This window comes from Lonchura striata, chromosome W, assembly GCF_050655825.1.
Source record: "Lonchura striata isolate lonStrDom1 chromosome W, ASM5065582v1, whole genome shotgun sequence".
In the NCBI taxonomy this organism is placed as follows: domain Eukaryota; kingdom Metazoa; phylum Chordata; class Aves; order Passeriformes; family Estrildidae; genus Lonchura; species Lonchura striata.
Window position 1 is genome coordinate 40,215,659 of NC_140743.1, and position 144,179 is coordinate 40,359,837.

Sequence of the window (144,179 nt, forward strand, 5' to 3'; positions counted from 1 at the left end):
AGAAATTAGTTTATTCCCATTATGAAAAGTACCAATGGGTGGAGTCCAAGGGGTGACAGGATTTGTAAATGCCCCCCTGACTTCTTCAGAAGTCAGAAATTTTTAAAAAGACATTTTTAAAAAGAAATTAAAATATTATTGAAAGATCCCATAGGAACAGCTGAACAATTAGATTGATTCTTAAGTCCCAACATTTTTATTTGGGAAGAAATTCAGTCAACAATGAAAATATTTTCCCAAGGGGAGAAGCAGATGATTAGAGCTGCTGGAATGAGAATTTGGGAGAGAGAGAATCAACAAGGTCCACCAGGGGACCAGAAAATGCCAATAACATCTAACTGGAACCAAAATTAAGAGGTGGGGTGAGGACATAGGAACGATTATAATAATCTGATAATCAGAGGAATAAAAGAGGCAGCACCCTAAGGGCAAAATGTCAGAAAAGCTTTAGAGGGACAACAGGGAAAGGAAGAAACCCCAACTGAGTGGTTAGAGAGTCTCTGAAAGAATATGAAACAGTACTCCAGAATAGACCCTGAGACCATAGCAGGGCAAGCCCTACTGAGGGCTAATTTTGTCGCTCATGCCTGGTCAGATATTAGAAAAAAGTTGGAAAGGATGAAAGACTGGCATGATAAGTCACTAAATGACCTACTAAAAGAAGCTCAAAGGGTTAATGTACAGACAGATGAAGAAAAAGCCAAAGTGGATGCAAAAATAATGATAGCCACTATGCAACACAATAACTTCCAGTGGAATCTCTAGCCCCCAGGTACCACTCCCAAAATTTCAGGTTTTAAAGACAGGGAAAAGGGAAGAAACAGAACCTCAGCACTATCAAAATCCCAGTAGCAATTTTAAAATGCCTGTTTCTATTGTAGGGAAGAGGAACACTATAAGAGGGAATGCCCTCACCTAAAAAAAGGACCTGAAACTATTCCAAGAGATACACCCAGAAGAATAGGTAGGTCATGGGCTCTATTTTCTTGGGGATAAATACCATCTAGAGCCTTTGACAACTTTAAAAGAAAGCACTCAAGAGGAGGTATTAGAATTTATAGTTGATGCTGGGGCAGAGAGAACTTGTGTAGTGAATATTGCAAGGGGATGTGATGTGAGTAATGACACTGTGAAGGTAACAGGAGCAAAAGGAGAAGGGTTTAAAGTCTCTGTCACTAAAAAAGTAGTAATTGAAGGGGAAACCAGAATAGGGATGGGAGATGTCTTATTAGTTCCTGGAGCAGGTAGCAACTTATTGGGGAGTGATTTGCAGGTGCAATTAGGGATAAGTGTCCTACAAGAAGAAGGACAGCTAAAGTGTTAAAACTTGGCCAAGAAGATGAGGAAAAGATTAGCAAAAAAGTTTGGGCTGGGGAAGGAAATGGGGGGGGGGGGGGACTGAATACTTACCCTATAAGTGTCACAATTGAGAGAAGAATGTCCCATACATGTATGTCAGTACCCTATATCCTTAGAAGGAAGAGAAGGCTTAAAGCCAGTAATAGAAGAATTGATAAAGGATGGGACATTGGAACCTTCTATGTCTCCTCATAATACTCCTATTCTCCCAGTAAAGAAGTCTGATGGGAATTACAGATTAGTACAAGACTTAAGGGAAGTTAACAAGCGAACTTGGACCTGTTACCCAGTGGTACCCTGATGCCGTTGAGGCAGGATGGTATGAAAGAATTCCAGGTCAGAAGGCTTGACAGTAGAGCTCCTATTTATTTCAAATACATCACTCTTTTATAGAGAGTATCATCCAGACCAATTCTATTGGTCCTAGTGTAAAAACATCTCAACCATTGGTGTGCAGTGAATGACGCACAGTGGCAGAACTTATCTATAAACAATGTGAACAACAAGAGAGAGAAAGAATTATTTACATGCTTTTTCAACTGTTTCCCAGGATTCTGCCTGGTTAGAAACTCTCCGTTTTCTCTCTCACTGAACTGAGAATATCCACAGTAGTCAATCCCTATACTCTTTTAAGTAGAGTTCCACCCCAGCATCAGTGGTTTAGTGTAGTGGATCTTAAAGATGCTTTTTGGGCTTGTCCATTAGCAGGGGAAAGCCGAAATATTTTCACCTTTGAATGGGAGGATCCAAATACTGGGAGAAAGAAGCAACTAAGATGGACAAAATTACCACAGAGATTTACTGATTCTCCAAACCTATTTGGACAAGCTTTAGAAGAAATATTACAAACTTTCCCCACTCCTCCTGGAATACAAATTACCCAATATGTGGATCACCTTTTATTATCAGGGAAGCTGAAGTTGAAGTTAGGGAGGCTACTATAGAACTTTTGAATTTTCTTGGGGAAAAAGGATTAAGAGTATCAAAAAGGAAACTACAATTTATGGAATCAGAAGTAAAATATCTTGGTCACTTAATAAGCAAAGGTAGCCAAAAGCTAAATCCTCTACCTCCTCTCTCTACAAAGAAGGAAGTTAGAAGGCTACTTGGATTCTTGGGATATTGTAGACTATGGATTGAAGAGTATACCAGACAGTAAAATTTTTATATGAAAAATTGACAGAGGGAGATGATATAAAATGGACCAGGGAAGATGATGATAAATTAGAAGAACTGAAGTTGAAACTAGCCTCGGTACCAGCTTTAAGCTTACCCTCATTAGAAAAACCCTTCCACCTGTATGTAAATGTGGAAGGTGGAGTAGCTCATGAAGTTTCAGTCCAGGAGTGGGAAGGAGTGAAGAGACCAGTAACTTATTTATCACAATTGTTGGATCCAGTGAGTCTTGACTGGCCAGTATGCATTCAAGCTATAGCAGCTACTGCTATTTTGGTAGAAGAGAGCCGTAAACTTACTTTTGGAAGCAAACTAATTGTGTGTATGTGGAAACCCCTGGCCTGGTTCAGGGGTCCCATGTGATGGTAAAGTCTGTCCTCCAACCCTTGCTTCCAAAGAAAAAAATCCGCAGCTTCTTGTTGTTCGGTCTCAAGGCAGTTTATTGCTAGTTATCTAAAAGATTGTCTTTGCGGGCTGCGGCTGTTTGGTCAGCGGCCCAGGCAGAGATGCACACACTCCTGACACTCTCACTGTCTGGTGTCTTCTTCTTCTCTCTCCCCGCCCAGGGCTGCTGCTATCTTTTATATGATATATTACATATTATATGTTTACAGTTTTCCCCCAATACCTACTACCTATGTTACAAGGTGCTTTTCTACTTTGAACCAATCAGTAAGTGCCAGCATCACCAAGAACATGGAGGTAAGGAAGAAGAAGGAGGAAGAACAGGATCAGCCCACTTTCCTCCACCTTAGAACTTCTGACCCCCATGTACAAAGTAAACCCCCCCCTGTACAGGTGCTAAAACCCCCCTGTACAATACTAAAATATTTTCCCCTCTACTTTGCAACTAATTCTACTATACTATCTAACCCTTTGTGACTGTTTGTTCCATCTTCAAAGTTGGTAACTCATTCCATGGCTCAAACCCAAAATCACAGCTGTTTCAAGCTGCTTGCCAGGGTCTAAAATGCTTCTGACCAAGGCCTGGAACCTCCAAAAGTGTCTGAGGGACATTTTGAGTTCCAACATGTGTACACCTCATGCAGTCCAAAATGTGTTGAATCAAAAAGCCGAAAAATGGTTAACAGACTCTAGGATGTTAAAATATGAAGCAATCTTGATAGACAGTGATGACTTGACACTAGAAGTAAGCAAAAGTTTGAATCCAGCACAATTTTTATATGGAGAACCAAAAAGTAACTTAACACATTGTTATAAATGAGAATTTATTCAGCCAGATTAAAAATAAAAATCATTTTATTTGCGGTCAAATTCTATCTAGCCAGCCACACGGAAAGGACAGAGCCAAGCCCGGGGTCGACCCTGGGTGTGCAACAAGGAGTCAGCCTCAGCAGAGGTTTTCTCCTATGCCCACACCTCCATCCTGGCACAAGCGGTTTTTATAGGGAAAATTCCGCCTGAGGCCAAGATTTGAGCAGTTAGTCTTTTCTTCTATTCAGAGTCTATAGGTTAATAAGATTTTCTTTTTTTGGTGATGAGGAGAAATAATTCAATGTCTGGAGTAGTTGAATTCTTGATGAGAGTTTACGGGAAGGCTGTATTCACATGGATCTGTCTGAGGATTTCCATGATATCCATCTTGGACGATCAGCACTGATGATCGTGATAATTAACACCTGGAGCCCAGACATGGCCCATCTCCTGGCCAAGCCACATCCTTTTACTTGTAAATCAGTTTCTAATATACATCCAGTCTCGCCTGTAAGGGGGGGGGGGAACTAATACGACAGGCATGATTTAACAAATATCCAATATTACATATTTCATACAAGGAATGGCGCGAATTATATTTATTACACATAACACACATAATTGCTTAGAAATTATCCAATACCAAACTAAAGTTTGGGAATATTTCACAGAACAAGCCCTCCTAGAAGGGGAAAGAATATATGTTGATGGTTCATCCAGATGCATACAAAGGGAAAAAATGTCAGGATGTGCCTTGGTTGATGAGCAAAAGATGAAGGCTATTGAAAAAGGAAAATTACCTTCAAAGTGGTCAGCTCAGTCTTGTGAATTATATGCTCTAAAAAGATCACTGGAATATTTGGCACACAAGAAAGGAACCATATTTTACTGATTCAAAGTATGCTTTTGAGGTAGTACACACTTTTTGGACAATTTGGGAAGAAAGGGGGTTACTAAATTCTAGAAGGGAAGGGACTGGTACATGAAGGACTGTCGTGGTTTCAGTTTGAAACCAGGCAGAAACACTAATTTCGTGTAGTGGTTTTGATTCGTCAATTTGAGACTTCATCAACTTTGAGATTTCCCAGCCAATGCACTAAAGAGTGTGGTGGGTTCAGTGCTGGCCAATCACCAATGCACTCACTTCCTGCTGTGAAGTAAGATTAGGAGAAAGGAAAAGCAGGCTCAAAACTTTAAAAGGGTATAAAGAGAAATTTATTAACCATAACTAAAGAAAGAGTAATAAGAATCAGAACAAAACCTTCCGAATACTTCTCCTCCCCCCACAACCTTTTCTTTCCCACTGACAATGTAAAGGAACAAAACCTAAAATTTCAGTCAGTTTGCCACCTCTAGAATAGTCTTTCTTCAGTTCACTTAGGGAGAGAAGTCCCTCTTGTTAATGTTATGGAGACTTCTCCACAAAGAAGAAAACAGTTCCCTCATGGCTCTCTCATTAATAGCAGCCACCCAGGGAAAATAGCAATTGTGAAGTTCCTCCTATTTTCCACAAGCTTTTCCCACAGCTGTGTTTATGTGCTATGTCAACTTATGGGGTACTGTTTTAAAGATGAGCTGTTCAAAGCAAAAGTTCTCATTATCTATCTCTAGAATCATCTTCATCTCTGGGAATAGAGGTCTTCTCCTGGAGGCACAAGACCACTCTTCTCTACTTCTCTGTTCAGACTTCTCATAGTATCACAGCTACTTTAACGTCTGCTTACTTTAGCATGGAGGACTTTGCTTGATATCAAATTGAACCCTTCATCTACCCATGGCTTTCATGTGTTATGGGGAAACAGATTCTTTCTCCATAGCTATTACAAGAAGATTTCAGCTCCAAGATTAAGGCATCTCCTCATCCCTTCCATGTGGAACTTGACTTCTGCTTCACTGACCTCGATGTCTTCATGTTGCTCCTTTACATGCTTGCATCTTGTTCCTTTCTCTCACTTGAGGGAGGATTGAAGCACTGAAAGAGTAAAGATCTCGCCTGGGACCTGCAGATGGTCACTTGGTGCTTGTGGCGGAACCTGCGGCTGGGGCTATGTCAGGATTGGTTGCATGGCTGGACTTTGATTTTTGCTGTGTTCAATTCCAGCCACAGGGCCACTCTGCACAGGCTGCAGGGATGCCTCTGGTCTCAGCCGCATGATCTCATGTGGCAGCGGCAGTGGGGGGAGGGGACCTAGTGGCAAGATGTTAACAGTTTCAGCCCAGCCTTGACTTGGCCAGGGCTGCCTGCAGCCTCCCTGGCTTCCTGCCTGGCAGCTGCTGGGCCTGGCCTGGCCAGGACAGGGCTCGGTGGTGAGACAGAGTGAAAATTTAACAGAGTAGAAATCCATTTAAATTCAGGTGAAATGTACCGCTTTGAGCTTGCTAACATAAGTGAAATATACTGTTTAATCTAGTAACTGTAGCACTAACAAAGTTGCCCCAGCTAAAGAAAAAAGAATGCAAATTTCTACACTAAAAAGATAAGAGATAAGAAAGACCCCTTAAACCTTGAAACAAACAGTACAGAGTGACCTAAGAGTTCTTTCTATACTTTCTGACAAAAAGTGAGTACAAGTGTAACTAGCTGTAAGTGTAACACAAAATCAGCAGAATGAATATGCATAAATGTATTCTGAAATTCTGTACATATAGAAATTTGCCGCGCTCCCGCCCCAGATCCCTGTTCTCAGCCCCGGCTAGCTCTCCTCCTGGGGCGAGAGTGGGCGATGGAGGCACCCTCCGCTGCTCCCAGCTGGGGTTTGGAGAGTGCCTTTGTGGGTCCCGGGCAGCGCTGGCAAGCCTCACGGCGATAAATGAAGAGCGGATCCTGTTGGGGGCTAAGTCCAAGTTTATTGTGGCCAACGGGGCCAAATATCCTAGAACGGTGCCAGCCAACAGGAACGAGCACAAGGTGCTTGCACCGGCTTATAAACTGTAAGGGAGGGGAAGACCGGTAACCAATGGGGATAGGGGTAGGGAGTGGCTCCGAGATGGGGTGATACAACGTGGTCTAATGGGGGAAGGATATGAGAGGGGCCCCAGGCCCTCGCCCAATCACCCGGTGCCCTGAGTAGAAGCTTCTGGATGGATGGGAAGGAACACCGAGTGACAGACAAGGCACCTGGGAAGGGTAAAGGGAAAGACTGCGCCTCTTCCAGGGTGATGGATAGATACTGGAAAGGCGGGAAGGGAGGACAAGGCAGGAAAACTGGGGATAAACCAAGTTGTACATGGGGGTACAAAGGAATAAACCAATACATAATACAGGGATAATAAAACATACAAATAACGCAACTCCACAGAAATTAGTTAAGGGTAATAAAAAAAATCAGGAGTTCTCAAGGGTACACATATCCATTAAAGAACAAGTCCCGACATGCATCCAGCACTGTAATAAAACATACCGTCCCTACAAACCTGTATTAAAATTGTAGAGTTTTAATTTTTCATCCACATTTCAGTGGGCTCGCTGGAAAGGGGCCCAGGCCTGTGGCAAAGCCTGCCTGGCCCGGCCTTGTTACCTGTTCCCAGGACAGAAGGAAAAGAGAAAATTCCCGAGTTTCTTTCATCTTTAACATGTGTTTTTCACAGAGGCTTGTCCAGCTTTCCAGTGGGTGGATGCTTTGCATCACTTCCCTAAATGTCTCCCATGCAAAACCATGACAAGAACTCAGAGGTTTTAGAGGCATTAAAATTGCCTGAAGAAATAGCTGTAGTAGATGTTAAAGGACACCAAAGGGAAATTACCTCAGAAAAGAGAGGGAATAATTTGGCAGATCAAGAGGCTAGAGATGCAGCAGAAAATAGGAACAAAAGGGTTTTGTTAATTTTGACCGTAGATGAGGAAGAACTGGAAGTTCCAAAGTTTAGTGAAGTAGAAGAAAATGAATTAAGCAAGACAGGGGGAGAGAAAGATCAGTCTGGGAAATGGAAACTTCCTGATAGGAGACAGTTACTTAACAAGCTACTTACTAGGAAAATATTTGAAAATGTGATAAACACCAATCACTTTTTTCTTAGAATTTTTAAAAGTTTAATAATAATAAAATGGCTATAAAAATATTAATACAATTAGAGTAATAAAAATTTAGAGTTAGGACAATTACAAGATGTCGTGGTTTGACACAGAAAAAGAATTTTCTCAGAAGGAAGAGGTCAATCCAGTCAGGGGGTCAGGGTTGGATATTGACACTTGGAGTGACCAATTGAGGGTGGACATTCCTCTGAGAACACAGAGGGGTTAAAAGCAAAATTCCCAGGAGAACTCTCTCTCTTTTTGGTTCCAGTCATCAGAGAGTGCAGACTCTCCCCACTCAGCCCGTGGCTGGGTGGGGGAGGGGAGCCATGTGGCCCAGGTTGAGGTAGGCTGAAGGGTGGAGGGGGCTGGAACCAGGCGGGCCCCCTGCAGATGGAAGGGTGGAGAAATCTGGGATGCCAGTGTTTCCCCCCCCCCCCCCAGAGTCTCTCTCTCTCTGTCAGAGAGAGAGAGAGAGAGAGAGAGAGAGAGAGAGAGAGAGAGAGAGAGAGTCTGCCAGCAGTACACCGTGGGGAAGGAGGAGAGCGGGTGGTGGGGGGGGGGCGTGAAGGAAGGTGCCCAGCCGTGGGAGCCGGAGATACGGGCAGAGAGCCATCCAGGCAGTCGCAGTTGGGACTTTTAACCCTTCCTTGAGAAAATGAAAGCTTTGTGAAATTTTACTCCTCCTCGGTTTGAAAGAGAGGAAGAGAGACAGCCTGGGACCTGGGATATTAGGGAAAGAATATTGGGGGGGAAGATGATGGAGTGGCTTTTGGCTGGACTTTTTCTTGTTAGCCATAGACTGAACCAATTTTCTCCTCCAAGAGAGACTGTATTTTAGGAGGATGCCGGTCAACCAAGAGACCTGCTTCAGCAGCTGGGAAAAGACAGGAGTGGAGCAAACAGAGAAAAGTTGGGGAGGTTTTTGGTGGTGCCCCCTGTCTTCAGAGAAGAAGAAGAGAAGAAGATCTCTGCTCCTGAGACCCTCAGCCCCAGGGGAGGAAGAAAATGGGGGGGACTGTGGTCACAAAAAATGAAAAACTGAACTGTTGTTTTTTCCCCTCTTGGCAGAGCATCCTTGAAAGGAAAAATCTTAAAAGCAGTCTGTTGCTGTGGGACACGTGAAAGCACAACGCAGACCACCTGCTGCTTGCAAGGTAAAAAAGGGACGTTTATTATCTGACTCTGTCTTTTATACCTTCCCAAGGGTGACATTGGATTGGAGAGTGAATGGGCCACCTCTCCAAAGACATTGGACAAACCACCAGTACATCAAGTGTTCTCCACCCCCATAAAAGAATGTAAACAATACGTTGTTTACAGAAATTGTGTGGGAAAGTTCTCCAAAGGAATGTAAACTCAGAAGGCTTTAGGAAGTCTTAAGAATCAGGGTGACAGCAGTCTGTCCATCCATGTATTGGTGGTGAGAGCACTGTGCATGAGCATGGAAAGGAGAGTGTTACCATGGCAAACTTTTTTCTCCGGGCGGTGCCATGTGTGACATGGAAACACAAGAAGCGGCACCTGTGTTTTTGGGGGATCTATGGCACAGGAAAGACTCCTCTTTCCCTCGATGGACTGAGTATTGATTATCTGAGTGGTGGGAACTTGATTGGGGGTCCAAGTTGTTTCTCAGTGTGGTTTGTTGGAATTGGGGGGGGGGGCAGGAGGAATGTTTTGGAAGGTTTTCATTTTGGAAATAGTGTGTGTTTTTCTTTCTTTTTTCTTTTATATTAGTAGTAGTTTAATAAAGTTTTTCCTTTGTTATTAAGCTTGGGCCTGTTCTGCTCTGTTTCCTGATCGCATTTCACAGCATTCAATTGAGAGGTTGCATTTTCATGGGGGCGCTGGCATTGTGCCAGTGTCAAATCATGACACAAGACAATAAAAAGCAAAGAATTACAGATGTCTGGATATTTTTGGACACTAAGCTGACAAAAACATGCCTTGTAAACAAAGGAATAACCTTAAAAGCAATAGCCAGTTTCATATTCATATATCTCACACATGATGCATAAATTCCTTGCAAATTAAGAATTTTTCTGTTTTTTGTCAACTTCTTCCCCTTAGTCCTGGTGGTTCCATAAAGACAGAGAGAAGGTGGAAGAATTTTTGGCTTTTCCAATAAGGAGGCTGTAACTCTTTATGTGCCCTTTCACTGTTATCTCTGTGCAAATAATTTCTTGATTATATAATCTCTTTCTTGAGCTAGTTAAAAAGTATCTTACATAGCATAGTTTCTATTTAACATTGTGTTATAACCTAAAAATATATTTAACACACTACTTAAAAGAATGAATACAGCATAACTTTCGAACATTACACATATAATATTAATTTTAATATTTGTGAAAAGCCAATCAAAATATGCATTTTTCACAAAAACATGCATCAAAAAACTCGTTGAGGCACTCGGGCTTTGTGTGATCACTTTTTAAGGAATTATGGGTGCACTGGAAATTTTTGATTGGGAAAACAAATAACTGAGAAATGTATAACTTTCCAAAAGATGAATAAAAAGGTAATGAGTAAAACAACATTAGGAGGCCACGGGTTAGCTCTGCAACTGTTTCAAAGTGGACTTTACTAAACTTCCCCAAGTGCAGAGGTGGAAGCTTTTATTAGTAATAATAGACCATTTAACTCATTGGGTACAAGCTGTTCCCACTGTCAGAGCTACAGCTAATGTGGTATAGTGTCCTGGTTTGAAAAGCAAAACCAGTGAGAGGCTCTAAGTCAGAAATACAATGTATTAGGAAAAGCAAACAAAGAACCAAATACATACAATAGCACAAAAGAGGAACCACTGACAGAGTTAAAGATACAACCTGACACTTGCTGGCTGGGGTGGTGGTAGCAGATATGGTTCTGTCCAAGTAGTGGTCCTGTAGACTGATGTAGTTTCCCTCTGGAGGTCCAGTGTAGAGAAGGTCTCAGCTGTTCCTCTTGGAAGAGGGGATCTACTTGCTGTTTGCACAACCCCGCTTATATCCTTGATGGCATCATTTGGCTCCTCACTCTGGGCAGAGCATCTCACAATACAATGCTGTGATCTTATCAGTCATGTGGCTAAAAGAACAGGTCCTCCTGGAGGGACTTATCTCTGAGTCAGGAGATAAGGGAAAAAAAAAGGAATTGCAGCTTGAGGTGGTAATGGAATACACCCCAATATTATAACCTAGGACATATAGAAAACCCTTTTGGAACAAATTATTCCCAGGTATGGAATGGTTAACAGAATAGACTCAGAGGAACACATTTTGTGTCGAGTCTTATAGCCTTAGGAATAAAATGGGAATTGCATACCCTATGGCATCCACAGATGTTGGGCCAGGTAGAAAGAATGAACCAGACTTTAAGGAGAACTTTAACAAAATTAATGATTGAAACCCAAATGTTGTGGGTAAAATATTTACCTTTGGCTCTATTGAGGGTCCAAACACAACCTAGGAGTGTCACCATATTAGATGATGTTTGGATTACCCTTTCAAGACCACCCAACATTAAACTGCTACTTATGAAGTAGGGGAAATGAGCACTAGAAAATCTGTCACAACAATTGCAAAAACACTTGAAAATTTGTGGTTAAAGGGGATAATCCCTCAAACTATACCTTTAGGATTTAAAATCCATAATATCCACCTAGGGGAATGGATATTAGTAAAAATATGGAAAGAGTAATCTTTAACTCCACAATGGGAAGGTCCTTTTCAGGTACTACTGACGACTGAGGCAGCAATCCAAACCAGAGAAAGAGGGTGGATCCACACCAACAGAATCAAAGGACCTGTGAAGGAACCTGAGGAGTGGACTATAACATCTAAACTGGGTGATGTCAAATTGACTCTCAAGCAGGGACTGGGTGGTAATGAACTGGGAAGACTTAAACTGTCTTAAGTCCAGAGCATCTCTTTGTCTGCCCCAGATGCCTCGAGACCCTGGCAAAGGGCTCAGGAACCTTGGCAGCAAGGCAAAACCACCTGTGGCTTCGATTTTAGCCCATGGGAGAGGCTGCCAACCTTATATGAGGAATTACAAGCCAAAAGGGTTTGAGTAGTGTAATAGAAGAATTGACACAGGGTGGAAAAGTAGAATTTTGGGATTTTTTTAGAATGTCATTCAGGGGTACAAGATGGAGGAATCTGGGCGGGCCCTAGCCTCTTCTTCCTTCTTCTTGTCCTCCATGTCTCGGTGTGATAGTGACACTTTTCTATTGGTCTAGGATAGGGACACACTGTCCAACATATATTTTAAGTATTGGTACGGGAACTGTAAACATGGTACACATAATTTTGAGTATATAATGTGGAAGATGCCCAGGGCTGGAAGGAGGCTGCCATGGCTTCTGTACTAGCTGGACCTCGGCAGGTCAGAAAGAAACTATTATAGATAAGGAAAAATAAACAACCTTGAAAACTCAGCTTCACACATTCCAGACCTTTTCTTCAGCAGCCAGGCTAGGGAAAAAAGGACTTTCACACTGTTGGGGTCTTGCCAAGCTCACCTCACCAGTTTTGGCATCCCTGGGTGGGCACTCGCTCACCAGTTGTGCCGAACATCAGACCCTAGCCCAAGAAGAAAACTTCTTGAAGAGAACAGCCTGAACCCCTGCAGAGAGCAAGCTTCTTCAAACTCTACCTGGAAAGGAGAAGATCCAAGGGCCCTGGGTGTTCTCCACGTTATCTGCTGGCCAAAGACCAAGAAAAGCTTCCGGACTGATTTTGCAGATGACGCAGCTATTGGTGAGACCGGTCAAAATTAAGAACATGGGGGGGGCTTGTTCCCAGGACCAATTTAATATCTTATCCACTCTAAGGAATGTGGCGACCACTTATCCTGTGGCCTTAGCCGACAGGGAACTCAAAGATCTTTTGCAATGGGTCTGTTCTTATTACCCATAAACTGAGACCCATGTGATTTTTGAGCCAGGATTTTGGCAGAATGTTAATATACAATTATATCATTTGGCACCACAAAAAGACAAAAGAGCTGTGAAACTCCTCGCTCCAGCAAGAACCATGCTAAAAGCAATTTCAAACAGAAAACCCGCGGGACTTACTCCCACCAGGAGGATGGGAAGAATTCCGTCTTGCAAACGGCAGACGGGGGATACGCCCACCAAAGAGGGGGGGCAGGCACCACTCTGCGGACTGCAGGCGGCAGACAGCCCTGAAAATTCAGGGGGGGAGCAGGACCTGACACCAATCAAAGAGGTGCAGGGGGTATCATCAACCAGTGAGTCTCCTCGAACACCCCAGTTAATACCAGGAAAGCTAAAATTTGGTATATTTCCCAGCGAATTAGAGGATTGGGATTTTGCATCTTTCGAGGCGTGTTCGGCTGAGTCACAGAGACCAATGGCAAATCCTACCTCTCAGCCAGAACCCCGCACACCTCCTTTCCCAGGGATACGGGTGGGAAGGCGGCGGGGGAGGGGGGGAGAGACAAAGGTAAACAGCGTTGGAAACAGCAGGGGTGGAACTGAGCTCCATGGCAGCGAGGGTCGCGAGGGAAGGGCGAGAACAGCCTCTCAGGGAGTCGTGGAAACCCGAGAATAGCAGAGATGGCAGGAGAGACCATTGGGGTTGGTGAAGCGGCGTCTGTGCTGACGGATGCAGAGGTGCGCGCGGGGGATACTTGCGCGAGGGATACTGTGGCGGCAGGCACTGACCAATCGCCCGAGGCAGGCGGAGGGGGGTGGGAAGACCGAGTCATGCAGAGCCGAGGGGCGCGGGACGCGCGGACATGGCTGGAGCACCAGCAACGGACTGTGGGTGCGTGTTGACGATGTCAGACTGGGAAAAAGATGCGGGGAAAATACTGTCTTGTCTCGTTGATGCACTGGAAGCCCTGGAGGGGCGGGATGTGGCCACGGGACCCGGGGTGGTCAGTCCCAAGGAGGAAGAAGGGGGGGCGGACCCAGAATGGGATTGAGGCCACGTGAGCGCCAGAGATGGGGAGGAGAAAAGCGTTCCCGAGGGCGCGGTTACACCGGAACGAGCAGAGGCGGGGCGTGGCCACAATGGGGGCGTTCCTTTCCACACCCCAGTGACGTCGCGGGCAAAGACGAGGCATGGTGTAGGCAGAGACGTGTCTCAAAGTACCACCCAGTCCCGGTTGCCACGGGAGGCAGCAAGGCGGCGTCCAACAGCGCCACCCAGTGGCTGGACTGCAACATAGCAACAAATATTACAACAGTATTTTCCGATTTCTTACAAAAGAAAAACTACTTCAGAAAAAGTGTGTCCTCTGCAGGAAATGGAACAATCGTCAGCTTCTGAAAATGATGAGGCTCAAGACAGTCCCACTGAAGAGCAGCAACAGGATGACATCATACACATAACTGCTTCAGAATGTATTCTATCATAGATGGTTTCAGCGTCAAGAACTGTTGGCTCATATCGCCAGAGACAGTCAACCCGGAAATCAAGGGATGCTGTGAGACAGTTTCTTTGCAATATATTGATGCAGGTCTGAAGTCTCGTCTGGACCTGTCAAGTCTGATATCGGGTGATGTAGTGAGACAGCTTCTTTTACATTATATTGATTCAGCCCTGAAGTCTCGTTCAGATTTGGTGACCCAACTTTCACAGACTTTTCATCCAATACAAAGCAGCAATGCTTTTCCTTCAGCTGCAGATCTTCCTACTGCTCCTCATCTAAGATCAAGGAAAACATCACAATTGTCAACATATTTTGAATTGATGCCAGCAGATCCCAGGATGAAACAGGTTGCTGTACCACAGCAAGAACAACAGTTAACTTCATTTTTCAACCAGATATTTAAGGAATTACAAATACCTAGATCACTTCCAATGACAGATTGGATGGAAATCTGGAAAAAGGCATTTAAAGAGAAGGATTTCCATATGACTCGTATAAGGGACATTGCTATGCCTGTGAACTATGATGCACAGAGACAAAATCCAAGATAGGAACGATTGGAACATGAGGTTGTCAAACACCTGATCAAAGTGATAAGAGATAATGGTCTTGAATCTTCATATTTCAAACAACAGCTAAAAAGTACTTTTAATATATATTATATGATACCATATGATATCAGATCCCTCATTTTGATGATTCTCACTGATTCACAAACTATCGTGTGGGACACAAAATGGAGAAGAGCTCTTGGTGAGCTGAGAACCAGATACCAGGGCGGACCAAATGCAGGTCTCATCGTGGCACAATTGGCAGGTGATCCTCCAGATGATAATCCAGCTCAACAAGCAGCACGACTTCTACGAGAGGTGCAGAGCGACATCAAAGAAGCCACAAGAAGAGCAGTCATACAGATTGCACCGGCAGGAATTCAGGATACCATTTATACAGACATTAAGCAAGGTCCTTCTGAACCTTTTTCCTCATTCACTGACCGCCTCACACAAGCAGTGGACAGACAAGTGACTGAGGAGGCAGTGAAACCACACTTGCTCCAAAGCCTTGCATTTGCAAACACCAACCCAGAATGCAGACGAGTCCTCAACGCAATGCCAGGCCAAACCTCTCTGGCGGTGATGGTGGAAGTGTGCAACAAGATTGTAGCACCTCAACATGTTGCGTCCATCATTGGAGAAGAAATGGGAAAAATCATCCAGGCACAAAATGAGAACTTCAAAGAGGTTCTCTCAACACTTCAAAAGAAAAGTAAATCAGAGGGACAGTGCTACAAGTGTGGGGCCCATGGACATTTCAAGAGAAATTGCCCAAAACTTGCAAAGACTGGGCAGTCAACAGACATTTGTCAAAGATGCAGAAGAGGAAAGCACCTTGCAAGTGAATGCTATTCCCAAACAGACATAGACAGAAGACTTTTACCTCATCTGGGAAACTCAAAGAAGAGCGTGATGACACAAGTTACGGCGATGGCTCAGACTCAGATTCCACAAACAGGACAACTATTGGAGAGTGTCAAGCAGATTCCATCAGCAGGTCAATCAGCAGGATCCCCAGTGATCCAGAGTTATTGCCACCAGGAGCCCAGCATGTCCTGGGCACTTCCAAAATTACATGCTTCATGGATGAAAATCATGCAATGATACTCACAGGTGTCACTGGAACCGCATCAAAGAGACAAGACTTTTTAATAATAGGCAAAGATAGAAGCAGTATCCTTGGACTCATCATTTATCCTTCGATAATCTCAGCAAATCTCAACGAAGAGCTGACAGTTTTAGCTAAGCCTCTTTGACCACCATTGATCGTTCCAGAAAATACCCCAATAGCTAAAGCTATTGCTTTACCACCTCATGCAGCAGAACAAGTTATGCTAGTGTTTGATTATCAAGACTTTCCTTCTGGCGACCATGTGGAAGTTCATGTTTCCTGGGTGAAGCACATAGGTCAAGATCAACCCATAATTGCCTGTCAATTGACCTATGGTGAAAAATCAATCATCATCCAAGGGATCCTTGACATAGGGGCTGATGTTACAGTGATATCAGATATATATTTTGGCATCAGGAATGGAAGTTAATTTCACCCTTGGGTTCTCTCTTAGGTGTAGGAGGAAGTGCCGTATGTCTGCAGAGTGCAAATGCAGTTGTCGTCTCAGGACCAGGAGGGAAAACAGCAATCATTCATCCTTTTGTTGAGGAAAAGCCCATCACAGTTTGGGGAAGAGACCTCTTGGCACAATGGGGCATGAAACTGGAAGTGGATTTTTAGTTGGAGTCACTGCGGTGCTCACCACTCTGAAACTGACCTGGAAGACAGACAGTCCTGTCTGGGTGGATCAGTGGCCCCTTGAGCAAAAGAAATTGAGTGCTCTGAAAAACTTAGTCAAAGAACAACTTGAAAAGGGACACATCAAGCCGACTAACAGCCCCTGGAACTCTCCAGTGTTCGTCATTCGCAAAAAGGCTTCAGGCTAATGGAGATTGCTTCATGACATCAGGAAAATCAACAAAGTCCTTGAGGAGATGGGACCACTTCAGTTGGGACTTCCCTCTCTCTCAATGATTCCAAGAGATTGGCCGCTTGTGGTCATTGATCTCAAAGATTGTTTTTTCAGCATTCCACTCCATCCAGATGATGCTCCTCAACTTGCATTCTCCGTCCCAAGCATCAATAGACAGGACCCTCTGCAAAGATACCATTGGACTGTTCTTCCACAAGGCCTCAAAAACTTGCCAAGCATTTGCCAATAGTACGTGGCTTGAGCTTTGTCTCCAGCATGAGAAAAATATCCAGGAACAAAAATCATTCATTATATGGATGATTTGCTCATTGCAGCACCAACGCAACAGGAACTACAAAAGGTTCATGACTGTGTGGTTGCAGAAGTGCAAAAGGCAGGACTGGAAATTAGCACTTCAAAAATTCAGGAAATTGCACCATGGAAATACTTGGGATGGAAGATCACGGAGCAGACCATCAGACCACAAAACATAGAAATTAATTCAGAGATCAACAACCTACAGGATTTGCAACAACTTCTAGGAGAGATCAACTGGATGAGGCCAATTTTAGGAATAACGAATGACGATCTTGAATCGCTGTTCAAACTTTTAAGAGGAGACAACAATATTAAATCTCCCAGGACTCTCACACCAGAAGCACAGAAAACCCTTGAGAGGACTGCAAAGCCTCCAGTTGTGGCAAACTGACGCCACAAAATACCCATAGCCAAAAATAAGTGAGGAACCATTGGATGCAATAACTGTGTTTACTGATGGTTCAGGAAAAACTCACAAATCAGTCGTGTCAAAACTCAAATACAGAGAAATGGGAATCAAACATAAAAATTGTGCAGGGTTCACCACAAATTGTAGAATTGGCAGCAGTGACCAGAGTTTTTGAAATATTTCAGCAACCCTTCAATTTGATCACAGATTCAGTTTATGTTGTGAATGTAGTTAAAAGACTGGAAGGTTCACTTTTGAGAGAGACAAACAATGACATTTTATATTCATATTTACTATGCATGAAAACATTACTAGAGAACAGAAAACATAAACACTTTGTGGCCCACATCAGAGCACATTCCTCTCTTCCAGGGTTTTTGGCAGAAGGAAATGCTCATGCAGACAAACTAACTATGCCCATTTCACAGACTTTGCCAGACATTTTTGAGTAAGCAAAATTGAGCCATGCATTTTTTCATCAGAATGCATGAGCACTGATGGAATCCTTTCATATTTCCAAAAGCCAAGGAAGGGAAATCATTAGTGCTTGTCCAGACTGTCAGTTTGTGCAACCACCTGCATCTACGGGAGTTGTCAATCCAAGAGAATTGCAAAGCCTCCAGTTGTGGCAAACTGACGTCACAAAATACCCATCTTTTGGGAAGCTCAATAATGTTCATGTCTCAGTTGATACTTTTCGGGAGCAATTTTTGCATCATTGCACCCAAGAGAAACCACACAACATGCCTGTCGACATTTTTTACAAGCATTTGCATCATTGGGAGTGCCTCAAGAAATAAAAACACACAATGGTCCAACTTATATAGGAAAGGTGCTTGACAAGTTTTTGAAAAAATGGGGAGTCAGACACACTTTTGGTATTCCCCACTCTACCACAGGTCAAGCAATCATTGAAAGAACATATCACACCCTGAAATCCCTTTTGGATAAAGAAAAAAGGGGGGATGCAGAGGCAACGCCTCACATGTGGTTGAACAAGGCTTTGTACATGCTGAATTTTCTAAATGGCTCATTTTCAGAGCCTACTCCACTAATTTTCAGGCATTTTTCAAACAGTACACAGGCAAAACTAAGGGACAATCCTTTAGTTTTGATCAAAAATCCAGAATCGGGGCAAATTGAAGGGCCTTTCAAATTAATAACTTGGGGCAAGGATTTTGCTTTTGTCTCCACAGGTCGAGGACCGAAGTGGGTTTTGGTGAGATACGTGAAACCCTATCAGACTCAGATGCAAGCAGACACTGAATCTGAAAGCAAAGAGGCAAACATGCAGACATGAGCAGACATCCATGAACATCTCTTCAATCAAGAATTTCGGGACTTGGGTGCCATAGCATTGCAAAGTCAAAATGTTGTTTTTGTGTTTCATTCTGTTGTCAATTGCCTTAGGCAATTCCATTGCCTTGGGTAATTCAGCAGATTTGCCTATGGTTCAACCAAAAGAAAATGTTTGGGAAACTTTGGCCAATGCAGCAGGTTTGGACACCATCTGCTTGACACATTCAAGATTGAAAAAACAGTTTTCAACGTGTCTGGTGAGCTTGCCAGTGATTGAATGGCCAATTCCAAAGAACATCCCTCCAAAGGTTTCACAGGTCATTTCGAATCCTGTGGACGGATGGGAGGTTTGGACACAATTTCTCCCGGTGGCTCCTTTTGAACCTCAGGAATTGGAAATTCTTGGTTCGGTGACAATGAATTTTTGTATAGAATTTGGCATTTCAGGAGTGATGCAAACAAAGAACAAAATGATAGATGTCACCATAAACCATTTCATTTATAGAAATGCCTCTTCTTGGTGTAATTACGCCAAAGTGTCAAACAGAGCACCCCACCAAGTTTCAGTGCAATTGCCACAAGGAATCTTTTTCATTTGTGGGGACAGGATTTGGCCTGCTATCCCTGCAAATGTCACAGGCGGTCCATGCAGCACTGGAAAACTTTCATTGCTAACACCCGATTTGACAATCTTGAGAGAGAAAAATGTAGAGGGAAAAGAAATATTAAAAAATATGATCCAAAGTATGATGATAGTGTTTATACATGGAACAAGACTCAGAGAATTGTGGCTGCAATATTCTCACCACACACAGCATCAGGGGTAGCCTTGACTCAGTTGGATCGGATGCGGTGTTGGCTGAACAAACACACTCGTGCAGTCTCTCTTGCACTGAGTGACTGTCCTGGTTCAGGGCAAATTTGGGGAAAGAACCCCAAAAGGGTTCTTTCAGGAAAGCAGATTCAATTGGCCCCTCCCCCAACCAGTTCGGGAAAGATACCTCTTTGGAGAAAAGTGGAAAAAACCTGTTTATTAAACTAGCAAACTTAGACAATATTAAACAACAAAACTTGCCACTCCAAGAGAGACAATCTCAGAAAGATCCCTCAGGTCGCAGCTGGGCTCACTCAGTCTCTGCTCAGTCCCTCCGGCACTGGAAATGCCACGGCCCAGGCCCGGCCCGCTGGGCCACCGGTGCTGCTGCTGTTGCTCTCCTGGTGTGCAGTCCAGAGCAGGTCCAGAGAAAAGGAAAAAAAACACAGTCCAGGGAACTTTGCCTCAGCTAGCTAAACTAACTAGACTAGGAAAAAAAAAACAAAGGAGAGCTCCGTCTCATTGTTCGTCTGTACGCAGACAACTCAGTCCAGGAGCAGGAATGTGGAGGAGTGAGTGCAGTTTTTGAAAACAAACTCCGAGCTTCCTCCCCCCACTCTTTCCCTCCTGGAACAAGTCTTAAAGGTGTAGAACTTATTATTCAACATGAACAGGGCAGACGATTGAGGATAAAGGCATCATACAGTCAACCTAGGACATACCACCCCTTATCCCCATAACGTCAGCTTACTACTAAAACTAATATATATATTCAAACCCTACAAACACATACATTATACATCCAATATACAGCTATACACAGACAATGGCAGTAATATTCAGCAAACAGTGATATTTACACACAGTTCTCACCCAACAATCAGATCTCCCTGAGGTACACATAGTGTTCTTCCATCTTTCTGCATTATCCACCATGTGCAACCTGGTCCCTGAGCAAAGACAATCCCACGAATGGGTTTGTCTGTACTTGAGGCAGAATTGATCCACACTGTCTTCCCTAACAAACCTCTGACATGCACTACTGGGACTTTGTCTCCATCTACTATATGCAAAAACTGAGATTGGGCAGGGCCCAATCGACTGGTAGAGCCACGGGTGTTAACTAACCAGGTGGCTTTTGCCAGATTCTGCTCCCAGTTCTTGAAAGTTCCACCACCCAGTGCTTTCAAGGTGGTTTTTAACAGTCCATTGTACCTCTCCACCTTTCCTGCAGCTGGTGCATGGTAGGGAATATGGTACACCCACTCAATACCATGTTCCCTAGCCCAAGTGTTGATAAGGCTGTTCTTGAAATGAGTCCCATTGTCTGACTCAATCCTCTCAGGGGTACCATGCCTCCAAAGAACCTGCTTCTCAAGGCCCAGAATGGTGTTGCGGGCCGTAGCATGAAGTACAGGATAGGTTTCCAACCATCCTGTGGTGGCTTCTCCCATGGTGAGCACGTAGCGCTTGCCGTGGCAGGTCTGGGGCAGTGTGATGTAGTGTCCTGGTTTGTAAGATAAGCTTGTATTCTATTTGCCATCTGTTGGAGGTTGGGCAGGTTTGTTATCTCTTCCAAGAACAATGGTTTGCTCCGAAGAGGTAATGGTTTGTTAATGGGCCATTGACTGACTCACTGCAGGGCTGGTAATGTAACACCATCCCATTGTGAGATGCTCCACCCAGAGGGGGAAGCCAAGCGTTCTTTTATTGTATAAAGGGGTACCTCTTGGGAGACAGAGGAGCTCTCTCTCTTTGCGGGGTTGCCAGAGAAGCAGCTCCTTCGGCAGGACTCCCGAGAGAAGTGGCCGGAGCGCGGTGAGGTGGCGGCGGCGGCACTCGGAGGAGGCCCCGGCACAGAGGAAGACCGGCCCAACTGCCACCAGATCTTCAGAGAAAACTATACCCTTCTAAAGATCACCACTTCAACTGCAATTCATCAACCACTGCAAGAAGATCAGCTATCATTTCAACCGGACTGCTACCAACACCCCAAATCCTCAGCTTGTGGACTTTATCACTAGTTTTGTTTGTACCAATTGCATTTGCCTTTTTAAATTGTTATCTAGTTTTCTCCTAGTAAAGAATTGTTACTCCCATTCCCATATCTTTGCCTGAGAGCCTTTTAATTTAAAAATCCTAGTAATTCGGAGGGAGGGGGTTTACCTTCTCCATTACACAGGAGGCTTTTGCCCTCCTTCACAGACCCCTGTCTTGTCAAACCATGACAAGGCCATGCTTGTTTGTGGAAGGCTAATATATCAGCAAACTTGTGTGTGAACCTTTACTCCTTTTGCAGGATCTTAGAAATAACTGAAGTATACCAAATCAATGGAAAAAACATTAAACCTACCAGTATGTATGGGATAATCACAAAGGTGGTTGACGGAGGAAAAAGTCATTCATGTTTATTCACCACCTAATAGCAATTGAAGAGTTGCTGGGCTAAACCAGCCGAAGAAACATTGCTAAAATAGTTTGTGGCTATAATTATCAGAGGCATGTTTGGAAGTAATAGGTATTAGTTGTTACTGGTTTTGCTGATGTGGCTTGCAGAGATGCAAACAGCTGCTTCTGGTTTCACCCTATGGTTTCTTGAAACTCTCAAACAGGTTAGATGGCTTTCTTGTGGATTTCTAAACTTGGATGTCTTGCTAAACTTGTATATGTTTCCTTTAAACAGGTTGCAAAATAAAAGCACTAAGGGCCAAGACAAATACTTACATTAAGACCCCTGTTTGTGGAGAAGAACCCATCTTTGTTGTCACTGGGCGAAAGGAGGATGTAGTCATGACTAAAATGGAAATTCTCTCAGCTGCTGAAGACTTCTCCATGATCAGAGCATCACACAACAAGAGTGGGCCTGCCATGTACCCCTAACCTGCCAGGTCAGATGACAGTCCAAGTCAGGGTGCCTTACCGTGTAGTTGGGCTGGTGGTTGGACCAAAAGGAGCTACAATCAAAAGAATTCAACAGCAGACCCATACCTACATAGTCACCCCCATCAGGGACAAGGAGCGAGTCTTCGAAGTCACAGGAATGCCTGAAAATGTCAACTGTGCACGTGAGGAGATAGAGATGCATATAGCCATGCGTACTGGGAACTACATCAAGCTGAATAAAGAGAATGATTTCCACTACAATGGTACAAATGTGAGTTTTGAAGGAGGCACACTCAGGTCTGCATGGCTTGCCTCTAATCCTGTCCCTCTTAGTTGCACCAGAATGATTTCTAAGTAGTCCCACAGATTCCTGTTTTGGAAGCAATAGATTGCCTGACTTCAGCCCAACAAATCCATTTATCACAAGCAACTTTTGGTTTGGAGAAACGTTGCCTTCAGTGGGCACGGAAGACCTCGCGGTTGACTCTCCTGTGTATGACTCCTTATCAATGCCTTCCCAAACCATTTGGACTCCTTTTGAATATGTAAACCCTCTCCCTGGCTTTGGTAGTGACCCTGCTATTAATACCAAGCCTCAATGCCGAGGGAGAGAGCCATCTACTCCTTGCCTGTCACCCACATTTCCAGAAAGCCTGGATCACCTGCTGGCTGGGAGAGCGAATAGTGACCCACCTAGCACTGGCCACCAAGTAGACCTTTCTATCTACATCCCTGCATTCTCCAATGGCACCAACAGCTATTCATCTTCTAATGGTGGCTCCACGTCCAGCTCACCCCCTGAGTCGAGACAGAAGCTCGACTGCATGATGTGCTTCGAGAACCAAGTTGTTGCAGCCCTGGTCCCCTGTGGTCACAATCACTTCTGCCTGGAATGTGCCAACAAAATCTGTGAAAAGGAAGTCCCATTCTGTCCTGTTTGCCAGACAGCTGTTACTTAGGCAATTCAAATTCACTCTTAAATAGAGATATTATGGGGATATTATTATATGTGGACTTTTAAAGACTTAAAGGCATGGATGTAATGGTACCCTCTAGTAAACTTTCTAATGAATTCTGACTGTTGGATTTCCTTGGGATTAGGCTGAAGTTATTAATAAATTTTTACTTTCTCAAAAGGCTGCTATGGTAACACTAAACTTAAGTGGTCTCTGTCTGGTCCAGTGTAAGCAGATGGCATGTTTAGCAGAGATACATCTGGTATAATGTTATGGCACAGTGAGGGCAATTTTTCATAAAATACACAACTGAAAAAAACCCTCAATTTTTCCAGGCTTTTCTAAAGGATCTCTGTTAGTTGTTTGGCTTCTGTGAGATGGCAGCAATGAACCTTGTTGCCTAAATGCAAAAGTACTTGTCTGCTATGGAGGATGTGTGGTATTATCAATATATCAAACAACACTTCCAATGCTATCTTCTACCAGTTTTGAGGAAATATTTTTTGCTTTATGTGACAACTTATGCCTAATTCTTCAGCATTGCAAATATCTTTTAAAGCATAGTTTGATTTATTGAAAAGGATTGTATTATTTGGCAGGTTCAGATAATAAATAACAAACAGGTGGGAAGAAAGAAGCTGCCAGATGCACCTCCATTTTGTCCTTGATAAGGGCAATATGTCCAGAGGATCAGGAATGTCTCAATTTGTGAATTCCTACCCACTGCTTTTGTTAGTGTAATGTGGAAAAAGTCTGGCTGGCTTCATCCAGTTACAGTAAGGGCTTTGGGATGCACATACTTTGACTTAGAGTGATGATGCTGACATTCTGTTCATTAGTCTCATCAAGCTGTTCTTTACCTTTTTAGAGAGTATATAGTTCAAAATGTGAAGCATTTTTATGTTAAATTCATGTCTTACACATAGATATATATTTTTAGTATGAAAAAAGAAAAAGGGGGAGTTGTGTAAATGCCCTTGTATTATTCATGACAGCAGCTGTGACAGTGGCCCTGTAATCAGTTTACTTCATTTCAAAATTGTCTTTCCAAAACAAAAAAAGTCTCTTGAATGAGCTTCTTACATTTCAACCTGTGGATGTTTCTAGCTTTTTCATCCTCATTACATTCTCAAATCTGTGCTGACATATATTTAAACAGCAAAAACAAACAAAAAAAGGACACAAAAGTAGAGTTCTGATATATTTTTTCTTTTTTAAAGCAGTATTTTCCCAAGACAATATTTTTCTCAGTGTTACAAAAAAAAAAAAAAAGTGTATTAAACTAGTAAATATGCAGAAAATTTTATTTTTATTTCCACTTGAAGAGTTACATTTTGTATAAAAGTTTACAACTAGGAGTTGCCTTGAAGGCATATTATGTAGTGCATAACTTTAATACTATAATTGCTTGTAGGATAGTTACATGTCAGTATTAAAATCTGATCTTTAGCTACAGTCTTGTAGATATGAACAAATGTTCACTGTGTATTTTGTTTTATTGCATTGTACACTGCAACTAATAAGCCAAGGAATCAACAGACATAAGGTGTGTGTACCACTTCTATAAACCACAAACTAAGAATAAACTGATAAACTATTGATCTAGCTTAGTATTTGCTAATTTTATTACACTCTTTGTTATGTATATGTAGGGAGGTCATAGGGATTATAAATTCAATTTTGGTAAAGTTTAAAAATTATATATTTTATGATAAAGGGCCTTTAAATTATGATGGCCACAGCACTGATATATATTTGTTGTAAAGAGAATTATAAGAGTTTTATTTTTCTGATATTAAAAGTTACTTAATAAAGACTTGTTTCCATTAACTTGAATGTTTTGCTCTCTTCATGGTTGTCACCTGGAACAGCTTAGGCAGGCTGGGGCTGGCTGATGTCCCCCACCCAACCAGGGGCATTCCTGGTGCTTAGTATTTCATGTGCAGGGCTCAGGCTGGTGGGATCCCATTCCAGTGCTGCAGGGCTCCACTCCTGAAAGAAGTTTACCTGGTATAAACAAAAATTGAGGGGGTTTGTGGGGTTTTTGTTGGTGGGTTTTTTTCTCCCAAAATACCCTTGGCCCAATTTTTCCCAAAGTTGCAGGAAAGAGTTTCCATAAGCTGCTGGGTTAAAGTTTAAAAAAAATGCATGCAAAATGAGCTGAAGTAGCTGAGGGGAGAGTGCAGATTGTTGCTAAGAAAACAAATGGCTTTTGGGCAAATGAGCTGCACCAGTAACTGTAGGAAATCCATAATATTGAGGCTGGCAGGTACCTGCCCCAGGGTGTGACATTGTTTAGCAGTGGACTTGGCAGGGCTGGGTCAATGGTTTGACTCAATGGTCTTAAAGGTCTTTTCCAATCTAAACCATTCTCTGTCCATAAGTCAAAGGGGAAAAGAAATATAGACCATATAGTCACATAGGTTGGAAAAGACCTCTGAAATCAGAATCCAATTGTTAACTCAGCACTGCCAAGTCTACCCCTAAATCATGTCTCCAAGTGACACATCTATATGCTTTTTAAATCCTTCCAGGGATGGTGACTCCATTACTACTCTGGGGAGCCTGTTCCAATGCCTGACCACCCTTTCAGGGAAGAAATTTTTTCTAATCTCCAGTTTAAACTGCCCCTGGCACAACATGAGACTTATCCTACTGCTTGTTATTGGGATGCTCCATGCCTGCTCCCCACTTGGGGTCTGCTCCCTCAACCTGTGCTAACTTGAGTGGCATGTCAGTGGTGCATCCCTTCTTCCTGCTGCTGACACCAGCTGCCCAGGTGTCCCCATGGATCCCTACCCACAGCAGCCATTCCCACCTCTGCTACCACCATACTATGTGTCCTTAGTCATGTCACTACACCCAGAGGCAGCTTCACTGCAGCACCCAAACCTGCCATCCTCGTGCTGGACATGCAGCTTCCCTGCTCTGAGCATGGCCATGCTGCTTTGCACCGTTTTGGCTGCATTTACTTCAAGATAATGCTTCACCCTTACTCAACAAAATCAACCCGAACTGCCAGTCTGCCCCAGGGTGTCCCCATCTGCTGGCATCCTATATCTATGAAGAATGTGACCAAAAGGAGACATGACCTACACCATCTGTAGGATGCTCCCAAAGCTGCCCTCCCCCCTCTGCCATGTTTTCAGATGTAGAAGATGGAGCACTAGTGGACACCTACCCCAGATGCCCCAAGGCAGCTACAGAACCCCCTGGTGCATAGCCATAACCCTGTGGCAAACCCAGTCTTGTGTCCCTTGGGTCACTCTAGTACCCCCATGGACATGCAAATAGCAACAGCATGGGCAGGGGTCTGACATGGGACTGTCCTTCAGCCCCTGGGGCAGCACAGAGATGTTCAGACTGAGACATTTTGAGCCAGCTTTAGCTTTTTGATATGGATTTATTCTATGCCTACAGTTATGTGTTTGTACCAGAGGGTTTAAATGCGCATCATGTGCTGGTATATAGTTTCTCAGTGCTCTAAAGGCAAATACCAGTATGCTATCCAATGCTTTTACCTTGGCCACAACAATGACCAGCCACCAGTTACAAAATAGTTGCTAAGTACCAGGAGGCAGCATCTGAAAAGCTCTCTGGAGAAGTATGGAGCTAAAACTGCTTTAAGGTGTCTTATGGAGGGACTGCAACTAAGCAGGAACATCTTGGCTACAGAGAATTTGAGGATTTGATGTTTCTGTATATATAGGAAGCTGTTCAGGAGTGGAGGGGAAGTATTATCTTTCACATTTCAGTTATTAGTGTAGTACTGTAAGATACACAACTTATGTATCCATGCCCTCCAGCCTGCCACAGCTACCCATGAAGCCCCAGACCCAGAGTGGGTGGGCACTGAGGCATTCTGTTGTACCCATTCCTGCTCAAACAGGGCACCAGATCTGCAATGGAGAAAGAAGGAATTTTCACCTTGCCTCATGCTCATAAATCACTGGAGTTCAGAGGGTTGGTGTCTTAGGGATCTTTTTTTAATCCCATATCTGTTGCTATTGAGTAAGAAATGACACAGACTCATCAGAAGGCTGATTGGCATAATGTGCACATTGTATATTTGGAACTGCTCCTTTTTATAAGATGTTCCAATTGAGGTAGATTTGATTGGTCATTCAGTTAATACATTTCACCTGATTGGCTAATTAACAAGATGCTCTTCTTATAAACAATCTTTGAGAAAAACAAGAAAACAGAGAGTAGGAAAACAACACCTGCAGGTTGCTTATAATAATAAGCTATCATTGTTTATCTTCAACTCCCTAAAGTCTCTCAGGTCAATTCTGGGAAAACTTATCTAGTTTTCTCGCTCTCTGATCAGGCTGTCACATCCACATGTCCCCCTTTTTGTTTAAAGGAGGAGGTGGTGTTTGTAATCCTCTGTGGGGCCCCTTGCAGAAAGGAGAACAAAACACTGTTCCAGAGGTTCCTCTAGTAGTTGCTAGTTATCAGTCAGAACCTCAATTGGATGACATTTTGAAATGGTCAGAGAGATCAAATCTTGTGATTTCCTCTTACAAGAAATACACTAATAATCTTAACACCAGTTACCTATTCTAATACAATATCACTACTAAGTCTAATATAGTAACAACATATTGTTAGTTTGTTCAAAGAACTGACAGTCTTAACTTGTCAACAGTCCTTTTCCAGAAACAAGGAAAGGATAGAATGTTCATTCCCTACTCATGGAGGGGCCATCTGATTGATGGTTGTCATCTTGATCATTGTTTGGAGGTTGCCTGTTGGCCACATTCTGTTTTTGGTGTTGCAAATCAGGGCAGACACACCTCGCGTGTACCCATCATACTCACCTATCTGTGGAAACACATGCATACCCACGTGTGGGTCTCAGATTCAGTCAAAGAAAGAAACTGAGAGTTTCTAGCCAGGCAGAGGCCTGGGAAAGAATGTAAATACTTCTTTATCTCTCTTGTTTTTCACATTGTTTATAGTTAAGTTCTATCACTGTGCGTCAAGCACTCTGCACCAATGGTGGTGGGTTGTTTTCACTTCAGAACCACTGGATTTGGTCCTTGCAGAGCAGTGTATTTTGAATAAACGGGAGTTTTACTCTCAACAGCCTTCTGAATCAGTTCTCTCATTCCCGTCCTGCCTTGACAGTGACACCTGTGGCCCCAAGTGATAAGGTTACACGGGCCTTCCCACTTATTAGTGGTTATGTCCCATATCCAGACTTTTGCTCAAGGCAGATGCATCTCACCTGAAGAATGCAGAGAGAGAAAATTATTTAGAATGACAGGATTCTCTGAATTCTGTGGCACTGTAAGATGACTCATTGTATATAGAGCTTTTTTTAATCGGCTGTATGGGGTTTCTCCAGGTATTCCCCTTTTTTGTTTGTTCAGAACAAGCTTTAAGGTACCATGAGTGAATTCAACAATGGCTTGGCCTGTTGGAGAGTGCAGGATATCAAGTTTGTGTGACACTCCCCATAAGCGTAAAAACTGCCACGTCTTCTGCAAGACATAGGTGGGGCCATTATCAGTTTTCACTGAAGAAGGTATTCCCAAGACTGCAAAAGTCATCCTCCAATTGGCAATCACGTCGCGACCATTTTCTCCAGTGTGAGCAGATGCCCACATGGCAGAGGAGAAGGTGTCAATAGACATGTGCACATACTTAAGTTGGCCAAATTCGGTAATATGAGTAACATCTGTTTGCCAAAGCTGCAAGGCCTTTAGGCCTGTGGGGTTCATCCCTGCTGGTAAAGGTGCAGCAAGTCCATGACAGTCAGTGCAAGAACTGACAATGGCACAAGCCTCAGCTGGCGTCAAGTGAAATTGTTTCTGCAGGGTTTGTGCACTTTGATGGAAAAATTATGCGATGCTTTGTCTTGCGCAATCTTGTCAGGCTGAAGCGCTACCCACACAGGGTTAGCCAACCTGTCAGCCCTGTCATTACCTTCTGTTATGAAACCTGGCAACTTGGTGTGACTCCGAATGTGCAAGATGTAATACGAATTAACTCGGGCCTGAATTGCACTCCACAAGGTTCTCAATAACTGAAACAAAACTGTGTTATTGACTTCTTTCAGAAGTGAACAATCCAAACACTTGGTTATGTCTGCAACATAGACAGAATCAGTGACCAAGTGTGGTATTCACATGTCCTCTGAACAGAGAGAGACTTAGCTTTCTCAAGATTTCTACTGAGAGAAGCTGTGAGAAAAGCAGGGAAAAGAGAATCAAAACAATTCTTATCTCAATTGCTGCTCCTGTGTTTGTGCACATGTGGAATGTGTTATGGAGATTGTTTACCCAAGGTGATTGCTTGATTGGATTCTAGTGATGGTGTTTTGGATTAATTGACCAATTAGGTCACAGCTGTGTCAGTACTCTTGTCAGAGACAGTCACGGGTTTTGCTAGTTAGTGATAGTTCTTGTTAGTGGATTATAGTGTAATATAGTTATAGTATAATATAGTTTAATAAAGTAATTAATTAGCCTTCTGATATCATGGAGTTCTGCGCATTATTCTTCCCACCAGTTGGACACCGTGTTTACTAGAACCAAGTTCAGAGGCACCTGAGAAAATTTCTGGAATGCCATGGCAATGGCCTTTAACTCAACCAGTTGGGCCAAGCCTGACTCATGGCCCTCCAACATTTGCCATCTAGATTCATCCTTCCAAGTAACAATGGCTTTCCCTGTTTTCCTGGAACCATCAGTGGAGACGGTGGGTCCTTGCACTGGCACCCGGATGCTTTTTGGCCGCAACAACAGATTGGTTGTTTTGCAAACTGCAATAACTTGTGACTGGGCAGATGATAGGCAATCTGACCTGAAAATTTTTGCAGCGCATTTTGCAAAGGAGCACTGTTAGCAAAGCTCCATTCAAAGTCTACCCGTTCTACTGGAAGAATGATTGGTGCGGGATCAGCTGCCATTAATTGCAAACACCGTTGACGGCATTTGATTATCAAATGAGCGATCAGTTAAAATAGTGTGGGTGTTTTTTTGGTTGATGGGGCAAGAAGACCCATTCCAAGATGTGCAAAGGATCAGACCATTTGTCACTCCATTGGCCAATGATACCTGTAGGATAAAAATTGGGATCAGTAATGAAGACAGTGATACCAATGGAAAGGTCTACTCGATGAACCTGACAAGTAGAAACAGCCCTTTGGACCTCCCCCAGTGCTCATTGCGCCTCAGGACTCAATTTCCAAGGTGATCTCAGGTCAGGGTCCCCCTTTAGAGTATCATACAGCGGGGACAATTGTTTTTCAGTTAGTTCCAAGTAAGGACTCAACCAACTGACGACACCCATCAATTTCTGAGCATCATTCAAGGTCTTAATAGAATCCGAGAATTGCACCTCCTGATGCTGAATAGTTCAGATGACTCCCAGATATTTCCAAGAAGGATGCTGTTGAACCTTCTCCGGAGCCACCTACAGTCCATAAGAATGCAGAGCAGTGAACAGCTGAGGCTGTATCCTCAGTAACTCATCCTGGGTGGGTGCTGCCACCAGGATGTTGTCCATGTAATGATAACAACATATGTCAGGAAACTACTTGCGGACTCTGAAGAAGGTTTGAGCCACATGCTACTGACAAATAGTCGGGCTATTGCAACAGCCCTGTGGCAAAACTTTCCATTGATATCTCTGCACAGGTTCGGCATTGATTGAAGGCACTGTGAAGGCCAACTTTGGTTTGTCATCAGGATGCAAAGGAATTGTGAAAAAACAATCCTTCAAATCAATGATCAAAATTTCCCATCCTGTGGGGAGCATGGTGGGTGAGAGCATACCAGGCTGCAGTGCCCCCATACTTTCCATCACTGCATTAATTTTTTGGAGGTCCTGTAACAGCATCCATTTCCCAGATTTTTTTCTTTATCACAAAGACAGGAGTATTCTAGGGACTAGGAGAAGGCTCAATGTGTCCCTGTTTCAATTGTTCCTGAACCAATTCACAAAGAGTGACCAATTTTTCTTTTGTCAGGGGCCACTTGTGTATCCAAATAGGTCTGTCCACTAGCCACCATAAAGGCAGTGTAGGATATTTTGTGCCCTTTAGCACAGTGGGCCAAATTAAAAATCCATCCCAATTTGTACCCCCCAGGCTGCCAATACATCGCACCCACAGAGATTCATTTGAGCTGCAGTGACATAGGGCTGAACTGCAGCTGTCTGCCCATCCATGTTTCTGATCAGCACAGACTGTTGGTTTACAAAGTTCTGCGCTGCACTCCCCAACCCTTCGATGGCTGACCCTATGGAAGCCAAAGGCCACATAGGAGGCCATGCAGAGAAGGAGATGACTGTCACATCTGCCCCTGTGTCAATCAAACCTCAAAGCCAGGTCTTCATCAGTCAGGCACTCAATAGTGTCAGGGTAGACATCATCTGGGGTCGCTGAGCAGAATTATCTGCCGATCAGATGACTTGTGGGAGTCCTATGGATTCAAAGCTGCCAGTCCTGGGGATACATGACTGAAAAGCCATAAGTTGAGCAATCCGAGTCCCTGCCGGAATAGTGACAGGGGAGTGGGTGTAGAAACCGTAGCACAAATTTGACCCGAAAAACCAGAGTCAATGTCACCTGGGTAAACAAAGATTCCTTGGTGGGTGACAGTAGATCTTCCCACAAGCAGTGCGCTCAGTCCTTGTCCCAAAGGTCCGAACACATTCAAAGGAACCTTATGTTCACAACAGGATTCTAAGATGACTGCAGTTGCAGTATGTACATCCACCCCGGCAGAGCCGTGGGTGCTGCCCCTGAACTGGCTGAGCAGGCCTGTGCCAGTGCCATGCCCTGAGGAATCACTTGCGTCAGAGCACAGTTCCCCTGTGTGCTCATCCTCCTGTTTCCCGGGCCTGCCAAAGGCTGGCCATTGGCATGATATTTAGACTTACATTGGGTTGCATAATGACCTGCCCTTAGGCACCTAGATCACAAGAATTTTGTATTTGGTCCTGTTTGCCTGTGTGTTCCCTGCTTCTTCTTGCCCTTATTTTTGCCTTTTTTCTGTTATCTGCCCCCTGAGGATTTCTGGCCTGGATGTAAAGCAACTGTCAGAGAAGACACTTTGTGGTCTACAGCATCTAGTTTGGCACATGCATGGACCATGTCTGTTAGCATTGGGTCACCTGGAAGAGCATCTATGATCTTCCGGCAATCACTGTTTGCGTTGTCCCAAGCTAACTGCTTGCATAAAACCTGCCTCAAGATATCATCCTCAACCTGTTTCTCCAGGGCTGCTGCAAGTTTCTCAACAAATGGCAGAAAGGGTTAATCTGCCCCTTGAGTTATTGTCACATATCGTGGCTTGGGAGAGGCCATTTCTATAGTTCTTATCAATGCATTAAATCCTACCCTTTGACTCTGCTCAAGAACGGCAGGGTCCCAGGTAGCCTGAAGATCAGGATTGGAAAAGGCCTATTCTCCGAGGAGAATGTCCACTCCCACGTAAAACCTAGGATCTCCCTGAGGCAATTGCCTGTTGTCTGCTGCAATCCTTTCAGCAACCTGCCTCCAGTTGTCCAGAAAAACCCTAAATTGCACAAGCTGGAACAATATTTGAGCTGTATGTTTAATATCAAATGGAGCAAGAGGGTCTGTGTTTAGCATTCTAAGAACCTGCATAACTTGTGCAGAGCCAAGGCCATATTTTACAACCTTATCTTGCAAATCCTGGACCACCCTCCAGGCAATCACATCATGCCTGTCAGCTTGTACCGTATTTGGAACAGCTTTATACACAGGAAAAGCTTGAATCACTCTTTGTGGTGGAACATTGTCTTCCTGAACTACCTGTGTATCCTCCACAGATGCTGGATTAACTGTTTGACTGACATCTGTGGCCCCTTCCTGTGGAGGCTGTCAGTTCAGTCAAAGAGAGAACACAGAGAATTCTCTCAGGCTTTGGCCTGGGAAAGTTAGGAGAAAGAATTCAAACAATTATCTCTTCCTGTTCATGTTGTTTATAGTTATGTTCATAGTTCACCAATAGAGTGAAAGGTTTTTACTTTGAGACCAATCATATTTCACCTTAGTGAGTCAGACTATAAAAGCACTTGCTACTTCTTAATAAATGCTCTTTTAGCCTTCTGAACCATGGAGTCATTTCGTCCATCCCTGACTCAACAGCATCACCTTCCCCCGGATCTGGTGTGGTGTCAGCTTCACAGCATGGCATTCCCACCCTTTCTAGCAGGTTCCAATTCCCAGTCTCTAAAGTTTGCATCTTAACTGCTTCCCAAAAGTGGCAAGGGTTCTTGGTGCGCAAGGTCACCCGATAGGGGGGCAAAGTCCACAGATTACTCGGGAATGATGTTGGTGCCAGCACTCTGCTTCCAGGGCATGCCCTCACCAGGGGGCTGACCATTGGCATTCATCGCTGTTGCTGTCCCCATCCAGGGATGGGGAGGACAGTCTGCAGGTAGCAGGGGGTGGTGGGTTGGACAAAGGCTCCGAAGTTGAGGGACTGACTGCGGACTGTGAAGCTGAGGGGCTGATTACAAGCCTTGTTGTGGAGGGGCCGGCTGCCGGCGGTGACACAGCCGGGGGCCCAGCTACGGATGGGGGCTACAGATGTGGCTGCCACCGGCGCGGGCTGCAATGGCAAAGCTGCAAAAGACATTATGTCAACCAAGTCAGCCGCCATGCAGGGAGTAGGAGGAGGCAGTTGTTTTGCAACTAAAGGTGGGGGGGGCAAAAGGGAACACAGCTCCTGTTGTGTGATTTACCGATTGGAGAGATGCTACTGGTGCTGCGGTCACTGTTGCTGTCATCTGCGTAGGCACCATGGAAAAGGGGGGGGGAAGCTGGCGGGGGGTGTGACATTGGCTGGAACAAATGCTCGTCAGCAGGTGCTGATGATGAGTGCGGCTAGTACACCTGCACAGGCTCCATGGCTGACAACAAGTGAGCTGACGGAGGGACTGGTCCAGCTGTGGTGACTGCCGCTGACGGAGGTGGTTCCGCCCTCACCCGCAGTGTGGGGAGGGAGAATCTGAGTCGGGAGCAGCTCCTGCCAGCTGTGAAAGAGTCGGTTCCCGGCTTGCGGAAGGGGGAAGGTGGGGCCAGCAGGCGGAGCCAAGTGGCTTGTGGGGCAGCGCAAGGCTGTCCTCCTGGGCAAGGCAAGGCTGGCCAAAACACAGACATGTATGGTGCATCCCACGGAGTGGAGGCGGGCATCACCGGTGGCTGGAGTGGGGCCAGCTGTTGCAGCGACTTGCCAGCCACTCTTTGCAGGGCAGGGGAAAGCTGATCCGCTGGGCATGGCAGCAACAGTTCTGGCGCCTCCAGCAGCGGTAGAGGGGTCGAAAGCGGCATAAACAGGGAGGGGCCATCCCCCGGGTGCGGCCAGGACACAGCTATCACACTCAGCAGTGCCAGTTTTGTGGAAGGATACATTAGTCTCACATAATCATAGGGATGAGGATATTTCAGTGGAACATAATCTCTAGGTGAGAGATAGGTTCCGCAGGGGGTCCCCATGTCCCCCGCCAGTCCACACAGTGCCAGAGAAAAGCCGTCAGTCACCTGGCCTACTGTTCCTCCCGCCGCGGTGTTGATGCCCCCAGAGGCAACATCGTCACCCTCTGAGGCCCCCATTTCTGATTCGCTTTCCCTCTGAGTGTGGCCTCGGAAGACATGGGACAGGAGTCCCCATAGAGGTATAAGTTCAGGCACGGTGGAATCCCCATTACCAACTTCTTCCATGAGCTGGTAGCCTAATGTTTTCCACAGTTGCAGACTAAAAGCAGTCTCTATATCTACTGGAAAGTCATGAGATTTGGCCCAGGCAAGCAGAGTGCAGAGCAACTCATCTGACACAGACTTCAATAAATGTCCTTCCACACAGAAACAATGTGTCCTTCCCTAGAGAGGTGACTCCCCATTGTGAAAACACTGGCCCCCAACCTCCAGCAAGAGGTACTGACTGTCTGCTTTGCTGGGGAATTCGTTCCCACCCAAGCTTTTAAGCTATCAGGGCAAAACCATGATCCCAGTCCTTTCCAGGAGGATGTGGGGAAAGGTAGTTACCTCTCCGGAAGAACAGAGGTTGTCCAGACATGGATGGGCTGCGTGGGGGCCACGGGGTCCCAGCAGAGTTCCAGCGGGGGTCCAAGATGTCCCTTCGTCTGTCCTGCAATCCACAAAGGGCTGACCGATGCAAATCACATCGGGGTCACCAGATGTCGCTATTGAGTAAGAAATGACACAGACTCATCAGAAGGCTGATTGGCATAATGTGCACACTGTATATTTGGAACTGCTCCTTTTATAAGATGTTCCAATCCAGATAGATTTGCTTGGTCATTCAGTTAATACATTTCACATGATTGGCTAATTAACAAGATGCTCTTCTTATAAACAATCTTTGAGAAAAACAAGAAAACAGAGAGTAGGAAAACAATACCTGCAGGTTGTTTATAACAATAAGCTATCATTGTTTATCTTCAACTCCCTAAAGTCTCTCAGGTCGAATCTGGAAAACTTATCTAGTTTTCTTGCTCTCTGACCAGGCTGTCACATCTACACATATACATTTTGGGGTTTTTTTTGTTTTGTGTCCATGGTGGTTGCTGTTCCCCCCCCCCAACCTCCTCTCTGAGTCTCGTGATGCGTGAGAGCCTGAGATTCCTGCGAGAGTTGGGGGTGAAGGGGGGGATTGCTTCCTTCCAGTGGGGCGATTCGTCTCAGTGGCCACATGGCACGATCCCTCTGATGATACTGTTGCCATGTGTTTCTTGCCCAGTTTTTTTTTCTTTTCCTTTGGCACTATAACTGGAGGTTACTGGCCTGCTTCTCTGCTGCTTGGGAGCCCAGAGCCAGTGCGTGCCATGCCGGGACCCGGGAGCACCCCATCCCCTAACAGGGCTGCCCCCTCTGCACAGCCCGATCCCGGGTCCAGCAATTGCTGGTGAGCTACCCAGGGGAGTGATTCCCTGCCCAGCCCTGCTGCTCTCTGCCACTGCTTCAGGGCTTCTTGCTACATTTTAACCTAACATCTGGACACCCTGCAGCTCCTGGCATGGCCCTAGAGTCTCTGCTACACTTTGTCACCCTGGGTCTGCTTGACTCTGCCATTCCAGCTTGCTGCTTCTGAGGTTCCTGCTACAGCCTATTTCACCATCTGGAGGGGCATTGAGACTGCCCCTGGGGGTTTGTAAAGGAAGCCCCTTTTCTATCTCTTCCACCAGCTTGTCCTCCATTATTGTATGGAGTGATGGCTGAGCTCGCACCACAGCGCCCCCTGCAGCTGTGGGGGAATCATCGCACCTGCCCTGCCCAGCCAGGAGCCACCAGCATCCCTGCCAGCTGTGACCATAACTACACCAAGGGTGAAATTGCCTGACAGCTGAGAGAAGGCTGTTACTGGGTTTCTGTTTGTTGTTGCTGCCACTGTTGTTTGTTTGCCTTGTTATACACCTATATAAGTAAAGAACCGTTATTCCTTTTCCAATATCTTTGCCTGAAAGCCCCTTAATTTCAAAATTATAATAATTTGGAGGGAAGGGGGTCATATTTTCCATTTCCAAGGGAGGTTCCTGCCTTCCTTGGCAGACACCTGTCTTTCAAACTAAGACGGTGTATGTTTTTTTCCCTTTCTCTCCCCCTGGGATGCAGCTGCTTATGGAGATGAGGAGACACAGAGCATTAGACACATCACCTGCCTCCTGCTTTATTCCTACATTGCATGACTTCTGGTGGTTGGTATTTGATTCATTTACTGGGAAGAGTTCTGCAGCCTGACTGCAGGAGCAGGTGGAGTGGAGCTCCTGTGCAACTTTTAACATGGGATGGCAATCACTCACCCACACCTGGCACTCATTCTGATCTCTGGTCCTTCCTCTGAGATCCACACACAGCTTGGCTGGTGGCTTAAACGAAGCAATTTCCATTAACATGAACACCCACAGAACTGTTGTGCCCCACCAGCTTAAGGCAGACTGGTATCTGCATACCTGCAGGCACCCAGAGACATTTCTACACTGGAAACTGACCTTGGCTTTGGGTTTGATACTCGTTGTGCCCAAGTATCTGAAATGGGACTCAGAGGAGGGACCCTCTGGAATCACAGCTCTGCTCCAGCAAGCTCCCCTAGCCCTAACACATTTCAAGACCACAGCTAGCAGCTCCAATAGCTGACCAGAAACAGGATAAAAGCTCTCCACTGAATGAAAGAAAGAAGCCAAAGACTAGAATCTTTACCTTTTTTTAATCAAAAACATACTCTGTAACAGAATTTCAGGAAAGTAAACTACAGTATATTATCCACAAACTAGGTTGAATTAAAAACATACAGTAAGCTACAAAGGAACTACTGGGAATTCTTTTGACTGCTTATCAAAAGGCAATGGCTGAAAGAAGAAATGCTTAACTAGGCTTTCATGCTCAAAAAACCCCCTCTAACAGCAGGTTTTGGATTGTGGGTACTTCACAGCTCTCAATCCAGTTGAATCATTTTATCCTGCTACAAAACTTCACCAGAAAGACACAGAAAAAGGTACAGGAGCAAGAAAGTGCTATGTGGTTTTGGTGAACTTAAACAAGTCCTGCAAATTTAGGAACGATGTATCACCCAAAAGGCACAACAGCAGCCAACAGTGTCAAAACCTCTTGAGCTATTGTTGACAGTAGTTCTGCTTTCAGGAGGTCTCACCAAGTGAAACTTTCACGTTGCTGAAAAGTCAAGTCAGTTCCTGGGGATGTCAGCAGGATCATGTGCAGTAGCTTTGGGTCAGCACGGTCACATGCCTTAGATAATTTTGAGAAACACACAATCAAGAAGAGTGTCTTGAAAGTGAATGACACAATAAAAGGAGATGTTCAGCATCCAGCTCCTAGGGCTGGTGGAGAAGCACTTTCCATTTTTGTTTCCCTGTCCAGGACCAAAGTGCATTAGAGGTTAGAAGCATGAGCACAAAGCTGGTTCACACACATGCCTATGACAGGCAACTTGCAAATCTCAGTCCCAAGAACAATGCCATGGTCCTCAAAAACCTGATACCAGTCATGGAAATACTCCTGTTATCAGCAGGACCAGGCAAGACCATAGCTTTCAAAGTCTTTCAAAAACCAAAAGAAGGTAACCTCTCCAAAACTGCATCCTTAAAAATACCTGACAACTAAGCATCTTACAATTTTATAGAACAGATGTTAATTAGCATGGGGCCTGAGAGGAGGGGGGAGAGGAAAGAGGATTTCTTAAATGAAGTCTGAATCCCACTTAGATGAAGATCCACTGGCTGTCTTTAAATGGTTGTATTAAAGTGACCAGCAAACCCAGTCACTCTGTGTAACAGAGTAAAAATGTGAATTGAGGAGATGGTTCTTTCTAAAGCACTTACTCTTCAAAGAAGAGATTAAAGATGCCTCAATAAAGACCACTATCAAGATATAACATTTGAAGGGTTTACAGGCAGAAGCCCCTCCTATATACACTGGTATATGAATTTTGTAATGGTTCCTAATAAAAGAACAGAGGCAGTTGTTCCTGAGCCACACAGAGAGAATGCTGTCATCAGAAGTGTTACAAGAAGATGGTCTCAAAGGTAAGGCACAGGAGTTGGACACAGGTTCCATGACTACTGCTGCAACAGACCTGTTTGGTGACTGGGGGAGACCATTGTCTTGTTTGCAGTGTAGGTCCCTCCCTAGAAAGCAGAAGGGTACTTCTCAGGTCTTCAGTAGGCCAGAGCTGTAAATGAAGTGGTTTATATCACAGCCAGAAGCTCCAGGTCTCTGAGCACATCATTCTCATCAAGTTCAGAAAAGTGATGAAAGGAACAACCACTTTCAACCACCACTGTTTAGCGGTTATGCCTCCTTCCAAGGGATTCCTGTAGAATTAAGTATTAACCATTCCAGAGAAAAGCTTTTCTCTCCTACATCTCTACCATATTAACCTTAAATGCCCTCACTTTCAAAACTAACAGTAACACAGATAAAGCAATCTAAACCTTCTGGTGTTAATCCCAGCTCACCAGTACACAAAGTGAAACTACATAGTATTCCAGCACAATGTGTTTTTTGAGGAGTACATAATCAAGGGTGAGAAACACAGAGGTAATTACTTCCTTGAAAGAACTAAGCAGACCAGACATGGGAACGGGATTGCAAGCAGGAGATTGCTAGCTGAAAAAATAGTTGCTGAATTTGAAACATTCAGAGCTGAAGGAGACACAATTCCTGCCTGCTGCATGTATAGGGGTCATCATGGCTATCAAGTAGCTGTAGCTCTTCTTCAACTCTCAGAAAAAGACAAATGCAAGACTCAAAGAATCAGTGTGCAGCCACTGAAGGGTTTCTAATCCATTATGCACTACCTTTTATGCCTTGTCATAAAAGTACAAAAAATTAAGTTAAATGCATATTAAGAAATAAGAATGAGATTCTCTCATTTTGACCTTTTATACTTAAAACAGCATCTTATCAGAAACTACCTGCTGGAGAAGATTAATGCATTTCAGTATTTGTACTGCATCACACAATGCTCAGATTTCTCCTGACATGGAGCCTGCAATTTTGTGTTTCTGATAAACTCATCTGACATTATTTTGTTGTTCTATTCCAAACATTTTGGGCCATCTAAATACTACACTGTAGGTACAGAGTTAAGGAGACTTGCAAAACATCTGCAAAGAAAACTAATCTTAAAAGTTGAATTCTTTCAGACCATAGTACAGGCCAATATACCAACAGGTGGAAGTAATCTTTCACTATTTTACCAAAGTTTGGTACAATCAAAGCAGAAGCAACTGGTACAGAAAGTTGTCTGTGAAGCAGTCATATACAGATCAGTCATCCACCAAGAAAAACACCTTGCAAAGCCACAAAGTTAAATAGGGAGTAAGCTCATGGACTCCAAACAAACAGCATGTTATAAACAATTAATCAGACAGAAGGTTACATACTTTCCAAACACTGAGGCACCTTCAACCAAGCAGTAAGTGCAGGGCAGATAATCTAATAGAAAGGCTGGCAAGAAAAACATGTAGTCAGGCTTTTAATTTCTTCCCCCAAATCAAGGTTTCTGTTGTGGATGATGCGTAACCAAGCTGCTGGTTAATAAGCTTCTCTGAGGATGTGGTCTGAATCCTCTACTGAGAGTGTTCCTCAAGACTGTAAAGCAGCTTGCTTTGCAGACAAAATAGATCACTTGGAAGAGAAAGAAAAATGAAAAAGGTTTTAAACTAAAGGCCATGAGGAAAACAAACACTATTTTCCCATACATCAAGAAGTTGTCACATAAGTGAAAAGAAAAAGTGATCACAGCATTGTTAGTGAAAATACAGAGAAAATTGATCCATTTCTGGCCATTACTCCCAGATCACCTGTCTTCTGTACTTCCACACCTAAGAGAAACAATGACTGCTGACTTCATAAGAATTCCAGCATATAGGAGAAGCAATAACTAAACACTGTGTCACAGCCCTCTACAGATTCCTGAAACTATGCAAGAAACTTGTCCAAAAGCTTTTGAATAATCTCTTCCAAGACTTCTACTTCTGTTAACCACTCCAGCTGTGCTGCCGGGTCAGCTCAGCACAGCAGGCAGACCGATCCTGCAGCACTTGAAGGACTTCAGTGTATGTCCTTTTAAGCCTGTTTAATTGAGCTCCAACTCCCTACACACATGCTAAAAAAGAAGGAATTCCTACTCTCCCTCCATACCCCATCAAACAATCAAAAAGATATATCCTCAGGACATGCTTTTATTGAGAAGCAGTGGAAGTAAGAAAAATTTGACTTGTTCCTGGATCATTTAAACCAACAAAAATTCCTACCACTATTGGCTGCTGCAGGTTTTGCAAAGGAAAGGAATCCATCGCTCAAGATCAATGGTTTCAAGATGCAGAATAACATTATATAAGAAAACTAAATTTATAAAAATCAGGCTTTTCATAATTTTATTTATACTATTAGCTAGAGAGAAAGCATACACATTGTATCTGTCATACAGACAATACATTTGCAGGTTTTTTACTATAAATTCTCTATACAAAGTCATTGCCAATTGATACGGTCATTGGTGGCATAGGGCTTAAAATAACCAAGAACTATAAAAACAAGTTTGCCATCTTGCCCTGAGTGGAAATGGTGAACAGATACAAAAACTGAATCCTATATATTGATGCAATATTATACATGATTTAATGGTATATGCAAGTAAAAAGAGTCATCCAACTTCTTTAAATAACTGCCAAATTTTAGTTGAGTAAAATCATAGAAGTCAGTAGTAATTATGAAAATATGATCCTTCCATTAGGTGCTTGTTATGCAATTTCAGTGGCAACTTTGCAGACTAGGTCTTTCATGTTATTTGAGTGTTAGCACTGAAAGCATCCATTTTCTTTAGTGTTTTAAAACTGACCTGTCTATATAAATAAAAATCTAATATATATTTTTTAAAAAACTAGTGAAGGAAGAGTCACTTTTTTTTCCTTGCTATTTTTAATCAGTGCCAACAACATATGTCTCATCTCCTCACTTTTTGGCAGCCTCTGTTTTAATCTGGAAAAATCATAACATGATTGTCAAAAAAATAGAGAAGTCTTCTGTTAACTATTGTTCCCTAAAAAGAACATCACAAATCAGCTGGAACTTTAAAGTTGCTACAAGGTAAATGTTTGTAACTAGTAGAAGGAATTTTCAGATAGAAATATAGATATAATATATATTCTGCATACAAACAGCTCCTGTGAGACTTATCACCAAGACGCCATAATAGAGAAGGAAAGTTTCAAAGGGAACAAACCCAATACTATGAAGTCTCTATAAGGCATTTACCTTTCACCTTAAGTCCTGTATTATGACAAGTTCTGAAAATAACTGAAATCCAAATGCTTAATTTCTTTCTGCTTAGAGCAAGATGGCAAACACATTTTTAAAACCTGGGTTTAGAAGATTAAGTAGAACAAAAGTAAATTATGTCTTCAGGTTATAAACAGTACTGTATTTTACAATCCATCACCCTCACAATATAATGGTCTGTAGCAGTGCAGCAGAGGGATCTCAGTCTAAAGGCTGTGGGTCTGCAATAGGCATGGTATGAAGTACTTCATCTAGAAGCTGGAGGGCACGGTGTAAGTGAATTTCAATCCAGCATGGTGTCTCTTTGATGCTCTGCCTTGGGTAATCAGGTCCCCAACCTTTTACAAAACTCATCCTGAGTATGCATAAGCGTCGAAGGTCATCTACACCAATTCCAGCAGCAGCTGACAAACCTAAACAGAAGTTTCAAGTAAGTGTTCAGACATGTTCTTTTATCATGTGTTTGTTTAGCCATTTCTGTTTGCTTGGCTTTTGCTTCACATACAAATCCCTCTCACCACAGCCAAGGCTAGTTCATATTTCTAGATCTCTGTTATAATGAATGCAGCAATTAATTTGCGTTTCTTATAATTAAATAATTAAATTTTTTTTCATCATTCTGCAATCTTGGAAGGGTGCTGAAATATAAAATTCTATAATAAAGCAGATAGGATGACACCCAATGTCTTACACGATGCAATACACGTAACCCTTATGTAGAAGTAAAAATACACTTATTCTTGATGTTTGCCAAATGCTGCATTTTCAGCATAGGAAATCAGACTGACCACCTCCAGGAAGCTGGATTAACAAACAACACTACTTACATGTAATAAAAACATGAATACTGCTGGCAAACTTCAAATCGCCAAGTATGGCTAAGACAAAAGTTAAATACATTTCCTTAAGATGCCTTCAGCAATTTGTAAGATAGCTGGAAAGAACCATGTGGCAATACAAGCAATACAGAAAACACTATGGCACATAAAGCAGCCTGAGACATCTAAGTACTTAAACTTTTAAAAGTACTTAGGTACAATTTCAAGAATCTAGAATTTAGTAACTAAGAAAACTCTAGCCCAGAATAACTTAAAAAAAAAAAACAAAACAAAAAACCAAAAACAACCCAACCACAAAAACCCCCACCCTCACACTCTCTTCTTCCTCTTCTCAGGGATCTTAAGTCTTCCTAAACATAGTCAAGGACTTTGTTGCCAAGTAATTCCTATTTTTTTGAGTAATACTTTTATGAGCTTGGATCCAAGCAGCCAAAAGTATCTCTCTTTAAAGTAATAGAGTTATGCTATTTGACCTTGTATATAACATGCTTTCTGTCATACTGCAACACTTCTTGCAGTACAATAAGCAGCCACTTCTGTATCTAACATTTCCTGAAGACTACAGAGTGAAAAATGGTGTGTGGAACGAGTACAAAGTGAATGAATACAGACTTACCAAAATGCCATCCCAGCCCTACCTTACCCCAATCCTGCTATTTCATTCCAAGTCTGTCTGTACTGTTGCAGGGGCAGTGGGTGGGTGCTGTTATGAGGGAAAGCTGTGTTATTTGTTTTCAGGTAAGGAAAAAAGGAAACCAAGAAGTTAATGCACTTACTAATGGCTGGGGCTATTCCACCTACTGATCCTGGTCCAGGGATGTTTCCTGCTACTGCTGCAGCTTGAGCAGCAGCAGCAGCTTGGGCCGTGGCAGCCTGCTGTTGCATCTGACGATGACACTGGCGTAAATCAAACACCTTTAAAAAAATAAAAATATCAAACTATTAGACTTACCAAAAGCAATAAAGAAAATAATTTCTCAACTCCCAGCCCCAATAATCTGGACCTCTCTACTCTCCCAAAGCAACTTGTACAATGTCTCCAAACACTTGGGTAAAGGCAAACCTTGCCTGACTCATCTAATTTCTAACATAAATAATCCATTAAAGCTGATTCTTAGAGACTCTTCTTATATGACATTATTTCCACTGGCACTACCAGAACTTGGCTGAACTGAACAGGCTACAGAAGTATCATGTGTGGGACTGACTGCAAGATCAAAGCATGAAGGCTACTACAGACTGATACAATCCTAACTTTTAAATCCCAGTATTTACAGATAATAGGCATATAAATAAAAATGGGTGTCAACAAGTCCATCTTAACTTTGTCGGACTTTATTCTTCATCATTTTACTGAAATGTGTTAGTCTATTTAAAAGAAATACCAATAATTGACAGGTGTGAAGTTTCAGCAGCTAGGTTTCAGGCTGGTGGTATTTTATATCTTTGTGATCAGGTTTAGCACTAATACATATACACAGGAACTCTGTTCTCATACTAGAAAGCTTGTAAAAAAATCAATGTAAACTTCAAGCAGTTTAATTAAAAAATGTATTCTTACAAGTGTGACTTGTCCTTAATAAAGTTTCAAGTATGTCAGAGGCACATCTAAGTAAGAACATCCTCAAAATAATTTGTTTCCATGCAATGTTCTGTGACCTCCGGATCACTTCATGTTCATAACAGTAACATGCACTTTAACATACACTTCTACTGCATTTATACCTAACTTCCCAACTTTTCTTGTTTTGGAAAGAGAAAGTAAAGAAACAGATAACCTATGCAAAAATTTTAGTAACAAATAATTTAAACCTGTAAGGCTTAAAATACAAAAAATGGCTATCGAGATTGCTTGTGACCAAATACAAAATTATTTACTTTCATAGTATCTAGATGACACTTGCAGTTTAGTCACTTTTAAAAGTCATCTTAAGTGACTTGTCAAATGAACATTTTTAGGGTTTTTCAAAGCCAAGTTATATTTATTTCAGTGTCTCATAGCTTCTCTAGCATTTACAAGACTCAAATACATGCTATTTCCCCTACAATTTTCATCTATGTATTTGTTTTGGTTCAGGGTAAATTTGGGAGAGAACTCTTAAAGGGGTTCTTTTAGAAGGTAGATTTAATTGGCCCCTCCGTCTAACAGGTTTGAGAAAAAAACACTTTTTTAGAGAAAAGTGGAAAAAACCTGTTTATTAAATAAGAAAATTTAAACAATATTAAATAATAAAACTTCTTGTTGCTTTAAAAGAGAGACAAACTTAGAATTTTTTTTTTTCTTGGGCTGCAGCTTGGTTTATTCAGTTTTTTATTCATTTTTCTGGTACTGGAAATGTTGTGGGCCAGGCCCGGCCCGCTGGGCTACAGGTGTGAGCTGTTGGTGCTTTTCTGGGTGTTTAGTGTAGAGCAGGTTTGAGTAGGTGTAAAGAAAATGAAAAGCTACACTCCAGGGAACTTCTTTGTTTCAGCTAGCTAAAATTAATTAAAAAGTAAAGGAGAGCTCTGTTTTGTTGTCTGTTTGCCTGTAGACAACACAGTTTAGGAGTAGGAATGTGGAGGAGTGAGTGTAGTTTTTGAAAATAAACTTTGTGGATTTTTTTCTTTATTTTTGAAATAAGTCTTAAAGGTGTAAAGCTTATTATTTAGTATAAACAGAATAGATGATTTGGGATAAAAGTATTATATAGTTAACTTAGGACATTTTACTTTTTATCTCTATATTGTTAGCTTACTACTAAAACTAATATATATATTCTAATTTTACAAACATATACATTCTATATTTAATATATAGCTATACACAGATAATGGTAGTAGTGTTTAGCAAATAGTGATATTTATACATAGTTTTTACTTAATTAGATTTTTTTTGAGGTATATATGTGGGTTTTTATCTTTGTATTATTTACTATGTGTAATTTGGTTTTTGAGTAAAGATAACTTTATGAATGGGTTTGTTTGTATTTGAGGTAGAATTTATTTATATTGTTTTTTCAACAAACTTTTGATATGTATTACTGGGACTTTGTTTTTATTTACTATATGTAAAGGTTTAGATTGCGTAGGGCCCACTCGATTGGTAGAGTTTTGGATGTTAATTAACCAGGTGGTTTTTGTTAGGTGTTGTTCTTAATTTTTGAAAGATCCCCCACCCAATGTTTTTAAGGTGTTTTTTAATAGTTTATTGTATTTTTTTTACTTTGTTTGTAGCTGGTGTATCTAGGAACATCAAACCAACCTTTATATATGCACTTGGGTAAATCTTGTGAACTGCATCCCCTGGTGCACGCCCTGCTTCTCTATCCAGGTAGTAACTCTGAACGAAGACTGCATGGTCACTGAGGCATCTAACCCACACATCACCTTCTCCTTTGCACTCCAACTGCACCCCTTTACCTATGTGCAACCTTAAAAAGAAAAACAGATCCAATGCATCTGTGTATACATACTATAAATAAGACCTTTCCTAAATAAACCATAAACAGTTCTCCAGCACTCTGCTCATACAAGGACTTGAAATTGTAGTTATTATCTTAGGTGTAAGTTAGCATTTGTTATGCAAAATCTGTAAACTTAAAATAAAATCTCTAATACCATGTAAAGATCTATGGGAAACACAGAATGCAGAAGCATAATATTTGAGTTGCAACTACCTCAGTCATTAATAGTACAGAGTTGGGATAATAAACACACTCAGTTCTGTTCAGAAGTGCAAAATCCCACAAGTATTCTAGAATAGAAAGTCAATCAAGTACATATACAAAACCACATTTTAATACAGAACTGTATGTTTGTTTGGATCACATTATAGTAATCTAGCATTTTGATTGTTACAATGCAACATTTCTGAAGACATGGAATAATTTTCTTCCTTTTAGTTTCAAAGGAGTGGAAAAAAATTTGAAAGATTGCTTCAGTTCCACATCAAAGCATAGCATGTGCATGGTGAGAATGAATGAAAATCCAACTAGCTCTCTATCAACCTTCCTTTGACAAATCTATATATTGCAGTTATTCTCACATCACTCTCTAGTGTGAAGAACTAATATTCAGTTTGCATATATAATGGCACGAGTTGCCAATTTTATCCTTGAAGGCACAGCCTTTGAAAGCAATGAAAAGCAACACGCTATTACTGCAAAGCTCTGAAGGGCTTTGTCACACAGTTCACATTTTGAATGTGTTACAGGAGCAGCCTAAAAAAATTTACTCTGGTATAGTTAATTCAGTTCAAAGAAGCATACCATACTTGTGATTTCAAAAGAGAGGCACACACTGAAGGCAAACCAAAATATTTTCAAATACCACAGACATCTGGAGATTTTGGGATCTGCAGAATACCTTGCCCTCTCAATGGCTTCTGTTCTATGCACGTTGGAAAGCTGGCCCAGGCAAAAACGGTCTCCTCCAGAAGGATCCACATATCCATCAACAGTAACAATTGGACAGCTTGAAGGGACCTTAAATGTTTCCCCGACTTGCACATCCATTTCAAAATATGCGATTGAGCACCAATATTCTGGAGCTAAAGAATATATACAATTAACTGACTGAAAGGCACGAAAAATCACAACAAACCCATTAAGACAATCAATCAAGCCTTCTGCAACTGCATTTGTCATTCAGACTAAGAGTGCACATTCATATAAGGAAGTTCAGATAGACAAAGACACATCTACTAGCACAGAAAATTACTACATACTACAGTGAACATGTGCTTGTCTTTTTTATTAAAGCACATATCAATGTGTAGAAGCCTGGGCAGTAAGGAGTTAATGCACTGCTATGCCTCAAACAACAATGACCATTCAAGCAGGCAAGTTAGAACATGATGTGCCTTGGAAAGGGGGGCCTTATGAAGGTACAGCAGCACCTTTCTGGAGCAAATTTTCCTGTTCAGGTCCATGGTGACAACACAACATACAGTGGAAGCTCAGAAGTGGGATCAAGGAGCAGGCAAGACCAATAGAGGGGAATTGAGACCACCAAAGGAACTTCAAATCCCCCCGACCCATTTCCAGAAAGATCCAGAAGAACAGAGTGCACATGCTAACTCACATGAAGAGGGAGGAACTTAATCCCAGGGCAGGGAAAAACTACCTATAAGAAGGTACCCCCACAGAGCCTAGGTGGCATCCCCAGGACTCCCTGTCATCTGTATTGATGCTGGACCCAGGACTGATGATCCCCTTTCCTCTCTTTCTGATCTCCCTTTCATTTTTCTATTTTTCCCCTCTATTTTTATTATATTATTATTATTAGCATCATCATCATTATTAAGGGGAAAAATATATACCAATTTCCATGCAGAGTACATAGTTTACTAATAAAATTTTGTGAGGGTTTTTTGTATCCTTTTGGCTTTTGCCATTCTTTTCTGACCACAGGCATCTACAAACCTTGGGTGCTCCTTTCCGTGTAGGGGTAGGACACAACACAATGCTAGGGTTTTTTGTAGATCTTACAAATCTTTGTACAGTAAGATTTTGTAAGCCATCTGGATTCTTGCACTTTATGACTATAGCATAAATAAGTAATACATATATGCCTATTCATGGCTAGGCTAGCAGAAACTAACTTTGAAACAGATCTGGCTTAAGATAGCAGTAATTACTTCCTATCCTAATTGAAGTCAGTTTTCTCTATCCTCCCTGCAAAGCAAACCAGATTTGCAAAGCAGAGCAACCAAAGAAAAAGCAAAGATCACATAGTGACCTTGTCTGCACACAGTCGGGTACAGGCTAAAACAAGGAAGTATTAAGCAAGGGAGCAGAACAAAATGGCATGTTTTAATAGCCAAGTGGTGCCTTTTAACTCCTACTATTTAAAAAATTGGCTATGAAAGAAAGATGGTAGTTGGAAGGATCTACTATGTTGTTTTGGTTTGATAAGGAAGTGAGCTTTTTCAGGAAATTGGGGTTAAACAAATTAGTAGTTAGATTTATATACCGATGTTTAAAGTGACTACTGAAGGCATTAGACACACACGCCTCTGAGAACACAGGGGGTTAAAAGCAGAAAACTCCCAAGAGAACTCTCTCTTTAGTTCCAGTCAGCAGAAGAATGTAGACCTCCCCTGCCCAGCTGCAGGCTGGGTGGAGGAGGGGTAGCCATGCAGCCTAAGAAAGGTAGGCCCAGGGTGTGAAAAGACTAGAACTGGGTCGGCCCCTGCAGACAGAAGAGTAGAGAGAAACTGAGATGCCTTTGCTCGCCCCCTCCCCCCCCCCCCCCCAGAGGAAGAGAAAGAGCGAGAGAGGCAGAGCCACCTGAAAATTTAATATCATGTGCCAGGAGTACCCCGGCAGAGAAGAAGGGAGGGGGGGTGGAATGTGCCCGGCCATGAGAGTTCTGAGCAAGCCAAAATTTCAGCTGTCCTAGAAGTCCGAGACTTTTAACCCCTTCTTAAACAATAAAAACTTTGTAAAACATTAATCCTCCTTCATCTGAAAGAAAAAAAAGACAACCTAGAGCCCAAAATGTCAAAATATAAAGAATCCCAAATAAAAATAAATTAGTGATTTTTAGCTAAACTTTTCTTATATAACCATAAACTAAACCAATTTCTCCTGCAACAAAGACTACATTTTTAAGAAGATGCAATAGCTAGAGCCAAAAAAGTGACCTGCTGCAGTAACACCAAAAAAGTAATAAAAGTAAAGTAAACAAAAAAAGATTAAAAAAATGTAATAGTGCCCTCTGTTTTCAAATAAGAAAATCTCTATTCTCAAGACCCTCAGCCTCAGGGGAGGAGAAAATAAGAAAAACTGTTATGGCAAAATAAAAAACTGTTATTCTTTAATCCTTAACAAAACATCCTTAAAAAAGAACCCTATAAACAGTTTCAGTCCATACACAGCATTAAAACACTATAACATAAAAAAAAAGAATCACAATAACAAATATTCTTCAGTTACCATATATAACATAAAGCATAAAAACACAAAAAATTACAATTGTGTTTCCTAAAAGTCTATAATACAAAAAAATCCTCTCTCCCCTAATAAACTAAATATTAATAATCTAAAAAGTAGTAACTTAATTAAAAGTTCAAATTTTATCTCACTATATTTTATTAAAAATTAAATAAAAAGAAAAAATATTTAAAAAAAATTTTGTTCTAAATTCAGTTTATATCTTTTATTATAGCTATAAATTAATATTTTTTTCCTTTATTTCTAAACTCAAACCTGCTCTACTCTATCCCTAATCACATCTCACAATACTAATTTTAAAAAGTGTATTTTCATAAAAACACTAACATTACACCAACATCAAACTATAACATATGTCTACCTGGACTTCAGCAAAGCCTTTGATACTGTCTCCCATAGCATATTCCTGGAAAAGCTGGCAGCCCATGGCTTGGACAGGTACACTCCTTGCTGGGTTAAAAACTGGCTGGATGGCTAGGCCCTAAGCATGGTGGTAAATGGTGCCACATTCACTTGGCAGACAGTGACTAGTGGGGTTCCCCAGGGCTCAGTATTGGGGCCAGCCCTGTTTAATATCTTTACTGATGATCTGGAAGAGGGATCGAGTGCACCCTCAGTAAGTTCACAAACAACACTAAGTTAGGTGGGAGTGTTGATCTGCTGGAGGGCAGGAAGGCTCTGCAGAGGGATCTGGATAGACTGAATCAATGGGCCAAAGCAAACGGTATGTGGTTCAATACGGCCAAGTGCCGGGTGGGTCCTGCACTTCAGTTACAACAACCCCATGCAGTACTACAGACTCGAAGAAGAGTGGAGTGGTTGGAAAGCTGTCTGACAGAAAAGGACCTTGGGGTGATGGTTGACAGCTAGCTGAACATGAGCCAGCAATGTGCCCACGTGGCCAAGAAGGCCAATGGTATCCTGGCCAGTATCAGGAATAGTTTGGGCAGCAAGACCAGGGAGGTGATTGTCCCCTCTGTATTCAGCACTGGTGAGGACACACCTCAAATCCTGTGTCCAGTTCTGGGCCCCTGACTGCAAGAAAGACATTGAGGTGCTGAAGTGTGTCCAGAGAAGAGCAACAGAGCTGGTGAAGGGTCTGGAGCACAAGTCCTATGAGGATGTCATGGTTTGACACGGAAGTGAATTTTCTCAGGAAGTTGGGGTCAAACCAACCAGTGGTCAGGTTTGGATATTGGCACCTGGAGTGACCACTGAAGGCATGGACACACCACTGAGAACACAGGGGGTTTAAAAGCAAGAACTCTCAGGAGAACTGTCTCTTTGGTTCTGGTCATCTGAGAGTGCAGACTCTCACCTGCCCAGCCATGGGATGGGTGGGGGAGGGGAAGCCACGCGGCTTGGAAGAGGCAGGCCAGGGTGTGAAGGGACTGGAACCAGGCCAGCTCCTGCAGACCGAAGGGTGGAGGAAATCTGAGATGTCTTTGTTCCCTCCCCCCACCACCAGAGAGAAAGAGACAGAGAGCCTGAAGGCACCTGGAAATTTACCAGCAGAGGAGAAGGAGAAGGGGAGTTGGAGTCTGGGCCCAGATTTCAGCCCTCCAGGGAGTCCAAGACTTTTAACCCTTTCCCGGGAAATGAAAGTTTTGTGAAATATTACTCCTCCTCGATTTGAAAGAGAAGAGAGACAGTCTGGGACCTGAGATGTTAGGAAAAGAATCCTAGGTGGGGGGATGATGATGATGATGGAGTGGCTTTTGGCTGGACTTTTCTTGTTAGCCGTGGACTGAACCAATTTCTCCTAAAATAGAGACTGCATTTTTAGGGGGATGCAATGGCGAGCCAAGAGACCTGCTTCAGCAACTACCAGCACAGGAATGGAGTGAACAGAGAAAAGCTGAGGAGGGTGGGCTGATGCCCTCTGTCTTCAGGAAGAAGATCTCCGTTTGCACCCTCAGCCCCAGGGGAGGAGGGAAATGGAGGGGACTGTGGTCCCAAAATGAAAACTGAACTGTCCTTTCTTTTGGTCCTTGGTGAAATAGAGATTTTCGGAGTTCACTTGAGCTAACAAAACAAATTTAACTTTTAGCTTGTAGAATCATGTGTTGAATTTTAAGAAACCTCTGCCATGGTACAAAGGGCATAGGGAAATGTAATTCTTTGAAGCTTCTTGCATAAAAGACAATACCAGAGAAGACCAGGGAATGCAAAGAACACAGATAAAGGCCCATCTGTTTCCCTGAATGTAAAGAACCCGGACAAGGAGGCCCCTCTGTTTCCGGGAATGCAAAGAACCCAGATAAAGAGACCCCTCTGTCTCCAATCATATCAAGGCTAACAGACATACTTAGATAAGACACCAAAGGACCAAAAGCGCATGTGCAGAGGAGGAAAGTTCAAAAGTTCAATCCAGAGGAAGACTACAATTTTCAGCCTCAGAAGACCACCAGAGACCCCCGCGGGACCACCACAGCAAACCACACATGCCCAGAAGGGTGTAGACCTATTTAGCATGAGAGGCGAGGACAGGCAGGGCTAGGGGTTGAATATGCATAGAAAAGTTATGTAATGTATTGCATATGGAACACCTTTGTGAATAAAGATGTGGGACAGACTGTGGCTCGGGGCACAAGTTTTTGGAGAGCTATCTCGCTTGTGCCGGACTCTGACGTACATATCCACTTCATAACTACATCGAGTTATAGAGTCTATTTATTTATTCCGTGTATCGCTTCAGTTCGCGACCACGAAGGGACGTCTCTGCTCACCCGCGGGTCCGGTTGAGGGCAGACACCCTCAGGCGCCGCGGGGCTTTTCCCGGAGGGACTCTGCGCCTCGGCTGTACACTGCGGGGAGCAGACCACAGCCCGTCAACAAGCGGATCAAAAGCGGTATGTATTATTTTATTTTCCTAAGGATTGGCACTGATAAGTCGCATTAAGACATTTTTGCGCGCAGGTTTGCCAAGAGGCTTGCAAGCAGACCACCACCGAGAGTAAGATCGGCGGCAGAGAGGTTCCACCCTGCAGCCGATAGCGTGGCTTGGGGGGAAGGAAGAAATCCCAGTTTAAGTGTGGTGTGTTTGTTACATCCGGACATGCGTGCTTGTATACGTGTGTGCCTGTGTGAGTAAAACAGTAGAACGCGGCGCGACGGTGCTGGAAAGCGCAGTGTGGCGTTGCTAGGATACCTAAACGCAGCGCGGCGGTGCTGGGAAAGTGCGGCGTGGCATTGCTAGGATACCTAAACGTGGCACGGCGTTGCAACATTGCTGGAACACGCGAGTGCGAGGCAGCTCTCAGCCGGCACTGTCTGATAGAGCAGACGGGCACATTTGCTTGATAGTGCAAGCAATGCGCATGCGCGGCGCGGGCTGTCTCTGGTGAGCGGGAGAGTGGCACAGGCTTGCAAAAGTGCTCTAAGCGCAGCTTGGCTGATAGCGCGTCAGGCGCGCGGGCACAAGATGCGGTTTGTGGAGTTGCTTTGAACGCCGCTAGCTAATAGCGCAGTTAGTAGGGACGTGATACAACTTAGGGCTTAAAAGCACTGCTTACAAGCATCGCTGTTTAGTAAGGGTCAAGAATCAGCTAAAAGTAATCAACGAGCCCAACAGGAGTTAAGTGTTTGCTGTGCGGTAATACTTCCCTTCAGAGTCAAAAGCATTTGCTGCTGAGTTCTTGCTAATTTGGACTGAAAAAAAAAAAAAAAAAAAAAAAAGCCACCTAGTCCCTGAAACCTGGGACATGTTTTAAAAAGAAGAACTAAGGAATTTTTTTTTTCTCTCCTTTTCCTGTTCTTTCGTCCCCAGTGGTTTGGATTGAACCCTTAGGAGTCTGTAAATTTATGTTAATGGTTTATTATGAATATTTTAATTTGAAATTATTATTATAACAACAAAAAAACCGATTTTTTTTATACACATTTGAACTGAATAAGTTAAGTTTGCTCTAAAAGACATAATGGGAGCAGAACAAAGTAAAGAAGTACCCAAGGCCAGCCCATTAGGGTGTATCTTAGCTCACTGGAAAGAAATAGCAGGCAAAGGGGGTGTGGAAAATAAAAAAAAGTTTAATCAAATATTGCTCCCATTGGTGGCCATTATATCGCCTAGAGAAGGGGACCAGATGGCCTCCTACAGGTACATTAGAGTATAATACCTTGTTATAGCTAATGCTATTTTTACGAAGGGAAGGGAAATGGGAGGAGGTTTCTTATTGTGATATGTTCTTCTCCCTCCGGAATAACCCTGATTGGCAAAGGGACTGTGGCATCAGGGCCCCCTCTGACCCCCTCATTCTGCCTCTTGAAAAAGAAAACAGAGGCAAAATGAGGAAACTTAAACGGTGCTGCTCGGCCTGTAGCATAGGACAGAGGTGCACCAGGACAGGTAAAGTTTATCGCACAGCACTAGAGGAACAAGAACAAGATCTAGGCAACCTATTTAGCCCTCACTTGGGAGAGCAAAGGGGAAGGGCTGGGAACTTAGGAGGGGCATCAGCACCACCTACATCACCTACACCACCTACATCACCTATACCACCTGTACCACCTGTTCCACATATTCCTCCCATTAATTCTATTCCTTCTCCTTCTTTGGAGAAGACACATGCTCCAACCCCTCCAAGCAGCCCAATTGCATCCCGAACCAGAGGACAAATACTGCAGGCCCCTTTACGGGAGACGGTAACATCAGGGGGAGAAAAGATACTAGTTAAGGTGCCATTCTCCACCCTTGATTTGGAAGCATGGGAAAGGGTTGCAGGAGATTACCAAAATGACCCAGTCAACACTGCTAAACGTCTACGGTACATTATGAAGCAGCACAACCCAGACTGGGGTGACATTCAACTGTTATTAGATGCATTCACTGAAACAGAAAAACAGTTGGTTCTAAAAACAGCAGGAGACCTGGTAGCAGACCACTTTAGACAACAACAAGTGGATCTAAGGGAACATTTTCCACTTCAGGATCCAGGCTGGAACCCAAACCAACCAGAAGAAAGACAAAGGCTAAAGAAATATCAGTATTGGTTTATATTGGGAGTGTAAAGAGCAATGCCTAAAACTATAAAATGGTCAGCTCTATATGCTATTAAACAGGGACCCTCAGAATCCCCCAGAGAGTTCCTAGACAGCCTGAGAAACGCAATGCGGTGCTATACACCACTAGACCCTGCATCTGAGGTGAGGATACAACTAGTTAATCTATTTTTGGGGCAGTCCACAGGGGATATTAGGCACAAACTCCAAAAGGTCCGAGAAGAAAATGCCCAGAATTTAGAAACTCTACTGGGGGAGGCTTGGAGGGTCTTTAGCAACAGGGAAGAAGGATATAAACGAGGGATGAAAAACTTAGCAGCAATAGTGCAGGAGGAGCAGAGAAGAAAACATGGAAGCAGGCAGGGCCCATCCAGGCAAGGCCCCCCCCGGTTGGGCAGAAATCAATGTGCAAACTGTCAGAAACAGGGCCATTGGAAGAGGGACTGTCCAGAATGGAAACAAAATGGTCAAGGGAATCAAAGGAGGGGGGTAGTTGCCCATGTGCAGGAAGATTAGGGGGGACTGGAGGAGACTACCCCAGCAGGTCCTCTGGTTGTAAATCTGAGGAAAAGTATCTGTAAATCTGTAAAGCTGGGGGAAATGGAGAAAGAAGTAAAATTCCTAGTCAATACTGGGGCAACGTATTCAGTTCTAAATACAGCCTTGATGCCCTTAGGGGATGATCATGCTATAGTTACAGGTGCCACTGGCCAAACTGAAAAGGCATTTTTCTTTAGGCCACTAAAATACAAACTGGGAAAGCAGTGGGGAATCCACAAATTCCTATATATGCCCAACTCCCCTGAGCCACTTTTGGGCAGAGATTTGCTGGGACAATTACAGGCAACTATTACATTTAAAAATGGGGAAATGACCCTGGAGGTAAATGCTCAAAAGTATGTAGAAATATTGAGTTTGATATTAACCACTAGTGAAATCACGAGGGAAACTGAAATTGATAAAGAGGTAATGGATCAGGTATTCCCTGGGGTGTGGGCCTCTGATGTACCAGGGAGAGCGAAAAACGCTTCCCCTATACAGATCAGGCTAAAAGACGGAAAGCAACTAGTCAGAGTTAAACAGTATATCTTGAGGAGGGAGGATAGGGAAGGAATTAGCCCAGTAATTGAGAACTTTTTGCATCTAGGATTATTAAAAGAATGTCAATCTGATTTTAATACCCCTATCCTACCGGTCTGCAAACCTGATGGGTCATACCGGTTACTACAGGATCTGAGAGCTGTGAAAAGGCTAACTGAGGACCTGTATCCTGTGGTGACCAATCCCTACACGTTATTAACTTGCTTAACACCCAAACTAACTTGGTTTACCGTTTTAGATTTAAAAGATGCCTTCTTTTGCCTTCCTATCCATGAAGTCAGTCAGAAAATTTTTGCATTTGAATGGGAGAGTCCTAAAAGTGGGCAAAGAACCCAACTTACGTGGATAAGACTCCCACAAGGATATAAAAACTCACGCACTCTGTTTGAAGAGTAAATTGCAAAGGAATTAGAGACCTGGGAAGCCCCTCCAGAGGAAGAGAAGCTGCTACAGTACGTAGATGACATCCTGATAGCCACATGGACGAGGGAAGCATGCGTGGTCTGGATGGTAAGCCTCTTGAACTTTCTGGGGCTCCAAGGGTACCGGGTATCAAAGAAAAAGGCCCAAGTAGTAAAACAAAAGGCAACTTGTTGCAGAAGATAGATAAATATGATTGTTCATAAATAATACAGCTAGGATGAGAACAATTCTCCCAGCAAGCCAGATGACATCCCTGCCTTTGAATGGGTCCTGGGGTGAAATGGATTGTTCCATCTCACCCCCCAAAAGATGTATGGTTCACCCCGCACCTCTATCCCTCCCCTAAAACATCAAGTGCCTGTAACCCCATTGGCCATGCCTTGTTCCAACCCGCCTTGAAGCCCCTTTATAAGGAGGCTTTGAGGGGCCACGTGGTCTCTTGGAACCTCCTCCCTCCTTTTGGAGCTTCCCCTCTCCTAGAATATCCTTTTGTCTCTCCCCTCCCCCATCCTCTCAAGCCCGGCCACGTCCTGCGTCTGGGAGCACGAGGCAGAACCTTCTGCACCCCCAATAAACCTCTTTCCTCAAGAGCAAACTTCAGAGATCTCTGCCTCCTTTCATCTACACCGTGCTGGAGCCTGATATTTTCTACAAACTGGCGCCCAACCAGGAAAAGGAATCCACACATCTACCTGTGGGACACCTCTCCATGCACGGTAACTAAATTACCTGTGGTAGCCTCCTCTTCGCTGTCGTGAGCATGGCATTTCGTTGCTAGGCAACGTAGAAGCCGGAGCTCTTTAAAGATTTGCCGAGGCAATCTACCGTCGAGCACCGCAGCCCGTTACTACCGAGCTTTCGGAGCTCTTGGAACTGCCTCGAGCACAGGAAACACTGCAGAGCTGCAGCAACCCTGAGCTCTGGGAGGAGCTTTGTGGAACATTGCCACGTGCAGAGAGCGCAGAGAGCACTGCCTAGCACTGCCTGCACTGGAAGCCCCGAGGGGGAAGTCTGGAGGTCCCAAGCACGGAAAAGCCGTCCCGGAGAGATACCCAGAGCTCTGAGGGGACCCCTGCGAAGTCCTGAGCACCAACAGGAGGTACGTCGGAACTCAACAGAGGACTCTGCTTTTGCGACATCGAGGTGAGCTACACAGGTCTAAAAAATGGGACAATCCCACTCTGCCCTTGATAGAGATCTCTATAAGCAACTTAACCATCTCTTACGTAGCTAAAACAGTACCTTGTCTAAGAAAGAGTTAAAAAACCTTCTGGAGTGGACCTTGCTTAACTTCCCTCATGCTGAGAGGTCAGCCGCTTTTACCAGCGAATTTTGGGACTCGGTTGGAAATAGGCTTTTTATTGACACCTCACGACGATATCCCAAAGCTTGTAATTTGCTCCCAGATTTTAGAGCCGTGGCAGACTTGTTTGCCCCGCAGAAGCCGGTCCCGACCACGTGGCCGGCCCGCGCGGTTTCTTATGACTCCGCCCCGGCCCTTCCCGCCCCCGTCGCGGTCCTTCTCGCCCCCGCCCCAGCCGCCCCTGCCGCGGCTGCCCCCGCCCCCATTCCCCCCCCCCCCCGCACCTGCGGCTCCCTCCGTGGCCCCCGCGGCCCCCCCCGCGCCGCTTGCCCCCATCCCCCGCCCCGTGCCGCTCGGCGCAGACCCTTGCGGTGTCGGCAGCTGCGGCCGCCCCGGCCCCCCCCCCATGCCACAGGGCCTGTGCCTGCTCCTGCCCTGAGACGTCTCTGGCAGCGGCGGTCGCTACTTTCGCTGGCCTGTTACAAAGCAACATTGCCACGTTTTTACAAACACTTGAACCGGTGCTGGCCGCAGCCGGCTTGCCACCACCCGCACCGCAGGAACACGTGACCACCCCCCAGTCCCGGCGCCACGGTGGCGATTGGCGGGAAGCCCCGCACCGCCCCTCCAGCCTGAACCCCGGCCACGGGGGGACGCCCCGGGGCCCCGTACCGCAAACCTGCCACCCTCCGCACCCGTGAATATGCCCCAGCCCCCTGGTGGCGTGGCCCCGACCCTCGAGTCCCCCGGCCTCTTCAGCAGCGTGGTAGACGCGGCCGCCATGATGCCTTGCTGCGCGGACTCAACAACGCACCCCGCCGCCCCTGCGGCACCTCTGATGCAGCCCCCCGCTTCCCACACGCCCCATACCGCGGTCTGCGCCCAGCCAGAGCCCCCGTGCCCTCCGGCGGTGTCGCCGGGGCCCCCAGAGCTGGCAGGGGGGGCCCCGCCGCCGCTGCTGCTGCCAGGGCCGCCGGTACCACCACTTCCAGGTTCGTCGCCGGGTCCCACCGCGCGGACCCGCCTGGATCTTCTTGCAACCGCATCACAAATAGTTCCTTCCTCACCACCACCCTCGCAGCTTTTGGAAACCCCCTCCAACCCTCCAGCCAGCCTGCCGGCAGCAGCAAAATATGACCCCACAGCATCCTCTGCATATGCCTCTGCGTCCTCCCCTACGCTGTATCCACATTTAACAGCTGCAGCCCCATCCTCCATATGTCCTTCCGCACATGTCGGTTCCTCCCTGGTGGCTTTGCTTACAGACACCTCTCCTCCTGCCCCTCCACCCCAGCTATCAGCAGCTCCTGCACCCAAACAGACATCTAGCAATCCCAAGACATGGACAGCTATTCCTTCCCAGGACTTGAAAGAACTACGAAAAGCTGTCAATGAAGGCAGTATCTCCTCTTCATATTTTAAACAGCTGTTAAAAAGCATTCCCTGGAAAGGCACATGATCACACCTGATGACTGCAAACAGCTTGCCTCTACCTTTCTTACTGACTCACAATATATACTGTGGGACCGCAAATGGAAGAGAATCCTTGCGGGACTATTAACCACATATAGACAGAGTACTGATGCAGAACTTCGTGCCCTCACCTTGTCTAAGTTAACGGGCGACCCACCTGATGATCAGATTGAACATCAAGCAAATTTACCTAGAGTGGTGCTTGATGACATAAAGACGATGGCTCGCAGAGCCTTTTTGCAAATTCAGCCCACAGGAACTTTTGAAAAAGCATACAATCTAGTTATCCAAGAGCCATCTGAGCCGTTCACCGCATTCGTAGACCGGCTGATCCAAGCTACAGAAAGGCAATGTGGTGATGATTTAGCCTGTCCAATGGTGATACAGGACATCCTTGAGAATAATGCTAATGCACAATGCAAAAGAGTCATCAAGGCCTTAGGGAAAGAAAGACCTACAGTGCCTGACATGATTGAAGCCTGTAACTATGTTGGGAGTCCACATGACGTGGCAGTAGTTCAAGTAAGTGAATTTGAAAAGACTCTGGAAAAAAAATTTGAAAGGGCTCTTGCAGCACAAGCAGATGTGCAGACTGCACAGGTTAAAACTCTGGCAGAACAGGCAGAAGCACGGGACCAGAGACTTACTGAGTTTATGACTGCCCTGCATCTAAACTCCCAGCAGCAATACAACACTATGGCTGTTATGCAAGCTGCTGTGCCTTCGGGACCCTGCTACTTCTGCAAAAAACCTGGCCACATGGTGAAGACTTGCCCAGAAATCAACAAGAGCCCACAAGCGCCAGATTTCTGCCCCACCTGCAAGAGAGGAAAGCATCGAGCCTGGCAGTGCCAATCTCGACAGGATGCGGGTAAGAGACCCAATCCAAAAAACTCCACAGAGAACGTGCCGCGCCATCGCATCACGAAACAAATAATGGCCCCCCAGACTCCAGAGGTAAAATTTGTGAATACCCCGACCCCAATGCCCTTCGCTTCATCACCAGCACAATCCCAGCTAATGACCCAAGCCTATTATCCCCAGGGACCTGGTGCACTCTGGAAACCTCCAAGCAAACAACCTTCTTAAAGGATGATGGCTATGACTATATCTCAACAGGGATCACCGGGCCCTCGCAACTCAGGCAAGACTTTTTAATTGTCGGTAAAGAAAGGAATAGCATCCTGGGATTACTTGTTCTGCCTTGTATAATGTCTGTTAACTGCAATGAAGAATTGTTAGTGCTAGCCAAAGCTTACTACCCCCCATTGCATATTCCACCCAGAACCCCTATAGCCATTGCCATAGCACTGCCTATGGGAACTATGGACCGAATGCCACCACGCTGTTTCCCGGTTGCTTCTGAAAATCCTGAGGTCCTATGGGTTCAACACATAAGTGAACAAAGACCAATGCTAACTTGTGAATAATCAAATGGTGGGGTCTGAGTCAACATCAAGGGGATGATTGACACGGGGGCAGATGTTTCGGTAGTCTATTCTTACTATTGGCCAACTGATTGGAGGTTGGTACCTCCCCCAGGAACTCTCACAGGCATCGGAGGTGTCACTCCGTGCTTGCAAAGTGAATCGATGATCAGTATAGAAGGGTCTGACAGGATGAAAGCATTGATCCATCCCTACGTAGTGCAGAAACCCATCACAGTATGGGGAAGGGACTTGCTTTCTGCATGGGGAGCAAAAATTGAACTGGGTTTTTTGTAGGGGCCACTAAAGCACTCAGCACTCTAAAATTGACCTGGAAGACTGACACCCCTGTCTGGGTCGACCAGTGGCCCCTGCCAGACAACAAGCTGAGTGCTCTTAAGAACCTGATAACTGAACAACTGAAAAAAGGACACATTAAGCCCACTAACAGCCCCTGGAATTCACCTGTGTTCGTAATCCATAAGAAGACCTCTGACACTTGGCGATTGTTACATGATCTCAGAAAAATCAACATGGTGATCAAGAACATGGCCCCTCTCCAGCCTGGCCTGCCCAACCTGTCCATGATCCCTAGAGATGGGCCTCTTATAATCATAGATCTGAAAGACTGTTTTTTCCACATCCCACTGCATCCAGATGATGCCCCTCGTTTCACCTTCTCTGTCCTGAGTACAAACTTACAAGAACCACTCCAAAGATATAATTGGCTTGTTCTCCCACAAGGTCTAAAAAATTCTCCTACTATCTGCCAATACGTTGTAGCCCGCACGCTGTCTCCAGTCAGTGAAAAATTCCCGCATTCCGTTATCCTCCATTACATGGATGATCTGCTCATTGCGGCACTAACGCAAAAACACATGACAGAGACTTGTAGTTATGCTTTGCTGTAATAAAAAAGGCTGGACTAGTGATCTCTGAATCAAAAATACAAGAAACTGCCCCCTGGAAATATTTGGGTTGGAAACTGACAGATCAATCGATTACTCCCCAAAAGATACAAATCCGAACTGATGTTTGCACTCTGCAGGACTTACAGCAGATTTTAGGGGAAATTAATTGGGTTAGACCTGTCCTAGGAATAACTGCTGATGAACTTGCTCCACTTTTTGATTTGTTAAAAGGGGACAACGACCTCAGATCCCCCAGATCTCTCACTCCGGAGGCTCACAAGGCCTTGGAACACATTACTGATGCTCTGCAGAACGGGCAGGCACATCGTTATGTTCCTGGTCAACCCTTCTTTCTTGCAATCCTCGGGGAAAAGTTGAGACTGTGCGGTCTCATCTTCCAGTGGGATCCCTCTCTCAAAGATCCATTGTTAATAATTGAATGGGTTTTTATTTCCTACAGGTCACCAAAGACAATCCTCACACCTTTAGAAATGATGTCACAGATCATCATCAAAGGCAGAGCAAGGCTCCTTTCAATAGTGGGCTGCGAGTTTGCAATTATCTATTTGCCTGTGAAAAAAACCTATTTTGATTGGGCAATGCAAAAGTCAGAGGACCTGCTGTATGCCTTGCTTGATTTCCCAGGCGCTTGTTCAATTCATTACCCAGCGCACAAAATGATCAAAGCTAAACTATGTTACAAGGAAAAGCCCATGATCAGTGAAGAGCCTCTAAACGCAGTCACTATCTTCACTGATGGGTCAGGGCGAACGCACAATTCAGTTACATGGCTGTTGTGGTTTGATATGGAAAGATAATTTTTTTTGGAAGAAAGAGGTTAATTTAGATATTGACTAATTGAAAGTAGATACGCTTTTGAGAACATAGAGGAGTTGAAAGTAGAATTTTCAGGGGAACTTGTTTTTTTGGGTTCTGGTTAGTGTGTAGTGTAAATTTCCCCTGCCCAGCTACAAGCTGGGTGGGGGAGGGGAAGTTCTTATGGCCTGAAAGGTAGGCTTTAAGGGTGGTGGAAGGATTGGAACTGGGCTGGCTTCTGTAGATGGAAGGGTGGAAGAAATTTGGGATGTTTCTATTTCTCCTCTCCTCTTTGTTTTTTTTTTTTGAGGGGGAGAGAGAAAGAGATGTAAATTTTTTTTTTCTTTTTTAGTTTGAAAGAGAGGAAGAGGGACACTTTGGACTTTGGGATGGGATGTTGGAAGGAAGAATTTTGGATGGGAGGGGGATAAGGAGTGGCTTTTAGTTGGACTTTTTTATGTTAGCTATAACTTGAACTAAATTTTTTTTTTTAAGAGGGACTGTGTTTTAAGATGCTAGTAAGTTAAAAGACTTGTTTTAGCTAAAAAAAAAAACAAAAGTAGAATAAACAGAAAAAAGGTTAGGGGGTTTGTGGTGGCACCTCCTTGCTTTAGAAAGGAAAGAGAAGAGAAAAAGATTTCTGTTTTTGAGCCTTTGGCCTCAGGGGAAAATGGGGGGGGACTGTGGTCTCAAACAATGAAAAACTGAACTGTTGTTTTTTCCCTTTTTGGCAGGGCATCCTTGAAAGGAAAAATCTTAAAAGCAGTGACTATTTATGCATTGTAGTGAGAGCACTGTGCATAGAAAAAAAAAGAGTTACTATGATAAACTTTTTTTCCGGGCGGTGCCATGTGTGACATGGAAACACAAGATGTGAAACTGTGTTTCTTGGGGGGTCTGTGGCACAGGAGAGACTCTGTTCCCTCGATAGACTGATTATCGGTTGTTTGGAGGGTGGAAACCTGATTAGGGTCCAGATTGTGTCTCACTGTAGTTTATTAGAGTTAGGTGGTGGGGGGAGGAATATTTTACAAGGTTTTCATTTAGATCTTTGTGTGATTTTTTTTCCCCTTCTTTAGTTTTCTCTTTTCTTTTGTAGTAATAATTTAATAAAGTTTTTTTTTCTGTTATTAAGCTTGGGCCTGCTTCGCTCTGTTCTAAATTCCACTTCACAGCATTCAAGGGAGGGATCACATTTTCATGGGAGCACTGGCATTGTGCCAGTGTCAAACCATGACAATGGCAAAATACAAATACTAAAACCTGGGAACAAGATGTTCAAAAAGTTGAAGGTTCTCCTCAAATTGAATTGGCAGCAGTTGTAAGAGCATTTCAGCTCTTCCCAGAACCTTTCAACCTGATCACTGACTCGGCATACGTTGCTAATGTTATTATGAGAATTGAGGGATCTGTTTTAAAGGATGTGAACAACGACAAGTTGTGTCTTTGGCTCACCTGTCTGTACCAAATTTTATCACACAGAACTAATCCCTATTTTGTTTCTCATATCAGGGCCCACTCTGGTCTTCCAGGATTCATGGCAGAGGGAAATGCACGAGCTGATGCTTTGGCATCAGCAGCGTCTGATGAGGAAGGTACAGCAGGCATTGAAAACTCCACCTCAGTGCTTGCTGCAACCACCTTGCCAAACACGATTGAACAAGCCAAATTAAGCCATGCATTCTTTCACCAAAATGCACAGACCATCAAACGAGACTTCTGCATCTCCCTAGAGCAAGCACAAAATATTGTACAAGCTTGCCCAAACTGTCAACAGGTGCAACCCCTCCCCCTTTCAGCAGCCACCAACCCGTGAGGGTTGGAGAGCTTACAGAAATGGCAAACAGATGTCACTAAGTATCCCTCTTTTGGGAAACTTAATAACATCCATGTCTCTATCGATACATTTTCAAATGCAATTTTTGCCTCTGTACATACAGGGGAAACAGCCAAGCATGTATGACAGCATTTCTCACAAGCTTTCTCCTATTTAGGCGTCCCCCAAGAGATTAAAACTGATAATGGTCCTTCATACACCTCACAGGAATTAGCCACATTCCTGAATGACTGGGGCATTCGCCATACATTTGGCATCCCCCACTCCCCTACAAGCCAAGGAATGATAGAAAGAACACACCAAACCCTAAAATGCATTCTAAATCAACAAAAAGACGGAATAGAGCAGGCCACACCTCAAAAGAGGTTGAGCAAAGCCCTATACGTATACAATTTTTTAAATAGCTCTGCAAACGAGCCTGACCCCCCCATTTACAGACATTTTTCTAAACAACAAAAAAGCAAAAATAAAGGAGCACCCCCCAGTTTTAATAAAAAACCTAGATTCAGGGCGAATAGAAGGGCCATACAACCTTGTAACATGGGGGAGAGGGTTTGCTTGTGTTTCTACAAGTGAGGGACTCAAGTGGGTCCCAGCGAAGAATGTGAAGCCCTACCATGCACCAAAATCCAATGGCACCCTCACACCTGGCAGTGCTTCTACAAATGCAAGCCAAGAAGCGGGTACTCAGACCTAAACTGTGCAGAGCCGAGATGAAATGACCTGCCAGAAACAACTCAAGAAAATGATGGACATTTGTTTGCACGTGCATGTTGCTTTTGTTCCCTTGTTGTTGCTTTTGTTCCCTTGCTTTGGTTTTCATATTAAAGTTTCACCTGTAAGTTAACCAAAGACAAATGCCTGGGTTGCTTTAGCCAAGTCTGCAGGCTCTGGTACCATCTGTCTAGCTAACACAAGCCCTAATAGACTCTTTCAACCTGGTTAATTAGAGAACCTTCCCCAGAAGGTTTTGATAATGCTACCTCAGCTAAATTCTTCCATTACATTAAAACAGTCAAACAAGTTAAAATGCTGGATCAGTAAAGAAATAAATGCCACCTCTACTATAATCAGTTATCTAGGTCAACAGTTTATCTGAAGGTTTGAGCTTTGCACACCTTGGCTGAAGGAACTCTGTAAAGTAAGCTTGATTGTTTTAAAAGTAATAAGTGTAGTTTCAGTAGCAATATCCTATATACCCCAGAGTGTGCAAAAAGTAGTAATTAGGTCAGTGTTTAGCTTTCAAATGGTTTAACGAAACGGGGGAATTGTTGCGGAAGATAGATAAATATGATTGTTCATAAATAATACAGCTAGGATGAGAACAATTCTCCCAGCAAGCCGGATGACATCCCTGCCTTTGAATGGGTCCTGGGGTGAAATGGATTGTTCCATCTCACCCCCCAAAAGATGTATGGTTCACCCCGCACCTCTATCCCTCCCCTAAAACATCAAATTGTTCCAACCCGCCTTGAAGCCCCTTTATAAGGAGGCTTTGAGGGGCCACGTGGTCTCTTGGAACCTCCTCCCTCCTTTTGGAGCTTCCCCTCTCCTAGAACATCCTTTTGTCTCTCCCCTCCCCCATCCTCTCAAGCCCAGCCGCGTCCTGCGTCTGGGAGCACGAGGCAGAACCTTCTGCACCCCCAATAAACCTCTTTCCTCAAGAGCAAACTTCAGAGATCTCTGCCTCCTTTCATCTACACCGTGCTGGAGCCTGATATTTTCTACAGTAACTTATCTGGGTTACGAAGTCAGTGCTGGACAATGTACCCTGGGCCAAAGCCGGAAGGAGGCAATATGCCAAACCCCAAAACCTCAGACTGTAAAAGAACTACGAACTTTCCTAGGGATGATAGGGTGGTGCAGATTATGGATCTATAACTATGGGCTGTTTGTGAAGCTCTGGATGCTGCAGAGCTGTGGCAGCAGCCGTAATGAACATCCAAGAGGCACGTAAATTCACCCTGGGCCAGAAAATGACTGTGCTAGTGTCCCACACGGTGTCTGCAGTGCTAGAGGTGAAAGGCGGACATTGGCTTTCAACACAACGGTTCCTGAGATACCAATCTATTATGGTGGAACAAGATGATGTGGAGATAGTGGTGACTAACATTGTCAATCTAGCCTCCTTCCTTAGTGGAAACCAAGTAGAACCAGTGGAACATGACTGCCTGGAGACCATCGAGGGCCACATATTCCAGATGCCCTGACCCGAAGGGCACAAAAGGCCAAGATAGTTGCTCTAACTCGGGCCTTAGAAATAAAAATAAAAAAATAACATATATACGGACTCAAAATATGCATTTAGAGTAGTGCATGCTCATGGAGCCATCTGGAAAGAGAGAGGACTGCTGAACTCTCAAGGGAAAAACATTAAACATGCATCTGAAATACTGCAACTTCTGGAAGCAGTTCAGTTGCCAGAGAAAGTAGCAATCATGCACATTAAGGCACATCAGAAGATAAATTCAGAATTGGAAGAAGGGAACGAGCTGGCGGATAGGGAAGCAAAAGAAGCGGCAAAAATTGAGGTAATAACTGAGGCAGCCCTGATTCCAGACGGGCAGATTTCCCTTGAAGGTAAGCCAAAATACAACAAATTAGACAAAAAATTGATCCAGGAGCAAAAAGGAGATTATAACTGCGGCATTTGCAATTTTCTCTTCTTCCCCCCCCCCCCATTCCCCCTCCCCCCATGGTCCCTTGTCCTGACCCTGCATTTCCTTGTCCTTCCCCCTCGCCACACGGTCCAGTCCCTGCCCCCCCCCGCCTTTCCCATTGCTGTCCCCGGGGCCTCCGGAGTTTCCCTGCCCCTGTCCCCTTCCTCCCGTCCCATTGGCTGCGGCTCAGGTTACCCCCAGTTGGCGCCCCAGGGGTCTCAGGAACACGCTTCTACAATAAACGCGTGTCTCTACCTGAGTCCCATGTCGCCATTTCGTCTGTCCCCGCGCTAGAACTGAGCCTCACAGAGCTGAAGGGGAAAAGCGGCTGCCACCTCTCCCCTCCTCCCACCGGCGCCCACCCAGAGCTAGTCTCGCACGGCAACATATAACCAAGAAGGATGGGCCACCATAGAAGAAAAATTAGTCATACCCTCCTATTTATTATGGTCCCTAATAAGGGAGGAGAACCAGAAAACACATTGGGGAATTGATGCTCTATATAAATGTCTAAATGAAAGGATCATAGCTAAACATTTATGAGCCACTATCACTAAAGTGACTCGACAATGTGACCTTTGCCTCCAGACCAACCCCAAGAATATTCCCAAACCAAAACTTGGCCAGATTGGGAAGGGCCATGGGGCTGGGCAACAATGGCAGATCGATTTCACAGAAATGCCAAGAAAATGGGGGTATAAGTTTTTACTGGTGTTAACAGATACCTTTTCAGGATGGCCAGAAGCATTCCCCACCAGGACTTCTAAAGCTCGGGAGGTAACTAAGGTATTGGTACAGGAAATCATACCACACTTGGGAGTCCCGGCCACAATCTCCTCAGATAGAGGACCACATTTTTTCGCAAAATTAGTGCAACAGTTTAGCCAATACTTGGGCATAGACTGGGAACTTCACACCCCATATAACCCACAATCAAGTGGTCAGGTAGGAAAAATAACTCATTTGATCAAACAACAAATTGTATGACTGAGACAAGAGGCTAATTTGTCGTAGCCTCAATCCCTCCCACTAGCACTACTGCGGATTCGAACCAAACCCAGGACCAAAGAAAAGCTGAGTCCCTTTGAATTGCTTTATGGGAGACCATATGGGGTGCAGAAGAGAACGTCTGCCCAAGATGTATCACTAACCTCCTATATGATTGTTCTAAATAAACAACTTAGAGCAATCGAGAAATATGTGGCCAGAACTCAGGGTGCGAAGCTCGATGCACCAGTACATGACGTACAACCTGGAGACTATGTATGTTAAGTCTCTTACAGAGAAGGCCCTGGAACCACAATGGGAGGGACCATACCAAGAGCTCCTTACTACCTTCACTGCAATCAACGTTAAAGAACAAAACCGTGGATTCACCACAGCCGTGTTAAGAAAGCTCCAGAAGACACTTGGAAAAGAACACCAGGTGATGGTGAATTGAAATTAAACATACTCGGACAAAATGAATGTATCATGGTGGCTTTTGCTGTTGTTTACAATCATAACTATAATCCAACAATTAGAAGGTATTCCTAGTCAGAGCAATGCTAAGTGGCTTTGGTCCCAAGCCTTTACTCAATACACTAGATCTATGGGGAAATCTTCTGATTTAGAAGATTTAAATCTAACAACTCTGGTCATGCACATAACCAAATATATACAAAGCAGGAGTGGCAAAGAGAGAGGTTGTGGTCACTTCAAGGAACCATAGGAGAGGTAATTAAGATAGGGTGTTGAATGATTAATGGGACTACCCACAATAAAGTAACCCAAATCAGTGTAAATAAGCGCCAAGAAATTTGCAATCATCCAAGTGAAATAGACTGTTGGTACTTCAAATTAAGACAAACTGTTGACGTGGTTTGCCTCTGAGCCCGCAACACTATTGGGCTGTCTTTCAAATTTACAATAAATGCTATAGCCAAGCCTGTTACAACCCACTCCAGCACTCAAGCACAAACCCAAAATATGCCATTTAATCTTAAACCCAAAATTTATGAAATCAGCCCATATGTTATAAGGAATACGGGTCAACAAAAACTGTTATTTAACCCAGAATGGTCCCTTAAACATGTTGAACTGTTAATGCAAACTAATATCTCGACAGTTCAGCCAGCTTGCTCCCCCTTCCTAAGGTCATCCTTCAAAGGATAGACAAAGTGGCTACAAAAACAAGTACACCTCCAAGATAGAATGCGAAGGGATTTAACCGGGATGTTAGGGACCGGGTTAGGAGTTTTGAATGAGATTGACTTAGAAATATTAATGAACAAAATAGCTGTAGCAACTAGGGATCTGACAAAATTAAAACAGCCTTTACAGTCATCTCTATTAGCACTGGAAAAGTCAGTGGCAAGTCTCAAGGGTGCTGCCAAGATAGAGAGCCATTGAAGATCAAGACCGTAGCTTGCTAGTAGACGCATTAAAAGGGGCACAAGAGAACATATCTTTAGCCCTTAGCTGTATACAAGCACAATTATAGATACAGTCAACAGCTGCTTTAATCATAGGGGAAAGAAGTGAAGGGGTGTTTCCAACTGAGGTACGAAAAGTTGTCTGGGACAGTGCTACAGACTTTGAGAAAGACTTCCAATCTTAGTAGGCCATGGTAAATTTTACATATAATCCCACCACTAACACCGCTATTGCCTTTGTGCTCACTATACGTAATGCCACAGTTCACACTATTCACCCCATTGCTGCCTTAGAGTTAGTCATGAAAAGTCAGTATTATACCCCTCAGAACATTGGGTATGGGCCTGGAAAATCCAAGGGAAATGGCAAACCATTAACCTAGAGCCTTGCATTACTCAGGAACAACAGGGATTCATGTGTGAGAGTAATCTGATTAGTGCTCAAGACGTATGCCTTGACACTGATCAGGGCATTTGCCACTTTGAAATCCACCCAGACACCAACCCACAAACTCATAGTGTATATAGGCTATGGCTGTGTGTGTTTAAGGACTGTGTGTGATGTCATAGAGAATGATAAGAACAAGGTCCCCTTAGCTGTTAAGAATCATTCCAATTTCTGTATTTGCAACTTTATCAGGGTTACTGGGTGTGACTTTATATACTCAGCACCAGTCGTATCCCACCAGTTAATAAAATAAACCAAACAACATACAACGAATTACCACACACACCTATTGGAATGAATTTAACCCTGGTAAAACAATTAATGAAACATCAAGATCTAATCAAAATTATAGAAGAGATTCACAAGAATGGGCAGAGAACACTGTTAACTGTCCATCATGACGTAACTGAAATAAACAGAGTCCTGCAAAGAATAAAACAAGACGGAAGTCATAACTGGTGGGATGCACTATTTGGATGGTCACCAACTGCAACTGGGATCATGAACACTTTATGTCACCCCATTATAGTTTTATTAATTTTAGTTACTGTAAGTTTAATGATGTCTATTTTAACGCTCATGTGGAATTGGAGGATGTTACAACGTGTGTCCATTCTGACTTCACTCTCTAGAACTCATGGAATCCTACTGAAAGAGAACTGTCATGATAGTAGGCCAGAATTTAGACCAGGACCCCTGTCGTAAAAGAATTTACTATAATTTAAAAAAGGGGGAACTGAAATAGAGATTTTCGGAGTTCACTTGAGCTAACAAAACAAATTTAACTTTTAGCTTGTAGAATCATGTGTTGAATTTTAAGAAACCTCTGCCATGGTACAAAGGGCATAGGGAAATGTAATTCTTTGAAGCTTCTTGCATAAAAGACAATACCAGAGAAGACCAGGGAATGCAAAGAACCCAGATAAAGAGACCCCTCTGTCTCCAATCATATCAAGGCTAACAAACATACTTAGATAAGACACCAAAGGACCAAAAGCGCATGTGCAGAGGAGGAAAGTTCAAAAGTTCAATCCAGAGGAAGACTACAATTTTCAGCCTCAGAAGACCACCAGAGACCCCCGCAGGACCACCACAGCAAACCACACATGCCCAGAAGGGTGTAGACATATTTAGCATGAGAGGCGAGGACAGGCAGGGCCAGGGGTTGAATATGCATAGAAAAGTTATGTAATGTATTGCATATGGAACACCTTTGTGAATAAAGATGTGGGACAGACTGCGGCTTGGGGCACATGTTTTTGGAGAGCTATCTCGCTTGTGTCGGGCGCTGACATACATACCCACTTCATAACTACATCAAGTTATGGAGTCTATTTATTTATTCCGCGTATCGCTTCATTGGCAAAGCATCCTTGAAAAGAAAACCCTATGAGCAGTCTGTCCATGCACGGTGGTGAGAGCACTGTGACACGGAAAGGAGATTGTCACACTGGCAGATTTTCTCCAGGCAGTGCCATGTGTGACATGGAAACAAAAGAGGTGGCAATTGTGTTTCTTGGGGGGTCTATGGCACAGGTGAGACTCCTCTCTCCCTTGATGGACTGAGTATTGATTATCTGAAGGGTGTTAACCTGATTGGGGGTCCAAGTTTTGTCTCACTGTGGTTTGTTGGAATTTGGCTGGGGGGAGGAGAAATGTTTTGGAAGGTTTTCATTCTGGATTTAGTGTGTGTCTTTTATCAGAGTAGTAGCTTAATAAAGTTCTTTCTCCTATATTTCTAAGCTTGGGCCTGCTCTGCTCTTTTCCTGATCGCATCTCACAGCACTTATTTGGGAAGGTGTATTTTCATGGGGACACTGGTATTGCGCCAGCGTAAAACCATGACAGAGGAGTAGCTGAGGGTGCTGGAGATGTTTAGCCTGGAGAAAAGGAGGCTCAGGGGAGACCTCGCTCTCTACAACTACCTGAAAGGAGGTTTTAGACAAGCAGAGGTCAGTCTCTTCTCTCAAATAACAAGCAATAGGACAAGAGGAAATTGCCTCAAGTTGTGCCAGGGGAGGTTTAGATTGTATATTAGGGAAAATTTCTTCACTGAAAGGGTGGTTAAGCATTGGAATGGGTACATCCAGGGAAGTGGTGGAGTCACAATCCCTGAAAGCATTCAAGAAATGACTGGATATACTTAGTGCACTAGGACCTAAACACAACAGCCTGATAGGCCAACAGGAAGAAGAGCTCTTCCTCTGCTGTAAGTGGTTCTCATTCATTAAAAACAGCCACACCCAACAGTACACCTATTTGCTTCAAGAAACTGTTCTGGTTTTATTAGAAAACAATAAACAAAGGTGCCTAAATTAAGTTTTTTTATCTTCAAATAAATATTCATGTCTCTGAGGACTGAACAGGATGAAATCAATAGAGTGAAAGAGACATACTAAATAATGTGAAATAAAATTCAGCTACAGTTAAGTTTAGCCAGCAATTATCAACATTTTTATTTCTGGTATGGATTTAGTCACTAGCCAATTAATAAACAAGTTAAATTTTTAGGCTTTCAACTATGCAGATCTCCCTATGCAGGCAACAGCCTTGTTGTTGTTTAAAACAGAATATCACCTTGTACCTACATGAGAGCTAGCCTGTACCACAAGACAAAACCTCCTTGGCTCCCTAAACTGTTACCAATAATGAAGACTCTTGGAAAGAACAAGTTTTATGCAAAGATCCAGTGAGGAACTTCAGCACCAAAATGCTAAGCAGCACAATATCTATCTTTCAGGGCATCTGGCTGTAACGATGGACTAGATTATGGATTGAAGAGAACTTTGGCATGATCTAAACTCCATTATATTTCTAAGCAGGCAAAAAGTACAACTACAGGCACCTTGAAAAGTTTAGGATCAAGGATATTCAGAGTTCTGATACCTCCAGGGTAGACACCATCTCAGTGTGGGCTTGAGGGTTGCAATCTTTGACTTAGGCATCTCGATTAAATTCAGTTCACAGCCTATGTCACCATTCCAAGAGATGTCCAAATTCAAGACAAGATCTAATCACAAAATTCTTCCTCTTATTTGGAATTTATATCTATCAAATTTCAGAGTACTTGATACAAAAAAGAATCAAACTTAAACCACAAAGTTATAAGTTAGCATTACATGTTAGATTTTACTCACCAGGATGATTTGATATAGGAGGCTGGAATGCAAGTTCATTGTGAACTGGCCCTTTAAAAGAAAACATGCCATTTGTTTTACATGTGGAAAAATATTGTTTTATTACTTAGCTTGTTTTCCTATAAAAAAAAGACTTGCGAGGATGCCTGATGGTATATATCCCAGTAATTTTTGAATCAATTGGCCTAATCTGACAGGGGATAAAAATGCCCACAGAAAAATTACACTCAGAGGTTTCCTAAAAATTTGGAAGTTGAGTAAAGAGCTCCATTAGTATCCCAGAAAGAAAGGCTGCATGCTGCTCAAGCCAGACCCGGCTCCAAGAGAGAACAGAAACCATATGTAGCGTTGAGATGCAAGAGAAATAGGACTTCACATCTGTCCCCAAGTTGTGCAAGGAGAGAATCAGTGTATAGAGGGAGGTGATACAAGTCTGTCAGAAACCACGCTTCATTAGTTTCATCAATCACAAAACAAGTTACCCAGCATGCTGTGGACTTAACCATAAGAAACACTCACTGAAGATGGAAAGAAGCCCTAGAGAAATAATTTTCTAAGAAAAAAAATTACAATTAATATAGTCTTGGGATTAGTCAGCTTAGTCTCTTGACTTTTATGAATTAACTGGGTCCTTTACAGGCAGCAGAGAAAAAGGAGGGAAAATTTAAACATAGTATTATAAGTAAGAGCAGCTTTTGCAACAAGATGTCAAAAGAAACACAATGCTGGGAGGTGTCAAAACATGTGACTTTCTGAAATGAGAGATGGCAGTAGCCAAGAAAAGCTCTATGTAGTACCACTAGCCAGTTATAAATAATAACTATGGAAAGATACATGCACTGAAAAACATTTATAGATTATCTACAGCACCACTAAAGTTTTTTTACATCCTGGTATTTCTGACAAACTAGATGACAGATTTAGTGGGTTCCTAACAGACCAAAATAATGAAACTTAATAACTGCATCTAAACCACAATTTTCTTGATAGAGACAAGCTGAAAAGTCACTGCAATATCAGCTCACAGTTTATTCTCCCTTCTGCTAACCATGACTGCTTCAAACAAGTGATCTGGTTAAGTACTATATTAGAAGACCAAGAACTGTTCTAGCTTTTTGCCACAAAATTTAGAAAAACTTTAATTTGGGTGGGTTTTTTCCCCACTATACTCTTATAATACATATACTGTGCTAGACACTTACACTAGCATTTTGATCACTTTTTTCCTCCCCATCTCCTGTACCTTAAAACAAGAGATTCAAGTTTGTGTGCTGAATGTACTCATGAATCAGGCTGTGGCAAGACCAGTTTATTGACAAGTACTTTACTGCATGAGCTTTCACAAGGTTCTTTTAAACTGGCTAGGGTATGTGGACACACGTCTTCCAAAGCTAAGTATGACTTTAAAATTTTCAGAAAATAAAACCAGCCAAGAACTTCCAAGATTTGAAAGAAAAATATGCAAATAACACATCTTGAATTGACTTCCTTTTCAGCAAAGGAAATATTTAGTACAGGATTACAAAGCCTTAAAAACAGAGGTTTAGAAAGGAAATGCTAGTTTTGTTAGGTATAATAAGACATGTATAATATAGATGGTATCAGTATAGCTATCTGAGTTTCTAATCTCTGCTGCTTTAACAGAGTCCATCAGGCTTTTATACTTAACTGTCAGAAAATACTAAACACAGTAATGGTAGGTCTGTAATATTAAACAACAACAAAAAAGTATTTGGAGGTAAACAGTAATCACAAATTAACCCCTACCATTCAACAAAATTGAAAATTAAGTGATCTGGAAATCTGCACTACTTACAGTAATGCCCAGGATGCATAGGTGGATGATGTTGAAGATGGCCATTCTGGTGGTGAGGTATGGTAGGTGTGTAGGCTGCTGTCCGACTTCCAGTCCAAGTTGTAGTACTATCTAGAAAAAGAAAGGAGCGGCTGGTTTTAAAGGGATTTTTTTTCTGTATCTCACTTCTAATCCTCTATTTCTCCTGACATTTGGAAACTGGTTTTAGAAAACTAAAAAGAGTGCACACACACATATATATATATATACTCACTGTGATGGTAAGTAGCTGGCTGAGCTGTAAACCCATTCTGCTGAGTTCCTGGCTGAAGCCCTGAAGCAATCTGTAAGAGTCCATCACTATGGCTACCTGTCAATATACTGGTAGGTTGACCTGGTAAAAGAACACACTACCTATTCATGAACGTTCCAAAATTTTAATTAAGAAGAGCTCAGCACTTCTGGGTAGGAAAATACACCCAACTAGGGGCACTGCAATACACAGTTCCTATAAGTTTGGTTTCAGTATTTTTTTCCATCCACCAGAGTGTCTTAGGGAAACTTGAAGGAAGATGCTCTGCATCAACTAATTTTGACTCTAACACCCTTAATATTTTAAAGAGTAAAAGTATGCAAAGAACCACGTTTATCAAGCGCATCTTTGTTTTGTTCACATCTCATTTTTCAGTTTGAAAGAAGAAATGTCAGGTTTTACTGAATAACATAGCTGGAATAGATTTGGTGTGAATCCAAACAAGCCAGCAGCAGGTCCAATAAGTTGTTTATTTTCAGCATAACTACTGTTCCTAAGGAGAACTCATTTGTGTTCATCCAAAACATACTGAACGGTATTTTATTTTTAGAAATAGTTCTTGAATAGAGCTGCACACATGACTGGATTCCTTCCTGAGAAAGTTTCTGGGCTTTTTTCCTCCCAAGTAAGTATTTCAGGAATTATCTAAGCTTTAAAGTAAAACTACAGCTATTTCAGAATAGGTTAACAGAATTTGATTTTAAAATACTTCAGCTCAGCCATTAACACTAAACTGATCAGAAGTTTCACAAGCGCACTTGCACTCTCAAACTGTTGTGGGATAGCGGAATTTAATACATTGAGAATTTGAACTAAAACCCAAAAATGAGCCTTTTTTCCTTGTCCACATGGCTCCGACAATTATAAAACTGATGAGAAAAAGTTATTGACAATAAACTGTTGTGCAAAAGCAATACAATTAAACTGCCTATCCTTTTTTCTCTGCTAGCAACAAATACAGACACCACATCTCAGCTTGGCAAAACCATCATTAGCTTTAACAAAAAAGTTGCCAGCTAAACTTCAAGACATTATAAAAACATAATTTCACCATAATTCAAATTTGATAACATGAAATCCATCATATTCATACATCATTGATATTAAAGTGACAATGAGTATGTGAAACCCCTCCAAACTTCATGGTTTCCCTAGATTAGAGCTGCAAGACACTGCACACATAGTGCTTTACTATCCTGCTGGCGTGAAATGTGAGGTTTGGTGTTGGCAAAAGAGACTCATCCACTTGTACCAAATACACACAAAAAATAACAAAAAACTTCAATGCAGCACTTCCACAGGCTCATGAAAATATTAATTAGGGCTGTCACTTTGGTAGTACAGTGGGCCATTATAAAAATAATCAAGTTAAAAGTGGAAGATTCATTTTGTCAATTGTGGAACACTAAAGCATTGCCTTACAACATATTGATACTGCTACCTTACAGCATATGTTTGTTATTGTCCTAGGGTGACATTATGGTGCTTGTATCCCCAATCATGTCTTCTGTTTATGCTTGATGTTATGTTCTGTGCCTTCAGGACTGGGTCTGAAAAGTGAAGGTTTTGTCTTGTTATCAGCCGGCTCACCTCCCCCCAGGGTCTGTGTCTAGGAGACAGGATAGGGCTTGCTTGCTTGCTTTCACTTTGCTCTCGATCCTGCTTTTTGCTTTTGCCCTTGCTTTTGCTTATTAGTTAGTTTAGCTAGGCAGTCCAAATTTTTCCCTGTTTTCTTTCCCTTTCCTGAATACCATTCAAAACTGCTCTGGACTGGGACCTGAGAAACACCGAGAAACACCAAGAGTCTGCGTTTCGTGATTTGCAGCAGCCATCACCAGTGCCGAAGACCGATAACTGGGTGACCACTCCCAGGAGAGACTTTCTGAATTTGTCATCTCTTCAGAGCAGTGAAAGAGATTTTGTCATCTGCTGTTGTTGTTTTTGTGCCAGGGAGTGCTTCTGCCTGTTAAATAAACAGGTTTTTTGACACTTCCCTCCAAGGAAATTCTTCCCAAACCAGGTGGGGGGAGGGGCCGTGGGGGTTTGCTGTCTGGGGGGGGCTCCTCCTGAAGGTTTTCTCCCAAATTTGCCCTAAACCAGGACAAATATTTTGGCACCCAATGTGTGGCTCGAGAGTGTGGAAAAAACCCTGTTCTAATTGTATTTTGATTGCAATTACTTTTTGTTGGTATAGAGCAGTTAGTAGCTATCTTATTTGAGTTCATAATGTCTCTTAAGGTGGAAGCCTGCATGTGTTTCTCGTCCCTAGGGTTTTCTGAGGTCATCATACCTCTGTGGACCCTAGGTTTATTTTCTTGTCCAAGAAATAGCTCCGGTATTGTCCCTAATATGTACTTTTTGCAGTAGAAGGGCACGGACTAGAATAGCTATTGGACTGGGCTTGGCTGTAATGGCTTGCAGGAGATTTATAAAGGTGCTCGATGTGCTGGAGTCTGTTCCAGAAATGTATAGTTCATGGTTATGGTTGTACACCCAGTTTGTTAGAAGAGAAGCAGGGGATGAGGCTTTTCAGCCTTTGCTTTCCTTCTTCTCCTCTGAATCTGTTACCTCCCTATTAGAGAATGTTCAGTTTCCCCTGACTGTTAAAGAGACCATCTTTCTGGTGTTTAATCTGGTAAGCTTTCTCTATACAGTCTACATTCTCTCTAGAATGAGGGCTCAGATTTCTAGAGAGGCTCATGAGACCCCTGACCCAGGAGTAGGCCCAGGTGTGAGAAATCCTGAGTGGTGTGGGAAATGGGAGGATATGGGCCAAATCTTAAAGGAATTTTCTGACCCTATAGCCTGAGACTTTCCATGTGAACAAATTCAGAATCCAGCTGAGGTGGCAAAGTACCTGAAAGAGAAGTGCCATGATAACTCTAAGGAGGAAAAGATCATTGCAGTGAGCTGGGCCCTGGCATATGCTTATCGCATCCTGCTAGATACTGTAGGGTAGCAGACAGAGGAAAGGGGGGCAGGGAGATAAATCAGCAGATATCACAGTCACCCAGGCTGCAGCCAACACCCCAAGCTCAAGGCCAGCAGATAAACCAGACAGTGAGCCTAAGCTAGCAGTTAAACCAGACTGTAAGCCTCAACCAATGGCTGTTGCTACTAGCACAAGAAGTGGAAACTGCACAGACAAGACTGATCGACCACTGGATGACAATGATGATTATAATGCAGAAGGACCCTCAATGCCTGATGACATAAAATCAGGATTCAAAGCAACTGGTACAAGATCAGAGGCCAGTATTGAGTCCTTTTCCCTAAAGGACCTACATGGCCTAAGAAAGGATTACACTCGACGACCTGATGCGTCTATAATTAGTTGGTTGGTCTGTCTTTGGGATGCTGCAGGTGAGGCTACAATTCTGGACGGTACTGAAGCGAGACATTTGGGATCCCTGTCACATGATCCTGTCATTGACCAGGGAATGATGAGGAGGGCTAACCCTCACAGCCTCTGGGCACGGGTTCTGGAAAGTGTAGCACAAAGATACCTGTGTGCAGACTATCTTTATACGTAGCAGAGCCTGTGGAAGACTATAGAACAAGGGAGCCAATGTCTGAGAGAAATGGCAGTGGCAGAGATTACCTTCTCAGATTACATAACAACTAGGAATCTGGACTTGGTACCATGTACATCTGTGATGTGGAGAAAACTTGTACGACTTGGGCCACATACATACGCTTCTGCTTTAGCAATAATGAAGCGGAATGAGAGGGATGAGACTGTGCTCGATATGGTGAAGAAGCTCTGAGCATATGCAGATGCTGTACATGGCCCAACCCATGCCAGAATTGCAGCAGTGGAAACACGTCTGCAGAAATTAGAAGACAAAATAGAGGAGAATCATAAGAGACTCAGGGAGGAGATTAAGGAGGATCTTCTCCAAATATCAGCAGTACAAATTAGAGGCCCTGGAATCCAACGCAGATGGTTCTCCAGATGGGGAGAGAAGGTGCAGCCCATGAGCTGAGCTGTGGTTCTTCCTGTGTGATTGCAGACAAAACATGAGATGGGACAGAAAATCTACTGCTCCTCTGGCACAACAGGTGAGTGACTTCAAGGAAAGCAAGACTCAGAGAGGAAGTTCCACCAAAAGAAAATTAGCTCCAGTTACCCGTAGCCAAACTGCCATGTATGATGATGATGATGATGATGATGACATGTCCGGTTTCCTTGAAGGAATCTCTAAGACATATGCCCAAGGAAAGAAGGATAAACAGGCTTAGAGGGGCCCTGCCTCTAGCCAGGTAGAGGCTAGGGAAAACCGTGTTTCCTGGACTGTGTGGATTTGCTGGCCTGGCACATCAGAACCACAAAGATATAAGGCTTTGGTCGATACTGGTGCACAATGCACATTAGTCCCATCAAGACATGTGGGGGCAGAATCTGCGTCTATCACTGGTGTGACAGGGGGATCACAGGACTTTACCTTGGTGGAAGCTGAGGTGAGCCTGACTAGAAATGAGTGGCGGAAACACCCTATTGTGACTGGCCCAGAGGCCCCATGCATTTTGGGCATAGACTACCTCTGAAGGGGGTATTTTAAAGACCCAAAAGGACTCAGGTGAACATTTGGAATAGCAGCTGTAGTGACAGAGGGCATCCAGCAATTGAAAACCTGGCCTGGACTGTCCAGGAATCCATCTACAGTAGGACTTCTGAAGGGAGAAGAGCAACAGGTACCAATTGCCACTTCAACAGTGCATCGCCGACAGTATAGAACAACTCAAGATGCTGTGGTTCCCATCCAAAAGATGATACGAGAGCTGGAGAGCCAAGGGGTGGTCATCAAAACCCACTCACCATTCAACAGCCCCATTTGGCCTGTGCATAAATCTGAAGGAGAATGGAGATCGACAGTGGACTACCATGCATTGAATGAAGTGACTCCACCACTGAGCGCTGCTGTGCTGGACATGTTAGAACTCCAGTACGAGCTGGAGTCCAAGGCAGCGAAATGGTACGCCACTATCAATATTGCAAATGCATTTTTCTCCACTCCTCTGGCAGCAGAATGCAGGCCTCAGTTTGCCTTTACGTGGAGGGGAGTGCTGCATACCTGGAACCGATTGCCCCAGGGGTGGAAGCACAGTCCTACCATCTGCCATGGACTGATCCAGACTGCACTAGAAAAGGGTGAGGCTACAGAACATCTACAATATATTGATGATATCATTATGTGGGGGAACACAGCAGCACAAGTGTTTGAGAAAGGAGAGAAAATCATCTGAATGCTCCTGGAAGCTGGTTTTACCATCAAGAAGAGTAAAGTGAAGGGACCTGCTCGAGAGATCCAGTTCCTGGGAGTGAAATGGCAAGATGGACGGTGACAGATTCCTACGGATGTCATCAACAAGGTCGCAGCTATGTCCCCACCAACCAATAAGAGGGAAACACAAGCTTTTTTAGGTGCCATAGGCTTTTGGAGAATGAATATTCCTGAGTACAGTCAGATGTTGAGCCCTCTTTACCTGGTTGCCCGCAAGAAGGACGATTTCCACTGGGGCCCTGAGCAGCAGCAAGCTTTTGCCCAGATAAAGCAGGAGATCGCTCATGCAGTAACCCTTGGCCCAGTCAGGATGGGACCAGATGTGAAGAACATGCTCTACTATGCAGCCCGGAACCATGGTCTGTCCTGAAGCCTTTAGCAGAAGGTGCCTGATGAGACTCGAGGCCAACCATTAGGATTTTGGAGTCAGAGCTACAGAGGGTCTGAAGCTAACTACACCCCAACAGAGAAGGAAATTTTGGCCGCCTAGAAAGGAGTCCAAGCCGCTTCAGAGGTGATTGGCACAGAAGCACAACTCCTCCTGGCACCCTGACTAGCGGTGCTGAGGTGGATGTTCAGAGGAAAGGTTCCCTCCACCCACCATGCCACCAGTGCTACATGGAGCAAGTGGATTGCTCTCATCACGCAGCATGCCCATATTGGTAAACTGAATCGCCCTGGGATTTTGGAAGTAATTACAAATGGCCCGAAGGTGAAAGTTTTGGTGTCACAGATGAAGAAGAAGAACCAGTGACACGGGCTGAAGAAGCTCCACCATACAACCAACTGCCAGCAAAGGAAACACGCTGCACTCTTTTCACTGAAAGTTCCTGTCGCATCGTAGGGATGAATCGGAAGTGGAAAGCAGCTGTATGGAGTCCCACACGACGGGTTGCAGAGGCCACTGAAGGAGAAGGTGGATCAAGCCAGCTTGCTGAACTCAAGGCCGTTCAACTGGCCCTAGACATTGCAGAAAGGGAGAAGTGGCCAAAGCTCTACCTCTACACTGATTCACGGATGGTAGCCAATGCTCTATGGGGGTGGCTGGAAAGATGGAAAGGCTAACTGGCAGTGTAGAGGAAAACCAATTTGGACTGCTGAAAAGTGGAAAGATATCGCTACCCAGGTAGAGAAACTACCTGTGAAGGTTCGCCACGTAGATGCCCATGTCCTCAAAAGTAGAGTTAATGAAGAGCAGCAAAACAATCAGCAGGTAGATCAGGCTGCAAAGATAGAGGTGTCAAAGATAGACCTAGACTGGGAACACAAGGGAGAGTTGTTCCTAGCTCGACGGGCCCATGATGCCTCAGGCCAATCAGGGTAGAGATGCCACCTATAAGTGGGCATGAGACCAAGGAGTGGATTTAACCATGGACAGTATTTCTCAGGTGATCCATGACTGTGAGACATGTGCTGCCATTAAACAGGCCAAGCAAGTTGAAGCACCTATGGTATGGTGGGCAGTGGTCCAAGTACGAGTATGGGGAGGCCTGGCAGATTGACTACATCACACTGCCCCAAACATGCCAAGGCAAGCGCTATGTGCTCACAATGGTAAAAACCACCACTGGATGGTTGGAAACCTACCCTGTGTCTCATGCTACAGCCTATAACACCATCCTGGGCCTTGAAAAGCAAGTCCTTTGGAGGCATGGCACCCCTGAGAGGATTGAGTCAGACAATGGGACTCATTTCAAGAATAGCCTTATCAACACCTGGGCTAGGGAACATGGTATTGAGTGGGTGTACCATATCCCCTACCATGCACCAGCTGCAGGTAAAGTCAAGAGGTACAATGGACTGTTAAAAACCGTCTTAAAAGCATTGGGTGGGGGATCTTTCAAAAATTGGGAGCAACATTTAGCAAAGGCCACCTGTTTAGTTAACAGCCGAGGTTCCACCAATCGAGCAGGTCCTGCCCAGTCTGAGTCCCTGAATATAGTAGACGGAGATAAAGTCCCAGTGGCACATGTCAGAGATTTGTCAGGGAAGACAGTGTGGATCAATTCTGCCTGAAGTACAGACAAGCATTCATGGGATGTTCTTTGCTCAGGGACCAGGCTGTACATGGTGGATAATGCAGAGATGGAGCAACACGATGTGTACCTTAGGGAGATCTGATTGTGGGGTGAGACATATGCAAATATCACTGCTTGATGTTATTACCATTGTCCATACATTAAACCACACAGACATGAGACAGAAGGAAATGTGTAAGTGTTGAAGGTTTGAGCAAGTGAGATGGAAGGAAATGGGTATGAGTAAGTGAAAGATATAAGTTTTTACGTGAAAAAAAGGCATGATGTTTGGTAATATGTTGAGGATATGGAGATAAGGGGTGGAATGCCCTAGGGTAATGTTATGGTGCTTGTATCCCCAATCATGTCTTCTGTTTATGCTTGATGTTATGTTCTGTGCCTTCAGGACTGGGTCTGAAAAGTGAAGGTTTTGTCTTGTTATCAGCCGGCTCACCTCCCCCCAGGGTCTGTGTCTAGGAGACAGGATAGGGCTTGCTTGCTTGCTTTCACTTTGCTCTCGATCCTGCTTTTTGCTTTTGCCCTTGCTTTTGCTTATTAGTTAGTTTAGCTAGGCAGTCCAAATTTTTTTTTTCCTTGGACTGTTTTTCTTTCTCTTTCCTGAATACCATTCAAACCTGTTCCGGACTGGGACCTGGGAAACACCGAGAAACACCGAGAGTCTGCGTTTTGTGACCTGCAGCAGCCATCCCCAGTGCCAGAGACCGATAACTGGGTGACCACTCCCAGGAGAGACTTTCTGAATTTGTGATCTCTTCAGAGCAGTGAAAGAGATTTTATCATCTGGTGGTGTTTTTGTGCCAGGGAGTGCTTCTGTCTGTTAAATAAACAGGTTTTTTGACACTTCTCTCCAAAGAAATTCTTCCTGAACCAGGTGGGGGGGGAGGAGGGGCTGTAGGGGTTTGCTGTCTGATGGAGCTCCTCCTGGAGGTTTTCTCTAAATTTGCCCTAAACCAGGACAGTTATCCCATTTGCTGTTGTGATAAAATAATAAAATTCTTCAATTTCTACAACAATAAACAAATAATAGCCATAATATTTTTGCTACTGGCCAATTGTATTAACATCGTGTTACTGAACCTTTGGCATATTCAAGAGTCTTGTAACAGTCATGTAGTGTCAGTCTCACTAAAAAAAGACTGGGCCACCAGGGAAAGTTACTCAAATTATACTTCAAGGTAAACCCTTATGTTAATGCTTATGAGACTGCCTAGATCATATTGCCACACACTTCTACCAGTGTAGCATGGCAACAGCACAGTTCCAATACAAGATCTACTTTGTCAAAAATGAGTGGTTATCTTTGAGCTTTCACATTTTCAGAGTTTAGTATTTCATATCATCTCGTTCTTACTTGTTGAAGCCACAGGAATGTTGGGAAAATTAGTGGTGCTGGTAGTGCTAGCCTCAGTAGGAGCTAACATGGCTGGGGTGCTATAAGGCTCTGTAGATGCCCTGTTACTTGGTGGATGCTGGATGGTTTGGACTGAATGGCCTTCAGCAGAAGACAATGATGGCTGCCCCTCATAGTCATGAACATACTCGTCTTTCACCAACATACTTGAAGGAGCTGTGAAGAAACAAACAGTTAAACATGCAAAGCAAATCTATTTTCAGGATTTAACTACAGATTGTGCTAGTCCTTTCAAGCAATAACAATGCCATTAAAACTAGGGTGGGGGGATTTAGCCTATATAAACATTGCTAAAGCACTCCACTAAATTACAAATAAACACTTCAAGCCAGCAGCAAGAAATTTTGAAGCATAACTGAATAGAAAAGCAAACTGTTTATTTTGCTTACTGTTATCAAAAAAGCAGTTTAGTCCCACAATAGTATACTCCAATAGCATTTTGTTTTCTAGTCCATCACTGTGTGATTGGACACGGTTAATAAAAGGGAGGAACATGCTTTTTGTCAAGAACCTAAATATATGTTAATGCAGTAGTTAACAAACTAATTCCTAGTATACAAATATGAACATAAATAAAGCTCCTATGAAAAACAATTCATTAACACAGTACATAAAAAAACTTCATGCATTCCTTAAATAATTTTAAGCAACTCCCATCCAAATTGACTAGAAACATCAAATTCACATTCAAAGACAATACACCGCTACTCCATATTTAATAATGTAGCCACTAATTCAGAATATTCCACATACAGTGTAAGGAAATCACTACCATTGCCACTACAATAATTTATTTCTATATATCCTATTGAGCATCTTTAAATAACACACTACATTAGCTCCCATGCTCATTTTTAAAGCAGACTTAAATATATTAAAATGTGACAGTAATTTTTTTCTTTCCTGCTGCAAAAACAGTTGCATGACATGAAAACATTTATGTATTTAACTGCTAGCTAGTAACCTTTTATCCTGTATAAAAGGATCATTTTTCAGAAGACACGTGTAACAATTACAGAGGTGAGCAAGCTAAAGCTTGTGAAGTTAACAGTTTGTTGGGTGGGTTGGGTTTTTTTTAAGTTGTCTTTGCTAAAAATATTGGGTAATCCAAATTTCTCTATGAATTTCTTCCTGAAGGAAAAAAAAATCCCACTTTTGAAAAAAAGCAGTTACCAGGTGCACAATTTCATAATTTCTGAATAATGTTCATTGGAGATTTAATATCCAATTTCTCTCAAGTTTCAGAGACAGCAAGAATATTAGACTCCTTCATTCAATTGCATATTAATTACAGAACTTATACCAGTTTATTGCTAAACTACTTATTACATCATAAGCATCTATTATTCCAAATTAAATTAATTAGCATATGATACACGTGCACACGATTTTGGGTGTATGGGTATTTTTATTAATTAGCAGCATTCAATGGTGAGAGTTTTATTGTTTGGGTTTTTTTTTGTGGGACTTATAAGTTGTGAGCAATGACAACAGAACATACTGACAAGCTCAGCTGAAGCCTCAAGTTAAAGAAATTATCACGCCTCTTATATGCTACTTAGCTGGTTTTTCCAAAACCAGAGAGAAAAATGCATTTTCATCTGCTCTCTATAATCTTTTCTAAGGAGATACAATGGAATAAACTGTGTACATACTGAAGAATTTAACACAGTTTGCACCCACAGAAATGCAATAGTAAACAGAACTACTTACCAGAACTCTGTAGTGTCAGTCCCGAGAGATCTTTAAAAAGAAGAAAAAGAAAAGGGGGCATAGAAAATTATATTCAGAGATCTTCAAATACTTCTGAACATTAAGTTTATAAAATTTACAAATTGGTACTACATACTACATATTATATCCCATCTCAACACGTCTCAATGCTAAATTATTCCTAGAATACACATTAACTGCAAGAAAGCAACAGAAAGACTTAAACAAAAGCAACAAATTGTTATTTTAAATTTGGAATAAAAGAATAATTCAATTAAAAAGATGGACAAGAGTATATGAGAGTAATTTATAATTAGATCATTAAAAATTAATGTTTCTAATTTAGGCCTGTATTTTTTACACTTAAAAGGAAAACATTTTACATTTTATTCCCACTGTTCCATTTTAAATCAAGAGTCTACTTACCAATGCCAGGCGATACTACACGCTCATAATGGTAAGGATTTACACAGACACTGTCACATTTTAAGTCAAAAGCATACTGACAATATTTAACATGCTTGAGTTCATTTTTATGAAGATCAGGCCACCTCCAAAGACGAGCATAAATCACATGAGGGAATCCCTTGCGACCAGCCACCTAAAAAGTTAGACACAAGAGTTGATTGGGAAAGTAGCAACACTTTTCATTTTATTTAGTGAGGAGCAAAGCTGGAAGAGGACAAACAACAACACAACCTTTCTCCATCATCAAAATATGGGAAAAAAATGGTGATGTACAGTTTACCCAACTTCTGTACTCAACAGAAATAAATCTCTATTAGGGTTTTGCTATGGTTAAATCAACACTGTGATTCTTAAGAAAAAAATACTGGATACAAAATGGCAGAAGCAGAATTTGTGCTTAAGGTAGTATGTATGGTCACCTTCCCCACCATGGATGACTAAGGAGCTTTGCCCCAGAAGAGGAACGAGGTGCTAAGCTACACTATAATGAATTTACAAGTAGAAGAATGCCATTTCATTATCATGAAAAAAAGACTAAAAAATGCTTATAGGGTAGACAGAAAGCTAGCCAGTAAACATGACATCTGTCCTGGAACAAGGAAATTGTAACCCAAGCTATATAGGTACTGAGTACTGATGATATAAGGCAAACATAAATCCTCAGTGCAGACTCCTTGGAGTATCTTCTTAGAATAGGTCTGTCTTTATACTTCTGATCAACAGAGAGCTAACATAAGCTTGTAGTGAAAATACCAGGATAAACAGCCAAATTTGTTACTTACATGACCCTGGTTTTTACTGCCACACACATACTCATTTAGAACAGCTGATCCAATACCTTCTGCTCCTTTTGGGAAAAAAAACAACCAACCAAACAAAAATCTACTGCAGCAGTCCAGAGCTCCAGCCATAAAACATGCCTACAAATGGGGGCAAGGGGTAGATGCAAGAGAAGAGCTACTCTTCCTCAACACTCTAGGATCCTGTGTCACTCACTTTTGCTCCAGCTTCACTAGGAGGAAAACATCGTATTTTCACTTATACTAACCTGAAGCCTCCCATCCAGCGTTCTCTGTATTGTAACACACTTGCTAGGATGAGCTCCATTTGTGGTTATAGCTGTAATCAAAGAATCCAATTCATCTTTTTTCTCCTTTAGCTTTTTAACTAAACTTTCAATTGCACGTTTTGCAAAAGTTTCACTCTCTCCACCTTGTCGATGGCACATCAAGCTGTGAACAATGCTCAGACAAGCATCATTACTTGTTGGTGTGTTAGTAATAGACATATTGTCCATTTGTCACAACTTTTTCTTTCAGATCAAATGTCAGTTTTGGGGGCTGTTATGATTTTCAAGCTGATGAACAAGAGATGATCCAAGTTAAGTGTTAGATGTACTGTCTCTTGGTAAAACCTAGGAGGAAAAAATATCTACATTAGATTTGGTTTTAACATTGCAGATCATGTTTCTAAGGAAGTCTGTGGCTTTATGCTTCTTTTATTTTCAAGTGAAGGATATTAAAAGCACATGACAAAACTGCATTTCTTGTCCCATGATAGCTAAAACATGCTTAAGACACTGCTAGCACAGTTTGAGATATAAGATTTATTTTCCCCTAGTAACAATATTTAAACAAAGATTATAGTTTATATATATGTACACATAGTATGTACATATAGAAACACATTAAATGAATCAGGAAAAGGAGAACAGTAACAATTATTTTCTATCTTTTATACTGGCAGGATGAAAACAAGTGAAAATACTGGCTGGGAATCAAGTGGCATTGATTTAAACAAAATGTGAATAGTGAATAAGCATGAATACACACCAGAATAATCTGTCATCTTCATTTAATAATTCTGTTCAAATAGTTCAACTATGTTCTGACCTCTAATCAATTCTATTTCTCTTTGCTAACCAGAAAGGCAAAAATTGTACCTGGCCATTAACTTAATACACATTTATGTAAATTTGTATTGTGTGTATCTTTAGATATGAAAACCTCAGCTGGCACATTTGTCTTTTCTTGTTTGGATCCAACTTCTTCTGGATCAAGACAAATCAACTGAACTCACTAACAAAGCACTTCTGAATTGTCTCAAACAGAACTGTCTTAATTACACTAAATATAAGCTCAAGACCAAGTCCCTCCTAACACACTTAGCCGTTAAACTCCACTTGTTAAGAACCTGAAATGGTTTCTAGTCATGAAGCTATTCTTCTCAAAGCCAGCAGACATGATCCTTTTTAAGTTTCCTTTAATCCACAAATTATAGCTGGCCTGATTTTCTTGATTTTGAAAGAGACAATCGTTACACTTTATCTTGCTTTATCCAGAAACATAGGACAGCAGATTTTGTGCAGTCACAGAAAAGGAGTCTAATGTTGTCAAAAAGCTGCTCTGGTTCTTCAAGCAGCTCTGGCTTCACTAACACCATTCTATGAACTATGTGGTCTGGCTTTCTTAAGAAAGTGGCAGCAAATACATATAAGTGATTTTACTACATTTACATTTTCCAAGTAAACTTAAAATAGCAGCCTTTCTGAAACTACCATGTTGTTCTCAGCACTGTAAATAAAATATATGTGATTTCAATAGTTAAAGAAAAAAATGTTTGTTCTCATTATCTGAAGAACACATCCAGTCAAAGACCCGTTTCTGCACTGGATTTTTCCATGTCATTAGAGGTACAGCAGTAGCAGCTTTTTATTGGAAACAAATGCATTGCACAAAAATAAGAGTGGAGTGTTAACTTAGAATGTTAACGTATCACACAAATTACAGTATTAACATGACTTCCCTCCTTGTAAAAGGAATATTGCAACACAAATCCAGCACAATTATAAAAGGAAACAAACTCTTCCCTACTTAGTATTTTTTTTTATTTCAACTTGAATACATCACATTTTTGTAAACTTGGGAAAAAACCTAGCACAAATCCTCCCCCCCTCCATTTTCAATACTTTTCTTTTGTAAGAATGCTTCTGGACGTAATTTCTCCCAAAGGAAAACAATTACCTATAAGTTTGAGTAAGATCATTTTACCTAGCTATTAAAGTTTCTCCCTCAATACTAGCTTCTTTTAATGCTTCAAATCAATAAGACTCTATTAAAAGTCAAGTTTAACCAGCCATTCATTCTCCAAAGCAACTCGAATTCACGTAAATCTCAAAGCTTACCAGCTAAAACAAAATAGAACATAATTTTCTTTAAATATAAAACAGCATCCCAGATAGATACACATAAGTAATCACAAATAAGTCACTTGATAAAGCTACTAGCTAAAGGAGCTTTAAATAAAGATGCTTAAAATTAGACAAGCAGCTCTTTTACATCCCTAAAACCATGAATGAGAATTTTGATGGCTTTCAGAAGACTAAGATCAAGCAAATAAACCCTTATTTAAGTGTAATGATCTTTAGAAATGTTGAAGTCACCCCTCAGCTGCCACTGCGCTCAGTAGGAGCATCTGATTCTTCAGCATTTTTGAAAGCCAGGTGTCATGGGTTAATAAAGAAGTGTGTTTTTTCAGGAAGTTTTAGTAAAACTAATTAGTAGTCATATTTAAATATTAATATCTGGTGTAATTACTGAAGTTATGGATACGCTTCTGAGAACACGGAATTAAAAGCAGAGAACTTTTAGAAGAACTTTCTTTTTTGTTTTTGTCAGTGAAGAGCTCAGACTTTCCTTGCTTAGCTATAGGCTGAGTGGGGGAGGGGAAGTTATGTGGCATAAGTTAAGGTAAGTCAGGAACTTTAGACAAAGAAAGAGGTGAAGAGAATAGAACTGGGTCAGCTTTTGCAGGACAGAAGGGTGAAGAAACACTAAGATGTCTTGTTTCTCTCCTTCAGAGGGAGAGACAGAAAATAGAGATCCTGTGCCACCTGGAAATTTGGTATCATGTACCTTCATAGCTGGCAGAAGAAAAAAAAAAGGAGTGGGAAGGTGCCCAGCCATGAGACTCATAAGCAGCCTGCTGTGAGATTTCAGGCATCCTGAGGGCAGCAGACAGCAGAAGCCAAGACTTTAACCCCTTTAGACAAAGAAAACTTTGCAAAACATTAATCCTCCTTAATCTGAAAGAGAAGAGAGACAGCCTAGAGCCTGAGATGTCAAGAGAAGATGAGAAAGAATCCTAAGTAAGAAGAAAGAATAGAGTAGCTTTTAGCTAGACTTTTTTTTATTTAACTATAGACTGAACCTATTTTCCTGTAACACAAAGACTGCATTTAAAAAGATGCAATAGTTTAAACCGAGAGTAACCTGCTACAGTAATTGCCAGTGTAAGAGTTGAAGTGACCTGCTGCAATGACTGCCAGGGCAGAAGTGAGAGTGACCTGCTACAGTGATGTCATGTGCAAGAGTAGAGTAAACAGAGAAAGATGAAGAGAGTGTAGTAGTGCCCTCTGTCTTCAGAGAAAAAAAAAAATCTCTGTTCTCAAAACTCTCAACCGCAGGGGAGGAGAAAATAAGGGGTACTGTTGTCCCAAAATAAGAAATTATTTTCTAGTACTTAGCAAAACACCCTTAAAAAGAACCCTATAAACAGTTCTAGTCCATAGACAGTAGTAAGAACACTGTACATAGAAAGAAGATATCACAATAGCAGATTTTCTCTGAGCAGTGCCATGTATAACATTAAAAACAAGTCAAAACTGTTTCCTGTAAAAGACTATAGTACAAGAAAAACTCCTTTCTCCCTTGATAAACTAAAAATTATCTAAGTAGTAACTTAATCGAAAATCCAAAGTTTTGTCTCACTATACTTTAGTAGAAATTAAGTGAAAAGAAAAAGAATGTTTTACAAAGTTTTCATTCTAAATCTTGTGTTTCTAAGTTAATAAAGTTTTTTCTTTATTTCTAAACTTAAACCTACTCTACTCTGTTTCTAATCACATCTCACAGTAACCATTTAAGAAAATATATTTTCATAAGTACACTAGCACTGCACCAGCGTCAACCCATAACACCAGGCCAGTTTAAGATTTTGAATACTGTTAAACACTGCTGATGCATAATTGCACATTAATTCAGGAGCCTCCTTTTAGAAGTCACATATACAGAAATCTTGTCTTTAATCTTGTAATTTTGATCCCCAAAAAGAGGGAGTGGTCAGTGGGCATCAATCTGGCACATAATTGATAAGTGTCATGACATATTTTCTCTGAAGCATTAGTATATTTTGGAGACAAGCCAAGTTTTTATGTTTTACAAATGGACACTACAGTTCAAGCTTAGATTTAGTTGAATACATAGGGCCAAATATAATGAGCAAAGAAGTTCTTAACTCCCTCTACCCAGGAATTTAATGGAAACAGAAATGGGTGAGAGAGTGCTTTGGGAAAAAAGAGGCAGAGAGAAGAGACAGGGAACATGAGAAAAACAGAAGCAGGAGACAGTGCTTGTAGTAAAGCTCTCAGCTTGTTTCACTAAGGAACAAAAAGGCATTTCTCTCCCTTTTGCTATAGTGTGATGAGAGCAGAACAGGGAAAAAAAGGGACAAGTAATATACAATGCTAACAAGTTACAAAGTTATAGAGAAGTACTTATGTTTGGACTCAAACTTAAATGTCTTTTCCAACCTTAACAATTCTATAATTCTGTTATAGAAAGTAATTTATTTCAATAACTAAGTATTAACAGGTAGGTATTAACAGGTATAAAACAAGTGAACAACAACTAGTGCTCTGCAATACTCTAAGTATTGGAACAAGAATAAGAGCCTCTGAATAAGTAAATCTGTAAGACAAAAGATGTTCAGATTGCCAGATAATTAAAAGCACACTTCATGATCTGTAACAAACACACTATTATCTCAGAGAATTGATAAGTAACCATTAACTGAAACTCTTCCTTCAAGACTGATGCAAACTTGAACAAACACCATAATTCTTCCATACATCCTATATAGCCTGAAGACCTTACCTAAACTCCCATGAATGTACCCTAGTGTGACCGTACGCCACATTTTGCAATTTGAGGAGAACAATCAACCCACAACAAAAAAAGGAAACAATACACTTATGCAGACAAACCAAGCAGTTATGGAGCTGGAAATCAGGGATGTAGCCCAAAGGAATATGATCCAGGCAATCAGTAATCCAACATCTTGGGCAAGACAGTTAATCCAGGCCTGACACTGATATAAATCCTACTGTAAACAAATAGGGTAGTGAACCTTCCACTGATACTCTGGAATGTGATTTACTAGTAACAGCCATCCCAAACAGATTTCCAGCATTTTGATACTAGGCAGTAATGCGATGCTAACAAACTGGCTAATTAGAAAAGCATACAAATTGACATCTTGCTAGAACATTTCACATGAATAAAGGACAAGAAAGGCTCTTGTGTCCAAAATTAGACAAACACAAAGATGTCAGAAAATCAGCATATACATTTGATAGCTTTTAACCACCAAAACATTACTACAGTTTTGCTGTTTAATAATGCAGTAGTATAAGTTTTATGATAAAGAAAAATCCATAAACCAATAAAAAGGCAGCTTATGATTTGATGAAGATATGAATTATTAAACTGCAGATACATTCCAGCATATTAGACTATTATCTACTTGCCCAAAGAGTGAACGGGAACAAAGTGTTTGTAGACATAAGAACAATTAACATTAAAGAGCAAGAGAGAGTACTAAGAAAGTACTACACACACTGTTCTGTACAGTAAGAGCCAACTCTCCCCAGAATGCTAATTTTGTGTGCATACCTGAATCATAAGTCTCAATTCTGCTTATCTCACTGTCAGTAGATACAAAAATGTAAGACACATGACAGCATAAAAGGAACTGGAAAAGAGTTTTAAGACAACTGAGTGGCAACTCTTTCATCTTAACATCAATTCACAGTTAAAAAAGTAGGACCAACCATTTCTTTGTGGAAGAAATTGATCTGATGTAGCTACCAAGTGCAGCTCTCAGCATTTTTACTCCTCTCAGCTTCAACCTGTGCACTTTGACTGCTTTGAAAAGCACTTTACAAATGCAACAGACTGATCCTATAAACAGAGCAAATGTTTCTGCTGCACACAGTTCCAGTTTTCTTAATCTTGTTCAAGAAACTAATATAACAGTAAAAACATCCCAATCCCTATATTGTTTTTGAATGCATGGGGGGGGGGGGGGGGGCAGGACACAGTGAGCAAGGTAGAGTTACTAAGTTACTATGCTGATGTGACTAAATAAATATACATTTTAAATCCTAGAAAGTTTCTTTTTTCATTTTGGTTCCACTCCCCTCTCCACATTTTTATTTTTGAGAAAGCATACAGCTGAAAACAACTCCTCTTTTCAATACAGACTTCTGTATGGTCAGAGAAGGAAGACTACTGCACCTTACACCATGAGAGTGAGAAGGGCAGTAAGCTCCTCTGCAACTGGATCTATTTCCACAATACAGTTCTAGGTGCCTCAAACTACCTCACTTGTGAGACAGCACCCCTGGGGTCCCACTGAGCAAGAGGTCATCCCCTCCTCATCCTAGTACCTGGAGATGAGGATAAAAATCCAGAAACGGTAGGAGAGACCACATTCAGAGAGCAGAAGGTGGTGAAAATCCTTGCCATCGAATGACATGGCAAATCTGAACTTTTCCTCAGGGGATCATGCAAGATTCCTCTTCTTGCAGAAGGTTTCCTTCAACAAGGGCAAATATTAATTTGTCAAAAGCTCACAGAGAAAACGATTATGGCTACACCAAGCAATAAAAGGAAGAATCAAAACTTGCTCAGGCAAAAGCAGTGTGATTTTTCACTTGTATGGAATGTTTTGATACCCTAGAAATAGGTGAATTAGATAACATCTTTATTGTAATCTGCACAGGGATAACGTTCTCTGCACTTGCTCAAACTTAAAAAAAAATCACCTTCAGAAACACAGAAAATTCTAGCCTCAAACAAAAGTAGATTTTTTCACAGTTAGCAACATAGAAGAGTCCTAAAATTCCAGCAAGACCTTAACAACAGCACAGCAAAGGCTGCACCTCATCAGAATCCACTGATCTGCTCTCAGCACACCTTTGTTCTCCACTAAATCTATTGATTCCTCTCAAAACTCACATCCCTATTGTGTTAGCTTCGACTGAATGCATGATGTAAAGAGCCATCTACATAAAAAAGGAATTCTAATTAGAGACACTGCTTTTGTTTAGGCTTCAGCTCTTTGAAATAAAGTTTCTATATCAATATTAAACATGCCTACACAACAAGCAAATCAAAAGAGGTTCATGACTGCAAAGTGAGAAGAAACTCCTTCCAGTCACAATCCAACCAAGAAAAATAAGAAGAGGGCCAGAAGGACAAGTTGCCTACTTATCATGATGCTGGAGTACAAAAACACATTTAATTTTATAGGGCAGTATAGCTCTTTCAACAGCCTTGCATGGAATTATCTAGATTACTGAACAAAGTAACAACAGTGCAGGAGCCTGAACTTACTCTTGCTTGTTGACAGTGGCACACTATTTTAAACCAAGATAATTTGAGAAGCGGTGGTCAAAGACACCATGATCCTACTCCAACCGTATGTGTTTGAAAAGAATTAGCTTGCAGTAGCACAATTTGGGTACTAAATGATAACACACCTAACTCTCAACTAGATTACCCCACAAATCAACCCGTCTTCGTAGGTAAAACATATAAGGCTCAATTATGAAGGAAGGGAGGGAAGGAAGGATCTTAATACCCCTTGTGCTGAGCAGCCCCATGCTGTCTGAAAACGAGCTAAAAGCACCGTTTTTTGTTACTGCAAATAAGATGGCAGATTTCAAAGAATTAAACGAAAATCGGCTCACATAAAACCACCTAGACTGTTTTTCCAGCGTGCGGGAGAGAGGAGGATGAGAGCAGTCTGCACGAACGGCAGCGGAGGAAAGTTTAACTGGGAACAGGCCAAATGGAGAGCCGTTGCCGGGATTTAAAAAAAAAAAATAACACTAAAAGTTTGAAGGCGGGGCGATCATATTTTTTTCTCGTTCAGGAAAAGTCGAAAAAATGGGGAAGGAGACAGGGAGGGGAAGCCAGAGAAGCGGGACCGAGGAGAAGCCCCCGGGCGGCGGGTGGGGGGAGCCGCTGTCTCGGCTCCCCGGAGCAGCAGCCGGCATGCCTCCAGCGCGGCGGGGCGGCCCGTCCCGGTCCTGCGGCAGCCTCGGCGGCGAGCTGTAGGAGAGGCCGTGCTGCGGGCGGCCTCGGCGGGCAGGCGGACGAGACGCGAGAGCGGATGTTACCTGGGCCGCGGGCGGCGTCGGAGCGGCCGCTCTCCGGACGCGGCCTGTGGCTGGGGTGAGGGGTAGCGATGGCTGCGGAGATGAGCCTATTCTCGTCTCAGCCGGTGCGGCAGAGCGGGCCAAGCCTCCGTCCCCCCACCCTCAGGCCAGCGGCACGGGGGAGGGGGAACCCAGGCGCCCAGTGACGGCCGTCGTCACCGTCGCCTTGTCACCGCAGCTACGGCCGCTCGTACTCCGCAGCCGCCTCCGACACGTCCAGACGCCACTGCACATGCGCGATATCCGGGTAACACTCTCCACCGCCACCACAGCCAAGCGCCTCCGCGTTCCTCTCGTCACACGCCACTATTACGCCTGCGCGCTTGTCGCCCCGCAATAGCCATACTGCCGGCAGCCGAAAACTGGGGCGGGTGGGCACAGTCGGGGTTTAATTTTATGGTTGGCGTCCGGCGGTGGCGCATCGGGCGAGGTCGGCAGCGCTCCTACAACTGCAAGCGCGGCATCAAAAAGGAACAGGTCCAAAAATGGAAGCCAAACAAATGCGCAGGGCCGCGATAGCAACCCCCATAAATGTATGGCCACGGAAATACAACCCCCATAAGTGCAAATCCCTACAAATACAACCCCAACAAATGCACTGCACCACAAATCAGAATCCTAGACTTGTTTGGGTTGGAAGATATCTCAAAGCTCATATAGCTCCAATTCCTCCCTCCCATGGGCTTCCAAAGACCAAGTTGCTCAAAGCCACATACAACCTGGCCTTGGACACTCCCAGGGATGGGGTAAACACAGCTTCTCTGGGCAACCTATTCCAGTTCCTCACCACCTTTACAAGAAAAATATTCTTCCAAAGATCCAGTCTAAAACTGCTCTCTGTCAGTGTTGGGTGGAAAGGGTTAAAAGTGGAAGAATGGTGAGGAGGATGGTAGATTTGCTCAAGTGACCTTGCAGCTGGTAATGCCAAGGCCTGGAGAATAACAGTGTGGGAAACCCCATATATTATGTCCACTGTTAAAAACAGGACTACACTCCCGGTACTAAAATTGATTTCAGCATTTATTGTAATAAAAAGGCCTAAAGCAAGGGGGCCCATGGGCCAAGCAGGAACATTCCCGTTAAGGATGCTGCAGGGCCGGTGATGGGTCTTCTTAAGCAGTGATGGCCCTGATGTTCCAGGTAGAGCAGCACAAATTCAGTGGGTCAGATGCCCCTTTTTATCCTGTTTAATGTCCCTTTGGATTGGTTTCTTTTTGGATCCTTCATTTGCATGAAGGTTTAAGGCGCTCGATTGGCCCATTACAGTTCTGTCCAGGCTGGCTCGTTTCACTTGGGAGGTGGTGCACTTTCCTTAGGTGTAATATGGTACGTTGAGTACTATATTTCTTATAACTACCCTTTAAACCCCTTTTACAATATAATAACCAAACTAACAATACATGCTTAACAATTATCAACTATTTTACAACAGTTTCTAACCTATTTTTAACATCCACTGTTATTTATCTTCTGTTTTGAGAAGTAGAATTTCTGCTAAGAGACAACATAGGTGTTTGGAGAGACTTGGAGGCACTCTCATGGACATTCTTGAGCTCCCTGGTTTGGGAGAGAGATCAAAGCTCAGAGATCATAAAAAGCACAGAGGACATCACAGCATGGTGCTAAACTATGCGTGCACAGGCCCTGGATAAATTAGTACAAACAGCAGATCTGCCACCCACTAACATGGACTGAGCCTAACAATGCCTGCATTCCCACTTGTGTGTCTCTACCTGGGTGTTGCTTCGGGATCCTCTGGTTAGCGAGGTAATGAAATAAATTTATGTTTTGCATTTCAGCCATGGTTTTGTGGTTGTGTCACCAAAAATGTCAGGTTAAATGAAACTCTAGCACTATTTCTTTTAGTATTAGGGAGTAGGCATTACTTTATTCTGGCCAGGGTGCATAGGGATGGCTCCACCTACATGCACATGATTTTCAAAACTTTTCACTTATGTAATTATTTTTAGCAAACAAAGAAATTAATGTTCATCGGTTTTAAATTACATAATTATCTTCATTATTAGTTTTCTGTCTTCTATTGGCTATTGATTTCTTGCTTCTTATGCCAACTAGTCCATGTTTTTCAGTCTTTTTATTATCTTTTTCCCAGACAAGGAATCTCCAGCACTCAGGCTGAAATTACTTTGTTAGTCTTTTCTTTATCATCTGGTTACTCCAACATGTCCTTGGAGGGCTATAAATTCTGGATTACAGGTGTCCAGCTTTTAACTCTCCCAGGCTTTGTTCACTGAAACTTATCAGGGTTAGTTTAGCAAAACTTAAAAGTTTCAGTAATCTAATAATCATACTTTAGCAATAAGAGTCTGTGAAAAGAAAGTTAGCTATGTGCTGGCTAGAGTGGAAAACTACACTGCTTGACTTCTTATGATTAATACACTGCTTATGATTAATTAAAACAATTTAAAAGTTAATTAAAGCCATTAATTAGAAAAAAATAATTAGAAAAGTTTTATAATTTCCCACAGTTGTTCCAGCTGTCTGCCTATGTTGAGTCACACAGTCAGTTTGAAGCCATTGCCTCATGCCCTTGTCCAAAGTCCCTCTCCAGCTCTCTTGTAGTCACTTGAGGTACTGGAAGGTGCTCTAAGTTCTTCTCAGAACCTTCTCTTTTCCAGGCTTAACAACCCCAACTCTCTCAGACTGTCTCCATAGCAGAGGTGCTCCAGCCCTCTGATAACCTTCATGGCCTCCTGTGGACTTGCTCCAACAGGTCAATATCCTCCCTATGTTGGGGCTCCAGAAATGTACACAGTCTTCCACATGGGGTCTCACAAGAGTGGAGTAGAGGGGCAGAATCCCTTCCTTTGACCTGCTGGTCACACTGCTTTGGATGCAGCCTAGAATATAGTTGGGTCCCAGAAGTTGAAGCCATGCAAATGTAACCCAAACAAACTCACAGTCCTGCAAATGCAAAGCCCCGCAAATCCAATCCCAACAAATGCATTGGGCCAGAAATGCAACTGCTTTTCTATTTTGCATCATCTCATACAGCTAAAGCAAACTCTGCAAAGGAATTAATCTGAAATGGAGAAGATTAATTTATTTTTAACTAGAAGGCTACATCTTTCTGTCTTTGTGGTGTTGGGCCACCATTCGAATACAAACAGAAGGGAAAAGGTTCATGAAATACCATATCCACTACAAAACACAATATATTTTTGCTAAATATGTGGGGTGTTTGGCAATGTGCTGGTTGAAGTACTAAGGCCTGAACAACAGGCCCTGAGCCAAAGTAGACCTCTAGATAAACCTTACAACCAAATGTTATATATATATTCACTCAGCTAAGTATTGTTATGTGTGTTCATTTATTGGCAAAACATATCCCTTTCCATATCTAGAAACCAGACAGGGCCACATCTGGCTTTGTTAGGGGGATCTACAATCAAAGACAACTCCCTTGGTTCTGCCTTGAGCTCTGGACAGGCTTTGTGAGAAAGCCAGCAGGAGAATGAAACTAGAATCTATGTCAGTTTGTTTGTTTAACAGTATAAAAGCTGGGCTACTATCACAGCAAAGTCAGGAAGCCTTGTGACAATCCTGCAAATGTGGATGTACTCCAGGATTTCCCAGTTCCCAAGCATGGTTCTCCAGCCCTTCGCTGTGATAGCTTCCCTCAGCTGATGTTTAAAGGATGTCTGGATGAAGGAGTAAAGTATTAAGGTAACTGGTGGTGTATCTCTCTTAATCACTATAGGCATTCTTTTGTAGTAATGATTATGTGCATTGCTTATCCTTTTGTAATTCTTTGCAGTTTTGCATTATAGTAGATTACGCTATTCGTTAAGTTGGTGTCTGTGTCCGTGTCAGTGTCTCTGACGCTAAGCAACAGCAAAACAAAATTGGTGTAGTTAGCAGGATTTCGTGGATAGTCTGTTGCAAAAATTTAAATGTGCCCCTTCCCAGGCTGGGAAGAAGTGGATTCAAAATTTTGGAAGGATAGAGAGAAAGTGGTAAATGTCTGGCTGATCAGAAGCATAAAGAGGGAAAAGGTAAAGGTGCCATTTGTGCACTTTTAGGAGCCTGTTTGTCTTGTGCACAATGAGAAGCTAAAGATTCACTTGTTTCTGAGCAGATTTCTGATGTAGAGTATGCTATTTTAAAGTCAGAAATTGAAGTTTTGAAGTCGTCATTAGCCTTTGTGAGGGAAACAGGAGAAAAACTGGGAATTCAAGTTGATAAATTTAGGATTAAAAATTATCATCTTAAAACTGAGGCTGACCACCTTAAAACTCTGCTCGCTGCAGTGAACACAGAGAGAAACTGTTGTTGAAGAAATTGCATCCTCCGAATTGGTACATCATATAGACCCTGAGACTTGGGACGGGGATATTTGCTGTGATTGTGTTGATGATAAAACTTTAGAAAATCCTTATTTCAAATCTGATCAGGGTAACGAGATCTGCACTCCTGTGCGCATTATTCACTGGCCTCCGACAGAATTGGTAAAATTGCAGGATAAATATTCAAACCATACCCAAAAAACAATTCAATCTAAGTGGCTGATTTGCAAAAGCATTACAGACATAAGTCAGGTGAGATTAAAACCCACAAATGGAATACTATCAATGCATACGTAACAATGGTCCATACATTTGGATTCCAGTTGGTTCTCATCAACAATTAATACCATTTCTAATAGATACAGAAACACAGCATTAAATATTAATGCAGCAGGATGCCAAGAAGCTGAGTGTACAACCTGGATGGAAAAGAGTTAAAATCAGTAGAGTAAATGTAGCAAGCAGTATCTGCTGAGCTGCTCCCCTGCAAGGAGTGGATGTTGGCTACTTGCTTTGCAATTAACGATCATAATGAAAACATATTGGGTTTTGATCTTCTGAATGGTCAAACCTGGCATTTACCAGATAGCAACATGTGGTCTTTCAGTTCAAATGATGACCCTAGCCCCCTCAAAAATTGGGAGGCTGTAGTGCAGTTATTTCATAGAGCACCTGTACTCCCTGATACAAAAATTCCTGCTGCAGCACAAAACGAAACTTCTGTAGTTAATGCTGACTTGGAAAGGCAGTCAGTGTTAATTGATGATTACTGGCACTTAAATACCAAGACAGCTCCACTAACAGCTATGGTACCCAATATTCCAAACCTAACAGCTACAATACAAGAAGCCATGTACTTGGGTATTGACAAGGTGTTAACAGACTTGGAGGAAAGAGGCATTATCACTCATTCACACTCTTCTCCTAATTCTCCTGTCTGGCCAGGAAAAAAGCTGGACAGACAGACATGTATTGGAATAAATCACAAGAGACTCCATTTTTCTTCATGCAGGAAAAAGCCTATCCTTTATTCACATAACTCATTTTTATACAGTTTTACAGACGTCATGTGTGACTCCAATTGGTGAGTAGCTTTCTTGCTAATTACTCTATTGGTTAGTAAAAGGTATTTTACTTGTCCATCAAATCTCTCTATTCTTAAATTGTTTACATATTTCTTCACTGATTCTCATGGGATAGATTTTATGTTTATGCAGGTGCTAGTTGTTTTTCACCCAAGAATAGATTATGTTAATGAACTATTCATACCAGGATTGTTTTCAGATGGGAACTTGCAAAGTGCTAGCTGCACTTAGAGGAAATTACAAGCCAGCCATTGGTCTAACAGAGCAGGCCTGATTTTATGAGGCCTTTCTTTTATTAATTTTCTACCTGACTGCAATAGTCATGGTTTACAGTTTGTTGCAAACAATTGCATGCCAATACTGTGTCTTTAACCACTGCTGTTCTAAATTTTGCAGAACTGGTAGCTCAACTTCAGAAAATTCCCCAATCATGGATTCAAGAGATATGTTTTTGTGGAAGTAGCATATCTTTTATATCCAAGGTTTTCACTACTGGAACACAAGAAAATGCAATTCATGCTTGCCTGGGAGTGCCATACACCTTTAACAGACTCCCGCAGGAGTATAAACATTCCCCCATGATTTCACATGTTCTAATTCTAAAATTTTACAGTCTCAATCTTTCCAAATAATCTGATCAGAGGAGACCCCACCTTGAAATTTTAGGGGAAGCTGCAACAGTCATCTGGCAAGAACTTTGTGAATTAGCAGTCTAAACTGATTTCACCTGAATCTCAAAACCTACTTTTTAATTAACATTGCCAGTTGCATTTTCAACTGAGCATATTTCCTTTCTTTTTTGTTTCACAGGAATGCTGAATGAACTGCACATGGATGGATGGATTAGGCTACACCAAACTTGGATGTATACAAGAAATACTGTCATTAGTTTGGGCTGTAATACTATTTCTGCTATGCATAATTATCTGGAAACTGAAATTTGTTTCTCAGACATCCAAATCAGATGGTTGGTACAATTTCACTTTGCACAACCTGTGCTTGCATTTTGTTCATGGGGAAAACAGAGTGTAGGAATTCCTAATTGTAGAATGTAAATTGTGAAATTTGTGTACAAAGTGGTGGCCATGGATAGAAGAGTATGTACTTCTAAAAATACCTATGCTTAACTTAAATTGTTTACAGTGGCACTGCACAGCAACATCACCTTTTATGGGCAAGAGTGGATCATCACAGATGAGAGTGGAAATCAACACATACCATCTCTAAAGAGAATTAAAGGAGACAAAATTTTGATAGGATGCCAAATTCAAAATAATCTTAAATATAGGACAACACTCTTACAAATTGTTGTAAGTTATGTAGAAGGAAAAGGTGCTGCAAATAATGCTGAACAACATACAGACCTACTCTTTTAAGCATGAGTGTTGGCCCACCTTTAAAATATTCCATCCAACTCTTGTGTCTCTGGACAGACCCCAACTCTTGGCTTAGCTTGGGAGCTTTAGTCTTTGATTCAAAATTGTTGAAGAGCCATATTTACCAACTCCGCCTCCTATCAAACTATCTTCCTACATCTATAACATTGGTCCTTACTTAATAAAAATTGCCTTAGTTTAAAAGACAAATGTGTGCCAAGGAAGGTGGAAACCTTAATGTAATGGAAAGAAGACCCCTTCCTCCAAATTATTAAACCTTCGAAAATTACGGGACTTCCAAGCAAAAATGTAGGAAAAGAAATAACAGTTCTTTACTAGAAAATATAAATAACAGAACAGAGCAAACAGCAAAACAATAACAACAGTTTCCCACCCATTAAGCAGTTTCCCCTTTGGTGTAATTATGACCATGGCCGGCAGGTGTGCGCTACCGGCTTAGGCGAAGCAAAGGGTGCAGTAGCTTTTTCGTGGCCAGCAGGGGGTGGTCCGATGCAAGTTTGGGACCTCCACAGGGGTGATAGTGGTTCAGATGAGAAGGAAGAGGTGAAGGAGGAGGGGGTGGTCCTCTGGGTATTCACACGGACTGTGCTGCTCGTGGCAGTGGCAGCCACACAAGTCTCAGTCAGTGGGGCATCCAGGACCCTCTTGCAAGCAACGGACGTACAAGCAGGCAGTAGGGAGAGCTCCACAGCAGTTTCAAAACTGCTGTGCAGGAGCAGTCCAAGGCGAAAAAAACCACACAAACCTCTATGTTCCCAGCCGGGAAAAAACTATTCACAACCAGCTAAGAACTGTGAAACTTTTCTTCCCCTCGACTCCCCAAACCATTTCAGCTGTATGGCAGAGTACTTGGCTACTCCTTTTGTTTCTTAATCCTGTCTATCCTGTCTATTCACCTAGAAAACGACCCCCTCCCCCCTTTCCATCGTATTTTCCAGATGACAAATGGGAAGAAATTCCCTGAGAAACATAACCAACCAAAAAAAAACCAAAAAACAAAAAAAAAAAAACCCAAAAAAAACCAAACCACAGGCCAAGAGTGTTATAGATACATATTATATTATATTATTGACTTTTCGCAAATATTAAAAAGAATACTATATGTGTTATGTTGGAAAATTATGCTGTATTAATCTCTTTTAAGTAGTGTGGTAAATATAGTTTTTAGGCTAGAACGTAATATTAAAATAGAAACTATGTGATGTAAGATACTTTTTGTAACTAGCTCAAGGAATAGATAAGATAACCAAGAAATTCATTGCATACAGATAACAGCAACAAGACACCAAAAATTCCAAGAGAAGAATTATTGCCTCCTTATTGGGACTATTCAGACTTCTTCCAAACTTCTAGGAGACAAGAAATTGACTTATAAGATGAAGGAGGCAGGCAGAAATTAAACAGAGGACATCCTTGTTTGAAAAGAATGTTTGCATCATGTATGAGATATATGAATATGCAACAGGCTATTGCTTTTAAGGGTTAATCCTTTATTAGTGTTATAAATGAATTCTCCAATTTATTAATTAAAGAAAATTTATTAAATGGTCCAAATATAAATTTAGGGAATAACAACAAAAAGCCACTATCAAAAAAAAGGGTCAAGGCCGAGCCTGGGTATCAGTGCTGGGTGACATACAGGTTTGGCCACTATAGCAGATGGTCCCCTATGCTTCACACCAACTGTCCTGTCCAAGTGATTTTTATATGATTTTTCTTGCCCGAGGCAGAGTCCCTTTTCTTCCTTTTCGGACTGCACATATTCATGTGGAGTTCTTTCTCTGTGGCAATTTGAACAAAACATGTCTGGAGAGTGATGAACACCCATGATTGCGCATTCCTGTATTGGGATGTATCTCCCTGATGGCTCTGCCTATCTCAATCTCAGATATTTATTGTGTATTCATTGTCCAGGCATTCCTTGGACCACCTTGATGGATGATCCATCTCAGGGCTGGCCATGTTAATTTGATTGTAAATTAAGTCCTCCCTCCTTTGTCCAGGTGGTTTTGACATTGTGTTGCAATCCCTGTCACTTGTGTGTTCTAAAAACTTCTTATAAGAGTATGTTATGTGTAGTAGATATAATTCGCGCCATCTCTAATATAAAATTTGTGATATTGAATATTTGTTGGAGCATACACATTTGTTTGTTTCCATGCAGGAAAAGGAGTTGTGAGTACTGCGTGGTTGAGTGGCGCGTGGGTGGGTGTGTGTGTGAACGTGACATAGTCACGGTGTGAGTTCGAACCCCAATAAGCCACAGTTTCACTAGTCCGCAAGGGAAGTGGTCGGCTACAGGGGAAGTGAAAGAACTCTGGTATACTCACAACACGCATACGACCTGAAACTCGGGGAGTTACAGGGATCCACCCACCGAACGGGTTGGGGGGAGGGAAGGTACGTTCTCGTGGGCTCGAGAAATTGGTAAGCCTCACCGACTCTGGGCTCGGGGTGCCCAAGAAAACAGGTAAAAGAGAGCTCACTCATCTTCCAGCCAAAAACCCACGGGCCGGTTCGCTGTGTGGTTACTAGGTTGGCAAGGCTCAGTCGGGAACAGACCGGTTTAAACACTTAGTAAAACTGTGTCCGGGACAGGACTGAAATACACATTTTAGCACGTGGGTAACTGACTTTTCAGAACGACTTGCGGACACTCACTTGGACTACTGTGAAAAATTGTATGGACTTGTTTGTTCATCAAGAGTGTGAAATTAGGATAAAGGAAAAGTGTGGAGGTTGGGGCATGGAACTGGCAGCCTTGGGCAAGGCTGGTAACTGCAAGCAAATATTGTGAAACAATGTAATGACTATATATGCAAGAAAGATCTTGCAGGACTGGCTGAAACTGATAACCGCAGCGGAAGAGACCCGTCACCCCTCTTGTGAAATCAGCTGTTCCCAGCCCAATACAACGCAGAGGAGATAAGAATGCGAAGCTGTGGAGTTGCGTTATTTGTATGTTTTATTATCCCTGTATTATGTATTGGTTTATTCTTTTGTACCCCCGTGTGCAACTTGGTTTATCCCCAGTTTTCCCGCCTTGTCCTCCCTTCCCGCCTTCCCAGTATCTATCCATCACCCTGAAAGAGGCATTTTACCCCCCCCGGGTGCCTTGTCTATCACTCGGTGCCCCTTCCCATCCATCCAGAAGCTTCTACTCAGGGCACCGGGTGATTGGGCGAGGACCTGGGGCTCCCCCCATATCTTTCTCCCATTGGACCCCATCATATCCCCCCATCCCGGAGCCACCCCCTATCCCTATCCCCATTGGTCGTTGGATACCCCTCCCTTACAGTTTATAAGCCAGTGCAAGCACCTTGTGCTTGTTCCTGTTGGCTGGCACCGTTCTAGGATATTTGGCCCCGTTGGGCTACAATAAACTCGGACTTAGCCCCCAGCAGGATCCGCTCTTCATTTACCACCGCGAGGCTTGCTAGCGCTGCCTGGAACCCACAAAGGCACTCTCCAAACCCCAGCTGGGAGCGGCGGAGGGTGCCTCCATCGCCCGCCCTCGCCCCACAAGAGCTAGCCGGGGCTGAGAGAAAAGGGATTTGGGGCGGGAGCGCGGCACGAAGCTCTCAAAAAAAGTATAAAAAGTGACTGAAGAGAGGGAGGTGTGTCAGCCCTTGGCGGAGCACGGACTCCCTGGCTGCACCCAGCACTGTTTGCTTGTTATCGCTTGCTGTAATTAAAAAAATTATTAATTGATCTTAAAAGGCTGAATCAAATTATTTGCCTCAATTTATAACAAATTTGGTGCCGTGACTCGGATCGGAACACCTGGAAAGGGGAGCCTTGCTAAGGAGGCGCCCCACTGCCTTTGCTTTAACAGTGGCCTTACGAGGACACTCCTCCCCGGACTCCGACCGACGAACCTAAAATCCAATAGAAGCAAAGAACTGCCGGCGACCCCCTTAATTTTTGTGCACGAAGCCCCGGGCGAAGACACTGGATGGTGTACGTATTTTCCAAAGGACCTGGTGTCCGGAGGAGGCCTGTTCTGGGAGAACGGGACCGCCTGGTTGGGGGTGGGGATCCTGGAGTGTGACGAGTGTGGTGTATGAGAGGGGGGCCGGAAGCTCGGACTCCCCAAGCAGGTGCGGACCTCATAGTAGTGTGGTTCCCATATCCGGCGACGGACTGGGCCACAAATTGAGGGAAGCAAGTGTATGTGTGAGAGAAGGCACTCCAGAAGATGAGTCAGAGGAAAAGCAAGCCTGCTGAACCCATGGGTGGGGGAATCCCTGTAAAACTTCCCCATATTCCAGAGGATAGTCCATTAGGCTTAATGATTAAGTATTGGAATGCCTTTCCCTCTAGGAAGGGAAAAGATAAAGTAAAAATGGCTCATTACTGCATGGAAGTTTGGGGGGGGAAACAAATAAGAGAGGATCAGTTATATTGGCTGGTATTTGGGTCTTTTGAGGATTGGATCTGTCAGGCCTTAAATATTTACAATAATTCCAAAGAACCCTTTAATTTGTAAGAAAGTGAATATGCAGCTCTCTGTATAAGAGGAGAGACAAGGGCAAAATTATTTGCTCTCAATATCGAGAGGAAGAAAAAGAGGTCACAAGAAACTGAATTACCCCAGGTATCCCTCCTCCCTATATACCGCCACCACCACCATCTCTTCCATTGCCACCTCCACCGCCACAACATTTATACCCCCCCCCCCTACCCGGAACCTTCACTAGTAGACGACCCAGGTCCCTAGGCACCCATTCAAGAATTATCGGAGGATGAGGGACTGGAAGGTGAAAAGTCGGAGGAAAGTATCCCTGAGTGTTCTCGGCGAGTAACCTGAAGCCAGACCCCACAAAAGGGAAAGCAAGAATTGGGTATATTTACCCTTAAAGAACATGGAATGGGAATGGTGCCTAACCCAAATGCAGCGCAACCAGGACAGCCTGCCCAGATTCTGGGAATAGGGTACTGTCTCGGTTTGACAAGACAGGAGTCTGTGAAGGAGGGCAAAAGCCTCCTGTGCAATGGAGAAGGTAAACCCCCTCCCTCCGAATTACTAGGATTTTTAAATTAAAAGGCTCACAGGCAAAGATATGGGAATGGGAGTAACAATTCTTTACTAGGAGAAAACTAGATAACAATTTCAAAAGGCAAATGCAATCGGTACAAACAAAACTAGTGATAAAGTCCACAACCTGAGGATTCGGGGTGTTGGTAGCAGTCCGGTTGAATTGATAGCTGCTCCTCTTGCGGTGGCTGATGAATTGCAGCTGAAGTGGTGATCTTTAGAAGGGTATAGTTTTCTCTGAAGAACTGGTGGCAGTTGGGCCGGTCTTCCTCTGCGCTGGGGTTGCCTCCGAGCTCCGCCGCCGCCGCCTCACCGCGCTCCAGCCGCTTCTCTGGGAGTCCCACGGTAGGAGCTGCTTCTCTGGCAATCCCCCGCCGAAGGAGCTGCTTCTCTGGGAAATCCCGCAAAAAGAGAGCTGCTCTGTCCCCCAAAATGTACCCCTTTTATCCAATAAAAGAGTGCTTGGCTTCCCCCTCTGGGTGGAGCATCTCACAATGGGATGTTATTACATTACCAGCCCTGCATTGAATCAGTCAGTGGCCCATTAACAAACCATTACCTCTTCTGAGCAAACCATTGTTCTTGGAAAAGATAACAAATCTGCCCAACCTCCAACAGATGGCAAATAGAATACAAGCTTATCTTACAACCCAGGACTGGTATATATCCATCCCATTAAACTCAGGGGATGTTAGGGAATTTAAAAAGAAAATGGGACATTTGTTAGAAGATCCTTTAGGGGTGGCAGAATGGTTGGATCAATTTTTAGGACCTAATATTTATACTTGGGAGGAGATGCAATCCATTTTAGGGATTTTGTTTTCTGCAGAAGAAAGGAGAATGATTAGGGAAACGGGCATGAGAATCTGGGATGATGAACATCAACAGGGACCATTAGCAGATACTAAATGGCCCCTACAGAATCCCCAGTGGAATAATCAAGACCCACTACACCGTTCCCATATGGGCGAGTTGCAAGATATATAATACAGGGAATAAGGAAGGCTGTCCCTCGTGGACAGAATGTACAAAAGGCATTCAAGGAACAACAGAAAAAGGATGAAGATCCAACTGAGTGGTTGGAGAGGCTGAGAAAAGCCTTTCAGTTATATTCAGGAGTGGACCCTAACACTCCTGAAGGGGAGACACTGTTGAAAGTTCATTTTGTGGTAAACTCGTGGGTGGATATTCGAAAGAAGTTGGAAAAGTTAGAAGGGTGGCAAGCAAGGGGGCTGGATGAATTACTGCGGGAGGCTCAGAAGCTTTATGTTAGGAGGGAGGATGAGAACTACAAGAAGCAGTCTAAGATTATGTTAGCAGCTGTAAGGGAAGGACAGAGGCAATCTCCCCAAAGAAGGGGTGGTGGTCACCCAGGAGGTTTGAGGGGAGCTGGTCGACAGGTGCATGAAGGAAGACAAGGTGGAGGAGATAGGATTGTTTGCTTTTACTGCGAAGCTCTCAAGAAAAGTATAAAAAGTGACTGAAGAGAGGGAGGGGTGTCAGCCCTTGGTGGAGCACGGACTCCCCGGCTGCACCAAGCGCTGTTTGCTTGTTATCGCTTGCTGTAATTAATAAAATTATTAATTGATCTTCAAAGGCTGAATCAAATTATTTGCCTCAATTTATAACACTACTGTTATGTGTAGTAAATATAATTCGCACCATTCCTTGTATGAAATATGTAATATTAGATACTTGTTAGATTATGCCTGTTGTATTAGTTCCCCCCCCCCCTTTGCAGGCTAGACTGGGTGTTTATTGGAAACTGATTTACAAGTAAAAGGATATGGCTCGGCCAGGAGATGGGCCATGTCTGGGCTCCAGGTGTTGATCATCAGTGCTGATCATCGCATGAATGGCCCAGGATGGATATAATGGAAATCCTCAAACAGATCCATGTGAATGCAGCCTTCCCGTAAACTCTCATCAAGAATTCAACTACTCTGGACATTGAATTATTTCTCCTCATCACCAAAAAAAGAAAATTTTATTAACCTATGGACTCTGAATAGAAGAAAAGACTGATTGCTGAAATATTGGCCTCAGGCGGAATTTTCCCTATAAAAAACTGCTTATGCCAGGATGGAGGTGTGTGGGCATAGGGGAAAACCTCTGCTGAGGCTGACTCCTTGTTGCACACCCAGGGCCGACACCGGGCTTGGCTCTGTTCTTTCCTTGTGGCTGGCTAGACAGAATTTGACCGCTAATAAAAATTATTTTTATTTTTAAATCTGGCTGAATAAATTCTCATTTATAACAATCTGGTAAGGAAAACTTTTAAATATGGGACAAGGGAACAGTAAGGTGCCCCTTGGGTTAATGTTTTAAAAAGGCTGTGCAGCTTCGTGCAGCCACAGGCAGCGTGGCTCTGCTGTTTTTAGAACCCGCGCGGCAGCGGCAGACGCGGCGGTGCCAGCTCGGAGAGAGCAGGGGGGCTCTGCCTGCCCCTGCCCTTCGCCGCGGTGCGGAGCAGCTTTGGTTTTCCCGTGGCGGGAGGGGGAGGGGGAGGGGGCTCCTACCTACCCTGATAGTGGTGGGAGGCGGCGACAGCTCCTGGTGGCGGCGGGGGGCGCGGGCGGCGGGGGGAGCGCGGCTCGAGCTTTCCTGCCACGCGCGGGCAGCGCTGGTCTCCGCTCGGTCACGTGGCGTGGAAGAGTCCCCGTTCCTGCAGGCGGCAATTTTAAAAGCAGCACAAGCTGCTGCTACTGCTCTGCAGGGTTGAAATCTAAGTGCTTTCGCTTCTCAACCGCGGTTTTTGGAAATTGGTAGCGAATTTGTTTTGTTTCTGGTCAGTATAAAGTTGTGCTGTGCATTTTATGCCTAAAATGGGAGTGGGACAATGAGGAGCTGGATTATGCCAGGCTGTGGGAATATGCCAGCACGCGGCTGTTCCCTATTAAAACCTCTGGCAGCAAGGTAAGCTCGAAAAAAACTTTAGAACCCCTAGAAAACCTGCCCCCCCATACCAAGTTCCCCCATCACAAGCACAGGTCTCGGCAGGCCCCCCCCCCCCCCCCCCCCAACTCCAGAGCAGTCTCCATCGCCCCTAATGAAATGAACAGGGTCTATGCCTTTATTCGTGTTCAGCTCTTTATTAAAAAGTCAGCTCGGCAGGGGAGTGTTGTAGCTTCTTCCAGTAGCCGAAGGGTGAGAAGGCATGCAGAGTCTGTCCCTGGAGTCTCCGTGGCACACTGGTAGCCGGAGGTGAAGAGGTGTCCGGTCTGTATCTGAAGTCCTGATCAGCAGACCGTGCTCTCTCCTTTCCTCCTGGCACACTGGTAGCCAAAGGGTGGGGGAATGCGCAGATCCTGCTGCCAAGATCCAGCAGGCAGCTATCCCCCTCCTGCCCTCCTGGTAACACCAGGAAGAGTGTCTGTCTTCCTTGTGCCTGCTTCCCACAGCCCAGTCCAATCTGGTCCTCTGCAGGTTATGGTGACAGGTCAAACACAGACTAGGGATGGGGTTCCCTTTTCCCCAACCAGCACACCCATCCAGCCCCCTCCACTGTGCCCCTCTTTTTCATTTTGGGGTGTTTTTCATCCCCAAAACCCCCTCCCATGATTCCACTGGCTTATTTTGCATCCTAGTCCTAGTTTGGGTGGGGGTGTAGGTGATTCCCAGGAGCAATTAGGTAATTAATATTTCAATGTCAGTACTTAGTTCGAGCCAACTGTCCCAGCCAGGCTGTTTTGTTCATAACAAGAGTCTGGTGGAGGAGAGTCCACTGATAGGATTAAAAGAAATGGGTGCAAAAGTATTGGTGGAACAAAGGAACAAAAGAGCACACTAAAACACCTTAACAATATTTTAACCAATGTTACATTCCCAAATAAGCATCTACTGTGTTTTGTATGCTGGCTAACAAAAGAAATACCAAATTTTACTGTGCAGGAAACGAATTCAGTCTCATTTTGGGACCAAATTGGACAGATATTAACTTTAAAAGTCGAAAATGGTGAACATAAAGCTTCTGTATTTATTCTGATATTTTTACAAGCTCAAAAACAGATTTTAGAAGCAGAAAAAAGTATACAGACACAGACTAACAGTCCGACTAACCCCTTTTCCCCTCCCTATCCACCCCCTCGATACTGAAGCGATACGCGGAATAAATAAATAGACTCCACAACTCGATGTAGTTATGAAGTGGGTATGTATGTCAGCGCCCGGCACAAGTGAGATAGCTCTCCAAAATCTTGTGCCCCCAGCTGAAGTTTGTCTCACAATTTCATTCAAAAAGGTGTTCTATACGAAATACATTACACAACTTTTCTATTCATATTCAATCCCTGGCCCTGCCTGTCTTCGCCTCTCATGCTAAATAGGTCCACGCCCTTCTGAACATGCGTGGTTTTCTGTGGTGGCCTTGCAGGGGTCTCTGGTGGTCTTCTGAGGCTGAAACCATAGGCTTCCTCTGCATTGAACTTTTGAACTCTTCTCCTCTGCTCATGCGCTTTTGGTCTTCTGCTCTGTTATCTGGATAAGTCCATCATCCTTGACATGTTTGGAGACAGAGGGGCCTCCTTATCTGAGTTCTTTGCATTCCTGGTCTTCTCTGGTATTTGTCTTTTTTCAAGAAGCTTTAAAGATTTAGTTTTCCCTATGCCTTTTGTGCTATGGCAGAGGTTTCTTAAAATTCAACACACGATTCAACAAACATGATACATTCATTTTTGATACATTTATTTTTGATACATTAATTTTTGATACATTCATTTTGTTAGCTCAAGTGATCTCTGTAAAATCTCTTATTTCAGTCCCCCCTTTTCTTAAAACATAGTAAATTCTTTTACTACAGGGGTCCTGGTCTAAATTCTAGACTACTATTATGACAGTTTTAGCAGGATTCCATGAGTTCTAAAGAATGAAGTCAGAATGGCCACACGTTGTAACATATTCCAATTCCACAAGAGTGTTAAAATAGACATTATTAGACTAATAGTAACTAATTGTCCTGGGTTGCAAGATAAGCTTGTATTCTATTTGCCATCTGTTGAAGGCAAACCTGTTGGGCAGGTTTTGTTATCTTTTCCAAGAACCGGTTTTGCTCCTAAGAGGTAATGGTTTGTTAGTGGGCCATTGACTGATTCAATGCAGGGCTGGTAACATAACACCATCCTATTGTGAGATGTTCCACCCAGAGGGGGAAGCCAAGCACTCTTTTATTTGATATAAGGGGGTACCTTTTTGGGGACAGGGCAGCTCTTTACTTTGGGGGATTGCCAGAGAAGCAGCTCTCTTCGGCGGCACTCGCAGTGAAGCAGCCGGAGCGCGCTGAGGCGACGGCAGCGGAGCTCGGAGGCAACCCCGGCGCAGAGGAAGACCGGCCCCACTGCCACCAGATCTTCAGAGGAAAACTATACCCTTCTAAAGGTCACCACTGCAGCTGCAATTCATCAACCACTGCAAGGGGAGCAATCGTCCCAGCAGGACTGCTACTGGCACCCCGAATCCTCAGGTTCTGGACTTTTTTCACTGGTTTTGTTTGTACCGATTGCATTTGCCTTTTTAAATTGTTGTCTAGTTTTCTCCTAGTAAAGAATTGTTACTCCCATTCCCATATCTTTGCCTGAGAGCCTTTTAATTTAAAGATCCTGGTAATTCAGAGGGGGGGGGGGGGGTGGGGTTGCCTTCTCCATTGCACAGGAGGCTTTAGCCCTCCTTCACAGATTCCTGTCTTGTCGAACCGAGACAGACCCTCTGTAACTTCGGCTCCAGAATCCCAGTGGTCGGCCTCGAGTCTCCCCAGGGACTTTCTGCCAAAGGCTCCAGGACAACCCATGGTTCCCGGCTGCAGAGTAGAGCACATTCTTGACCTCTGGTCCCGTTCTGACTGGGCCAAGGGCTACAGCATGAGCGATCTCCTGCTTGATCTGGGTGAAGGCTTGTTGCTGCTCAGGGCCCCAGTGGAAATCATTCTTCTTTCGGGTAACCAGATAAAGAGGGCTCACAATCTGGCTATAGTCAGGAATGTGCATTCTCCAGAAACCTATGGCACCCAGGAAAGCTTGTGTTTCCTTTTTGCTGGTTGGTGGGGACATAGCTGTGATCTTGTTGATGACCTCAGTGGGAATCTGGCACCGTCCATCTTGCCATTTCACTCCCAGGAACTGGATCTCTCGGGCAGGTCCCTTGACTTTGCTCTTCTTGATGGCAAAGCCAGCTTCTAGTAGTATCTGGATGATCCTCTCACCTTTCTCAAACACTTCTGCCGCTGTGCTCCCCCACACAATGATGTCATCAATGTATTGCAGGTGTTCTGGAGCCTCACCCTTTTCTAGTGCAGCCTGGATCAGTCCATGGCAGATGGTGGGGCTGTGTTTCCACCCCTGGGGCAGTCAGTTCCAGGTGTACTGCACGCCCCTCCAGGTGAAAGCAAACTGAGGCCTGCATTCTGCTGCCAGAGGAATGGAGAAAAACGCATTAGCAATATCAATGGTGGCATACCACTTTGCTGCCTTGGACTCCAGCTCGTACTGGAGTTCCAGCATATCCGGTACAGCAGCGCTCAGCGGTGGAGTCACTTCATTTAAGCCACGATAGTCCACAGTCAATCTCCATTCTTTGTCAGATTTGCGCACAGGCCAGATGGGGCTGTTGAAGGGTGAGTGGGTTTTGCTGACCACCCCTTGGCTCTCCAGCTCCCGAATCATTTTGTGGATGGGGATCACGGCATCTCGATCCGTCCGATACTGCCGGCGGTGCACTGTCGAGGTCGCAATTGGCACTCGTTGCTCTTCCACCCTTAGGAGTCCTACTGCAGAGGGGTTTTCTGACAGTCCAGGCAAGGCGTTCAATTGCTTAATGTCTTCTGCCTCTACAGCGGCTATTCCAAAAGCCCACCTGAGTCCCTTTGGGTCTTTGTAATAGCCGTTCCGGAGGAAGTCTATGCCTAGGATACACGGAGCATCTGGGCCAGTCACTATAGGATGTTTCTTCCACTCCTTCCCAGTCAGGCTCACCTCGGCTTCCACCAGAGTCAATTGTTGTGATCCCCCTGTCACACCAGCAATGGAAACAGGCTCTGCCCCCACATGTCCCGATGGTATCAGAGTACACTGTGCACCAGTATCAACTAAAGCATCATATTTTTGTGGCTCTGATGTGCCAGGCCATCGGATCCACACTGTCCAGAAGATCCGGTTTTCCCGTGCCTCTCCCTGGCTAGAGACAGGGCCCCTCTAACACTGGTTATCATTCCTTTCCTGGGCATACATACTAGAGGTCCCTTCAAGGGGGTCTGACTGATCGTACCCACAAGCTTGGTCATGGGAGGTTGAGGCTACCTTCACTTTGGTGGAACTCCCCCGGTTAGAGTTTCCCTCCTTGAGTTGACGGACCCGTGCTGCCAGGACAGAAGTGGGTTTCCCATCCCACCTCCCCATGTCTTCCCCATGGTCACGCAGGAAGAACCACAGATTAGCCCTTGGGGTGTACCCTCTCTCTCTAGCTGGGGATTGTTGGGCGCTGATTCTGGGGCCTGTGACTCTCACGGGTGCTGTATTAACCTTCTTTATCTCCTCCCTCATCTCCTCTTTAAACTCCTTAATCACAGCTGAGATATGAGCCTGCATTGGGCCATTAATCATACTCTCATAATTCCTAAGTTTGTTGGCAACAGAACCCACTGTCTCTCGGTGAGCGTCAGCATTGATTGTTGCAATGAAGGTGGTGTATTGAGATGGCCCCAGATTTGCTAGACTCCACAGCATTTGTCCCGTACACCTGACCTTGTCTGGGTCATTATTGTGTCGTCCATCCCTCCCAAAGAGTACCTCCAATACTGCCACTTCCCTCAGCTGTTGGATCCCTTCCTCGAGGGTCTTCCAGCGCATTATATGATGGTGCTCCTGCATTCTCTCTCTGTGGACAAACCTCTCCCTGACACTCATTAAGAGCCGCTCCCAGAGAGAAAGGGACCCTGGTTCCCTTACAAAAACCTGATTTATACCCGAGTCCTGGGTCAAGGGTCCCAAGTTCCTTGCCTCACCACCGTCCAGCTGCACGCCTGTACCCATAAGATCCCAAACCCGGAGTAGCCAGGTAGCATAAGCCTCACGCCCTCGTCGCACAATGTCTTTATGCAGATTACGAAGACTTTCATACGTCAGGGACTCAGTGATGATAGCAATCTCTGGGTCCCCTGTGGGTTGTGAGGTTCCTCCATTCCTGTCCCTATCTGCAGGGTGCTCTGCTTTCACCTTAGACTTCCTTGTTTCTACCGGGGCAACTGCTGCTGACCGTGACTGCCTTTGTGGTTCAGCTGGAACCTGGACAGTTGTAACATCTGTGGGTTCCACAGCTGTACTATTAGACTGTCCCTCCTCAGGGCAAAGGGCTGGTTTCTCACCAGCTGGGGAAATGCACTCCTTCAGCATCTCTCGTATCTCCTTAACCAGAACCCTCACCCAATCTGGGCGGTTCATTTCTGAGGTGGGCTGTGGGGCAGGGTCAGGCTCTGGAGCAGCAGCATCTGGAGTCTGTGGTGTAGGTGTGAGGGTAGTTATCCAGGTTAATCTTCCCTTATCTCTGAGTGCTAAATATAATAGGACTATCAGCAACACCACCCATTGTATGGTATCATTAGCACTTAGAAAGGATCTTAACCCTTTGAGAACTGGTGGAGCAGACCCAAAAAGATGGTTAAAAGGTTGGGAGAAAGTTTCCCCAGTTGCTATTTCCTCGCAGTATGTACCGTTATTAAAGTAACCTCAAAAACATACAGTTAGTGTGTGATAGCTATGAATCCATGTACCTGCCTTCCAGAGGAAATTAAAGATCCATGAATTCCTCACCCAATTAACTCAGAAGCCAAACTTGACAACAGACACCGTAGCCTTAGTTATAGGACCCATTTTTAGATAAGGGTCTGCAAATGGGAAAAGTATACCTACGATCACATGCCACCCAAACCAAGGTAAACTAGACCACATGGTGATGCTTAAGATGTTTCTACACACAACAACAACAAAAAAAAACAAAACCAAATTACTTAAGAACTGTTAATCCTTTTTCCCTCTCAATGCCCTCGGGCCCCACGTTGATGCGTCAAAATCTGTCTCGGTTCGACAAGACAGGAATCTGCGAAGGAGGGCTAAAGCCTCCTGTGCAATGGAGAAGGCAACCCCCCCCCCCCCCCCTCTGAATTACCAGGATCTTTAAATTAAAAGGCTCTCAGGCAAAGATATGGGAATGGGAGTAACAATTCTTTACTAGGAGAAAACTAGACAACAATTTAAAAAGGCAAATGCAATCGGTACAAACAAAACCAGTGAAAAAAGTCCAGAACCTGAGGATTCGGGGTGCCAGTAGCAGTCCTGCTGGGACGATTGCTCCCCTTGCAGTGGTTGATGAATTGCAGCTGCAGTGGTGACCTTTAGAAGGGTATAGTTTTCCTCTGAAGATCTGGTGGCAGTGGGGCCGGTCTTCCTCTGCGCCGGGGTTGCCTCCGAGCTCCGCTGCCGTCGCCTCAGCGCGCTCCGGCTGCTTCACTGCGAGTGCCGCCGAAGAGAGCTGCTTCTCTGGCAATCCCCCAAAGTAAAGAGCTGCCCTGTCCCCAAAAAGGTACCCCCTTATATCAAATAAAAGAGTGCTTGGCTTCCCCCTCTGGGTGGAACATCTCACAATAGGATGGTGTTATGTTACCAGCCCTGCATTGAATCAGTCAATGGCCCACTAACAAACCATTACCTCTTAGGAGCAAAACCGGTTCTTGGAAAAGATAACAAAACCTGCCCAACAGGTTTGCCTTCAACAGATGGCAAATAGAATACAAGCTTATCTTGCAACCCAGGACAGGGTCTGAAGCCAACTACACTCCCACAGAGAAGGCAATCTTGGCTGCCTTTGAAGGAGTTCAAGCCGCCTCAGAGGTAATTGGCACAGAAACACAACTCCTCCTGGCACCCCGACTACCGGTGCTGGGGTGGATGTTTAAAGGAAAGGTTCCTACTACCCACCATGCCACTGATGCCACATGGAGCAAATGGATTGCCCTCATCACTCAACGCGCCCGTATTGGAAACCTGAATCGCCCTGGGATTTTGGAGATAATTACAAACTGGCCAGAAGGTGAAAACTTTGGTCTCACTGATGATGAGGAGCAGGTACAAGTGGCAAGAGCTGAAGAAGCTCCACCATACAACCAACTACCAGCAGAGGAGACCTGCTACGCTCTTTTCACTGACGGTTCCTGTCGCATTGTAGGGATGAACCGGAAGTGGAAAGCAGCCGTATGGAGCCCCACACGCCAAGTTGCACAAGCTACCGAAGGAGAAGGTGGATCAAGCCAACTCGCTGAACTCAAGGCCGTTCAGCTAGCTCTGGACATTGCTGAAAGGGAGAAGTGGCCAAAGCTCTACCTTTATACTGATTCATGGATGGTAGCCCATGCTCTGTGGGGCTGGCTGGAAAGGTGGAGGAAGGCCAACTGGCAACGTAGAGGAAAGCCAATCTGGGCTGCTGATATATGGAAAGACATTGCCTCTCGGGTGGAAAAGCTGACGGTGAAAGTCCGTCATGTAGATGCCCATGTCCCCAAAAGTCAGGCTAATGAGGAGCACCGAAACAACGAGCAGGTAGATCAGGCAGCAAAAATAGAGGTGTCAAAGATAGACTTAGATTGGCACCATAAGGGGGAGTTGTTCCTGGCTCGATGGGCTCATGATGCCTCAGGTCATCAGGGCAGAGATGCCACCTACAAGTGGGCACGAGACCGAGGGGTGGATCTAACCATGGACAGTGTTTCTCAGGTTATCCATGACTGTGAGATGTGTGCTGCCATTAAACAGTCCAAGAGAGTGAAGCCCCTATTGTATGGTGGGCGGTAGTCCAAGTACAAATATGGGGAGGCCTGGCAGATTGACTATATCACTCTGCCCCAGACACGCCAAGGCAAGCGCTACGTGCTGACCATGGTGGAAGCCACCACTGGATGGCTGGTGACTTTCCCTGTACCTCATGCCACTGCCCGGAACACCATCTTAGGCTTGGAAAAGCAAGTCCTGTGGAGACACGGCACCCCTGAGAGAATTGAGTCTGACAACGGCACCCATTTCAAGAACAGCCTTATCAACACCTGGTCCAGAGAGCATGGTATCGAATGGATATATCATATTCCCTATCATGCTCCAGCTGCAGGCAAAGTTGAATGGTGCAAAGGACTCCTTAAGACTGCCCTGAAGGCACTTGGTGGGGGAACATTTAGAAACTGGGAAATTAACCTGGCAAAAGCAACCTGGATGGTCAACACCCGAGGGTCTGTCAATCGAGCTGGCCCTGCTCAGTCAGAACCCTTACACACAGTAGATGGAGATAAGGTCCCTGTAGTACATATGAAAGGTATTTTAGGGAAAACTCTTTGGATTAATCTCACCTCAGGCAAAGACCAACCCATTCGTGGGATTGTCTTTGCTCAAGGACCTGGTTACACTTGGTGGGTAATGCAGAAAGATGGGGAGACTCGCTGTGTACCACAGGGAAACTTGGTCTTAAGTGAGAACTGGGTGTAAGATTTCATGGTGTGCAGATGGAAATAGAATAAGGGGTGGATAATGTCCTAGGTTGTAAGATAAGCTTGTATTCTATTTGCCGTCTGTCGAAAGGTTGGGCAGGTTTTGTTATCTCTCCCAAAGACAACGATTTGCCCCGTAGAGGCAATGGTTTGTTTATACACTATTGACTGACTCACTGCCGGGCTGGTAAATGTAACACCATCCTATTGTGAGGGGTCCCACCCAGAGGGGGAAGCCAAGCACTCTATTATTGTATAAAGGGGTAGCTTTTTGGGGAGGGAGGCAGCTTGCTCTCTCTCTTCGCGGGATTGCCAGAGAAGCAGCTCTCTTCGGCGGCACTCGCAGCGAAGCAGCCGGAGCGCGCTGAGGCGGCGGCGGCGGAGCTCGGAGGCAACCCCGGCGCAGAGGAAGACCGGCCCCACTGCCACCAGATCTTCAGAGGAAAACTATACCCTTCTAAAGATCACCACTGCAGCTGCAATTCATCAACCACTGCAAGGGGATCAAACGTCCCAGCAGGACTGCTACTGGCACCCCGAATCCTCAGGTTCTGGACTTTTTTCACTGTTTTTGTTTGTACCGATTGCATTTGCCTTTTTAAATTGTTGTCTAGTTTTCTCCTAGTAAAGAATTGTTACTCCCATTCCCATATCTTTGCCTGAGAGCCTTTTGATTTAAAAACTCCTAGTAATTCGGAGGGGGGGTTTACCTTCTCCATTGCACAGGAGGCTTTAGCCCTCCTTCACAGATTCCTGTCTTGTCGAACCGAGACACTAATATTAATAAAACAATAATGGGGTGACACAGAGTGTTCATGATCCCCGTTGCAGTCGGTGACCATCCAAATAGTGCATCCCACCAGTTATGACTTCCGTCTTGTTTTATTCTTTGCAGGACTCTGTTTATTTTAGTTACGTCATGATGGACAGTTAACAGTGTTCTCTGCCCATTCTTGTGAGTCTCTTCTATAATTTTGATTAGATCTTGATGTTTCATTAATTGTTTTACCAGGGTTAAATTCATTCCAATAGGTGTGTGTGGTAATTCGTTGTATGTTGTTTGGTTTATTTTATTAACTGGTGGGATACGACTGGTGCTGAGTATATAACGTCACGCCAGTAATCTTGATGAAGTTGCAAATACAGAAATTTGAATGATTTTTACTAGATAAGGGGACTTTGTTTTTATCGATTTCTATAACATCACACACAGTTCTCAAACACACACAGCCATTGCCTATATATACTAGTATAGTTTGTTGGTTGGTGTCTGGGTGGATTTCAAAGTGGCAAATGCCCTGATCAGTGTCAAGGCATACATCTTGAGCACTAATCAGATTACTCTCACACATGAATCCCTGTTGTTCCTGAGTAATGCAAGGCTCTAGGTTAATGGTTTGCCATTTCCCTTGGTTTTTCCAGGCCCATTCCCTGTGTTCTGAGGGGTATAGTACTGACTTTTCATGACCCAATCCTAGAGCAACAATGGGGTGAATAGTGTGAACCGTGGCATTACGAATAGTGAGCACAAAGGCAGTAGCAGTGTTAGTGGTGGGATCATATATAAAATTTACCATGGTCCACCAAGACTGGAGGTCTCTCTCAAAGTCTGTAGCACTGTCCCAGATTACTTTTCGTATTTCAGTTGGAAACACCCCTTCACTTCCTTCCCTTATGATTAAAGCAGCTGTTGACTGTATCCATAATTGCGCTTGTATACAGCTAAGGGCTAAAGATATGTTCTCTTGTGCTCTTTCTAATGCATCTACCAGTAAGCTATGGTCTTGATCTTCAAAGTCTCTCCATTTTGGCAGCACTTTTGAGACTTGCCACTGACTATTTCCTAGTGCTAATAGAGATGGCTGTAAAGGCTCTTTTAATTTTGTCAGATCGCTAGTTGCTATAGCTAATTTATTCATTAATATTTCGGAGTCAATCCCATTCAAAACTCCTAACCCGGTCCCTAACATCCCAGTTAAATCCCTTCGCATTCTATCTCAAAGGTGTGCTTGTTTTTGTAGCCACTTTGTCCATCCTTCGAAGGATGACCATAGGAAAGGGGAGCAGGCTGGCTGAACTGTCGAGATATTAGCTTGCATTAACAGTTCAACACGTTTAAGGGACCATTCTGGGTTAAATAACAGTTTTTGTTGACCCGTATTCCTTATAACATATGGTCCGATTTCATAAACTCTGGGTTCAAGATTGAATGGTATATTTTGGGTTTGCGCTTGAGTGCTGGAGTGGGTTGTAGCAGGTTTGGCTATAGCACTTATTGTAAATTTGAAAGACAGCCCAATAGTGTCACGGGCCCAGAGGCAAACCACATCAACAGTTTGTCTTAATTTGAATTTGTACCAACAGTCTATTTCACTTGGATGATTGCAGATCTTCTGGTGCTTATTCACACTGATTTGGGTTACTTTATTGTGGGTAGTCCCATTAATCATCTGACACCCTATTTCAATTACTTCTCCTATGGTCCCTTGAAGTGACCACAACTTTTGTTTTTGCCACTCTTGTTGTGTATATATTTGGTTACTGTGCATGACCAGAGTTGTTAGATTTAAACCTTTTAAATCGGAAGACTTCCCCATGGATCTAGTGTATTGAGTAAAGGCTTGGGACCAAAGCCATTTAGTGTTGTTCTGACTAGGTTTACCTTCTAATTGTTGGAATACAGCTATGATTGTAAACAACATTTCAGCAAAAGTCCCCAACCACCATCATACACTCATTTTGTCCAAGTAAATTTTAGTTTCAGTTCACCATCACCCGGTGTTATCTTCCAAGTGGCTTCTGGAGCTTTCTTAACCCGGCTGTGGTGAATCTACGTGCTTTGTTCTTTAATCTTGATTGCAGTGAAGGTAGTAAGGAGTACTTGGTATGGTCCCTTCCACTGTGGTTCCAGGGCCTTCTCTGTAAGAGACTTAACATATACATAGTCTCCAGGTTGTACGTCATGTACCGGTGCATCGAGCTTCGCACCCTGAGTTCTGGCCACATATTTCTCGATTGCTCTAAGTTGTTTATTTAGAGCGATCATATAGGAGGTTAGTGATACATCTTGGGCAGACGTTCTCTTCTGCACCCCATATGGTCTCCCATAAAGCAATTCAAAGGGACTCAGCTTTTCTTTGGTCCTGGGTCTGGTTCGAATCCGCAGTAGTGCTAATAGGAGGGATTGAGGCCACAGCAAATTAGCCTCCTGTCCCGTTCATACAATTTGTTGTTTGATCAAATGATTCATTTTCTCTACTTGACCACTTGATTGTGGGTTATATGGGGTGTGAAGTTCCCAGTCTGTGCCCAAGTATTAGCTAACCTGTTGTACTAATTTTGCAATAAAATGTGGTCCTCTATCGGAGGAGATTGTGGCCGGGACCCCGAATCGTGGTATGATTTCTTGTACCAATACCTTAGTTACTTCCCGAGCTTTAGAAGTCCTGGTGGGGAATGCTTCTGGCCATCCTGAAAAGGTATCTGTTAAGACCAGTAAAAACTTATACCCCCCTTTTCTTGGCAATTCCGTGAAATCAATCTGCCACTGTTGCCCCGGCTCATGGCCCTTCCCAATCTGGCCAAGTTTTGGTTTGGGAATATTCTTGGGGTTTGTCTGGAGGCAAAGGTCACATTGTCGAGTTACTTGAGTGATAGTGGCTCGTAAATGTCTAGCTATGATCCTTTCATTCAGATATTTATACAGAGCATCAATTCCCCAATGTGTTATCCGGTGCTCTTCCCTTACTAGAGACCATAATAAATAGGAGGGTATGACTAACTTTCCTTCTATGGTGGCCCATCCCTCTGGGTTATAATCCCCTTTTTGCTCTTGAATCAATTTTGTGTCCAATTTATTGTATTTTGGCTTACCTTCAAGAGAAATTTGCCCATCTGGAATCAGGGCTGCCTCATTTATTACCTCAATTTTTGCCGCTTCTTTTGCTTTCCTATCCGCCAGCTCGTTTCCTTCTTCCAATTCTGAGTTTATCCTCTGATGTGCCTTAATGGGCATGATCGCTACTTTCTCTGGCAACTGAACTGCTTCCAGAAGTCGCAGTATTTCAGATGCATGTTTAATGTTTTTCCCTTGAGAGTTCAGCAGTCCTCTCTCTTTCCAGATGGCTCTATGAGCGTGCACTACTCTAAATGCATACTTTGAGTCTGTATATATATATTTATCTCTTTCCCTTTTGCCAATTCTAAGGCCCAAGTTAGAGCAACTATCTTGGCCTTTTGTGCAGAGGTATTCGTTGGCAGGGGTCCAGATTCTATTACCTCTTTGCAGGTAGTTACTGCGTACCCGGCATGCCGTTTTCTACTGATGACGTAACTGCTTCCATCAGTAAACCAGACTTCTGCATTCTTGAGCGGGGTGTCCTTCAGGTCAGGGTGGCTGGAATAGGTGGCCTCGATGGTCTCTAGGCAGTCGTGTTCCACTGGTTCTCCTCGGTTTCCACTGAGGAAGGAGGCTGGATTGACAATGTTAGTCACCACTATCTCTACATCATCTTGCTCTACCATAATAGCTTGGTATTTCAGGAATCGTTGTGGGGAAAGCCAGTGTCCGCCTTTCACCTCCAGTACTGCAGACATTGTGTGAGACACTAGCACAGTCATTTTCTGGCCCAGGGTGAATTTACGTGCTTCTTGGATGTTCATTATGACTGCTGCCACAGCCCTGAGGCACACAGGCCACCCTTTAGCGGCTGTGTCTAATTGCTTAGAGAAATAAGCAACTGCTCTCCGGTATGGGCCGAGGTCTTGTGCTAATTTTCCCAAGGCAATTCCTTGCTTCTCATGGGAGAACAAAAGGAAAGGCTTACTCACGTCTGGCAATCCCAGAGCTGGAGCTGACATGAGGGCTTTTTTCAGTTGGTTGAAAGCCAGCGTAGCTTCCTTTGTCCATTGGATGTCCCTGCTTTCGGTTGCAATTAGTTCATATAAGGGCATCACAAACAGTCCATAATTATAGATCCATTATCTGCACCACCCTGTCATCCCCAGGAAAGTTCGTAATTCTATTACAGTTTGAGGTTTTGGGGTTTGACATATTACCTCCTTCCGGCTTTGGCCCAGGCTACGTTGTGCAGCACTGACTTCGTAACCCAGATAAATTACCTTTTTGTTTGACTACTTGGGACTTTTTCTTTGATACCCGGTACCCTTGGAGCCCCAGAAAGTGCAAGAGGCTTACCATCCAGGCCACGCATGCTTCCTTCGTTCGTGTGGCTATCAGGATGTCATCTACGTACTGTAGCAGCTTCCCTTCCTCGGGAGGGGCTTTCCAGGTCTCTAATTCCTTTGCAAGTTGCTCTCTAAACAGAGTGGGTGAGTTTTTGTATCCTTGTGGGAGTCTCATCCACATAAGTTGGGTCCTTCGCCCACTTTTGGGGCTTTCCCATTCAAATGCAAAAATTTTCTGACTGGCTTCATGGATAGGAAGGCAAAAGAAGGCATCTTTTAAATCTAAAACGGTAAACCAAGTTAATTCAGGTGTTAAGCAAGTTAATAACGTGTAGGGATTGGTTACCACACGATACATATCTTCAGTTACTTTGTTCACAGCTCGCAGATCTTGTACTAACCGGTATGACCCATCAGGTTTGTGGACCGGTAGGATAGGGGTATTAAAATCAGACTGACATTCCTTTAATAATCCTAGACGCAAAAAGTTCTCAGTTACTGGGCTAATCCCTTCCCTATCCTCCCTCCTCAAGGGATACTGTTTAACTCTGACCGGTTCCTTTCCTTCTTTTAGCTGGATCTGTATAGGGGAAGTGTTTTTCGCTCTTCCTGGTACTCCAGAGGCCCACACCCCAGGGAATACCTGATCCATTACCTCTTTATTAATTTCAGTTTCCCTCGTGACTTTGTTAGTGGTTAATATCAAACTTAATATTTCTACATATTTTTGATCGTTTACCTCCAGGGTCATTTCCCCATTTTTAAATGTAATGGTTGCTTGTAATTGTGCTAGCAAATCTCTGCCCCAAAGTGTCTCAGGGGAGTTGGGCATATATAGGAATTTGTGGATTCCCCACTGCTTTCCCAGTTTGTATTTGAGTGGCTTGAAGAAAAATGCCTTTTCAATTTGGCCAGTGGCACCTGTAACCATAGCATAATCATCTCCTATGGGCATCAAAGCTGTATTTAGAACTGAGTATGTTGCCCCAGTGTCAATTAGGAATTTTACTTCTTTCTCCATTTCCCCCAGCTTCAGATTTACAACCAGAGGACCTGCTGGGGTAGTCTCCTCCAGTCCCCCCTAATTTTCCTGCACATGGGCCACTACTCCCCACCTTTGATTCCCTTGACCATTTTGTTTCCATTCTGGACAGTCCCTCTTCCAATGGCCCTGTTTCTGACAGTTTGCACATTGATTTCTGCCCAATCGGGGGGGGGGCTTGCCTGGATGGCCCCTGCCTGCTTCCATGTTTTCCTCTCCGCTCCTCCTGTACTATTGGTACTAAATTTTTCATCTCTCGCTTATATCCTTCTTCCCTGTTGCTAAAGACCCTCCAAGCTTCTCCCAGTAGATTTTCTAAATTCCGGGCGTTTTCTTCTCGAACCTTTTGGAGTTTGTGCCTAATATCCCCTGTGGACTGCCCCAAAAATAGATTAACTAGTTGTTGTATCCCCACCTCAGATGCAGGGTCCAGTGGTGTATAGCGCCGCATTGCATTTCTCAAACGGTCTAGGAACTCTGTGGGGGATTCCGAAGGTCCCTGTTTAATAGCATATAGAGCTGACCAATTTATGGTTTTAGGCATTGCTCTTTCCACTCCCAATATCACCCAGTCTTGATATTTCTTTAGCTTTTGTCTCTCTTCTGGTTGGTTTGAGTTCCAGCCCAGGTCTTGAAGTGGAAAATGTTCCCTTAGATCTACTTGTTGTTGTTGTCTAAAGTGGTCCGCTACCAGATCTCCTGCTGTTTTTAGAACCAACTGCTTTTCTGTTTCAGTGAATGCATCTAATAACAGTTGAATGTCACCCCAATCTGGGTTGTGCTGCTTCATAATGTACCATAGACGTTTAGCAGTGTTAACTGGGTCATTTTGGTAATCTCCCGCAACCCTTTCCCATGCTTCCAAATCAAGGGTGGAGAATGGTACCTTAACTAGTACCTTTTCTCCCTCTAATGTTACTGTCTCCCGTAAAGGGGCCTACAGTATTTGTCCTCTGGTTTGGGATGCAATTGGGCTGCTTGCGGGGGTTGGAGTGTGTGTTCTTTCTGAAGGAAGAGAAGGGGTAGGTGGAACAGGTGGTGTAGGTGGTATAGGTGGTGTATGTGATGTAGGTGATGCAGGTGATGCAGGTGTTGTGTGTAGTGTAGGTGTTGCAGGTGATGCAGGTGGTGATGATGCCTCTCCTAAGTTCTCACCCCTTCCTTCTTGCCTTCCTAAGTGAGGACTAAATAGATTGCTTAGATCTTGTTCTTCTAGTGCTGTGCGATAAACTTTATCTATCCTGGTGCACCTCTGTCCTATACTACAGGCTGAGCAGCACAGTTTAAGTTTCCTCATTTTGCCTCTGTTTTCTTTTTCAAGAGCCAGAATGAGGGGGTCAGAGGGGGCCCTGATGCCACAGTCCCTTTGCCAGTCAGGGTTATTTCGGAGGGAGAAAAACATATCACAATAAGAAACTTCCTCCCATTTCCCTTCCCTTCATAAAAATAGCATTAGCTGTAACAAGGTATCATACTCTAATGTACCTGTAGGAGACCATCTGCCCCCTCCTCTAGGCGATAGAGTGGCAACCAATGGGAGCAATATTTGATTAAACTCTTTTTATTTTCCACACCCCTTTTGCCTGCTATTTCTTTCCAGTGAGCTAAGATGCACCCTAATGGGCTGGCCTTGGATACTTCTGTACTTTCTTTTGCTCCCATTATGTCTCCTAGATCAAACTTAACTTATTTTATTCAAGTATGTAACTTGTTGTTTGCCCCTTCCAGCACAAATTGCAAATTCCTATGAGTTTAATCCAGACCACTGTGGAGGAAAGAAAAACAATTTTTTTTTTTTTTTTTGTTAGTTAGAACTCAGCAGCAGATGCTCTTGATCTTGAATGGCAGTATCACTGCATAACAAACTCTTAGTAACCAGTGATGCTTGTAAGTGGTGATTGCAAGTCCTAACTTGTACTAGCTGCGCTAGTAGCTAGCTGTGTTCAAAGCAATTTTATAAACCGCGGTTTGTGCACGCCCACCGCGCTATTGGCCAAATTGGGCTTAGAGCACTTTTGTTAGCTCTGAGCTGCACTCTCACTCACCAGAGACAGCCCTTGCCCTGCATGCACGCTGCTTCTCAAGCAGATGCGCCCGTCTGCTCTATCAGATAGTGCTGGCTGAGAGCTGCCTCACCCCTGCGCTTTCTGGCAATATCACAACGCCGCGCTGCATTCAGGTATCCTAGCACCGCCACGCCACACTCTCTTAAACTCACACAGACACCCACACGTATGCAAGCATGCACGTCCAGACGTTACAAACACACCACACTGAAACTGGGATTTCTCCCTTTCCCCAAGCCGCTCTATCGACCACGGGGAAACCCTTTCCCCCCCTCCAGCCGTGCAATCAGCTTCGGGGGGGTGCAACCTCTCTCTCCCTCCCCGAGCTGCACAATCAGCTTTGGGGGGGGTAACCTCTCTCCCCCCCCGAGCTGCACAATCAGCTTCGGGGGTAACCTCTCTCCCTCTCCGAGCTGCACAATCAGCTTTGGGGGGGGAACCTCTCCACCGCCAATCTTACTCTCGGTGGCGGTCTGCTTGCAAGCCCTTTGGCAAACAGACGCGCAAAAACATCTTAATGCTACTTATCAGTGCCGTTCCTTAACAAAAGAAAATAATACATACCGCTTTTGGTCCACTTATCGACGGGCCGTGGTCTGCTCTCCGTAGTGTAAAGCTGAGGCACAGAATCCCTCCGGGGAAGTGCCCCGCGGCGCCTGAGGGTGTCTGCCCTCAGCCGGACCCACAGATGAGCAGAGAGGTCCCTTCGTGGTTGCCAAATGAAGCGATACGCGGAATAAATAAATAGACTCCACAACTCAATGTAGTTATGAAGTGGGTATGTATGACAGCGCCCGGCACAAGTGAGATAGCTCTCCAAAATCTTGTGCCCCCAGCTGAAGTTTGTCCCACAATTTTATTCACAAAGGTGTTCCATATGCAATACATTACACAACTTTTCTATGCATATTCAATCCCTGGCCCCGCCTGTCTTCGCCTCTCATGCTAAATAGGTCCACGCCCTTCTGGGCATGCGTGGTTTTCTGTGGTGGCCTTGCAGGGGTCTCTGGTGGTCTTCTGAGGCTGAAACCATAGTCTTCCTCTGCATTGAACTTTTGAACTCTTCTCCTCTGCACATGCGCTTTTGGTCCTCTGCTATCTTATCTGGATAAGTCCATCATCCTTGACATGTTTGGAGACAGAGGGGCCTCCTTATCTGAGTTCTTTGCATTCCTGGTCTTCTCTGGTATTTGCCTTTTTCAAGAAGCTTTAAAGATTTAGTTTTCCCTATGCCTTTTGTGCTATGGCAGAGGTTTCTTAAAATTCAACACATGATTCTACAAACATGATACATTCATTTTTGATACATTCATTTTTGATACATTCATTTTGTTAGCTCAAGTGATCTCTGGAAAATCTCTTATTTCAATACCCCACCCCTGATATCACCTTACCCACCCTCTACCCCCCTGTAACACTTGGTTCTTCTGAGAAATATAGCCCAGACTTCTCCAAAAGGGAAAGGTTTTCTTCCCAGAGCCCTGGTGATTTGGCAGTGTCTCTGAAATACCCGCGGCAGCATAATGGTTCCGGCCATGTGCTTTTGCCTTCTTCTCAAAACCCTTTCCTCCCTCTAGCCCCCCACCCTTCTGGCCTCCGGGTTGCCACAGGAACGGGGGCGGGGCCAGTCCTGGCAGAGCTACCAGCCTGGACGGTGCGGGGAGAGGGCAGGGCCGCCCAGCCCACAGCACCGTCGGCGCCCGGGCTTCCCCCACGGCACCGGCAACCCGCGAGAGGGGGGGCGACCTTCTTCTCACCGGGACCCAGGGGGTGGGGAGGAGGGGAAATACCCCTGCCTCTATGGACATTGGAAATGAACTAATACCATCTGTAGCACCTGTTGTATACCTAGGTAGGAGAAACGGTACCAGAACATATCAACCACTCCCATATAGAGACAAAACAGAGATTTGTAAAATACAGAGACAACTTGGGAGATCGAGAGAGATTTTCAAAGGGATGATGAGGGCAACCTTTAATTCAAATGAGATGGTACCGAAAGATATTACTGATTTATTTAAATGTTTACTAACACATTCTGAATATAAGATATGGGAAAATAAATGGAAGTTAGCTTTAACAGAAGTTTTACAGGAAATACAACAAACACCCAGTGAGGCCAATGATAATGATGGTAAACCTATTACAATAGATCACCTATGCGGCACATGTGAATGTCATTGTCCAGAAAAAGAAACCTGAGTGCTATCTAAGTCGGTTTTGGAAAAAATCTGTAATGCTGCAGAAAAAAAATTTTATCAGGTACCAATAACTGAGGCTAAGGGCAGCTATCTTAACATTAAACAGTTTCCTTCAGAAATTTTTTTGCAGTTTGTGGATCACTTGAGAACACAAGTCGAAAGACAGGTGCAGGAACCTCTGGTACAGACAGAGCTGATTAAAGAGATAGCTCAGAGGAATGCGAATGAGACCTGCTGCAGAATTATCCTCAGCGTTCCTCTCGACCCATCACCTAGTCTCGCTCAGATGATCGACGTGTGTACCAGGAGAGCAGAGCTGTTCGATACCCCTGACAGGCATACAACATCTGCACAACTACAGCCTGCTGCCACGGCCGTACGAGGTACAAGGAGGCAACCAATGTCATCGGACCAGCTGCAGCACATCATCTGCCTCCATTCCAAGAAACCAGGACACTTCGCCAGAAACTGTCCTCAAAGCCAGAACCAGAGAAAGTTCAACAAACAAAAAAACTGAGTGTACAGCGTGTCCCTGCTGCTAATACAACTACGTGCAAAGATATAAATATAGCGGGACCCACACGGGAAATGCCTCTCTCCTAACAAAGAAGGGGGAGGGCAGAACTCATGGTGGTGGGGGGGGGGGCGAAAAATAAAAATGTCAAATGTACAACTAACAAGGTTTGGCAGCTACTAGGCTGACCTCACCTAGCGAATGCCAAAGGGTTTCATTTCAGATCCACTGATTGGGAAGTCATTATAGTGGACCTGTCAAACAGCTCACAGGACCTGCAGGCGTACCAAATGGAACCGGACAGTGAGTATTTTGTCATTGGAGATACAGCACACACACTTTAAGAGATTGAGGTAGCTCCCATGACTACTAAGGGAAAGATATCAAGCCTTATGCTGTTGGCACAGTGCTCACACCCACCATTTTACCTAGAAAAAGGGCAAATTCTGGCCCAAGCCATTCCCACCCCAGTAGAAATAACAGTAGAAGGAAAATCACCAGAAGTCTACTGGGCAGAGGTAGTAGGAGAGGATAAACCCTCGATGGCATGCAACCTAGCCCATGGGTCAGAGCACCTTCATGTGGAAGGGGTTCTGACCACGGGCCTAGACATCATGGTAATGCCTACGACCATGTGGCCATCACATGGGGAGTTGCAACCTGAGGCAGGCAAACTTCAGGGCATAGGAGGAACTACATTGCCTAAGATTTCAAAAAATGTGCAAATTGAGGGACCTGATGGAAAATTGGCAAGTGTTTGCCCATTTGTGGCAAACTATAAGGCTCTGCTGTGGGGGAGAGACACCATGTTCCAGTGGGGAGTCCAGTTAATCATTCCTAAGACACCCCAGGATTTTTGGAAATAGCCACTGTGGCGTGCCCTGCCCACAAGTTAAAGTGGTTGGATAACACCCCAAGGTGGGTAGCAAAGTGGACTTTGAGTATTGAGAAACTCGAGGCGCTTGAGAAACTTGTGGAGGAGCAATTGGCTCAAGGACACCTACAAGAGTCAGATAGCCCTTGGAATTTCCCAGTCTTTGTAATAAAGAAGCCTGGGAAGGATAAGTGCAGATTGTTCCACGATGTCCGAGAAATAAACAAAATTATAGAGGGCATGGGTCCACTCCAACCAGGGATGCCTAGTCCAACAAGGCTCCCTCGAGATTGGCAATTGGCTGTCCTAGATATCAAGGACTGTTTCTTCCAAATAGCAAAGCTGATTCAGAAGGCCAGGGTTAGATTGTGTGAATTAGCAGGGTGTGACTTTACATGCATTCACCTCCCAGTCAGGCTTTCTGAGGAGGGAGGGAACTCTCCTGAGAAACTGACCAAAGGGATGTTTGAGCATTTGCTCCAGAGCAGTGCCAGTCTCCAATTATCTCTGGACAGCTACAGGGGACAAATATCAGTCCATGCCCCGTCTCACAAGTTGTTCAATGAGGAATTCCACCTCATTCCTCAAGAGAAAAGGAGTCGGAGACCACTCGATGCTCTCACAGTGTTCACGGATGCTTCTGGGGCTTCCCACAAGTCGGTGATGACTTGGAGAAATCCACAGACTCAGCATTGGGAGGCTGATGTTGAGTATGTGGAGGGATCCCCCCAGGTGGCTGAACTGGCTGCAGTGGTAAGAGCTTTTGAGAGGTTCTCTGAGCCAATCAACTTGGTGACAGACTCTGCCTATGTGGCAGGAGTAGTGTCCCGGGTGGAGCAAGCAGTGCTCAAAGAAATAGAGAATGAACATCTCTTCAGATTGCTCTCAAGGCTGATTTATTTAATCGCTCACCGAGAGCATCCGTTCTTTGTGATGTGTGTGAGGTCACACACTGATTTGCCAGGTGAGATTGCAGAGGGGAATCGCAAAGCGGACTCCCTTGCTGCACCAGTCAAAAAAGCACATCTCCCTGACGTCTTCCAACAGGCAAAGATGAGACACCAGCATTACCATCAGAATGTGCCAGGTCTGATCCAACAGTTCCAGCTAACATGGAGTCAGGCTCGAGCCATTGTGGCCAACTGTCCCAATTGCCAGCTCCAGGCCGTGCCATCGTTGGGCATGGGGGTAAACCCCAGAGGCCTTAGCAGCTGTGAGGTGTGGCAGACAGACATCACACACATTCAGAGTTTTGGTCGCCTTGAATGCGTTCATGTAAGCGTGGACACATTCTCAGGTGTGGTGTATGCCTCTGCTCATATAGGACAAAAGGCTGTGCATGCCAAACAGCACCTAGTGCAAGCATTTTCTGTATTGGGGGTTCCAGATGTGATTAAATCATATAATGGCCCAGCGTATATATCCAAGGAGTTTCTGGAATTTCTCCAGCAGTGGGGAGTGGAACATAAGACTGGCATCGCCCACTCCCCCACAGGTCAAGCTGTGGTCGAGCATGCACACCAGATGCTCAAGCTGGTATTGAAAACACAGAGCAGTTCAGCTCCGTGGATGTCTCCACGGGAGAAGCTCTGCAAAGCCATGTTTATCATCAATTTTCTGAACTGTTCTTTTGAAAACGTGAGTCCACCTGTTGTACGTCACTTTAACAGTGGCAATCAGTTCAAATTGTCTCAGCATCCACAGGTGTTGATTCGGGATCCAGAAACATGGGAAACAATGGGTCCCTATGAATTCATGACCTGGGGTTGTGGCTATGCGTGTATAGCTACTCCCTCAGGCCCTCGGTGGATTCCCCAGAAGTGGGTGAAACCTTTTGTCCTCAGTAATCCAGGTCCAACAGAAGGGGATGAGAAGCAAGTAGCTGATGCCTCAAAGAGAAGACACCGCCGGATGGAAGAAGAAGAATTTTCCTAAGTGTGAATTCTTTCCGGCAGAAACAGAAACTTTAACATGCTCTCAAAATGTTTGTTTTTCCCTTTTAGAGAAAACCTACCTCCCACTCAACCCTGTGATGAACCCCATCCAAGTTGTCATCTTGCTAATGCTGAACAGTCAGGCAGCTGCATGGATCGTCCCTCAGCCGCGTCAAAACGTCTGGGTGACCCTGGCACAGACACTTCAGCAGGAAAACATTTGCTTGTCCACTGCAGCAGCAAAGGACCCTATGTCCACCTGTCTGGTAGGAATTCCATGGCAGGCTGGAGAATTTCCAGCAGGCCTGAACAAACATAGGTCCAATGAAATCCCAGAGTCACACACCCCCTGACCACACAAAGATCATTGTTGGAACTCAAAATGTCTCTCAGACATTTTTAGAGGTTCCAGGCCTTGGTCAGAAGCATTTTAGACCCTGACAGGCGGCTGGAAACCGCTTTGATTTTGAGTTTGAGCCATGGAATGAGTTACCAACTTTGGAGGCGGAACAAGCAGTCAGAAAAGGCTAGATAGTATAGTAAAAGTAGTTACAAAGTAGAGGGGAAATTTTTTTAGTATTATACAGGGGGGTTTTAACACTTGTACAGGGGTTTTTTACTTTGTACATGGGGGTCAGAAGTTCTAAGATGGAGGAAAGTGGGCCGATCCTGTTCTTCCTCCTTCTTTTTCCTTGCCTCCATGTTCTTTGTGATGTTGGCACTCACAGATTGGTTTAGAGTAGAAAAGCACTTTGTAATATAGGTAGTAGGTATTGGGGGAAAACTGTAAACATGTTACACGTAATGTATCATATAAAAGATAGCACCAGCCTTGGCAGGGGGAGAGAAGAAGAAGACAGCAGACAGAGAGGATGTCAGGGTGTGTGTGTGCCTTTGCCCAGGCTGCTGACCAAGCAGCCGCAACGCGAAAAGACAATCTTTTAGATAAATAGAAATAAACTGCCTTGAGACCGAACAGCAAGAGCCTGCGCAGTTTTTCTTTGGAAGCACGCGTTGGAGGAGAAATTTCACCGCCATATGGGCTCCCAGAGCAAGCCTGGGGTTTCCACAAATGGCGTCCCTGGGTGGGCATCAGCAAAAAGAACAAAAAGAAACATCAAACAACCTCCAATCTTCATCGGCAGAAAATGAAAGAAGAAAAAAAATAAAAAGAAGAGCAGTGCACACATACTCACCACAAATTTCAAGAAGAGAGGAAGCGGAATGCTCAAAATAATTCCTGACCTTCACCAAGGCATCTCGTCTGGAGGACAGCCAGGAGGAGAGAAACCAGAAGCGCACCTGGGATTTCTCGCCTGTGACCTGATGGACGATTAACAGTGCCATCTCTGGACTGACTTCATGCTGACTCAGATTTTGGTGAGAATGGTCAAAATTAAGAACATGGGGAGGGAATACAAGCTCCCAAGGACACACCAAACATTTTTTTCTTAGCCCTATAGGGCGAGATTTCTACCCATCAGGTAGAGATAGCTCCAAATGAATTGAAAGCTTGGTTATTTCTTGGAATTGAATTTTTGGCAAGGGATCAATAAGCAACTGTATTACCGAGCCAGAAAAAAAAAAAAAAAGATAATGCTGCAGCAAAACTTTTGCTTTCAGCAAGGACAATAATACAGTCAGCTTCACGGTGTGGCATGTCCGGCTGGACAGCTGGGGCTCCTATTAGATCACAAAGAGGGAAGATTGCCCAGCCAGCAGCTTGGAGCAGTTTTCCTCACCACAGATCCAGGGGAAGCAGGATTGCCTCCCGTGGAGGATCAGGGGGATGGTGTGTCATCATGCCCTGTGTCTCAGGGTTCCCACTGTTCCTCTGTTTCCCTTGAACCTCAATCCCTAAGCTCCTCCGATGCAGGAACTCCTCAGACAGGGAGATATAAGCCAAGCACAGCCGCAGCCCCCAGTGAGTGAAGGGACCAAGCACTGCTCGAGTCCGAATCCATGGCGAGAGGGGCAGCGGCAGTGGCGTCTCTGGTGAGGGAGAGTGCAGACGTGAGTGCAGAGCAGAGAGGGAAGAGGAGAGGAGAGAGCTTTCATAGCTGCACGGGTGGGGAGTCCAAAACAGCCTGCGGTGCAGACAAGAGGGAGGGGCAGCGGGAATGGCGCAGACACAGGGCGGCAGGGGCGCAGGCGCGGCAGTCAGGCATTTCGAGCATCCTGTGATGCGTTCAGTGTCGAGAATCCGTGAGGCCGCAAAAGTGGCCACCCAAAAGGCGCGAGAAGACAGCTCCCTGATCACGGCAGCCGGATCTGTCGAGAAAGCAGCAGAGGGACAGCGAGAAGGTGCCCCTCACTGCAGCTCAGGTGGCGGGCATGTGCGTGAAGGTTGAGTGGAACCCGAAAGCCATGGGTGGAGGGAATTTTTCGCATCTCGAATGCGCGGCACAGGCGCAGGTGAGGCTGAGCCGGCGCGCGCGGGCTGTGGATGCTGGCACAGAGCCAGGAGAGGGTCAAAGCGAGGCGGAGATATCGGGGCTGGAATGGGAACAGGAAGGTGGTTGCGTCAGTCTCGGGCGGGAGACAATGGCTCTGAATCAAAGGCGGTGCGAGCCGGAGCTAGGCGAAAGCACAGCTGGGCTTGGAGCAGAAGCGTCCACACCCCTGTGGTGATGCAGGCAGGGATGGGGCATGGCCAGGATGACTCAGGGCACGGTTCCTTTGCAGTTCCCATGGCAACAGCCAGCACAAACCCACGGTCAATCCCTGCCAGCTTCAGACATGGCCAGAATAGAACAGTTATTGCAACAAGAATCAGTTACACATTAATCAATTGTTAGGAGAAATGTTCAAAAGTTTATCAGGAATTAATACAGGGTTTGCAAATGTAAATCAATTGTCAGAAGAAATGCAAAAATGTTTATCGGAAGTGCAAATTGGAGAGCAGAGTGCGGTTCCGATCTCAACTGGTCAGGCGGATGCGGCCACCCAGCAGGCGCGGGGGAACGACTCCCAGTCCGCAGCGGCGGCGCTGGCCAAGCGGGTGGCTGAGAGAGAGAGAGCAGAGCTCCATTCTCGCCGCGGCGATGGCAGGGCGCATGCGCAGAACGTTAGAGCGGGGTCTCACATTTCGAGCGCGGCACGGGCACTGACAGCGGTGGCGGTGGTGGCGGCAGCGGCGGCTGCCAGCCAGCCATCCACAGACTGCGCGGCGACCGCAGGGGGAAACCCTAGCGGCATGGGGCCGGGAGGGACATGGCGCGGGGACGCGGCAGTGGCGGGAAGCAGCGAGCACGCGCTGATGAGGTCAGTGGAGCAACAAACCACACTGAGAGCCGGGACGGCCACTGGGACCGGGCAGGATTACCCAGAGCGGGACCAGAGCGGTGCCAGGTCCGATCGGGAGAAGGGTTTTCGAGCCCATGGCCGTGAACGGGGCCGGCACGGAGGGGCGCAGTTGGGGCCAGGATTTCTTCCCTTGTTCCCATGGTGACACAGACAGAGACGGTGAATCCAGGCTGCGCACGCTTTTGCGGGAGTTAAAGTGAATGCAAAAGCATCTGAGAGGGCAGGTTTCAGGTACAGGTTCAGCACAGCCAACACTGGGCGTGAGCGGGGGCTGAGAGCAAAAGAGAGAGATACATTCACCTTAACGCAGGCAGAAGCGGGGTGTGACTGTGCCAGAATTGCTCCCCTCTGCACCCCTCATGCTCATGCAGGTAGGGGCTGGGCAGAGCCAAGGCAGGAATTTCCTTGGTCACTGCCTCTCCACAGCAGAGCTGTGTTGTGGCAGCAGCAAGAGATGACGAGGTTTTTTCCACTGCAGTGCACATCCAAATATTAGCAACAAATACACGGCACAGCCCAGAAACCACAGCAGCCAAAGCAAACAACTTTTTACAAGCACATCTGTGGAGTTGCGTTATTTGTATGTTTTATTATCCCTGTATTATGTATTGGTTTATTCCTTTGTACCCCCGTGTGCAACTTGGTTTATCCCCAGTTTTCCCGCCTTGTCCTCCCTTCCCGCCTTCCCAGTATCTATCCATCACCCTGAAAGAGGCATTTTACCCCCCCCGGGTGCCTTGTCTATCACTCAGTGCCCCTTCCCATCCATCCAGAAGCTTCTACTCAGGGCACCGGGTGATTGGGCGAGGACCTGGGGGTCTCCCCATATCTTTCCCCCATTGGAATCCATCATATCCCCCCATCCCGGAGCCACCCCCTATCCCTATCCCCATTGGTCGTTGGATACCCCTCCCTTACAGTTTATAAGCCAGTGCAAGCACCTTGTGCTTGTTCCTGTTGGCTGGCACCGTTCTAGGATATTTGGCCCCGTTGGGCTACAATAAACTCGGACTTAGCCCCCAGCAGGATCCGCTCTTCATTTACCACCGCGAGGCTTGCTAGCGCTGCCCGGAACCCACAAAGGCACTCTCCAAACCCCAGCCGGGAGCAGCAGAGGGTGCCTCAATCGCCCACCCTCGCCCCAGACTGAGAGCTAGCCGGGGCGGAGGAAAAGGGAACCGGGGCGGGAGCGCGGCACACATCCATTGCACCAAATATCCCACAGCCATGCTGAGAGATGGGACTCCAACATTCACCCAAAAATAAGATACAGTTAAGTCGCCACTTGAAATCATAAGGGTCTTCTCCAAATTTCTCCAATGTTTCTAAATGCTAACCCCAGATTTTTTAGTCAGGTGACAGAATTGATCAGCAGATACACCCAGCCAGTGTGATGAAGAATATTGATTGTGGAAAACACTGTGAAAAAGAGATATCATAATGAAAATTGAGATAGAAAATTAAATAGCATGAAATTTTAGTAATTTATTATATTAAGGTTTAAGTTAAGTTGTATTTTAACATTCTATTAATGATAGAATTGATTTTTATATAGTTTAGTTTAAGTTTTAGTTAAGTATTGTTTAATTAGAGTATATAATTTTAAGTTTATTTTAGTTTGGGCCCTGGAAAAGTTAAGTTTATAAGAGTTTAACTGATAATGGATTTCTGTATTATTAATTTGATACATATAGATTTCATAAAGTTAATATAATTTAGGGATTTTTTACCAAGATTTTTATATATTGAGTTTAAATACTGTTTGATTCAAAAATTATTTTAAGTTTTTTAAAGGTCAGGTTTATTTAATTAACAAAGTTTAGTTGTTTTTCTTTAAGGATGAGAAGGTTTTGACTGAAAGAGTTTATGACATGATAATGAATATTGAGTTAAAAAGAAGATACAATCTATTGGATCCTTGGTTTTATTTTAGTCTTTTCTGTTTTATTATAAGTTTATCAGTGTATAGGAGTTTTAAAGGAATTTATTTTGAGTTTTTCTGAGATTGATTTCATTGTTTAATGATCAGTTGTATAGTCTGTTATTTCTTTGTGTAATGATACAAAGGGTGTTTGTTTCCAAATCCTTTCTTTTACGTTTAACTATTTAAGTGTTTTATAAATGCTATTGTTAAGAAATTTTATCATGTCATCAGGTGAAGCTCTGTGCTTTGTGTTTTCATAGCGAATTTTCGTATGTTTTATTGTTGTTTATGTAATCTCATCCAGGTTACATGTCATTCTGAAGTCTCATTTTGGATTTTAACTATGTTGTGCATTTTTCTAGGTGAACTCTCTGGTTTGTTTTTATATCTCTTGTGAGTGGGATCATTGCATTTCTATTTTTTATCATTCTCAAATGTTTTTCGGAAGATCTCAGAGAGAGGTGCATGAAGCATTCTGACAGCCTTTTGTCACTGTTAATCTTATGATTTCTTCCAGTTGACATTCTTTTCCTTCAAAAAAGTTTCAAGAAGAATGAATCCTTGTGTCATTTGATCAATTTATCAGTTTGAACTTCGAGTGTTTATTTTATATGAAAATGTTATAAGTTGCTATGTTTTAGATATCATATATGTATTGTTGGTATAAGCTTTGTTTAAGATAGTATGTTAAAGAGCATCACTCCAATTTAAAGTTTGGGTTTTGGCCAGGCCCTGATTTTAACTTGGATGCATGAATTTGCCAGCAAAATCCAGAGGTTTTTGCACAAAAATGAATGATATATAGATCATTTTGATCCATCAATTCGATCCTACAAATGTGACAGCTGACACAGCTTTGGGGTGAAACTTGTCAGCCCTGCCCGGGAAGGAATGCCAATTTTCACTGGAAACAAATGTTTCAGCTGTTTGCAGACTCTGAACTGCTGGCACAATGTTTCTGATAAACATGCTTTGTTCAATTTTATATATGTTATTTAGAATCTTTCTTTTGAACTTTCTTGAATGGTTATTGATTTTGATAGTTTTTATGCATTTTATTATTGAGGTATTTTGTCTTGTTCTATATTATGTTTTATATTTCAACCTTCTTGTTTCAAAAGAGAAGAAGAGAAAGAGAGAAAAATAAAAAAGAAAAAAGGAGAAAAGAGAAAAAAGAAAAAGTGCCTGAAATAAGGCTGGAATTAGCAATGAAGATTTTGTATATTTTAATCTTTTGAGATAATTCTTTTGTAGACTTGATTTCGCTGATTGTCGAGGAAAATATGAGAAGAGTGCCAGACACTGGACAGATCAAATTGAAAAAATCAGTCAAGTTAATAACTTTGAGCAAGGATTGTGTTAATGTTTTCACAGAAGTTTAAAGTGGGTTTTTGATTTTTTGCCTTACAGGCCCTCAAAAACAATTCTTACAGATTTAGAGATAATGGCTCAGATCATTGTTAAGGCAAACACCAGATTGCTGACAATGTCAGGCAAAGATTTCCTAATCATTCATTTACATTTAAAGAAAAAATATTTTGGTTAAATGCAAAAATAAGTTTTAGAGAAAACTCAAAAATAAGTTAGGAATCGATGGAAAAGATGACAGTGTTTACTGATAGTTCAAGGAAAACTCACAAATCACATGGAAAATTCAAAAAACAGAGAAATGAGAATCAGATGTAAAAAATGGTACAAGGTTCAACACAAAATGTAAAATTAGTAGCAATAGTCAGGGTTTTTCAGTTATTTCAGAAACCATCAATCTGATCACAGATTCAGTGTATGTTGCAAGTGTGGTCGAACAATTAGAGGAATCACTTTTAAAACATACGGACAATGAAGTTTTATATTCATATCTATTATGCATGAAAATAATCCTAGAAAACAGAGAACATAAATATTTTGTTATACACATCAGAATGCATTCTTCTCTTCCGAGGTTTTTAGTAAAAGTGAATGCTCATGTAGACAGATTCACAGTGCCCATCTCACACACACTGCCAGACATTTTTGAGCAAGCAAAATTGAGCCATGCATTTTTTCACAAAAATATACAAACATTGATCTAATCCTCTCGCTTTTCTAAAGGTCAGGCAAAGCAAATCATCAGTGCTTGTCAGAGTGTCAGTTCGTACAGCGTCCTCTATCTACAGGAGTGGCCAATTCGAGAGGTTTGAAAAAGTCTTCAGCTGTGGCAAACTGATGTCACAAATAGGCATCTTTTGAGAGGCTTAAAAACATTTGTGTTTCAGTTGATATATTTTCACATTTATGTTTCAGTTCACACATTTCCAGGAGCAATTTTTAGATCATGACATACAGGGGAAACCACAGAACATGCCTGCAGATATTTTTTACAATCATTTGCATCATTAGGGGTGTTACAAGAAATAGAAACAGATAATAGTCCAATTTACACAGGCAAGGTGCTTGGTGAATTTCTGAAAAATGGAGAGACAAATATATTTTTGGTATTCTTCATTCTCCCTCAGGTCAAGCAAGCATTGAATGAACACATCACACCTTGAAATCCATTTGGACAAGGAGGAGGCAGGCAAAACATCTCATATGCAGTTGAACAAAGCTTTGTATGTGTTGAATTTTTTAAATGGTTCTTTTTCAGAGTCCACTTCACCAATTGTCAGACATTTTACAAACAGTGCACGAGCAAAACTAAGGGAAAATTCTTTAGTTTTGATCAGAAACCCAGAGTCAGGACAAATTGAAGGTCCATTTACATTAATAACTTGGTTCAAGGGTTTAATTTGTGTTTCTATAGAACGAGGACTGAAGTGGGTGTCGGCAAGGCACGTGAAACCTTATTGGGTGCAGATGCCAGTGAATGTGGACCAGAGAAGCAGAGAAGCAAGCACGCAGACGAAGAGGGACAGCAACGCTGCAGACATCTCATGGGACAACAATTGGCAATTCAGAGACTTGGGGTTTTTCTGGGGAATCAAGTGTTGTTTGGGTGTTGCTGCATTGCGGGGTTTCTCACAGAGGTTGGGGACATGGACATGGGGTTCAGACAGATAGTGTTCATGTGCTTCATTCTCTTGCTTGTTGCCTTGGGCAATGGGACAGACTTCCCATGAGACAACCAAGGGAAAATGTGCGGGAGACTTTGGCAAAAGCAGCAGGTCTGGACAGCATTTGCCTGACCCATTCAGAACCGGGGAAACAATTTTCAACATGCTTGGTAGGTGTGCCAGTGAAGGAATGACCAATTCCAGGAGACATCCCTCCAAAAGGTTCTGAAGTCTTTTTTGGATCCTGTGGAAGGATGGCATGTTTGGACACAGTTCCTTCCTGTGGCTCACTTTGAACCTCCAGAGTTGGACATTTTTGGGTCAACAAGAATGAAGTTTGGTATCAAATTTAATCCATTGAGAGTGGCAAAGACAGATAATCATATAGTAGATATAATTCCAAATCAGCTCTTTTATAGAAATGTGTCATCCTGGTGCAATTACACCAAAAGTGATGAGGAAACTATCCCTTCAACACCCAGCCACTTTACCAAAGGGAGTGTTTTTGATTTGCGGGGACGGAATTTGGCCTGCTATCCCTGCAAAAGTCAAGAAACACAGTTGTACCATTTCATGTGCACTGAGTGACATGTTAACAGATATCAGCAGTGCAAGACAAGCGGTGCTTCAGAACAGGGTGGCAGTTGATTATTTGCTGCTGTCACATGGGCACAGATGTGAAAAATTTGAGGGGATGTGCTGCATGAACTTGTTTGATCATTCAAAATCTATTCATGAAAATATAAAACAGATACAAAGTAATATCAGCAAATTGAGGAAAAAAAAGCTACAGGATTCTGGTGAGATGATTTCATTGGCTTTTTTGATCTTTCACCATTGTGGAAAGAACTTTTAAAAATAGTATTTTATATTCTTATGGGGCTTGTAGTTCTACTTGTTCTGCCATGCATTTTCATGTGCATTCGAAGGGCCTTGAACAATGTGGCAAAGCAGGTGTTTCTGGTTCAAACAGAGAGGGGAGATGTGGGAACTCAAAATGTCTCTCAGACATTTTTAGAGGTTCCAGGCCTTGGTCAGAAGCATTCTAGACCCTGGCAGACAGCTGAAAAACAGCTGTGATTTTGAGTTTGAGCCATGGAATGAATTACCAACTTTGGAGGTGGAACAAGCAATCACAAAAGGTTAGATAGTATAGTAAAAGTAGTTACAAAGTAGAGGGGAAATTTTTTTTAGTATTGTACAGGGGGGTTTTAACACATGTACAGGGGGGTTTTTACTTTGTACATGGGGGTCAGAAGTTCTAAGATGGAGGAAAGTGGGCTGATCCTGTTCTTCCTCCTTCTTCTTCCTTGCCTGTGGGGGTTTGTAATCTTCCCTTCTTCCCCCCATTCCCCCTCCCCCCTTCTCGCGCATTCCCCCTCCCTCCCACGGTTCCTTGTCCCGACCCTTTGTTCCCTTATCCTTCCCTCTTGCCACATGGTCCGGTCCCTGCCCGCCCCCCCCCGCCTTTCCCATCGCTGTCCCCGGGGTTTCCCTGCCCCTGTCCCCTGCCTCCCGTCCCATTGGCTGCAGCTCAGGTTCCCCCTGCCCCCAGCACGGGGTATAACCAACCCACGGGGTTGGTGCCTGTGATCTCGGGAACACACTCCCACAATAAACACGTGTCTGCACCCGAGTCCCATGACACCCTTTCGTCTGTTCCCGCGCTAGAACTGAGCCTCGCAGAGTTGAAGGGGAAAAAGTGGCGCCACCTCTCCACCCCTCCCGCTGTGTCCCACCGGTGCTCGCCCAGAGCTGGTCGCGCACGGCAACAAATGGTAGCAGAAGATGGTTATTCCCATCAATTTGTGAAAAGGGGGAGAGAGAAAGGAACTCTGCCACCACAAGAGCTATGCAGACGCTAAGAGGAGTTGACGCACTGGGCGGAAAACAAACCCGAAGCTCCGGGTCCCTCTTCGTCCTCGCCGGCATGCTCTCTAACCCACCTGGGAGCAGCTGCACTATGGGGGCAGCAGGACTGCAGGGGCCGGGTGCCAGGTAGACTTACCTGAGGACAAAGAGGAGAGTTTGGCAGAGGGTCGATGGACTGAGCTCGAAGAGTGGCCTGTCAGGGGACGGCATTTGAATGGAGACCAGAGGCTGACAGTGGCCGAACCCAGAGATTCAGGGGCGAGCTCTGGCTAACGGGAACACCCAGGCCTCTGGGAGAGCCAAACCGCGAAAGAATACGTCCTCAGTTTAGCACGATTTTCCATCACCGAGGAGAGAGAGATTTCACCGCCCGAGGCTGGAGGGTAAGTTGGGTCAGAGCAGGGTGTAGGACCCTGGCGAGTGGCTGGGCTACCTTTTTTTCTTTTCTGAATTTTAACCACCGTCCGCATCCAGACGGGGGCTGTAGCCTTGCATGTTCCTGGCGCCCAGGAGGTTTTTTCTTTTCTGAGGAGGACGCAACCTCGCTCGGTCTTTTCTGGGGTAACTCATACTGGAAAGCTCCTTCTCTTTCTTGGAAAGCTGCCTTTTCTACCCTCTCCTCCCTATTCCGGGCTATGGGGGCAGGGGGGGTCGAAAGGACACCAATGGGACAGAATTGTAAACGGCGACACATCAGCTATGGGAGAATTGTTAACATCCTAAGAGAGGCCCTTCACATCCACGCATTTTGTCAGCTTCCAGCTGCGTCAGACCCCTCTCCTGTAGTTTTCCCCCTCGGCTTCTGCGAATCTTCCCCTTCCCTTTTCCCCACGGACTTCCCCAAACCTTCTCCCTTGGTGATGGCAGTGACCGAGCCGCCCCAAGCGCCCTGCCGGACACTGTTATCCTCCCTTAGGGGCAGCATTGGCCGTGCCTCCCCAGGCGAGATGCAGTGTACCCGGCACCCCCTCCCCAGATGGCGCTGGCCACGCTACAGGGATCCCCTTTTCCCGCCTTGACCCTTCTCTTCCACCCCAAGTTTTCCCGCCGGCCCCATCCCTCCCCCAATGGCCCTGCACCATCCTGCAGCAAGGCCAGCCCCTATTGGGGGGAGTTGAGGTTGGATTAATCCCCCAGTCCTTCTTCTGGCTCACCCTCTGATGGGAAGGGTCGCCGTAGGGGCCCCTCCGTTAGAGGACCTCCCTTTGTAAGAGAGCTTTCCCCTTTGCTGGGGGGGGGGGGGGGGCTTTGAGGGGAATGGAGCTGGAAACCTAGACTGGAGCTCCACTGTTTTTCCCCTGAAACAGTGGTGCCCAGGTTCACCCTTTATCCCATCTCCTAAATGTACCTTACCCAAAGTTCCCTTATTATTTCAATACAAGTTTTCCCTGTTGCTTGTAATAATTTGGAAATAATTTCTTGGATTGAGTTATATCTTATAGAAGGAAAGATCATCCGCTCTAATTACTGCCCACAATGCTATGCCAACTTCACAACCAAATAATCAAATTGGAGAAACCACATCGATGTTCGCTGCCTGCTTCTGCTCTGCTAGAATTTGAAAAACACAAGCATCGCATCATGAATCCTGCTTTCATACTCAATACAGAATGTGTTTATGGTAATTTTGTACCATTTATCTTCAGTTGTAATGTAGAAAAGATTTTTCCCCCATTCATTGTAACTATGATTGGTGTATCAGTTT

The 144,179-nt window shown here is 43.9% G+C and overlaps 2 protein-coding genes and 1 pseudogene across 6 annotated transcripts; 1 reads left to right on the forward strand and 2 right to left on the reverse strand.

The window, feature by feature from the left end:
• The first annotated feature begins 12,780 nt into the window (after positions 1–12,780).
• LOC146763184 (RNA-binding E3 ubiquitin-protein ligase MEX3C-like) lies at positions 12,781–23,367 on the forward strand. Its single transcript, XM_085571154.1, is given in 4 exon segments — positions 12,781–12,997; positions 22,188–22,368; positions 22,370–22,738; positions 22,740–23,367. Coding segments are annotated over 4 exon segments (1,395 nt in total).
• A 1,268-nt stretch (positions 23,368–24,635) lies between these two features.
• Positions 24,636–95,451, reverse strand: LOC146763185 (SMAD family member 4). Of its 5 annotated transcripts, XM_085571071.1 has the most exons (13): positions 95,145–95,419; positions 86,949–87,314; positions 85,859–86,033; positions 85,433–85,462; positions 83,660–83,875; positions 74,946–75,065; positions 74,693–74,803; positions 72,877–72,927; positions 47,335–47,518; positions 46,232–46,400; positions 43,767–43,905; positions 35,375–35,532; positions 24,636–25,350 (listed from the first exon to the last, which is right to left on the reverse strand). In XM_085571071.1, exons 2-13 carry the CDS (start codon positions 87,195–87,197, stop codon positions 25,216–25,218), a joined length of 1,737 nt encoding a protein of 578 aa, XP_085427197.1. In that variant the 5' UTR covers positions 87,198–87,314; positions 95,145–95,419; the 3' UTR covers positions 24,636–25,215. The 5 variants fall into 5 exon arrangements, with proteins under 5 accessions (XP_085427197.1, XP_085427199.1, XP_085427200.1 ...); XM_085571073.1 differs by lacking the exon at positions 74,946–75,065 and having other exon boundaries at positions 95,145–95,451; XM_085571074.1 differs by lacking the exon at positions 74,946–75,065 and having other exon boundaries at positions 24,636–25,335; positions 95,145–95,417.
• An 8,792-nt stretch (positions 95,452–104,243) lies between these two features.
• LOC146763186 (uncharacterized) lies at positions 104,244–120,492 on the reverse strand (annotated as a pseudogene).
• Between the last annotated feature and the right edge of the window lie 23,687 nt (positions 120,493–144,179).

Excerpts from the sequence above, each read along its gene's own strand:
- LOC146763185 (XM_085571071.1), bottom strand. The coding sequence starts at position 87,197 with ATGGACAATATGTCTATTACTAACACACCAACAAGTAATGATGCTTGT. Across the intron at positions 47,519-72,876 it reads TCCTATATCAAATCATCCTG|CTCCAGAATATTGGTGCTCA; the intron begins GTGAGTAAAATC and ends TATATTCTTTAG. Across the intron at positions 25,351-35,374 it reads ACCTCTGTTCTTCCGGAGAG|GTAAACTTCTTTCAGGAGTG; the intron begins GTAACTACCTTT and ends TGTTTATACCAG.